A 144,179-nucleotide genomic window follows, 5' to 3' on the forward strand; every position below is an offset into this window, starting at 1 on the left:
AGAGGAAATGACATTATAATATGTGGCTACACTTACCTGCCCCCTTACGTGGGTCTTACCTGTCAGGTAAATATACAGGTTCACTGCTTAATGACCCAGCCTGAGGCAGAGGACACTCTCGATTCACTGTTACCTGTTGTGTGACCTTCACGTTCTGGAAGGTTGATATATATTTGGATATGTATTTTACACGATTTGGATATGTATTTTACGCGGTGATTGTTTACAACATATGTGTTTTGTTGATGCATTTTATAGTTACGTAATCGTGACATCTGTCTGCTATTTAATTTAATTTGAATTGTTTAAAGAACATATAGTACAGCGTATGCCCTAGATTTTAGGATAAAAGGTAAACTTATCACCAGAATTTCGAGGTGGTGGATTTCAAATGAACACCTATCACATCACCTTGCTCATCTTTCAATTTGGGAAACATTTTCCAGTCATAAAAGGGTTATAGGTAAATGGACCCATCGCTGACAATGACTGGAGAAACACACGTAATGTGATGAAGTCTCTACTAAGACCCGACAGAAGAAAAATAAATAAATAATTACTTACCTTTACAAGCCCGCCAGTTCATGAGTCACATATGTCAAGAAAAAACAAACATATATGGAACTATATCAGTCTTCGGAACCATTTAATGTCGCTGTTTCACCCGAACGCCATCGGTGTGACAAAGGAGAACACTTAATCAGTTTGTCTTGAGTTTATGGATCAAGAAATAGAAATCATTGCAGACGGCTTCAAAGTGAGTGAGTTGGATTTCTACTTTCTACTGTTGGAAAGACACCGATGTAGGGGTTGTGTGTTTGTTGTTTAACGCCGCAATCAGCAATAGTCCAGCGATATGACGGCGGTCTTTATATAAATCCAACTCACACCAGATAATCCAGTGATTGACATCATGAGCATTGATCTACGCAATTGGGATACGATGACATGCATCAACCATGTGAGCGAGCCTAACCACACGCCAGTCGCCTCTTATGGCAAGCTTGGGTTGCTGAAGACCTATTCTAACCCGCATCTTCACGGGACGGTTCCTATATTGGGAATCGAACCCGGGTTTTCGATGTAACAAGCTAATGCTTTCAACAAGCACAAAGATACTTCGCCGCCTTTTTGATTCGGAATAGACAGGTTTTGATCAAAATGAAGATTAATTTCGTATGATCGATAAATTCCTCCCTGTGAACCTTGTATAATAATGTAGGTGACTGTTTATTTTAAACAACAAACGATAAAGAATATTATTTTTGGAAATATTATTTTTTTAGATCAAGTCGTTTAAGACATGACTTTTGATGACCAAGTTTATCACAGTAAATAGAATTGGGAAAGTATTTCACTTAGACATGAACATTTCTTCATGTAAAAAGTGTCAAAAGACGACTATGACGTCATACCTCGACACAGCGGGAACTGTAGAACTATTTCTGTACTGTACATTGGCGGAATGTGACGTGAAGTGACGCGGGTTGCGTTGATGAGGAAACGTGCCAGTTTATCTGTTTCTTTTGTAACTGTTTTTAGTCGAGCGCTTGTGCACAGGGGAGCGACACTGTGTGGAATATGTTCATTGCGTTGACTGAATCTGAACAACAGCAAGTTACCTGCCTCCACACAATACCGATCACGCTTATCTCAGTTTCTATGGCAACGCCCTTTCGACCGTCAATGTCGGCTGTAGAGGAAAACACCTGACTTGTGCCCAGCGCGCTGCAGTCGACGAGGAAAATAATGAAACAACCGACATTGACTGATAACCGAAGACATATTTTATTAGTGTCATTATTAGATAATGAGGTGTAATGCCGATTGATTATATCTCGAGTTACCTCCCTGAATGGCTGTTGTTTTTGTTTGTTCGAGGCACATTTTCACATTTGATTTCGTGCAGTTGTGCAGTTTGAAGAAATAGTTGTCTTAAACACTGTGAATAAATAAAATTTCAACTGAGGTATGGCACAAACTATTGTATAGTATTGTTCCAACTGATAATAGAGTTACAGTATCGTCATGATTGCATCAATTACATTGTTAAAACTCCTTCAATGACATGAAGAACATTGTTGTAACCGCATATAATATCAGTCAAGAACACCGTTTCTTTGACCTCTCCGTATGGCACCTTAAGCCACGCCTTCAAAGAGGTCACGACCTTTCCGCCACTTCCTTAGACAAACTTATAAACAACATGGCTACCTCTTGTCAAACTCGGAGAGCTTCGTTGGCGGATTTACAGGCTGATTTGTCGACTTCTTTTATGAAACAGGTGTCATTTTCAATGAAAAGTAAACAGCAAGGGTTTAAGTTTTTTAGTGAGGGGTACTTCCATTCAGTAAGCATGACTTACGGAGAGAATGACACCATCGTCAGTAGTGCCAAGTGCTATCGCAGTATGAAGAAAAACGAGCCGCCCCATGCTGTTCATGTTGACATCAAGCCTGAAGAAATTTCCTATGCCTATTGTTCATGTCAAGCAGGGTAAGTTGACCGTTGACAACCAGGTTTGTCTCATTACTGTTGACAAGATGCAGTATCCCGTAATATTTATTGTTGATACAAACGTATCATGTTCCCTAATTTCGTGATACATTCGTTCAATATACTGAGGCTAACAGGATAATAGTTACATCCAGAGGTAATGATCATGATAATAAATTTATGTAAAGACATTTCACTCAAATCTCCTGACGAAAGAAAAGTTATTGTGTGTTAATTTACAGTACTGGACTCCATACCAAAAACACCTTATCACCTGTTAAAAAAAGATCAATATTAACATCTGATATATTTGTCAAATATGCAACTAACTTTTTAATGTTTTATTTGTATGGATTATAAAAACTTGCAATTTAATTTAGCATCAATTTTGAATTTCACTAAATTTTTCAGAGCTAGTGGATCATGTTCCCATGTCATTGGATTCATCATAGCACTGCAGCAATGGCAGTTGATGGGTTTCACTGAGGTTCCATCAAAGCTGTCCAGTACATCACTTCCAGAACAGTGGAGCAAACCTCGGTGTACCAAAGTTGAAGCAGGCGATGTACCACATTTAGTTATTGTCAACCCCAAACCAGACAGGAAAAAGAAACCAGTTACTAATACATTGACAGAATGCAGATACTTGATTTATTCTGATTTATTTCATGAATTATGCTTTCCTTATTTCACTCAAAGCAAACAAATGTATACATAAAGTTCACTGGTATCACATGTATCATAAACATTAACATAACTAAATATACATTGATATAAACTAAATGATAATCATCATGTTCAATGGAAATAGATGCCATAATTATCATGTTTATCACTCTTAAATGTATTACATTTCAACAAGACACATTTGAATTCATCAACAGGATAAACTTCAACAAGGAAGTGAGCTTTCACGTTTTCACAATAAGTTCTCTGGATTAAGAAAGTGAGATAGACAATTACATTTTACAGAAATGTACGGGTCGAGGAAGCAGATGTTGAACATCTTCAAGGCCTAAAACACCTTCCCATTGGATACCTCGTCTGCAACCCCTCTAAAACTGTGCACACTCATGTGGGACCAGTCCCTGTTGGCAGTGGCTTGTCAACGCATGTAAGTTTAGCAATGGTTTTAGTGTTTGTTAGAATTTGACCACAGCCTTTACCTGCCAAGCATGTTGTAACTCAATGGGAAATGACTGGATATATCCAACCTTAACATGTTTGTTAAGGGGTAGCCACCGTAGATATTGAGGATGCTATTATAGTGAAACTCCTAATACAGCAATTCAGAATTTTGTACAGTAATTTTACTCTATATCATTATTACTGGAGGATGTTTTTCACATGGTGTGGCCATTATCAAGGTCCCATTGTACACTGTCATGTTTTAACACTATAGTAACAGTAAGACATGGTAAATAGGGCTAAAGCTACATGTTTATAAGCTCAGGTCAAATCAGGGACAATATCCTATCTAGCAAAGAAAAGCTGGAATTAAGATTACTTCATGTGTTTGGGCGAAAGGAAGTTTGGATTAAAATCACTTCATGTAATTGAATAGGTGACAGGTCACATAAAATTATAGTTCAAGTGGTTCAGTTTTGACAAAAGTATTATCATGATTATGTTTGAATTCAATATGGTACTGTTATTATTATGTAAATGATGTAATTTTACATTGCTACCTGTGAATCTGACCTTTGGCCCAAGCTCAAACAATGCTAACAAACATGTGACAGCAGAACCTTGGTATGCAGTACAAACACAAATTTAGCCTGATAACATGATAGGTCTAAAAAGAATTTTGCAGTGTTGCAAAAACAACTACATGTACTGTGTCTCAATTTACTTCTTTCTGATACAAGGAGGCATGAAATTTGTCAGAAAAGAGCAAACATACCAAATTTGATCAATTGAAGACAACATTGATAGCTGAATGCGGCCACTGAGAATCTTGAAACTTTTGATTCTGCGTATAGCTCTTTCGACATGTACTCTGTGCCCAGCAATCTTCTGAGTGAAGGTGACATCTTTTTGGCTCATCTGTACACCAGACTTAGCAAATGGTGGTATATTCAGTCGAAGCCCTGTTTTCTCTACTTCTGCTTCAATATCAAACCCCTTATCTGCCATAATTCCATCTCCCTCCTCCAGATAACCAATCTCAATAAGATCAATCAGTGTTGACTGAAAACCTGACTGCTTAAATATTTCTTTGTCTGACATTGCCCCTGAGAACAGCATAGAAATAAAAATAACTGAGCCTCTCGGATCTACAGCCACTAATGCCTTCAATGTGTTAGTGGACTTGTAATTGCTGTACGTTTGAGTTTGGGTATTTAGTGAAGATGGTTTTTCAATTCTAATTTCTGTGCAGTCAACAATAGGAAATGTACTTGGAAAATCTTTCCTATAGTCCTCTGGCATCCTTTCATACAAGACATCTCTGTGGGGCCAGATGCTTACCTCACCAAACCTGAGAAACATGTAATTTATCCAGGAATTGAAGATAACCCCTGCAACTTGCTGAGTAATTGCAAATCTAAAAGCCAAATCCTGCAAGTGAAAATTATTCCTCAGTTTGCAAAGCGTCAAAAACAACTGATTTTCAAGGGAAAGTTTCCTAATTTTGGACAATTTTCCTTTCCCAAGATACCTAAGAGGACATGATTGAGGATCTGGAACTAAATACCTACATATGGCAATGAAGGTTTCTTTGTTAAAGCCTGTGTAGTACTTAATAAGCTTAGCATCTTCCAATATAACATCAATCGAAAAAGTAAATGTTTTTTGCTTTTTTAGATGTTCACATTCCTCTTCAGTATCTTTCAGCTTTCTCAAGACATCTATAAGCTCCAAACTGCATGTTGACAGATCTCTCTTCAGGCTCTCATTCTCTGCAATAAGTGCTATCATATCCATTGGGTCGATCCCTGAAACATTTAAAAGTAAAAGGAAATCAATTCTGCCAAATACAAATTGATGTTATAATGTAATGACAAATAAACATTGTTAATTTGATCTCATGTCAGTTTGCTTTTTATTTCAGGCAAAGTTTTTTGAGACTGAGCCAATAAAATCTGTTGGCACTAGATGTGGCAATCTAGCTTTTCCCCAGGCCGCCACAGTGACCCTTGGAGCAGAGTACCACATCGAGGATATGACACAGGAGCAATGTGAACAGTTAGAGCAACTAACAAGGGACCAGACCAACAGTCAGATATGGTTTCAAGCCAGGAAACACAGGCTGACAGCATCCACATTTGGGATCATACTCAAAAGAAAAACCATCACAGAAAAGTTCATCAACAATATCATAAATGAAAAGGCTTTCACATCTGCTGCAACCAGCTATGGCAAAAGTAATGAAAGACAAGCTATTGAAAAATACATTAAGCAGGCAGGTAATCATGTTCATGATTGTGGTCTTGTAGTGAACAGAAAGTTTCCATTTCTAGGAGCTACACCAGATGGGAAGGTGTGTGAAGATGGTATTACAGGCATCATAGAAGTAAAATGTCCATACTCAGCCCGAGACATGTCCATCAGTGATGCCTGCTGTTTATTGCCAAAGTTCTGCTTGCAAAATACAGATGGGATAATTTCAATCAAGAAAGCTCCCCATAATCATGAATATTTTTATCAAGTTCAAGGACAACTCATGATTTCAGGTGCTGCCTTTTGTGACTTTGTTGTTTTCACAAAAAAAGACCTGTTCATACAAAGAATTTTTCCTCTTCCTGTGTTTATGCAACAAATGTTGGATGAATTGAGTGCTTTTTACTTTCAGCATGTTAAACCAGTACTGTGTTTGCCAAGTTCTCAGAATGTGTGTACACTTACAGCATGAGTCAGTCTGACAATCTGTTGTCACGTTTGAACTTGTATGAACAGCAGTGGCAGAAGGTAAAGATGGGTTGTCAGATTTAGCTATCTTTTCTGTTGGCTCCAATCTGCAATAATATTTGAAACTATAAACTTTTACAAAGTTACTATTGATTGTTGTTTGAGAAGATAAAATTAAACCAATATCAAATATTTGTGTGTCTGTTATTTGAGTTCATACAGTATAATGTGCATGAGTGTCATATAACAATGTTTAATAGCAAAAGAGGATAAAGTGTGACCCATATAGGTGCTGACTGGATGCATACATTACCTTATCAAACAATTTCACATCATACTGGGTGTTAATGAGACACTCAACACATCTAATAAATTTCCTCATGTGCTATCTCAACTTGTATTACCTTCCAATCTCTCCAACTTTTTGGCTAACACTGAATTTTCACATTAGCCAATATCGTTATCAAACTTTTATTAAATGAACAAACAATTTAAAGAACAAAAGCCATACCTACCTACCCTATTTATTGTTTGTTCCATGCAGAACTCATTTATTTTTATTTCATCCAAATTAACAACATACATTTCCCCTGGGCAGTATTCATTACAAGATCAGAAAATCTTATTTACGAACTTATGTGAACAAGATGGAACAACTGAATCAACTGTAGAAATTTTACAAAGTATTTGATCATGTCAATTGATAAACAAATTGTAAAAAACCAATCAATGGCTTCTTACAGTGTACACAAACCTCTGAGTTCCATCATCAGTGGGCTTTCTTTTTGTAGGGGGCTTCCTACTCAGTCCAGCCTTGTCAAAGTGATTGGCAGGTAATGGGTCTGGATGTTGCTCACTTGGAAAATTGTTGACGAAGTGCTGAAAATCAAATTTAACATAAAAACCTCTATTATGTGGATAAACCGATGTATAATGTATATAAACACAATGAATTCAAAAGTTTTCAATAAGTTTGTGAAATCTTTATATACATAGATCTTTATACATCTGTTCGACGATTACCAACCCAGCTAATTTATATTCACTACTTGGCCAATGGTAATAGGAAAACTGATCGCTGCCAAACAAAATGACGTATCCAACTATAAAATTGATTAAATGTACGGGAAATGTACCTTTGTGCAAACATATCTATTGCAGTTGATGTTTGACGGATTGAGCTGATTATGCGGTCGCCCACAAAGTTTTATCCACCGTAGGCACTTCTCGTAGTCAGTCTTCGGTTTTGGAAACGGTATGAACTTGACACCGCCTTCAAGTCGTTCAGGATACCTGTCATCACTATTGCACAGACCGTGACTGCACCTCTTTACCATTTTTTTCTGGATATGTTGGCCGATAGAACGATTGCGTAAAGCGCGCCGGCCCAACTTAGACAAGCTTGTTTGTCTAAGGAAGTGACTGCAGTCAAAGTATGCGTGCGCAGACTGTCAGAGCGACTCGCTGATTGGTCAAGTCAGCTGTCAATAAAATTCGACGGAGAGGTCAAATACAACAGCATCCCTGTGACTGCGTCAGGTAACATTGTTATAACTCCTTCAATGTACATTGTTTGTTTGTTTGTTTGACGCCGCACCCAGCAATATTCCAGCTATTATGCGACGGAGGTCTGTAAATAATCAGGTCTGGATCAGAAAATCCAGTGATTGATGCCATGAGCATCAATCCACGCAACAGGGATACGATGACATGCATCAACCAAGTCAGTGAGCCTGACCTCCCGATCCCGTTAGTCGCCTCTTACGACAAGCATAGTCGCCTTTTGTGGCAAGCATGGGTTCTACCCCGGATCTTCACAGGGGGTAAAGTGCATTGATATAACCGTGTCAATAACATTGTTCTAACATCGTCATTAACATTGTTTCAATCGCTAGAATAGTATTGTTATGACTGCGCCAATAACATTGTAAGGCTCGCTGACTTGGTTGATGCATGTCATCGTATTCCAATTGCGTGGATCGATGCCCATGATGTCAATCACTGGAATCTGGTCCAGACTCGATTATTTACAAACCGTCGTCATATAGCTGGAATATTGCTGAGTGCGGCGTTAAACATCAGAAAAACAATAACATTGTAAAGATCATTGTTCTAACTCTGTCAATAACATTGTACAGAACAATGTCAATGTTCTAACTTTTGCCAATAGATTTGTCGACTGTCTGATAGATTTTTCAACTGTCTGATCGATAACACAATACATATATGGGGTCGGTCGGTATAGTAGGGGATAATGTACCCTAATTATGTTAAAAGGGCAGGATGTTTAATAGTTTTGCAGTAACAGATGCATGTATCTAAAGTCATATACATATATATATGCGATATGGCTGAAATACTGCCGATGTGACGTTAAATATTAACTCACCCACTCACTCACTCACTCACTCACTCACTCACTCAATCTATATCCCGGATATCTATCTATCTATCTATCTATCTATCTACAGATAGATAGATAGATAGATAGATAGATAGATTGAAAGGTTAACGATTATCTTTTGTTAATTTTCTATGTAGTGCATGGGTAATCGGGCAAATAGAAATAATCCTTAAGTCTTTTAGGTTTATTTTCTGATTGTGTATTTTGACTCCAGTCGGTTCTTATCCGTACAGCAAAAACGAAACTGGCCTTCGTTTTGTTTCACCCGGATCAGCGTTGTTGACCTTACTTCCCATCAATAGTTACGTTTGTTGTAAAAGTACTGATGCAGTGTTGTTTTTCACGTATTTTAAAATATTTGTATCACGTGTTTTGCGTAATCTGTTATTTGCATAGCACATCTGCCATGGCGGGTGTTGTGTTGCCGTGTATCACTGTGTTTCTATGCTCATGGCGATATGAACCTGACATTTGCCGAATTTTGCAAGGCGATGGAACCACTCTGTTGCTGTAAGGCTCAAGCTCCTCCCCAGCGCGTGATATGATCGTTACACCCGTTGTATGGTATTGAGAGCTCTGCGAACGGGCTATGGCTGTGAGGAGCTAGTGTTAGTCTGCGAAGAGTTGCGTCCCTTATTAGTATTGGGCTCTGCCGGTCCTTGGTTTCTTTCTAATGTAAGTTTGTTGTTTAACGCCACACTTAGCAATATTCCAGCTATGTGATGGCGGTCTGTAAATAATTGAATCTGGAACAGACAATCCAATGATTGATATCTTGTGCATCGATCCACGCAATTGGAATACGATGACATGCATCAACCATCAACCGTTAGTCGCCTCTTAGGCAGGGTTTCTTTTCATTATCCCTGATTGAGAACAGCCAGGTACAGAGATAAATGCTGAAACATACTGATTCTGGCTTATGGTGATTCCTTTTTAAATATGTACATAATTATATTCGGTCGACTAAAAGATTTAGCGAATTCATGCAGTTGTGTCAAGTTATGTTTGTTGTTAACAAACCCGGGACTGCTTCACAACATGATTTGGTTGGTTGGTTGGTTTGTTGTTTAACGCCGCACTCAGCAATATTACAGCTATATGACGGCGGTCTGTAAATAATCGAGTGTGGACCAGACAATCCAGTGATTAATATCATGAGCATCGATCCATGCAATTGGGATCGATGACTTGCATCAACCAAGTCAGCGAGCCTGACCACCCGATCCCGTTAGTCGCCTTTTACGACAAGCATAGTCACCTATTACGGCAAGCTTGGGTTGCTGAAAATCTATTCTAACCCGGATCTTCACGGGTCTCACAACATGAAGAACAGACACAACTGTTGTTCGCAATTATGGCCAAGTTTATTTCTGATAAATCAAACACTGAAACAATTGTGAAATATTTATTAGACAAATTATAAGTATATGCTGTCTGTAATATCAAGCTATATTTTAATAAATGTGACATTAAACAAAATATCTTAACTGCTTAGAGATAAACTTACATTTACTTTGCATCAACACTCAATTACATCACAAACATACTTTAACTCACATATACCTACATCTGAGTATCATATACACTACATGTGGAATAGAATAACCGTGACATGATACATTTACTATCATGTATTCATACAGTATATAAGAAATATATAGAAAAACTAGTAAATCCACCAACTATGTGGCCCTGTTTTCATCAGTCCAGACACTGACAATCCCACTAGCAATACAGCTACATCTGCTCGAAAACAAAAACGCATACAGACAGTAAGATTGCTTATTTGAGTCTCACCTCACAAACATATTTATATATATACATATAACAGTGACATATAAGTGAGCCACCCGTTAAGGGTTACGAGAGACTCAAAATATATCACAGTATATACAGCATAAATATATTTGTGTAAAAGGGGTGTATAGAATATACTACCGGTCACTAGCCATATAAAATATTTTTTCTTCGTTGGAGAATTGAAAAGTAGGTTTTGGCTGTAAAATACACATAATATTTAAAAAGTAAAATAAGTTTATCAGTATTACATAACTCTAGGAAGTTGGGATAGCTAAAACTGACCTTTCCGTATAAACTTTCACGCAAATCAACGTACACAGGGCAATCCAGCAATACATGACATTCATCCTCAATACTTTCCTTACACTGAAAACATACTCTTTCATTCACATTCATATTCGTATATCTGCCTGTTTCCAACTTTAGAGGAGCATTACCTGATCTAAATTTAGAGAAGGCAGAGTGGTGAGAACGAGGCATATACATACTTACATAACTTTCACACTCATACCCATCTTTAAATATTCTATACGTACGTAATTCAATACCACCCGTTCTTCCACCTGGCTTGCATAACAGTCCATTCCAATCAGACACGGGGCGGTCGGGTAGCCTAGTGGTTAAAGCGTTCGCTCGTCACGCCGAAGACCCGGGTTCGATTCCCGACATGGGTACACTGTGTGAAGCCCAATTCTGGTGTCCCCCGCCGTGATATTGCTGGAATATTGCTAAAAGCGGCGTAAAACCATACTCACTCACTCACTCCAATCAGACACATACTTTCCCATGCATATATCATGCACACGTACAACTACACTTTTCACGTTAACATTCTCAGAAATATTCAGACCCCATTTGTTCAGCTTTGCCCTCGCACGAAAATTCCAGTTTTTCACACGTCCACCGGCATACCGTTCAGACCTAATAAAAACATACGTCTTATTTAATCTAAGGGGCATTTTTGTAAACGACAATACTGTCTAACAATATATATTAACACCAACCTCACATCGGTTCGTTGACTATTTCCTGTTTGTGTAACATGTTCGTGGTTAACCATTGCTGATCAAACCAAACACTAGTAATGACGCGCTAATGTATTGTATTATGCAAAGTGTATATGTATCGTAAACGTAACTAAATACTCGCTAAAGCGACCATGACCTATAGCAAATTGAACCGACAATACGGAGGCTGTTGAAATGGTCCCCGCAGAGTTATCGTTCTTGAATGGTTTGAAAAACGAATTTAGTTGCATTCGCAATGTTTAATCGCGCTAAATATATTCAAGGCAGAGGTATGTTTTACGAGTCTGTCTCATGTTTCCCTTGGAACAATAGTTACACATCCTGTTTTTAAGACTGAGTAAAGTCCACGACAGAAGCGGATTACAGAATATCTATCACACTGCATAGCAGTGTCCTCGATCATACCTTTCGAATTTGAATCTACCATTAAGTGCTCGAGCGATGTCTAATGCATGTATACTGCTTGAATGGTCTGTTTGTTTTGAACATGTGGACATGAGAGAGAGAGAGAGGGTCAGAGAGAGAGAGAGAGAGAGGGTGAGAGAGAGAGAGAGAGAGAGAGAGAGGTGGGTATTTACTATCAGTCTGTAGGCACATACATGGGATATTTCTACCATGCCCCACTGCACCGTAACACTTCGTGATCTTACAGAGCAATACCGAGACGCTATATCGGCGTTGTCTGACGTGGGCTGACGTCAGTCGTATACGGGATACAACTGGTTACTGAAACAATGGTGCTCCTTATCCAGCAAAGGGGTTTACAGGTGCTGAGACAGGTATATGACTATTACTTATCATTCCATGGATGTTTCATACCTATATGTGTACATATGCACTTGAGACCTCCCTTGGTGGGGTGATCAATCAACTTGTCTTCTTAGATTTGGAGGGTACGGGTGACCATGAGCGCCGCATTTTGCTGTGCAGAGTTGCGCCCCATGGGCGTGACAAAAACCTCTGAATCTTGGGTTCGAATCCCGTATTAGCCATGATTATGATTCTTGGTTTGTCAGCACCATATCTGAGCTCGTGGGTCTCACCTGGACCTGACAAATAGACAAAGTTTAAGGATAAGGACTTCTATATTTCACTGTAATGGCGACGTTTCGTTATCATATATATTCTGTACCATATTCATTATTCAGCCTTGCTTGACAACGGTAAAAGGATCTATACTGAAACGGTGCAATTACAGTAAAATATAGAAGTAGTTATCAATAAACTGTGTCTATTTTGCCATCAGTCAACTTCAAAAAATGCTTATAAGGGCATCATCATCAGCTCCGAACGCCCTACTATATTAAGTAGAGACCAACCCGTTGTGTTAGGGCTGGTGTGGGCCCGATGGCATACGGGTATAAACAATTTCAAGAATAACGTGCTGAGCATGTTCCTTTTAGGGATATTTATTTTTGGATTTTGATCTTCACGCGATCCCGTCAAGAGTAATATTTTCCAATCGAAGCGTTCGTACAATCATACCTACCCTCCCATTTAATGTCAGTTTTGGAACTACATTAACATATATTATACCTTGTTTCGCGTAATATTTGTTTGGTTTGTTTGTTGTTTAACGCCGCACTCAGCAATAGTACTCGCAACCCATGCTTACCGCGTAAAAGGCGACTATACTTGTCGTAAGAGGCGACTAACGGGATCGGGTGGTCAGGCTGACTTGGTTGAAGCATGTCATCGTATTCCAATTGCGTGGATCGATGCTCATGGTGACAACCACTGGATTGTCTGGTCCCGACTCGATTATTTACATACTGCCGTCATATAGCTGTGATATTGCTGAGTGTTGCGTTAAACAACAAACAAACAAACAAAGCACAAGAATACATCCAAGCCAAACAGAGGATGATGATTGCATGAACTGAAAAAAGTTTCCATGCATATTTGAAAGTTGATTATCGCTTATAAAGGACTATTCATTTTCAAAGTGAACTTTTACACTAATACTTTTCTTCTTTTCCAAACCTTTGTCAACAATTTCTGTCAAGTTCTGTCTTTTCTTGAATGTGAAGAACCGGGTTAGAATTGACTAACAGGGCCGGGTGGTCTGGCTCGCTGACCTGGATGAAGCATCGTATCCCAATTGCATAGATCGATGGATTGTTTTCTCCCGACTCGATTGTGTTCAGACCGCCGCCATACAGCTGGGACATTGCAGTGTAAACAAACGTTTGTTAAACCACCGAACCCCAGTTTTGGTTGAGGTTACCTCCCTTCCACCATTCTTGGTCGAAAACCTGACATGGTACAAAACCACATTTCTTTTGTGGAATTTCCAATTAGCGGAAGTCATAATCGAGCTACTCACTCTCGTAACTTCCTTTGAAGTAGTCATTGTCAGAATCTTTCTGACTCTTATACACAATAACGAGTTAATTCGTGTATAGGAAGCTAAATGCTTTTTTTTGCAATGTATGTAGGTCTTAATTTGATAAAAGAATCACTTTGATCCATGATCTTTCCCACCAAACTCTTGGTAAGCATTCCTTTCATGTGTGGGCAATTTACCTCCAGTAATGTTAAAGCCTGAACAATTTATGAGCCAAGAGATCATCACCAAAAGCATGCTATTGCTGTATCAAGACAACCACATGCTTAAGTTCTCCAAAGACAGCAGGAGGTTACATACTATACATACGAATAGTGTATAATTTACAAAGTGTAAATGAAACCTCCTTGCATTAGTCTGTAGAATCCACCTGGTGAAGACAACGCACTTTGATAACAAGTTCACTGCGAGACCCCCCAAAAGAAAAAAAACCAACCCAAAACCAACCCAACAAATGCCCTCACTGCGAGGGATAAGCGAGACCCCCCTCCCAAAACAAACCAACCAATGCCCTGTTCACATGCACATTTACTCACATAATTTTGCACGTGTAACTACATATATGTGTATATGTAAATTTACTATGCGTTCACATGAAACTTAACTAAGGTCTGTAACTAAAGTATGTAAATGGTGTAAGGCACTCATTCATGAGTTCACACTTCCACAATGAGAGCTGTTTTCCAAGTCGAATGAGAAGAGTTACCTTACAACAATTATCGAATGAACAAACATGTTTGATATAATTTGTACACAACTCTTCGACTTCCTTGAAGTTTAAACCCAAAGAAAACACTGTCCGCCCAGCTCTGATGTCTGCAGAGTTGGTATTGTTGTGTACTGAATTGCGTCAACTTCAGAACACAAAACTGTTGTCAAGTCAACTGAAAAAATGTTCACCTCGCATTAGGCAGACATGATCTGAGTCACAAACTCGTGGGTTCAGGAAATGCAAATCCAAACTTTTTTGCTTTGATTATATGAATAATGTGTAGATAGATGTCTGTAAATAAAGTATGAGAGTACCCCACAATACGTAAGACATATCCACTAAAATGCAGATAATGCGTGAGATATTGTTTTGGTTTTATACCATTCCAAAGTTGTGGACACCAAGTATGGCATCACACATTATACTCATATGGGGGAACCAAAGCCAAGGTCTCATGACAGTATTATGCAAATCTTTGTGATCCAAACAAAACAGGATAAGTACTATTCCTTCCATGTGTTACTGTTCAGAAGCAAGTGGTTCATTGAAACAGATGGAAGCCAGAGCAGTGCTCATGAACATACGCTCAAATCATCTACAGGGCTTTTAGCAATATTCTAGCAAAATCACATCGGGGGACACCAGAAATGGGCTTCACACATTGTACCCAAGTCAGAAATCGAACCCGGGTCTTCGGTGTGCTAAGAAAAAGACTACACTTAGCAAAACTGACCATTCTGCAGTCATATTACAAACAACAAGTGCAAACTACTACATGAATTTTGTTGTTTTTTAATTTAAATTTCAACACAGAAATTTTACAATTATGAATACATGCATGATTTACAACAATGTCCTGACAATTGACAAAATAATGAAAAAGGTCAAAGTTTGTAAACATAGAAGTTAATAATAATAATAATAATAATAATAATAATAATAATAAAAATGGCTATACAAGGCAATAATTACAAGGTGCTTCAACTACAGAATTTGTACACAAAGCCTTAGTGTTCATATGGGTGCGATGTCCAGTGGGTCTGAGGCCTGAATGGCTCAGTCAACAAGACATGGAGTGGACACATGGCCCAGCAAGAATTGTCAATGCAATAGTGGAGTAGAGAACACACTTAGCCAGCAGTCCAGTCTTTCAATGTATGATCAATGAAAATAACTTCATTTTTACTCAAAATATCCATTCATTGCCTTGAATTAAAAGTTTTCAACTCAATTTCATGAAGACCAATGGAAGATGCATGAATACATGATAAATTTACTCAATTTAACCCTTTAGCACTCCTCAATAGCAGCCACAGGATTGCTAAGGGGTCAACACTGTGTAACTTAAATAATCAACAGAAATTGAACGTAAAAGAATTGTACACCCAAGAGGTAAATGACACATTGTACTCGGTGGTGCAAGAATTGGAGATTTATTGTCATGCACATAAACACCAGTCTCAAAGTTTTGACGAACATTCAAAGTTTGTAAAGGGTAATTTCAATGAAAAACTTTGATAAAAGTGCAACATCTAAACTTGAATGTTTAAAAGCACAACCACACAAATCTAATGGTAGCTGTGAGTTTCTGTATCAACATCTGTCTACAGGGAGAAGCACTGTGAAGATAAAAAAAATTGTTAAAAAGTCAACTCCTCCCTGTGTAAAATCTGAGCATCATAACTTGTGAAGGATTGGGTAGGAAGGACACATTGGTCGACAATAAAGGTGGAAAGTTAAATATTATGTTGCACCAATGTTCTCACACTGTGTCAATAATATGTGCTCTTTAGCTTCAGATTTCAACACTACACCAATAGATGATTGCACTGCATCTTAACAACTAGAACATTTGTAATAAGTAAAGTGTTGAAAATGCAATGTTCCTGTGAAAATACTAAGGGAATATACATGAAAACAAACATCAACTATTGAGTTGTGCTTCATTACTGTACTTAGCAACAACAAACTAGTTTTCAATGCATTAACAGAAAAGGCCTCAAATACTTTCAGCAAACATGTGGAATTTGTACGTAACATTTGGGAGAATGTGAGCAAAAACAAGGGGATATGTGAAAACTTGTCTTGTAATGGTAGGAAAATATTTCTTCTTAAGATGGGAATGGGAAATATATTAATAAAGTTGTACATGTACACCACTGGAAGGTTAATACCAGCCTCATTTACATAACAACAAACAGTGCCAACATTCCTGGTGAAGCAGATTCGCCCTCCACGCAATCACGAGTAGGGATATGATTAGGTATCAAACACAAACAAAACAGTTTTGTTCTTTTCAAACAGATCTATCAGTCTGGTTTTTTTGTGTTGAGGATGCTGGTAACTGTTGTAGAAACAAGGTGTTAAGAATGTCCATCTAAGTGCAATAATAATTCAATACATCATCACATAGCAAAAATCCTCCATATTTATCGTCATTGTGTTCAGTAGGAGTCTTGTAAACACATTTATGTCAGTCATCAAGGTGCCCTGGAAACGATGTTCTGATGGCTGATAGACATTGTACTCCTGTAGATCGACGAGTATCAAACCGGTATATCCAATAGATCCTTATGGCAGAAGGCGTTTACGTGGCTCAAGCTGACCTTGATCCAGCTTGAAGGAATGCAGCTGGTATCCTTCCTGCAGATCACTGTAGCACACACACCCATGTATGTAAGTACGTACATCATGTGCATGTGTTCAATATTATGTCTAGTGGCACTGACAATATCCAGGGAGCCAATCCGTTGGTCCTCGTCTACACAGGCCATCTGCCATAGGTCGGGCGGGCTGGCAGCTTCATCACACAGACTGACTCAGGATCAAGTCAAAAGAGTAGGAGGTTCAATCCTCACTTTGTGAAATCATAAGAACACATTTCCTTGTCACAAAAGTTAGTTCCTCTTGCACAATGTGGAGATTGCTGTCATCTCAGGTCTGCTTTCCTTCTCATCAGAAGCAGCAGTCATGACAGCTGGCTGGCTGGCTTCAGCCATTGTTTTCAATAATCCCAGTCACTGCTAGACAGAAAGCTGTCTAACTTAACAGAGGAGGGGTGGCTGGGCTTAGGAGGGCAAGGGTGAGGGATGGACAGGTGTCATCGTCGTCAGGTGTTTAAGTCTGGGACTTGACTAGAATTGAGGGTCAAGAAAGTAAACAATATCAACAAAACAAGGAGACAACTTTCTTGGAGAAAGACATGATTTTTTTTTTTTAAACAGTAACAAAAATAAAACAGTAATATGTGTTCATATGGACAAGAACACATATTTATCAACTCTCATACAGATAGGATCAATAACTTACAGCCATAGGTTGAGATCAAAAGTAACAGGTCTATCTACAGTTTGAAATGTGTACAGCCATAGATTTGATTTGTTAGGAAGCCAGCTTCCTGCGACGAGTGACTGGATTAACCCCCCTGATAGGAAAGGGCAATAGACCGGTGATTCAGTGGATAATCCAGCATATTATGCCTTTTCTTTGTTGTTTTGCTGGTTTACTGCATCCTTTCTAGGTGGCATCCTCTCATTTAGTTTGTCTAAGCATTTAGCCTCCTCGAAGCCGCTGATCTTGTGAGTTGGAGAGAAACCACTCAAAGCTGAAAGAGAATATAATCAGATTAAAGACAATGTTATTGAAGCTGTTCACATGATGAACTTGCATTGTCAAGTTGCAAAATAATATTGGAAATGATAAGTAAGGACATCAGGAAGAAAGTAGGCATGCCATTTAGGCATGTCAAAATGTTCAAAAGATAATTCTAGGAACCATATACATTTTCAGATGAATTGTTTTGATAGGTTAAAGTAAGTAAACATATGTCAAAGCCATCATAAGTGGAACATTGCTGCGATGTTAAACAACAAACAAACAAAACATATGTCAAAAGAATCTAAGTGAAAAATAATGGATACCCATATATCCATTATAAGACTCCGGACCTCAAATACATGCTGGCATCTAATCGACGCTGAGGGGCTGGGGCATACAATGTCCATCTAATAGAGTCCAAGGTGCTGTTGTACAAAGCGTTCTTAGCACAAAGGTGATCGGATCTCCATACCTTAACACAGACTTAAGACAGTCGTAGCGCTAAGGTTGTTTTGAACAATGGCACCCAGGTCTCTAATACTGTGATATGTTGGCGATTAACAAGAACCCTAAATTTTAGGATTCGTTAAGGCAGTGAATTACCACTGTGCCTGCATAGAACAGCAAAGACGCCAGGTCAACAGCCTGGACGAAAGTATTACATGTATGGGTGTATAATAAAGAAAGTATGGTATGTTTAACAACCAAGACAAGTTACAGTACATACCACTTTTGAGAGTATCCTTTCCTCCAGACAACGCACCAAGAGGTAACAATCCATTTGGAGTGAGACCTTTGAGTTGAAGCACGCTTTCGCTCTCTTCTCTGCAAAAAAAAAAGAAAAAGAAAAAAAAGAGCTATTTTTTGAGACATGGAGTTTTTGTCTGTGTTCAATATCATGTTTTTATGCTTGTTGTGCAACGCTGCACTCCGCAATATTTAAGCTTTGTGAAATCAATCACAAAATAATAGAGTCTGGACCAGTCAATCCAGCAATTGATATCATGCACATCAATCTACATACATGGGACAGTGACATGCATCAACCAAATCAGGGAGCTGAACCACCCGATCCTGTTGGTCACCTTGAGACAAGCATTAGTTGCTGAAGACTAATACTAGCCCAGATATTCACTGAGGCTCTATATTATTATACTGGGAAGATGTGCTATATAAAAAAAAGGAATGGTGCAGCACAATATTGTTTATGCACATGACATCACACTTGAATTATATCAAACTGCTCAATGACACAAGCAGAAATATAGGAGTATTGTTGTAATCTGACATTTTTTAAATGGCTGCCTTTGTGGCCATGTTTAATACTGTATCAAGAATTGTGGCATTGGATGCAATAAATGGGTCTCACATGCAAACTTCCAGCAGGCCTTGTGGTCTTATGACAGATGAAAGACATGTCAAGACAAAAGCTTTCATATTTGGTACATTCGAAGGACATACAATACTTTTAGCAGATATTGTCTAAGGGAAGTACATCTTACCTCAGAACTGTGAAGACTCTGGCCATTTTGCCAATTGCCCTGATTTTGTTGCGGATCACCTCCTTTCTGGCTGCCACTAAACCCGCTATAATAATAAACAGAACACCTTAGCCTGCATTCAGTAAAACACACAAAACACAACAGTTTACATCAGTCACAAATGAATTGTGAATTGTGAACCTGCATCTATTGAATTAAGAACAGCATAGAGAATTAAAATGATATTTAGCATTTAAAAACTTCTATAAAAAGATTTACATAAAAGTTATAGATCACATTTAAACAAGAGTTTAAGAAAAACTGAAAAAAATATATTATCAAATAAAGGCTTAGAGAACATGGTGAATGGTATTCCCAGTGGATAGGAACTGGTGGATTTCGTTTTCAAAATCCAATTTTCACTGTGCAATTTACTTATTTGATCTGTACCATTCATCATGTAGAATTGCCAAACACTCAGAAAATAAGTGCCAGAAAATGGTGAAAGGTGCGATGCAATTGGATGTCATAATGAACGTACCAAGTTTGAAATCAATCCAACATTAGATGTTTTTGAGTTGGCAATGTCCAGGTAGGGGGGGAAGAAAAAACATGAAAGAAAAAAGAAACAACAAATACAGTAATGATAATCTTCCTGCAGGAGGAGGTTGAAGCTGTGGAGATGATGAGAAGGTCAATTAGTAATGTGTAATCTGTGACTGGTGTATGCATATTACCTTCATTCCTGATCCAGTATATTAAAGACATACGGACATAGAGGTTATACTGTATTTAGGCATTCAGACAATTGCTGGCATTGTAAATTATACACTCATCAGCACAACTACAACTACTGCTTTCATTATTAAAGCGCAATTTACACTTAACAATTATGCATCATAAACAGAAGAACATGAGCTTTTGCTCAGAAATGGTTCTAGCTGAAATACCAGTTAGTCAATACACTTATTTGTTTGACAATTAAACCAGAATCCAAATATACGGGTATGTTTATAATTGTACTGAAGTTCCAAGCTTGTGTATTTTTAATAACATGCAAGTACAAATTGTAAGTGATGTTTATGACAAAATGAGTAAATGAGAAAGTCATTCTAGTAGATTAGCATTAAACCTAGGCAGCAAACTTGAGTCAAATGAAATGACAATAATAAAACACAATTTTAGCTTAGAACATATTAAGGTTAATTGAGAGATACAAAGCAAGATGAAACACAAGAAACCTCTACTTCTATATCAGTAAATGATACATATATATGCCTGTAGACATCATCATTAGGCAAAATATCAGGAGAAAAAAAGTTATATATGCAATGTTATCAATACTTGTCAACCTGTACATAGAATAATGCGAAGTATACCCAAGGGTATTAATCGTTGATTCAATCTAAGGATTTTCAAGAAATCAGATAATACTTGGAAACATCCTTAGATGATCGAGTCAACCATCCCTAGAGAGATGGTAGCAAAGTGATGATGTCCACAGCAAGCCGCTGACACAGGATTAATGGGGACAGGGAAAATGAAACAATTACAATCCTCCTACAAATAATCTTGCCTCATTACAGCTGAATAAGCAAGTAAATGGAATAAATCTCAAACAGCATTTGTTTAAAAACATGATTAATTTCCTGAAAAGCACCCGCAAATGAGTAAATGCAAATACAGGCTGGCCACTATAGATTGAAGTACTGCAAGTTGAGGTGTTTAATGCCATGACACACAAAAGCAGGTGGGTGGGTTGTTTGGTTTGCCTACAAGCTGAGCCTACAGCCATGGCCGACAGAACTGGTGAGCACAAGCAGCTGGCGCCAAGCCACCACAGCAAGTCTACATACAACGTTAGGATAAACTTGTGACATCAGTAGTGGAGAGAGGCTGGGACACTGGTGTCAACACACACACACACACACACATACACCCTCAGCATCTCTCCTCCACGTTTTGTCACAAGCCATCTTTTTTAACTTACCACTCCGCTGCACTTTTTAAGCATGCAGGGATAACAAAGGTGCAACACAGGTCACCAATAGCATATCGAGGGGAGAAGAGAGAAAGAGAAAGAAAAAAACAGTATGAAACACTGAGTATATATTACAAGGCTAAAGCCTAATAAGTTTTTTACAGAATACTTTAGTTTCATATGTCAACAACACCACATGCTTATTATTTACAAAAAGAGTATTCAGGAGCTAAATTCAAAGTGGATAACAATTTAGGAAATTTGTAATTTTTACAGGAGTAACAAAATTAATGACAATTACAAAAGATTACACAGAACAGTATTTCTTTGCTCTGAGAACAATAGATTTTTTGTTTGATACAAATGTTACTTCAAAAGCATCAAAATTACACAAATATGCAGAAATGCAGCAAAATTGTTGCAGCTCAAAACTTTAAAACATTGATTTACCTGTAAATGGTAAGGGAAAGAAAAGTCTTAGCGACTCTGAAAAGTAAGCTCAATCAAAGACAGAAGAAGCATGATGCTCTGACATGTATGATGAAGCAGACAGAAATGTGCATCCTACAGGCTTCTATTTCATACATCCAACACCAATATCAGACATTACTGGGTGGGGTGGGGTGTGCGCACATGCCTGTATGTATTTATCACAGTTTGTGATTTTTAGAAACAAACTGATGAAATTGCCTTTGTAGTATGACAAATCAATGTTCCTCTTGGTTGAAGAATTAGGAGAAGCTGTCCTTGCATGAAAACGAATGTATGAATTTCTGACCAATGATAAAGTCATCCTCTTTCTGCCTTGTCCAATATCATTGTCAACAGAGATTAGAAGTAGCTACATAGCTCAGCTATAAAAATATTAATAAAAAAGAAAAGAAAACAGCTACGGTCACTAGCAAAGGTATGAATGTTTACAGTGACAATCTATTTCTAACAGAAAAAGCTGATGGCAAGACGGTACAGTAGCTGCTCATGCTAGGTCTAGGATGACAACACTACTAATGTAATAGCCAGGGAAGCGGCTAGCACACACAAAGGGGAACATATGTGAAGTGAACACCTCACCTTCTAGGGAATCATCTCCTTCAGTCATAAGCTCATCATCTGAGCATATGTTGAGGATGTTGACAAGCATTTCTGTCACTGGAAAAACAAACATGCCAGTTTATGTATTTGCAGGGGACGTAGGCTGTAGGTCTTTTGGTGCTGACAGATTGTAGACGATCTGCTTGTCTTCTCACTTGCCAGCAACTCCTGACATGCTTACTTTATTCCATCTTCATTTTTCAGGGGGCCACTTACTTAATCTGGTATAATTTTCATTCCATGGACAAAAATGTTTCTTGCAATGATAAGATCTATGATGTAAACTATAATTTTGGCTGAAGCAAATCAAAAGAGAAACTGATCTTATCAGGTACAAAAAATCATTGTTTTACACAGGCTATAAAAATGACTTCAAGATTACATGGGTAACTCCAATGGTTCTGCGAAAAATAACTGAAGATGATCCAACTATTCACAGGTCTTTATTAAATATGCAACTCCTTTCTCAGAAATGTTTTTAATGTCCTTATATACACTGTACATGAGACTGTCCATGAAATGTTATGTAGTACTTGTACCTTTCTCCCCTACGAATGGAAGAGACCATGTGAACACATCCATGAAGTTTGGCAACCAGTACGGGTGCGGAGAGCAGTTGAACTGTCTGATGTTCATCACATTGTTTTCATACTTCAGTATGGCAGCTGAAACATTATTGACAGTTCATTGCAAAGTATACATACATTGCATAACTGTACAACAAAAGGAATGTTTCTATCATATCAGGGATGGAAATCAACACTAGCCTGAACCAGTTTTGTTAAAACTATATATATTATAGGCTAGTAGAACCCCAAACATTTTTTGGGTATTGCCATGTTATCAGTATTCAGGCTAGTAAATGTTCTTGGCTAATTTCCATGCCTGCATATGATATGCACAGATGATACATGTAACACACTATTTAACTTCCATTACTGATTACTTACACAAAGTTTCAGACAGTTTTCTGGGTTACCAAGCATACTGTCATCTAATAGGTACTAAATTCTTTCTTCAGATAGCAGAATGTTCTTTAAATTAAAAAGTAGATACATTCATGAAAATGTGACCATGCCAATTGTCTCCAGAAAAATCACCGTACTAGCATGAAATACATTAATATTCCACACAGTTTTGCAAGATTGCATTCTTGAGAAAAAAACACATATTGAATCTTAGTACTTGGCACATCGTATCTAGATTCTTTGCCTGTTGAAACAGGGGTTCCACAGCTTTCTAAATACATGTTCGATCTTTGATACCACACACTGGGAATTACATAACAAAATACAGTAAAATCCTATGAGTCAACAACCTGCTCGCACAAGTGCCAACAGTAGCGTCCTGCTTAGGATCTGATCATTTATTGCAATTTCCACAGGTCCAACATACGGATAAAATTAACACATTCACCTGAGGAAGGAAAGCTCAAGAGGTACAGGTCATACAAATTCTGTGTAGAGTTAGGGTGACGTGGTGACACAAAGCTATGGTGAGCTATTGAATAATAGAATGGCAATATAATTCACTGGATAACAGAGCATGTAAACACCACTGCAGTAAATTACCTTTATTGTTGTAAACATCCAAATAGTTTGGTGCTGAGAATATTGTTATTAATGATGGAAAACCTGTTGTCTGACTTTTCCTATACATTCTGTACCTGGAACAGGAAAAGAATCACCTTGTCACAAAAATGCAATATCAACTTCTGGTTCAGCTACTGTTTACAATTAAAAACTGAATGTTTGTAGTGTATTTCACACAGATGCACAAAAAAGCAAGATGGATAACTGATTTTATATGTATTTCGTAATTCAGTAGCTATAAAAACAAACATCAATGATAGTTAATAACTTGAATAACTTAGACTGTCCTCACTCATAAAAGTGACCATACAGACTTGAAAATCAAATTATTGCTTACCCAGCGTCCTGTGCCTCATGTGCTCTGATTATTGACAACAAGTTGTTTTGTTGCAAAAAATCACAACATGCTGCATAGCTAAAACAAAAAATCATATTTGTATATGCAACTTTAATATTGAACACATCAAACAATCTTTTAGTAACATTTTCAAATAATTTTCTGGCATATCAACAATTATGTGAGATGAATAGGGTTTAACATTGTGTTCAAGATTATTGCAATGATATAGTGATGTGCACACACGTGTTTGTGTCTGCTTGTTGTAGTCTGGCATTTGAGTCTGGACTAATGCCATTTTGGCAGTGCTAGCACAGGGAGATACCATGCCGGATTTCAACATGAATACCCCTCTCAGACATTGCATAGACTCCAAGCCAACCAGTACTTGTCTTATTCCCTTCATGCTGAGCACTAGTCTGGGTTACAACAAGTACCATCTCTTAACATCTTTTAGAATGACATGGCCAGGGATCAAACCACTGATATTTCTCTCTCCTGGCAGACACTATCCACTACATCTAGAAGGCAGTCGTATCATCAATGAAATGATTTAAGTGAATGAAGATTATGATAAATATATTTACCTGTAAAAATATGAGCAACCCCTAACTGTATTATGTGTGAAATGTTCTGTTGTTTTTTCATTTCCAAAATCTTCCAATGGATCTGACCACAATATATCACACATGGGACCGAATGCTGGAGGCTCCTTGAATCTGTCCAACTAGAAAACAAACAATTCAGTTTTAAACAAATGAATAGCTATTAACTAGAAAACCAAAGGTCCCTAATACATATTTAAAAAAAGACTGGATAGGTTGATATATTAGGTGCACAGTTTGAAAATATACACATAAATATTTCAATGGCAATTTTCAAGAATCAATTGCTTAATATGGAAGAAGTGTTAATGCTGAAACCAAACACTAGTTGCAAATAGACATTAATTTTGATAGTTAATGCATGAACAATATTCCACTTGCCTTTCGGATATCTTCCAAATTGTGAATTTCTGGTGAAAGCCCCCCATGGACACAGAGAAACTGCTGATTCATTAAAGCTGCTAGTGGCAGACAGTCAAAGGACTCCATGCAGGCATCATATACCCTTTCTGTGTACTTTATTTTACCTAGAATATAAGTTACCATGAAGTATGTTTAATATGCCATTACAAATGAATGTTTGGATAGTTTAAGATTTTGATAGTTACCGGAAAAATGTTATCACAATTGCACAGAGCAGATATTTCATTGAACATAGATCCGTTTAGATCCGTTTGCATGTAACCATGGTTAATATGATATTAACTTTAATTTTTAATTTTTTTTGCCATTCACAAATTAAAATTTAACAATAAAATAAGGATATTGATCTACTTACATTCTTGTTTAAATGTGAAATACTCTGTTAGATGCCTACATTCGTGGTTTCCTCGTAAGAGGAAAAATGTGTTTGGATACAATATTTTCAAAGCCCACAGGTATAATACACACTGAAACAGAAAAAAAATATCAAATTAATAACATACCAGCCAACAAAACATTTGGTAAACTTTACACTTCACAGAGCTTCTGCAAACACCAAAGTAGCTCTTTATGACTACACACGTTGCAGAACAGACACCTTGAATAGACAACTGGTCCACACCAACTAATCTACAGCTCATTTCAGATTTGCAGTTAATGAAACATAACTAGATTTTGGGAGAAAACAAATAACCCCTTATGATTTTCACTTGTCTTGCTTGGTGTAGTGGCTAGGGCTGTAAAGATGCATTAAATGATACATCAAAACATGTGGAAATGAAAAGTAGCCCTACAGGACTCCAGACCTGTTTCATATTTAAGTTAAGAGTTGTAATTTACAATTGATGTTCATACCATGTCACCCTCATATACTTTTTTTTGTAACTGTACTTGACCTACCAGTAGGCTCTTGATTACGCATGTTAGGGGCACTTTATGCGATGCACCAAATGTTTGGTTGATCATTACACCTCTACTGGTGGTCAATACCAACACACAACACCACTTTTCAGTTCACATGTCACTATTGCTGCGTTGATGTATATACTTTTGTTTGTGAGACATGCAGAAAAACTAAGTTTGTGATGAAGAAACAGATAATGACACTAAACAGACAGATCTAATCACTCAATTATCAACATAACCCGACACCATGGTCATATCCAAACATTTATCATTTATAATATGTGCAGTTATCAAAAATGGTAACAACTGTATTATTTATAAGTAATTAATTTCCTTGGTTACTGACTCGAAACACATTTTAATCACATTTAATAAACTGTTTGTGTTGCTGAAGTTTGTATTTTTCTAATGAAACGTTCTGAAATTAGATAATACCCAGCACATGATGAAATGAGAAAATGTCAACACATCAAATTACACAGCTAGTTAACAGTTATAAATAAACAACTGTACCCTGACATTTGTTTGGATGAAATACTGAATGCAGTTCTCATTCTGCTTTGGCACTAACCATCACTGCCCTAGTTGATGTCCAAATTATAGCCATTACAATGCAAACATATTAAAAATTCATATGAAACCATATCAATACTAATTCAACATCTGTGCAAACTTTATCATGAGGATCTATTAAACAGATGTTGAATTTTGTTCCAGAAATGAGCGAGTATTGTTTCACACCGCTTTTAGCAATATTCCAGCAATATCACGGCAGGGGACACCAGAAATGAGCTTCACACATTGTACCCATGTCGGGAATCGAACCCGGGTCTTTGACGTGACGAGCGAACGCCTTAACCACTAGGCTACCCGACCGCCCTGTTCCGGGAATGAACAACACATATGGACAAATAATGTCCACCCCTCCCCAAACCCCCAAATTAATATGGGCAATAAACATACAAAATGAAAATGACTTCTTTTAGTGAGAGTACTGCTTTTCGCATTGCCATATTTCTGGGGGTATAATTGTAAGATTTCAGCATTCAATCACTCAGGGAGAGATAATCTGCAACGTTAGAAATTGGCACTAGTCCTGTAAAAACTGCAAAACGGCCCAATGGTTCAGGAATCATAAGGACTAGTAGTTTTGTCTCTATGTTATGATCTGCAATTCCCTGTAGCTTGTTGGTATTTTCTATAAATAGATAATGAAAATATCTGAACAATAGATTCCAAAAAGATTATGGTATGAGATAGGATACATCAATAACCGACATTCAATTGTGACCCACAAAATCCAACAATAAAGCCAAGGACAAGACATCAGTACAGCCAAGGAAAACATGGAGAAAAGCAGCTTAAATAGTGGCAGGACTGAATCATATCTATGGAAGCACTGCCAGAGAGCTAAGTATAGATTACAACTCCCACACTTCTGGCAGCACCTACTAATCAATGCTAATATTGACCTTGACAAGGGAAAATATCCTCTGCTGCACACAGAGCCTTGCTAGTGGCCATCTCATTAAATGCTGTTTTGTGTGCATCTTTGGCTTTTCTTGAAACATGATTAGTACCAATTCTAATAAACTGTCTTCTCTGCCAAGCCTTCAGACATTATCACTTTCCTTGCATTAAGGCCAACGCATAGTTAGCTCATGAAATGAGTGGGTTGCTGCATTCTGTGGATATCACCATGGGAAACCAGGACTACATAAACTGGTAGTTAACGGACTGCAGTGTGCTCAATCATTCACCAGAACAGAGTAAATACAAGGGAACTGACTCTACATGCATAAAGTCTATTCAATGAGTTTTTCATATACTTTTGGTATGTTTTTCAGAAGCTGATAATTTCAAACTGACAAGTGCGTAGTATTTGTAGTTGGGAATCCGTATTTATATAGGCAGACATAGTCAGACTGACCCTACTGGCAATGTTCTGTTCATCCTGTTCTACTCTATGCCTGGAATGTAAAGTGTTTGCACAACATATGTACCAACAAAATGTTGCCAGTTACTGCCTGTCTAAACTTTATTGACGATATATTCCACTTTTGAGACTTATTGCTCACAAACTTTTGAAAATAAATCTAAATGCTATATACAAGGGTCTTTTGACAACAGTTGATCACTGTTGATAATAATCATCACATTCATGTTAGTGCAACACCTAAAGTGCCAAAAGCATCCCAGTACTGTTCATTTTGAGATTCTTAATGTTTTTAATCTACAACAGGATATACACAGCATACAAAGAATTCTTTTTCACATTAATACAAACATAAATGCAAAATAAGAAAATTCTAAAATAAACTGATAAATAAGACCTGCCAGAGAGGAGATTTTATGTTTCTAACACAGTAGCTACGTAATTTTCAGTTCCCCAAACGCTTCAGACAAGGGATGTCAAAAATTCAGAATTTTAGAATTGATATATCATCTCAAAATTATCATACTGATCTATAATAAAATTCTAAAATGTATATCTATGCACACTCAAATGCATGTTCAATGATTTTTTTCCCCCTTGACTGTACAAATTTTCAGATTGATGTAATTTTTTTTTCATGAAATCTATATCTAAGAGTAAGACGTTATTAGTTAGTAACAAAATTATGTCTGATGTCTCTGATATGTTCACAACATGTCAGCTTAATGTGGGAAGAAAGCCCAAAGTGATGCAGGTCTCAGATGTTACAACTTTGGTGAAACCTACGAGCATGGGTATGGCGCTGACAAAAGCTAGGAAATACTGTATTCGACATAAGCGCCCAGGGCACTCTCAAAATTAGAAATGGGGGCTCTTTATTATTATTTTGGTGAAAAAACAACAGAGTTGAAAGATCGTAAATTTCATGGTTTATGCTGACAGCTTGAAATGTTTATATACGACACATATTTTTCCAGAATTTAATTTCCCAAAATTAAGAATGCATATAACACAGTATTATACACGAATATATAAGTCTTGTGTACATTGATCAACCGGAATGGGTGCTAATAACGATTGTTCACTAGCCAATATATTAACAAATATTGCTGTGGGCGCTTATTACGTCAAATACGGTAAGGGAAACTGGGATTCAAACCCACGCTCATAGGTTTCTGCACAATGGATGCAACTCTGTACAGCAAACAGCAGTGCCTTAGATGAATGGGCCACCCTTGCCCCCTTAAAGTAGGTAAATTGGCATATATTTCTGCCTTGAATTAAAAATTTAGGGATATGTTTTGATCTTTCATTTCCGTCTTTAACCCCAAACCACTCCCATGAAACTTGGGTGTAACCGTCAATCTGTAACACTTTGTGTGTGTTTCAGTCAGTCAGCATGAAGTAAAATGATAATGCTCAGAAATGAATAACTAAAAATGGATCCCTATGGATGATATTGCAATCATTTTTGATCATTTTCTGTTCTATTGTCAGACAAAGTTGGCACTGTATACTTAGCTATAGGTATGGTCCCACATAATTGAACTGCTATATAGCATATACATAGAAAAGGGGAGCACATCTGAACATTGAGTAAATGTGTCTCAAAGATAGTCAAACTGAAAATTTTCAATGAAGAACCGATGAGAAAAGGATAAGATATGACAACAAATGACGGTTAATCACAACTTCAAATATTCCTCTGTCTCTTTCCACCATGAAACATCAAGATCATAACACGTATATTATCATTAGGTTTGTCACTCCTTTCAAAGTGAGTGAGTTTGGTTTAAGATAGCATTTTACAGTAATTCAGTTATACCACAGCACATCATCTTCATGTGGGAGGAAAACCAAACCCAAGTTTTGCAGAGATGTTTACGACATTATGGTACATGATAACTAGGTTATAGGTACAGCCACTTCTCAAAAGTACCATCCAAACCGTAGCCAGTTTGGTCACTCATCACACATTTTAGCTGCATCCTAAAAACAAGCACTTAGCAGTGGAGGTCTTTCTGGTTTCAGGTCTCTACTAAGGAAATGAAAACACGCCATATACAAAAAGCTGGAAAAAGTACCGGTATAATCACTCTCATGTATAATACAAAGTGAAACTAATACCTTTTTTTTGTATGAAATGAATTGTAAGACATAATATTTATAAGAAATATAAAAATAAATGACCAGTGATGGGACCTCGAGGGCCCATGTTCCCATATAGACGACTCGCGTTAATTCAATTTACTACCAAAATATGGCCAATTTCATGTTAGTCACTCGCTGTTTTGTCCCTAAATCTAGTTATGTCACTACTGCACAAGTCTTAAATGAGCTGTGGACTGGTATGCAACCCGTGTTCTTATGGATTCCTGGTTGAATCTATAATCGAGAACCAAGAATTCTATCCATATAGACTGATGATTTGGGAATAAAAAATTGAACTGTTAAAAACATGTGAAGTTATATCAAACACAATTCATAAATATATTGCCATATGGCAATTCATTTTAAAGCTATCTTTGGTGTGCACAGATCTTCTGATGCAACTGTGTATTGTCAATTCATGAACTTATAATAAAGATTTACATCAATTCTTATTCAAATATTGTACTGATATAACAGTCTGACTTTAGCCAATAGGTTGAAGCCTGAGCCTAGTGAGTGAGTGAGTATGGTTTTACGCCGCTTTTAGCAATATTCCAGCAACATCACGGAAGGGGACACCACAAATGCCCTGAGCCTAGTGAAAAGTCTTTTGGTCTAGTATGATCACCTTTTCTCTAGTCTACATGGTAAGACTAAATTTTACTGACAAAGCCAAAATACATATTCGGACAAGATGACTCAAACAGCGCAGACAGTATAATGTATAGCAGTATTGGCTCAAGCACTGACATGTACTGATGTTGAGAAAAATGTTGTAACAACTAACAACAAAACTTGACCTAAAAAGACATTTTAGAAGCAATACTAACCTCTATGCTAAAATATCCTCTGTCTACATAGTCTCCTAGGAAGAGGTAGCGTGTTGTTGCTGGTGGGCCACCCACTTCAAATAATTTCATAAGGTCATAAAATTGACCATGTATGTCCCCGCACACTGAAAAAAGAAAATGAAAGAAACATTACTTGACATTTACAATGTACAATACATAACAAGATTTTACTTGACACATAATATTGCATCCCATCTGCTTAAAGTATGCATGTAACTTGATTCAAACCTTATGCAAAAGAGTATGGGTGTTTGAATGACTGAAACTCATTAAAACCAATCAATGTTCAACTGTTTTCACTCAACCACTAGGTTATGATACCCACAAGGAATACCCACCTATAACAAGCATGAAATACTCTTATAAACCACAGTGTGTTCATTTGTATTGATCTTTGGTGTCTTCAAACTTGAGAACCACCCACATGAGGTTTTACTTGCGTAGAAAACCCCGAACTTACTGTGGAAGACCCGGGGACTTGATTTTCATCGTTATTTCAAAAACCTATTCTTTGGGATCGCTATTAAGTAAGAGTCCTGGGTATTTTATTAATATAACTTCCGTTCAGATTGTAACATGTAATGAAATGTAAAATCAAATGACAGATGTTTTCTTTATATTCCCGCTGATCGAACTCGCAACCTCTATATCTGTAGCCCAGTGAGTGTACCACGAGGTTACAGAGGTGTTGTTAAGCCTCACTGGTTTTTAGAATGTCCTTTTCAAGATCTGTATGCCTGCAACAGATATTTTACGCACGTTTCCTAAGGTTCATGGAAAATATGTTCGAAACGTTGATAAATGTTGATGTTAGTTTCTTTTTTTTCGGTTTATAAGTCAGATAAACACTTATCCTCGGTTTTGGTGCCTTCGGCCCTTAGGATCTTCCCTCCCAGGCGGGTTTACATTTTCAACCACAACCTCGGAACGTGTTTTATCCTTCACATAACTACCTACCCCCCCCCGCCAATATGACATGTCTGGTTGTGTGCAAGGCATCCGCCCCTTTGAACTATGTTCACTGGACCTTTTTTGTAATTGGCATAATTGGAAGCACTAAAAAGTGATTACTGGTGTTTCTTGCCATCTGCAGTTTATGATAGAACATGAAACTGTGTCTGAAATGATTTGTGTTATTACTTAAACAATACCGGTAATCAGAAACTAACATTTTTGGTCCACTTGTCCTTATAAAGATAATATACAGCAAAACCCTCACAAATGGCAAATTTCTACTAGTCCTTATGAGAAATACCTGAACTATTGGGCAGTTTGGCAAGGACTATAGGAAGGTGCCAATTTCTAACCCTGACCAATCATCTTATGATTTGAGTAGTCTGGATGCCACAGCACTTGTATGATCAGTTAACAACAAGTCTAGTGTAGCTCCAAGACAGTGAATTGGAGAGGGAATGGGTTGCCATTTTCTGCACATTAAAGATATCTTCATGTTTCAAATTTTCACTCAGATCACAGTTGAAATCCGGAGTAACTAGGACATGTTCGCATTCATGCTGCTCGGAGAGATCCTGAAGTTTCTGCATGAAATCAGTAAATGAATGTTACAAACATGTCCAAGACACTTTTGGGGGTACATATACACAAGCAATTAAGAACTTGCGAACATGAAAGGAAATATATTCAATACTGCAAGATGACATTACATCACATAGCTAGACACTGTTCTCGAAACTTGTAGAAACTTACATGACAATACCATGTGTAATGTCTCCTGTATAGACTTGATATCCTTGGAGGACTTTTTCACTGTAATCACTGATGTGTTTCTTTGAAACACAAAACATGAACCACACCAAAAAACTTCACATCTTCAAAATGAGCATTGAGTGATCGAACATTCCCGTGAGCCTCCTTGAGTCCATCACCATGACTGCTCTCTACATGGTGCATCCAGGTGAACAGTCTTTCATTCATTCTAGTCATATCATCCAATGCTTTTTGTTTACAATTTTGTGTTCGTAAGGGCTTTCCTTGATTTGACCCTACTGAGCATTGTACACACTTAACAAGGCTAGGCTTTAAATTTACTTCCTTGTGTAATTGTCATGTTCCCAATGATCTGCTTGTAGGAGCTACTTTGAGACTTGTTGACTGAGACCACATTCTGGATACTGTTTCCTTTCAACCATGACAGATTTAGCATTGTCAGACACAGCGAACGAGGCTGTTACAGCAGCAATTGGTACTGCATGTTTCAAATTGACAGGACTTCACTTTCTTGCTTCAAGACAAACCTTTGAAACATCAAACTGGACAAAGATTGTTCCCTTCAGCCGTCTGGTGATGTTGATTTCTATGTGAAGGATAGTTCCTGTAGCACCATTAAACAGTATGTCTGATATGTCAGTATATTTGGTTTGCTTATACCTGGAACCTACAGACTCAGTAAGATGATTTTCAGTAATTCACCTGTTCATTAGGGTTGGTGCTTATCACAAGTACAGAGGCTCGTCTTGTGGTCAGGCCTTCTGAGAATCAACAGCTGTAACCTGAATGATGGCATTGTCTATTTATTAAAGTTAAATATTGTTGTAATCATCAACTTGTGTATTGGTGAAGAAAAGGGATAGTCACGAGGAAGTAAACTTGGGGAACCTTCAGCAATTTGATGTCTCTTGAAGTGTGATCTCCGACTCAGTCTCTGCAATAGGCGTATTATCATAGAGGAGGAAGAGATCCTGCCATACTGAGCCATTGAGAGCTCTTTAGTTCCCATAACCTGTTGCAAAAACTGGTCAATCTTATAAGTAATGCAGGATAGGCAAACCTGTGTTGTCCATTGGAAAATGTAATCATGAACTTCTCTCTACTTTGCATTTAAGTCCCTACGTGGCTGTGTTGCAGTTACAACACTTTCTCTTCCTCAATGCCAGTTTTTATGTCAGGATTCAGTACACCACTTGCAATGGGTTCATTGTCACCCCCCCCTCTGCCATGTTAAACTTCTGGTGCTAAATGATCCCAGATTTCATGACCTACCTCATCTTGATCAAAATTGTCAACTACATCTTCAACTTTTTCAATATTTGGCTCAAATAATTTGATTTTGTCTACAATTTTCAATTCCTCTGAGGAAAGTTTATGTGCTAGGTTTGGTGAAGACATTTTCTCTCACGAGATTTTATTTCAGAGATCATTATAGGTAAGTCCAATACCAAACATGGATTTTAATCACTATTCTTTCAGTTGAGAAAGTATATGCAATTCAAAGACATTCTGACACTTGGTTCTTGAGATGATTATTGGAAAGAATATCCAATTCACTTGGATCATCATGGCATATCCAGAGAACTTTTGATTCTTGAACAAATTTGATATCAGTATTATAGGGATTATCCAGATGAACAAGTCCAGCAGTATTCAATACACACAGACATACAGTATTTTGCTGATGAGAGGAGCTATTTTATTGCATACACTTGTCATATCCATCAGTGTTTCCTCCCATTCATGTGACAGCGTTGGTTGAGCTAGAGGCTGGCACCAGCTTTCCAGATGAAGGTAGGCAGCTCCACCAGACAAGATCAATAACTAGGTCAGATGCCTTTCCCTCGTCACTGAGGCTGTCACAACAGAACTAGCCACTTTGGGTGAAATCTTTGCCTGACCATGAAACATTCTCCAGCTTACACAACATTCCACTGAAAATGTAGTTCAGCTTTTCTATCGGCAGTAGTTGTTAATAACTCTTCCTTTGTACCAACAGAAACCATCTGCTAAACTTTGAACAAGATTAATGGTTTTATCAAAAAAAGCTACCATCGTCTTGACAAAAAAGTGTCTTCTACAGACAAGGCAGTACTTCACGTATCTGCAGGTCTGTCATGAATTTTAGTTCAAAACACCAACATCATGGAAGTCAACAAGGATGTTCCACACCAATTTGAATGCCTCACCAATGCATATTTGGGCACCGATTCGCAAAGGTTAACAGTGCTAGAAATTGGCACTGGTCCCATTGTCCTTACCAAACTGCCTACTAGTAAAGGTATCATAAGGACTAGTAGAAATTGCTCCATTTTAAGCGTTTTGCTATATGTTATCATTATAAGGACTAGTGGACACAAACTGTTAGTTTCTAACCCTGGTTAAGGTATCCTTCCACAAAGGAAGACAACAGAATATTTGACAGGTCTTGTTAAAAGTTGACACATAAATAGCAGTACTAATATTAAGAGGATAGGGCTTAAAACTAGTTCCAAAACAAGCAGACAAGACAAAAAAGTGCAAATATAATAAAAAATATCCCCAATTCATGTTATTATACTCTTTGTGTCCTTTGTATTACACTGATAACTCATACAGAGGATGCTTTACTGGTTTGTTTCTTTACATTATTGCAATTAATGTAATGGTAACTACAATAGGAAATGGGAACAATAAAACAAACAAAAAACACAAATAATGAACAAAATGGACTTTTTCCTATTTGGAATCCTAAATACATCCATGACAGGGTATACATTTTCAAGTCCAGGGGACTGTTGGTAATACATTTGGGGGGGAGCCAACATGGGGTGGGTTATAAACTGGCGACTTGGCATGCTTCATTTCCAGGAATGTTAATGATGTCATATTGCAGATGCTCAGAAGCTTATAGATGGGGATGTGAGATTGAAGAAAATCAAACTTTCAGTATATCTCTTACAAATATAGAAACATCAGTTGTCTACAGGGTGTCTTTTCTACATATTATGTACTGCTGCTGAAGATCATGCAGTAAGGGTATATAAATACATATAATAACTCATCCCTGACCTACAATTAAGTTCTCTGCAAAGATGCCTCAAGACATACTACTCAGAAATTCCTAAGATAAAACAAGTCTTGGGTATTTCATAAGCAAACGTGATTAAGTAACCAGCAATAAATGATACCACTTCTGGTTAGAACCTTATGGTGAACTTTACCTTTGACAGACATGCCACATACAAAATTTTAAGTGGTAGGTCATGCCAAGATACATGCTGAGCATTGTAATCATTCTCACAAGGAAGCCTCTGACAATTGCAGGGTTCAAGAGGAACACAAGATGTGTGTTCATTCTAAAGCCTACCATGTCTATTTCAATTATTATGCAACTATCACTATCTACAAGCAACAGTTGGGCACATGGTTTTAAATGCAACTGTAATCTCATTTTGAAAACATACCACACACTTGTTATAAAGCCATTCAATTTGCTGGAAAGGAGCAGTGTGTATAAGACATCCCATTGCTGATTGCAGGTATCTCGTGCAACAGGCTTTCTGATTGGCGCATAGAAATATTGGCAAAGCTCATGTCTGATAATCAACAGCTTAATAGTAGTGGCAAGAGTTTTACAACACTTTTGAGTAAACAAATTAAGCAAAATATTGTTGAGTGCCAGTCAAATCAATGATTTCCATTCATGATTCTGAAAAACAGCAGTCTTGTTTGTTGTGCGATACCGCACTATATTCCAGTTATACCATGGCCTCCTGTACACAATCTAATCTTGACCATACAATCAACTGATTAATATCGCAAGCAATGATGATCCACACCATCAGGGTATATAATGATACCAAGTCGTCAAGCCCGACCACCCCGATCATTTAATCACCTCTCACTTCTTACAACCAGCACAGGATGCTGGGGACCTATTCTTAACCGAAAGACCAATGGGGGATCAGTACATCTATACAAACAGAAGCAGCCATTGACAGCTATGCTGACACTATGAACCTGGCTTTATCTCGGACTGGCGGTTTCAAGAATGTCATTGTCTTTTGCAACCTCTTTGTCACATTTTTAGCAACTGGAATGAATACACAAAAAATCTGTCTCTGACTAGTAAACTCCAGGAAGGACTAGTGACATTTCTTTTGCCATTAAGTATATGTCAACTCAAGCAGATCATTTTGCGGACTAGAGGAAATACAAAATATTCCTAACCTTGCAATAATTAGACATTGACAGTGACCTTTAAAATCTTGATCAAAACCATTTCAATTTCAAGCCTTGGTCCCATTCTAGATGAGACACATACATATGCTGTGCTTGAAAGGCATTAATATTTCCTTAGCAAGTGTAACCGCAAACCTTTAAGAGAACACTTCTTGATCATGTAGAATCCTTGAAAAACAATTGTTGGATGGAAGAAGACCAAGAAAGAATACCCTCTTGTGTCAATCCGTAGACTCCCCCCATGGCCCTATTAAGTTGGCTTAATATTAATGTATTTTTACAGTTATCAAGCCGTGTGCCATGTAATATGCGCACAAGAAATGATATTCTCAAAATCAGAAAACTTGTTGAAATAAAATCCACCTTATTTGAATTGCCAACAAACAAATTCTTAATTAACAGATGATAGACTTTTTGAAACTTCCTTTACCTGTGACGGGTGCTTCTATGTCTATCATGGTCTTTTCTTGCCTGAGCAAGGCAGCACCTTCGTTGATAATCCGTAAAGCTACATCTTCAGTCACTCTTCCTTCCAGGATGAAATGTTGTTTCAGGACATCTGGTTTTGGTTTGCCTTTTGCATCAAACACTTCACTCATTGTAAGCCTATGACTGGGCGGAAAGGGCACACCTGAAAAAACACATTCTCAATACAATCTAGGTATGTCTACTTCAAGTACTTGTCTGATTTTGTGTTTTATGTCACCATCCAACATATTTCAGGTCAACCTATCACTGTTTCAATGTAAAACTGCTTTAAAACAACCATCAAATGTTCAAATACATAAACCAGTAAGAGAATACAAACAAATTCAACAAAACTGCACCAATAGTGCACAATTAAATAGCGCCACAACCTTTATTTAGCATAATATTGTAACACTCAATTGTAACTTATTCTGCCATTACATGACAAAATAGCACTTTTATGATGTCATTTATTGATTAAATACATTTAGCACAGCTAGATCTGAAAATATAAAAAATGAACTCATATACTATCAATGATTTGATTGTGCAACATTGTTGACATGAAGTAGATTATGTCACTCAGTGGCATCTTTTTCTCCTTATTAGCCACTGGATAAAATAACAGAACATCATTTTCAATTAAACTTAACTGCTGACACTAGTGGACAGACAAAATCATCGAGACGTTTTTGAGAGAGAATAGCACATAGTATCACTCAATAGTTTTCATAAAGGGCTTACATTTTTGCACATGCTACATATATATGAATGGGGTATTATCCTAATTTTCTATCCTTCAGATAAGCATCATAACCAACAGCAGCAAACCACACATCTGAAGCAGGGAAGTGTATCCCCAAGTAGTATTATTAAAGGATCGTGTTGAGGTGTAATGTGGGCAAGACGTGTTGACGACTACTGGTTTAAACTATCCTTTTTTCTGCATGTGACTTTTACTCAAGATTTGGTCGCCAATCACTTCTAATGTAAGCATTTATGGCAAACAAGGGGTACTGAGAAACAATTCCATTTCATGCTTGAAGACTACATACTGACATTGAAGCAATCAAAAAAGGGGATACAAAAAGATTTTAGATTTGTTGTATAACGCCGCATTCAGCAACATTCCAGCTATATGACGGTGGTCTGTAAATAATCAAGACTGGTCCAGACAATCCAATGGTTGATATCATGAGCATCGATCTGTGCAATTGGGATATGACAGCATGCATCAACCAAGTCAAGTGAGCCTGACCACCCAATCTTGTCAGTCGCCTCTTACAACAAGCATAGTTGCTTCTTAAGGCAAGCATGGGTTCCTGAAGACCTATTCTACCCCGGATCATCGGGGGTACTTGTTTCTATTGCCCATGTGGGGCCTCATCCTGGTTATCTCGCACCAAGTCCAAAAATTACTCCATTTTGTAAATTGGATTACTTGCTGCTCAATATTCAGATCACCAAGATAAATGACACTCTTGATTGAGAAAGATCATATTACCATATATTCTGATAATTGTAATAGTGGATTTGCAACCCTGTTGCAGATCAAACAACATTTTTTCTGTGTGTCTTGGAGTGAGCGGGTGTGTCGGGTTTAACACTGCTTTGAACAGTATTCCAGTTTTCAGCTCACTGTGGGAGTGATGCATATCTTAGACGGTTATCACTATGCTAAAACCCACGAGCATGGGTATGGTGCCGACAAACCTAAAAACTACCATGGGAAAATGGGCTCTGCCTTGGAAGAACAATTTGGGGAAAATAACATAGCATATATTTAACTTTTGGTAGTCTAAAGAATACTTTCAACAATATATTGACTTATTTAACTGGTAGAATGTATATGTATAAGAAATCATCAATAGTGAACTGAAGCAGGTGTGAAAATGTTTTTTTCTAGCTTTCAACTGGTGGTTAAATGGACCACCTGTGAATACAGCAATCTAATGTACCCAAAGCATGTAAACAGCTGCAATATGATAATGCACACTGATGCAGGTGTGGATAGATTAAGTAATTCACCTTTGCATTACATTGGAAAAATATTAGTAATAATGCTTCTACGACCATAGATGTTACCTTGTTCATCTATTTCAACATTGTCTCATTAAAAAGGGAGTGCAGATTAGGAAAATCCCATGAATGCAGTACTTTCCTTTGATGAAATTTTTTTTTTTTAAAAACCCACAAAATTAATAAAGTAAAATTCGAACATCCCATACATCAACAAACATGAAACATTGGCATCAAATTTCAACGTTTAGCAAAAGTGTAATTTCTTTGGCAGTGACAGTGACTTGCTGCCCAAACCCAGGGCACCTGTCAGACCAAGGAAGCCACAGATGTTATGACATTTGAAGAAGGAAGTGCTGTATTTCCATACATAACATTTACGAACGAATGCAATTATACGAGGATATGTTGTTCAAAGTATAACATAATTAACATGAATTGTGACAATAGTGAATGTTTCAGGGTTTTTCTAGATCTCGATGGCAATGGTGTTAGTTCCAAGTCAAACCAAATCTGTCCTTTTATGGTCTGTTGTTGGAGAATGGCGATTTGCAAAATATCTCGTGCCGCAATAACGTAGATATCACATACAATATACACATAACATTCAGCAAAAGGTCTTTAGCAAAAACGTTACAATAACAGTGCACCAAACGTACCGTTACTACGGATATCATACGGACACATCTGCAAGCAAAATATATTTTACTCTGCGATGACAGAGCTGTCAAAATCAGAAAGCAAAATTCTGCAATGGCAAACAACTGTTTAGAGAAAATCTGCGTAGATAGTCAAAGCGTAACACCGGCAAGCCAGTTTCGCGTGCTGAAAATTTTGACAACACTAGCGTCCTAGCGTTTATGCTTATGATAATGGCCGACATTACTATCATGGCGGGGGAAGGGAACCGCAGAAGACTTCTCACATTATGAAACTTACTTTTCACAACCCTCTCCGTCGTCGACAGCTTACCATCGGTCGTAGCCATCTTTAGGCCCACCAATTACAAGCAATAGGTGTGAGTGCCTTCGATGGCACTCGGTTGGATTGATATCTCTACGATAACCCTACCACTCTCCCAGATACGATTCAAGATGGCGTTCACAACATACTATTTGCATTTAGAGATGTCCTAGTGCGCATTTCTCTGCGCAACCTTGCCATCGCCCTGGGAGTCGAGTTAGGCGATACTAAAGGATAAATTTTCTATGCGCTATTTTGAAATTTATTTTGCGTTGGGCGATATAACCTCCCAGAAATGTAAAATAAATGCATGTTTCAAAATAGTTGGATTAGAAAATACAACGCTTTCCATAAATACGACTGGGGATTAATTAATATTGATTTCACTGTGAACAGACCTGACACAAAAAGCTCGTCTATTGCATGTAAATAATCAATAAACATAAATAATTGAGGGACAGGTTGATACATGCTTATCATAATCTGATAGACAGATCAAATGAGGATGAATGAAACCATCACAGAGACTATTACGCAACAACGCATTTTCAAATCTGGAAAATGGAAGCCTCATTGTCATAACTATCTCTCTCATTATAGAAGTCAAGGCAAATTTAATGCACTTCAATTTCCAAATTCAATTCACCAATAGACTAACTACATCACATTATAGATCTATATGCTTGCACATATTAAACAAAGTACCCTGGCCCTGCACTGAAAGTGATTTAAAGTTTATATTTACAAAAGATCCAAAGAAATTGTGCTGAACTAGATCATATATGACCTTGTTGTAACAATATAAAATACCATATGGTAAAATAATGTCACATTTAATAGTTTTATGACCGCACTCAGGCTTATAAGCGGAGCAGCGTCATTTGTGAAAGCATTCTTTACAAGTTCACGCGGGACCTGAGCTGGGGACGAGGGTGAGTGAGATGGGTTCAACGCCGCTTTCAACAGTGTTTTAGTTTTTATCACGGCGTGCTATCTGTCTGAAGTGATGTAGGTCTTACGTAGTTCCCTGGTTGATGCATGTCTTCTTATCCCAAATGTGTGGATCCATGATCATGCTGTCAATCACTGGATTGCCTGGTCCATACTCGATTATTTACAGACCGCGGTCGCATAGCTGGAATATTGCTGAGTGGGGCGTTAAACAACAACAACTAAACAAAACTAAAAAACAACAAAACATAAAAAAAACCAAACAAACATGGTTCCCACTTTCCATGGTGAATCCCACAAGTACTGTTATGATGCAAACCTAGAAACGGAATCAACGCGAACCGGGATTCGAACCCACCAGCAGGGTTTCTGGCACGCCTAATAACTCTGCACATTGTACCCATGTTTGGAATCGAACCCGGGTCTTCAGCGTGACGAGCGAACGCTTTAACCACTAGGCTACCCGACCGCCCTAATTATATCATTAATATAGTAAAACATCTTTAACGGTTGTGCAATGCTCCAGTGATAAAAATATGGGGGTGGGGGGGTGGGGGTGGGGTGGGGTGGGGTGTGTGTGTGTGTGTGTGTGTGTGTGTGGGGGGGGGGGTTACGTTTGATGATGACATACTTTCATCAGTTGACCCAGATAACTCTTCATCGTCTCCCTTTAATAGTTATATTTTAAGTCGTAAACACGCCATGTAAACGTGTTTATTTTCAGTTTGGTTCAAAATAAGTGAGTTCATATAAATATTCATACGAAATCATGTTTAATAATGCGAAATGTTATCCATGAGTATGTTTTATTTGCAAATGTACGTTTTAGCGTTTCTCGGTGCTAATTTGCTCATTTGAAGCGATGTGATGTCACACAACTTCACTGTAGCGAACAAACCGATATGATGTAATCCATTGATACTGACGTCACAAGTACATATAGATTACTATACTAGCATATGTGTCATACCGATTTTACGAAACGAGTGGCAGAAATCTTGCATTTCCCGAGCGAGAGCGAGGGTAATACACGAATTCTTACACGATTTTTGTAAAATCAGTATGACACATATGCTAGTATAGTAATCTATATGTACTTGTGACGTCAGTATCAATGCGAGTGTAATATTTTCTTAATTACCCAATATTTCGTAATCCCTTAAAGTCCCCCTATAGAAAAATACACCTGTTACAAAATACAATAATTTATTGTCGAATGATATCAATAATCTCCATCTATGACGTCGTTTGTAGTGTGACGTCAAGCCGACCTTACATCACAATAAGATTCCAATGATGTCGTCGGGATGACGTTAACACTGGTTCGCGCGAAGTGATATTTGCACAAGTGCACATACGATGTTTATGAACTCGGTTATTTCAAAGCCTGTGGGTAATAAATAACATTACGTCACATGACACGAACTAAAGGCTGACCACTGATATTTCTCTGACAGGTTCAGAGGTGGTCGGGTAGCCTAGTGGTTAAAGCGTACGCTCTATTTCATTTTTAAATGAGAATGAGTAATGTATAGAAAAATCAACTGGGAATTGCGGATTATCTGTCACACTTGGAGGAATGCCCACCAAAGGTGCCGTAAAAGGCGACTATGCTTGTCGTAAGAGGCGACTAACGGGATCGGGTGGTCAGGCTCGCTGACTTGGTTGATGCATGTCATCGATCCCAATTGCATGGGTCGATGCTCATGATATCAATCACTGGATTGTCTGGTCCAGACTCGATTATTTACAGACTGCCGTCATTTAGCTGGAATATTGCTGAGTATGGCGTAAAACAACAAACCAACCAACCAACCAAAGGCTAGCGACTTACCATATTCATTCACTCGTTAACAGGTACTCCGTAATTTCTCATAGCTAAGTGCATTCTTGCATATTTTGATTGCCTTCTTGCAAACAAACATATCCCTCTTGTGAAAATATGATTTTATGCTAATTAACCAACGACTGTGAGCAGGGCTTCATTCCGCCATAACAATCTCAACGTGGAGCACCGACATGGGAACAATGTGTGAAGCCGATTTCTGGTGTCCCCCGCCGTGATATTGCTGGAATATTGCTAAAATCGGCGTAAAACCATACTCACTCACTCACTCACTCAACGTGGAGCAAGGTTCTTGTAGATTATAATCGGGCTGATTTGAATTTGGAACTGACCGCACAGCCAGACATACATGTACTTTGAATATTATAGTAACCGACAATTACGTCATTACAAACGGAACAACGAAATGGCGTCACTATCATATCATTTGCTATGGAGCAACGACTTGACGTCGCCATCACGTCATCACCAGGGCCCACTTGCACAAAGCGATCTTAGCGCTACAACGACTGTAAGCCTATGTTAAAGTATGGGAGTTAAGATCGTCTTAGCGCTAAGATCGCTTTGTGCAAGTGGACCCGGGTGCAACAATGACATGACGTCAGATGTCACTGTACAATCGGATGAAGTCAGTACGAACGTTTTCAGGATGAGATACTCTGACGTAAGATTTCTTTTCGTTTAAAATAATATCTACGTAATTTTATCAAATAGTATGTTTTCCCATCGTGTGTACTCAAAAGGATCACCATAACATAACTCAATTTTCAAAGTAGACGATGATGTATATATCTAGACAATAACCTAGATTATCCCTCCCGAATTCATAAATGTAGTAAGTTCCTCGCCAATACAAGGGTCAGATTATCTGTTACTGTCGCGTGTGTAGTCTGTATTTAGTAGTAGCGAAGACGTAGTTTTATCGAGTTGGCAAATATAAATCCGAATCTAGCGTTTGACCATGACTTTGTGTCAGTTGACGTCACAATTTCTAAAAGTCAGAATGTGGGCTTGGCATTAAGGGGATAAAACAAGGACTGGTAGGTTCGGAGTCAGTATACTGTGTCTGAGTAGGGTATTTGGCATGGTATCTCAGTGGGCTAGCTAACACAATTAAACCGGCATACGTATGGACCAGTACAAGCAGCCACGCACACACACGTGCATGCATGTCGCTATATAAGTGAAACAATTTTGAACTCCCAAAAAAAGTTGAAACCCCATTTCACCCACCTATTCAACGAATCGGAAAACAGTCTGGCGCAGTGATGACGTCACACCACTGCCACAAGCCAATTTGCATAGCACGTGACCAGACAATCACCCTGATGCTGAAATCATAGTGTAAGTAGTCAGTGATGGAAGTCTTTGAGTGCGACTAGTCTGTCTGACAGTCCCTGAACCATATTCATTTCCCTTCCGCCTAAGCCTTTCTGTAAGAGAAAAAACCCCTAAATGAAGTAAGTCTAGATTTTCCACAGCCTCTGAATCTCCCTTCTAACTGGGGCGGGGGCAGTCGGGTAGCCTAGTGGTTAAAGCGTTCGCTCGTCACGCTGAAGACCCGAGTTCGATTCCCGACATGGGTACAATGTGTGAAGCCCATTTCTGGTGTCCCCCGCCGTGATATTGCTGGAATATTGCTAAAAGCGGCGTAAAACCATACTCACTCACTCTCACTGGGGCGCCTTTTCCATTTCAATGGAGTGTCTTGTTTCTATCAAATTATACATTTTCAGAGATTAAGTGTTAGTCTACAGTGCGACCTTCAGATTGTTTTCCATAATAATTAAGATATCTTACTGCAACAGCGACAATGAGGAGTGTGACAATATATCTTGACACATCGAAGTGACTGGATCCCTACAACCATTGTAAGCAAAGGACAAATACTTCAAGACTTCTCACGTTTTATGATATTTCTCAGTGAAAGCTTGCTATTTCATGACGAACGTGTGGACTATTTACAAGTGAAAGACCCGTGAACATCCGGGTTAGAATAGGTCTTCAGCAACCCATGCGTGTCGTAAGAGGCGACTATGTTTGTCGTAAGAGGCGACTAACGGGGCGACAAACGGGGCGACTAACGGGGTCAGGGTATGAGAGTGGGTTCGAATTTGTAAACCGACATGGTTGTGCCATTTCTGTAAGAACAATGACACGTGGGCTCAGGTTTTAATACTACTAACTACTGAGCATAAGGTTTTAAGTATGTAATCTCCGTCCCCACAAGGTCAATAGTCTGACATTAGGCTGCAGACTAAAGGCTGCATTGATATAAAGTTCGTTTTATCCATTTCGATGAATTATTTACATCTTTCGAATTGCCGCTTACACGTGGCATAAATCGGACATTGCGGTTGGATATCATCATGTGTGTAATCATGCTATTTTTACATTTTGACTAAAAGCAAATAATGTGTTTTTACTTTAAAGATCTCGATATGAAAAAAAAACCTGCACATTCAACTTGGTAGTGGAAATGTCTTCTCTTGTGGGTAGTGGAGCTTTAAGCGGGTAGTGGTCATCAGAAGTCATGAAATGTCTTCTCTTGAGAGTAGTGGAGCTTTAAGCGGGCAGTGGTCATCAGAAGTCGTGAAATGTCTTCTCTTGAGAGTAGTGGAGCTTAAGAGGGTAGTGGTCATAAGAAGTCATGGAATGTCTTCTATTGAGAGTAGTGGAGCTTAATAAGCGTAATGGTCATAATAAGTCATGAAATGTCTTCTCTTAAGAGTAGTGGAGCTCTAAGCGGATAGTGGTCATCAGAAGTCATGAAATGTCTTCGCTTGAGAGTAGTGGAGCTTTAAGCAGGTAGTGGTCATAAGAAGTCATGGAATGTCTTCTATTGAGAGTAGTGGAGCTTTAAGCGGGCAGTGGTCATCAGAAGTCATGAAATGTCTTCTCTTGAGAGTAGTGGAGCTTTAAGCAGGTAGTGGTCATCAGAAGTCACGAAATGTCTTCTCTTGAGAGTAGTGGAGCTTTAAGCAGGTAGTGGTCATCAGTAGCCATGACATTTTATTTGTGGGTAGAAGAGATATGCGGGTAGTAGTCAACAGAGCTATTAAATAATATTTCTTCACGTGTAGTGCAGGAAAACTAATTAATATCTCCCATCTGAATCAATCGCCAATTTAGCATCATAACATTTGCTGTAAATCATCATGTGCATGTGTTTCTGGCAACCTACGTTTTACATTGCCCTGGACAAAATTGCAGCTATATCACCACACTAGTTTGTTGTTTAACGCCGCGCTCAGCAATATTCCAGCTATATGATGGCGGTCTGTAAATAATCGAGTCTCGACCAGACAATCCAGTGATTGTTACTATAAGCACCGATCCACGCAAATCTGGATACGATGACATGCATCAACCAAGCCAGCGAGTCTGACCACCCGATCGCCTTTCAAAGCAAGCATGGGTTGCATTGTATATGCAGTAGTAAAAGTAGAAGCGGTAGTACTAGTATCCAAGTAGTAGCAGAAGCCGCAGTAGTTGTAGTGGTAAACGTCGTAGCAGCAGCAGTAGTAGTAGTAGTGGTAGTAGCACCAGCAGTAGTATAAGTATTATCATAAGTAGTAGTATTAGAAGTAGTAGTATACAAGTAGTAGCAGAAGCCGCAGTAGTAGTAGTAGTAGTAGTAGTAAACGTCGTAGCAGCAGCAGCAGCAGTAGTAGTAGTGGTAGTAGCACTAGCAGTAATATAAGTATTATCATAAGTAGTAGTAGTAGTAGTAGTATACAAGTAGTAGCAGCAACCGCAGTAGTTGTAGTAGTAAACGTCGTAGCAGCAGCAGTAGTAGTAGTAGTAGTGGTAGTAGCACCAGCAGTAGTATAAGTGTTATCATAAGTAGTAGTAGTAGTAGTAGTAGTATACAAGTAGTAGCAGAAGCCGCAGTAGTTGTAGTAGTAAACGTCGTAGCAGCAGCATTAGTAGTAGTAGTGGTAGTAGTGGTAGTAGCACCAGCAGTAGTATAAGTGTTATCATAAGTAGTAGTATTAGAAGTAGTAGTATACAAGTAGTAGTAGAAGCCGCAGTAGAAGTAGTAAACGTCGTAGCAGCAGCAGCAGCAGCAGCAGTAGTAGTAGTAGTGGTAGTAGCACCAGCATCCGTTGTTGTAATAGTCGTAGCAGCATCAGCATCAGTAGAATGTCTGTTATTTACTAAATCAATTAGTGAAATCATCTTCCTCTGCATGGGCGAGACAGTTGGTCAAACTACACAAACAACTGGCGTCTCGCATTAATTATATATATTCGAAATAATCACCACCCTGTTCTCATTAACTTATAGTGACAAATATGAACACTATACTCGTGTGTACAAGCCACATTATCTCTCAATAGCAAACGACACTCCCAGCCACAAAGTCACCACAACCTCGCCACTGTCCTGTCCAACTCAGTCAGTCGGCGCAAGTACGTTTCCGAGTCGACGGCCCAGTTTAACGCCAAACAAGAGACAGTCTATTTACATGCGTATCAAGTAGCTACCTTCTCTAATATCGGGTAGTACTGACTTCTAAATGTTAATGTACTCGCTTTGTGATAAAGGTATGGTTACCTGTAGTGGTTATCTAGTTACATACACATAAGCCCCCACATCTGTCTGGACTAGGAAGAGAAGATTTGTGTTGATATTGAGTGAGAAAGTAAATATTGAGAAACTGTCTTATCTGTAGGGGAAGGATGTGCGTAGATTGTATCAACAGTCAAACACATATTGCATCTTCAGCTAAGTGCAGTCATGACTATTCTTTATAAATTTGTAATTTCATTCTTTTAAACGAATGATAACGTAGTGTTTTGACATTTTGTGGGTAGACCACGTTGTGTGGAGTTACATTAGAAAATTCTTTACTGAGTATTACAAAACAATACTACATCATTTCAACCACAAAAAAACATTAAAAAAACTCGTTAAAAGATCGATGTTCATATAATGCTTCATATAATGTTCTGAACATTAGTAGTTAGTAAGAGAAAAACGACAATCATGTTTAATTTTTTAAAGTAGAGATGGAAAATATATGTGACTGATTACGAAAAGTATTTCTTTAAACACAGAAGATGACATTCCCTCTTCGATGCTGTAATCCACACCCTTCACGACAATGAAGTATATATGAATTTGAAACGCCATTCTTTTCGTGTAAATCCGATAAGTGTGAATTTATTTGTGGTTGTGCAAATAATAAATGTATTTCTTAAACCAAACCACTGCCTGTGTTAAGATCAAGGAACGCTATATAAACTGACAGGCAAAAGAAAGTATACACTTGAAAATTGGGTTTGACCGAAACTGTACAAACGTTACCAAAACGTTACCAGACTGAAAACAATCGCCCAAATCTGCAAACTAATGTCCAAAAACACAACTATGATACCCTTTTGAAATACATCACCATCGAACAACATTTTTGTTTGTTTCATTTTAGCCACCATCAAATACGGTTGCATACTTTCTTTTGCAAGGCATGTTGTTAGAAATCCTCATGCATTGCTTTGAAAAAAACAACTTAATTAAACTTGTGAGTGAGTCTTGTTTTACGCCGGTTTTAGCAATCGTCTGGTCATTACCAACCAGCATACGTGGATCAAGGAACTTAAGGATGGCAATAATGAATTAACGGGGTAAACCTATGTTTGTAATTTCTGTTAAAATACCATTATACATATATCTAAGGTGTATTCGTATCGTTAACAAAATCAACAGAAATCCGATTTCCAAGTGGACTTTCACATTTTTGTTTCCTTTTTGAATTGTAATTCTATTTTTAGGTTTCAAAACTAAGGCTAACCCATTGAGCATCAGATATCATACGACGGCTCATTTGAATGCCAAAAAGTTTAAATTACTGTCATGCTTAGATATTTAATGACACAAATGTCCTTCACTTAAATAATATTTTAATGACCAGGAAATGTTAGCAATGAAATCGTAACAGTTTATCAAGTAGCTACAATAAATTACAACATTTCGTTCGATTTAATATTCCACGAAAAGGTCAAAGTCAGACAGCTAAATACAATTGAAAGCATATGAGCTGGGGGACATGTAATATGCATGGCAGACCCCGGTTGAGTGAAATAGTTTCAAGTTCCATGAAAATGTGCAAGAGGTCTTTGCTGATTATTTTAAAATATTATCTTTCCATTGTCACAGAGTAGATTGCTAAACCACAAGATGTAACCAATACTTTTGAAAGATTGGTTAGTTGTTTTTTTGTTTAACGCCGCACTCAGCAATATTCCAGCCATATGACGGCGGTCTGTAAATAATCGAGTCTGGACTAGACAATCCAGTGATTAATATCATGAGCATCGATCCACGCAACTGAGATCGATGACATGCATCAACCAAGTCAGCGAGCCTGACCAACCGATCCCTTTAGTCGCCTTTTACGACAAGCATAGTCACCTTTTACGGCAACCATGGGTTGCTGAAGACCTATTCTACCCCGGAATCTTCACGGGTCACTTTTGAAAGAAACTTGTGTATGAGTTGGTCCGACTATAAACGTCTCCTTGTCACCGTGTATAGCTGTTTTCTAGTACCCATTGATCCCGAGGTACGTCATTCTTACTCAGATTATGAAAACTTGATGTGTGATATAATGATAGATACCAACATATTGTCTTATTGACTCGGTTATTACATGGGGACGCGTGATTAATAAATAGGTTATTGATATATTATCATATTTGTCAGTGGCATAAACAAAGTTCATTTCAGCCTCTGCATGTTCTGTCATTTTAACGAAGCCGGTTCCAAATGAAAATTCCGGACATCAAATACTCAATAACATACCCGCAAAAATATTTTAACTTACGGCTATCGATTATTAAAGATCGTAGCAAGAATAGTTCATGAACTTGTTTTTGGTATTTATCACGATGTATTTTAACTGGAAGGATCCATTTGTACACGATATCATATTAGTAAGAGAATAGAGGATGGTACACTGTTGACGAAACGCCATCATCACGTTAAAGACAAGAAACCGCCCCATTTCAAAAACAGATCCTTCCTATCGTTTCAACACACCAATCAAGGCTGTAAAACACAAATAAACCTAATTTGCCATATCAAACGACCTCGCACGAGTGAAAGATATGCGAGGTACTGCCTTTGTTTAATCAGTTCACGTTGAACGGCACATAGTCCCGTGATGTGTACGTGAAAGCTCGTGACTAGAATACCCATCGACTGTAAGCTGCTAGTTGGACGGCCTGGCAAATAGTCCGTAACATTTTAAAGGACTACGATCGATTTAAAGCATATCGTGGCATTTGATGTTGAACAGTTCTATTTGGGGATCAAAACTAATGTCTCGTGATGGTAAACCTTGATATATCTCTCACTCCGAACGCTGTATCCGTAACCATGACAACGGCTTCACTGGGTTTCCTATGTTCGAAAGGGCAACTTTGATATAACCGACACATCGAGATAGCGGAGTTTACGGGAACAAAGAGCAGTGGGATGTAGAGTATACCTACTTGTATTATGACGTGTTCTGTGGACAAATACAACGTCTTTCTTACCACGTCTACCGCGGGGGAGGAGAGCTGGTATTGTCAGCATGTGTCAACCTAAGCGAATTCCTAATACTGACAATGACATGTATGTGTGTTATACTAAATGTACGAAACGAGAGTCGTAAATACACACACACACGCACGCGCGCGCACACACATGCACACACTATCGTGTTAAATGTTTATTATCCACACTTCATGGTTAGCAATACTGAAATCGTGTCGCGAAGTGTCAAGAGTGACGTCTGTTGTATACTTAAGAATATATACGTCAGTTTCGCGACCTCTCGTCCAGTGGAAAAGCCGTATATAGTGTAAACGTCACATAAAAACATTGACGTCAACGGCAACAGCAGAATAACCCAAACAATGCTGTTCGCCGTTGAATACGACAAATCCAAATATACTTATAATAACGATTTCTCTCTTACTACTACGAATTACTCTACTACTACTGCTTCTGCTACTACTACTACTACTACTACTATTACAGCTACACACACTACTACTACTGCACCTACTACTACTACTGCTGCCACTACTACTACTACCACTACTACTGCTGCTACTACTACTACTATTACAGCTACACACACTACTACTGCTGCCACTACTACTACTACCACTACTACTGCTGCTACTACTACTACTACTATTACAGCTACACACACTACTACTACTGCACCTACTACTACTACTGCTGCCACTACTACTACTACCACTACTACTGCTACTACTGCTGCTACTACTACTACTACTATTACAGCTACACACACTACTACTACTACTACTACTACTACTACTACTGCACCTACTACTACTACTGCACCTACTACTACTACTGCTGCTACTACTACCACTACTACTGCTCCTACTACTGCTGCTACTACTACTACTACTACTACTACTGCTACTACTACTACTACTGCTGCTGCTACTGCTACCACCACCACTACTACTACTGCTGCTACTACTACTACTACTGCTACTACTACTACTACTACTACTACTACTACTACTACTACTGCTACTACTACTACTACTTACCCGTGAAGATCCGGGGTAGAATAGATCTTCCGCAACCCATGCTTGCCGTAAAAGGCGACTATGCTTGTCGTAAGAGGCGACTAACGGGATCGGGGGGTCAGGCTCACTGACTCGGTTGATGCATGTCATCGATCCCAATTGCTTGGATCGATGCTCATGATGTCAACCACTGGATTGTCTGGTCCAGACTCGATTATTTACAGGACTGCCAGCTTACGTTCAGTGTCTGGCTGGGTATGCAGGTATGGCAGGAGACGAAACGACAACTGTGAAATATGAACTGGAACCCACTGAAATGTGGGAAACATAAGTATTTATGGGAAACACATCTGCCGAACCAACATGTGTTACTGGATATTATTTCACAAATGATTGTGTGACATGACATTTTGGATGCTGCATTATTACATTGTCATACGATGGGCGCCGGCTTGTGAAAATGATACCGAGTGAGTATTGTTTTACGCGCTTTTAGCAATATTCCAGCAATATCATGGCGGGGACACCAGAAATGGGCTTCACACATTGTGACCACGTGGGGAATTCAACCCGGGTCTTCGGCGTGACGAGCGAACACTTTAACCACTAGGCTACCACACCGTCCGAAATTGATACTGAAAAATGCACAAGCAGGTGTTTGGATGATAATGAATCACACATGACAAATGCATAAAAATAGATTATGAATCGGCAACTCCTAACTTTGGCAAAATCTGTTTACGTATTATTGAGATGTTTGTTTTTCATATTTATTTTCTGTCAGCAGGGCCACTAAGTATGCATAACGATAATCTACTCTGAAAGTTATGAATGTATATTGGTGGCCTTTACTCGGCGATATATCAGCAGATCATTAAGTGAGTGAGTGAGTGAGTTGGGTTTAACGCCGCTTTTAACAGTATTCCAGTTATATCACGGCGTGTCAGCTTAATGTGGGAGGAAAGCCCGAAGTGATGCAGGTCTCTGACGTTTACCACTTCAGTGAAACCAACGAGCACGGGTATGGTGCTGACAAACCTAGAAACCTAATCGGGGCAAACCGGGATTCGAACCCACAATCATAGGTTTCTGGCGTGTCCAGGGGACGCAACTCTGCACAGCGAATCGCGGCGCCTTAGACGACTGGGCCACCCGTGCCCCCGCAGATCATTAAGCTACCCTGGACGACATGTGATAATATTTCTAGGGTTGTTCCCATTTCGCCTACATCCCATTTCGCCTACAGTCTTAAAACAACAATGTATGGTCTGGTGACTGTTATTTCATGCATGAGTAATAATGGTGTCTCAGACGTTCACACTTTCGTGAAACCGACGAGCATGGGTATAGTGCCGACAAACCCAGAAACATAATAGGGATGAACCGGGATTCGAACCCACAAAGGTTTCTAACGTGCTTAAGGGAGGCAACTCTGCACATTGCGGCGCCTTAGACTACTGTACCATCTATGCTCCGTTAGTGTTTATTGCCCAAGCAGGACATGGATAACCTCCAACCACCTCATGTGTATATCGGAGTACATCTCGAAACTCCCTCCACCCAGCTATATTCTCCAGACTAAGAAGGAAATATCACCTTGTCAGCCTGCTTTGTATCAAGCTTCCCGTCACTAAATGTTCCAACAGCAACAACATAGATCGGTAGGGAGCAGAGACTTCAAGAGGACGATTTGTCTCAATGATTTCCCCTGTTTAGCCCCTGTTTCTCAATTTGCATATCTGCATTTCCCCAGCATATTTTCCTAGAAGTGACAAATCCAAGTAACATTGAATTGTGGACCAAGAAAAGTCGAAACCAAATGACAAACCCCGATCCATCAGGGCATGTAATCAACTTCAAACCATTTACCAAACTGAAAACACCTTACAATGTACATATGTCACACATCAAAGTTCGAATTCAAACATGTCCAAATTGAACACCCATTTTGGCCATCAGATCCTCATTTTAAGCACTTCTGTTACTGCGTGCACTGGACCTATTCAAAAAGTCATCACGGGAGGCATATAAATCAAAACATCGTATCAAAACAAAATCAGTATAATCACACCGTTTATCAAACTGACCAACATTGGAAGGCGAAGCCACACCCATATCTCGTCTCAGCGGCGCAATTCCTTTGTGAAATCATCTCGGTATTTATCTAACTTCAACTATAGAACTTAATGGACATACGTGGGTGACAAATAGCTGTTTCCCAGAGACCGACATATCTGTACAAAGTCCATTGAAAACATCAACAGAACCCTATCACGTACAACAGCGCGAACCCCAGGGGCTCGAGATGGGTTTCCGCCGACCCTTCCTGGAATGAGTGACGACCTACTAGCCTACCGGCCCACTTTAGAGAAGCGATAACTGGAAATCTCAAGCTACTAAGCATACCGCCATCATATTCTTATGGTATTCCGGCCTTATATGAACATGGAACTCCTAACACCTCGTTGATACTTTAAATACTTCAATGAAGTGTGGGCCCTAACTGTACCACTTACATATGTGAGGCAATGGTTACACCGTTCCGCAATCTATTGTATCTCTTTCATATCTTGTTTGTTTGTTGTTAAACGCCGCACTCAGCAATATTCCAGCTATATGTCGGCGGTCTGTAAGTAATCGAGTCTGGACCAGGCAAGCCAGTGATTGACATCATGAGCATCGATCCTCACAATTGGGATACGATGACATGCATAAACCAAGTCAGCGAGCATGACCACCCGATCCCGTTAGTCGCCTCTTACGACAAGCATAGTCGCCTTTCACGACAAGCATGGGTTGCTGAAGATCTATTCTACCCCGGATCTTCACGGGTAGGTAGTAGTAGTAGTAGTAGTAGTAGTAGCAGCAGTAGCAGTAGTAGTAGTAGTAGTAGTAGTAGTAGTAGTAGTAGTAGTAGTAGTAGTAGTAGTAGTAGTAGCAGTAGTAGTAGTATGGGTATGACACAACAAATGTAGGGTCTCATAAAAATGTATCACACCATTTGTAAAAAAAGTGACACTTCTATATTTTCAAATAAATACATTATAGAAAGTTGTATATCATTTAGGGACTGGTCATTTATTATAGGATGGTGGGTCATGAAAATGACGAGGCCCCAATATGAGTTCGCCTTTTCCACTACCACGCATTTACTTCGCAAAATGGTTCAAGAAGAATTGCAGGAGAAAGAAGCGTATCGTATTTCATGAGCAGAGTGAATGTTTTATATCTACGACTGGCTTCATATTCAGGGGCTCAGTCTGACATTTATATATCCCATGTCAACATGGTGCAGGTATGCAGAGACGCCGAGTGGGGCTATTGATTGGTTGACACAGAGGCCTGCACGCGGCGAAGAAATGTGGCATACGAACGTATAAGTATATGTATGAGGGTCCATGATAATTATCTGTACGGATATACATTGACGGCCAAAAGAAACTTTACCACTTTAAAAATATAATTTCAAAATTTCAAAAGATATGTTCACACTAAATCAGAGCAAAACACATCGTCCAATCACAACAATGCTCTGTGCAGAAAGTGAAAAACGCCCACGACACGTTTTCTTTTGTAGAAAACGGGAAAAAGTGAAAAAAACCACGTACCGCTTGTGCAGATGAAACTACACGTGCAATAGGGTATATGATACGGACGGCATGTCACACTCACACGGATAAAGAAAAACACCACAGAAACGCCACGACTGACACCCGAACAATGTGAGCGGGCCCTGGGTATCACACAGGCGGAAGCCACCAATGGCCCCATTGCTAGTGGTTTGGGTTGCTCCCGTGTTGCTGTAACTAACCTGATGCAACGTTACAGATAGACGGTGCAGACATCACCAAGAACAGGCAGCCTCATGGTAACTACGCCAAATGAAGACCGGTACTCGCGTACTTTGCATTTCCGGAATCGACTCCTGACAGTGACGTCATCAGCTGCGAATGCCTTAGGGCTATTCGACAAACACTGGCAAGGCGACCCAGGGCTTAAGGAATTACTAAACAGGTCTTGACCCAGCCTAGCAATAGGCGCGAGGTCCTTTCTTATTTGAACTAAAGGGTCTGGAAATCCGGATGTTATACCTTGTATTAAATACCTCGTCATATGCATGCTTTTATTTTACGGTGATTGATTTGAAGAAATGTTTCAGTTCATCCGACTTTGTCCTTATGCGGCCACAATCATTGTTGTTGTTTTACGCCGCTATATGCCAGCTATAGACGGCGGCCTCTAAATAATAGAGTCTGGCCCACACAATCTAGTGGATGATATCGTGAATAACGATTCACGCCGTCGGGGTACCTTGAAACGCCACCAACCAAGTCACCGAGCCTGACCAGCAGGCATCCATTTAGTATTCTCGTACGACCAGCATAGGTTGCTGGCAACAAATTCTAACCCGGATTCGGGGGTCAAATATAATTTGATCACATTATTTATGCACAATATGACTTTTTCACAAAGCGCCTTATTGTATCTAATCGTAAGCAATAATTAAATACCCTTCAAGGGACAAAGCCAAACATCAATACAGCAAAGTTAATATTAATGCGACTGTAAGAGAGACAGACATACTGGCGGTGTCCTACTAACCGGCCAGGATGCCATCTGAGCAACTTGTCACCTGCTGTGGCTGTTACTCATTGTCCGTCCACTATAGAACTACTTTAAGCGCAACAGGTAACCTACGATATATTGATCAACGCGACAGGTATCGACTGCCTTTCAGCTGTGCCCATGTTCGATCTAATGTTATTGGAGGTTCCGTTTATACTCCCTGTGTTAGTTAACGCAACAATTGTCCCATTCACTTGTAGCTCTGTCAAGGGGGTTTTAGTGCGCACAGCCTGTACTACTGATATGAGACGTGTGGTGTGTATTTTAATATAGACAAACAAACATCATGGTGAGTATAATGTAAGAAACTTTTGATATAAATATTCAAATGAATTCAGAAGCTGTGTAAAGAAATATATAGAAAATTGACTTAGATTTAGTCGTCAATAACATGTCCTGAACTGTGGAAATGAAGGTCGACCACGAGTGTAATACTTCCCGAACTGTGGTAATGAAGGTCGACCACGAGTATAATACTTCCCGAACTGTGGTAATGAAGGTCGACAACGAGTATAACCCCATCCCGAACTGTGGTAATGAAGGTCGACCACGAGTATAACGCTTCCCGAAATGTGGTAATGAAGGTCGATCACGAGTATAATACTTCCCGAACTGTGGTTATGAAGGTCGATCACGAGTATAATACTTCCCGAACTGTGGTAATGAAGGTCGACCACGAGTATAACCCCATCCCGAACTGTGGTAATGAAGGTCAACCACGAGTACAAGATATACTGAACTGTGGTAATGAAGGTCGACAACGAGTATAACCCCATCCCGAACTGTGGTAATGAAGGTCAACCACGAGTATAACACTTCCCGAACTGTGGTAATGAAGGTCGACAACGAGTATAACCCCATCCCGAACTGTGGTAATGAAGGTCAACCACGAGTATAACACTTCCCGAACTGTGGTAATGAAGGTCGACAACGAGTATAACCCCATCCCGAACTGTGGTAATGAAGGTCAACCACGAGTATAACACTTCCCGAACTGTGGTAATGAAGGTCGACAACGAGTATAACCCCATCCCGAACTGTGGTAATGAAGGTCAACCACGAGTATAACACTTCCCGAACTGTGGTAATGAAGGTCGACAACGAGTATAACCCCATCCCGAACTGTGGTAATGAAGGTCAACCACGAGTATAACACTTCCCAAACTGTGCTAATGAAGGTCAACCACGAGTACAAGATATACTGAACTGTAGTAATGAAGGTCGACAACGAGTATAACACTTCCCGAACTGTGGTAATGAAGGTCGACAACGAGTATAACCCCATCCCGAACTGTGGTAATGAAGGTCAACCACGAGTATAACACTTCCCGAACTGTGGTAATGAAGGTCGACAACGAGTATAACCCCATCCCGAACTGTGGTAATGAAGGTCAACCACGAGTATAACACTTCCCGAACTGTGGTAATGAAGGTCGACAACGAGTATAATACTTCCCGAACTGTGGTAATGAAGGTCAACCACGAGTATAACACTTCCCAAACTGTGCTAATGAAGGTCAACCACGAGTACAAGATATACTGAACTGTGGTAATGAAGGTCGACAACGAGTATAACACTTCCCGAACTGTGGTAATGAAGGTCGACAACGAGTATAACCCCATCCCGAACTGTGGTAATGAAGGTCAACCACGAGTATAACACTTCCCGAACTGTGGTAATGAAGGTCGACAACGAGTATAACCCCATCCCGAACTGTGGTAATGAAGGTCGACCACGAGTACAAGATATACTGAACTGTGGTAATGAAGGTCGACAACGAGTATAACCCCATCCCGAACTGTGGTAATGAAGGTCAACCACGAGTATAACACTTCCCGAACTGTGGTAATGAAGGTCGACAACGAGTATAACCCCATCCCGAACTGTGGTAATGAAGGTCAACCACGAGTATAACACTTCCCGAACTGTGGTAATGAAGGTCGACAACGAGTATAACCCCATCCCGAACTGTGGTAATGAAGGTCAACCACGAGTATAACACTTCCCGAACTGTGGTAATGAAGGTCGACAACGAGTATAATACTTCCCGAACTGTGGTAATGAAGGTCAACCACGAGTATAACACTTCCCAAACTGTGCTAATGAAGGTCAACCACGAGTACAAGATATACTGAACTGTGGTAATGAAGGTCGACAACGAGTATAACACTTCCCGAACTGTGGTAATGAAGGTCGACAACGAGTATAACCCCATCCCGAACTGTGGTAATGAAGGTCAACCACGAGTATAACACTTCCCGAACTGTGGTAATGAAGGTCGACAACGAGTATAACCCCATCCCGAACTGTGGTAATGAAGGTCGACCACGAGTACAAGATATACTGAACTGTGGTAATGAAGGTCGACAACGAGTATAACCCCATCCCGAACTGTGGTAATGAAGGTCAACCACGAGTAAAACACTTCCCGAACTGTGGTAATGAAGGTCGACAACGAGTATAACCCCATCCCGAACTGTGGTAATGAAGGTCAACCACGAGTATAACACTTCCCAAACTGTGCTAATGAAGGTCGACCATAAGTATAACATGTCCCGAACTGTGGTAATGAAGGTCAACCACGAGTATAACTCTTCCCGAACCGTCGTAATGAAGGTCGACCATAAGTATAACATGTCCCGAACTGTGGTAATGAACGTCGGAACCACAACATGTTTTTGCCAAGACATCGAGGGAACATTTATTCCTTATTTACAAAAGTCTAAAGTATGCCCCGACGCCGACATACACCACCACATACAATACCAGTGCGCTGTCCCCCATGTACAGGTAAGGTTCCAAATCAACACAATGTATCAGTAAATAAAAACTTCATTTCATGTTCATAAATAAACTCGAAACATATGGAGAAGTATGTACGTTAAGAAGAGTTGTTTCAAATGTTTACCAATTAATGACAAAACTGCCAATCAGTCAAGTGTTACCACACTTTATTCTTATCACGATATCACGTGATTTCCAAACTTTACGCGCCAATCCTGCACGAGACAAATGGTGCATCTCAAGTCATGGATCTATGACGTCACATGTGATGAGTATCGGTTCACACAACATACCAGTATGTTCGTTTGTGCATCAGCCAATCTAATATCTCTTGAATATGAGTTTGTCTCCACATATTAACCAGCATGAATGGTTTTCGCATTTCTTTTGGTGGGGAAAGGTCTCTTTACTCCGAGAGAGGAACATACATAGTTTCAGTACATTTCTTAAATTGTCCCATACAGTCCTAAGCATTTATGCCCAAACCTTTTCAATGTTGTACAAGCAAAGCCATTAAGTCAGATAATTGGGTAGTGATAGCAGGTGAGTGTCGCTTTTAAAAAGTCAGTGGATTAAATATTCCCTGGAATTAGCTGCAGTTATATGTTATGGTGAAATATAAACAGAGCATGGTAAACATTAAACACTAAACTTCAAATATTCTTTCAAAAAGGTGTAGTTTTTGCATAAATTTCGTTGAAAGATACCCACCCAAAGGTGTACGCTTATTAAAACAGCAATGTTTAGCGTGGCATGGAAAGCGCTCAAGGGGCTGATTAGAGTGCTTATTAATTCATGAAGCGTTAAATATTGAAACTTCAAACTTTGTAAAAGTATTCTTTAATGAATTATGAATGCTAAAATTTTGTATGGATTGAAGAATAATCCAATCTTGCTACCAAATATTTTCGATGTCTTTGATTTTACATCATTGAAAAGGTTTGGTCATAAACACTTGGAATTCGAAAATGCTTCACTGAAACGAAGTTTGGATCTCTCGCAGAGGAAAGTGTTCACTACTCCTGTGGAAAGATCGCCTGCCGAACACGATCACGGGGTCAGTGCTTCATTCGTCACCACTCGCATCTTTCCGTAACCTTGTCCCGGAAAGGCACGAGTTGGTCACGAATGGGATGGAGCTTATACTCGGGGTGAAACGCTCAGTCAGAGTTTACCACCAATATGCGTCTCTTGATATATGCTGATCAGCACAATCTGGTGTCAGAGAGTAGGGAATCATCGGACAAACTCGCAGGGGAAATTATCATAATGGAAGAACAACGCCATCGCCCTATCATGCTAAGTGTTGTTCCGTATCGCGAATAGAACTGTATGTTTCTAACTTCGGTTGATATTCACAAAACTCGGTCTTTGACGTCATGCATTTTGTTTCGGCACACTGAAAATAGAACTCTCTACCCAGGTACCACGACCCTACACCTTGCACCCTGCAGCTCTATCAACGTCTTCCCTGTATGCCCAACTCCCCACCCCCAGGTACCACGACCCTACACCTTGCACCCTGCAGCTCTATCGACGACTTCCCACTATGCCCAACTCCCCACCCCCAGGTACCACGACCCTACACCTTGCACCCTGCAGCTCTATCGACGACTTCCCACTATGCCCAACTCCCCACCCCCAGGTACCACGACCCTACACCTTGCACCCTGCAGCTCTATCAACGTCTTCCCACTATGCCCAACTCCCCACCCCCAGGTACCACGACCCTACACCTTGCACCCTGCAGCTCTATCGACGACTTCCCACTATGCCCAACTCCCCACCCCCAGGTACCACGACCCTACACCTTGCACCCTGCAGCTCTATCGACGTCTTCCCTGTACGCCCAACTCCCCACCCCCACCTCCAGGTACCACGACCCTACACCTTGCACCCTGCAGCTCTATCGACGTCTTCCCACTATGCCCAACTCCCCACCCCCAGGTACCACGACCCTACACCTTGCACCCTGCAGCTCTATCGACGTCTTCCTTGTACGCCCAACTCCCCACCCCCAGGTACCACGACCCTACACCTTGCACCCTGCAGCTCTATCGACGTCTTCCCACTATGCCCAACTCCCCACCCCCAGGTACGACGAGACTACACCTTGCACCCTGCAGCTCTATCGACGTCTTCCCTGTACGCCCAACTCCCCACCCCCAGGTACCACGACCCTACACCTTGCACCCTGCAGCTCTATCGACGTCTTCCCTGTACGCCCAACTCCCCACCCCAACCCCCAGGTACCACGACCCCACACCTTGCACCCTGCAGCTGTATCAACGTCTTCTCACTATGCCCAACTCCCCACCCCCAGGTACCACGACCCTACACCTTGCACCCAATAACTGTATTAACGTCTTCCCTCTATATCCAACTCCCCACCCCAGGTGCCACGACCCTACAACTTGCACCCTATATATTCTATCAACGTTATTCCTGCGTGAACACACAGTTGTGTCTTGAAAGGGATAACTCAATATAATGATTCACTGTATCAAAAACTATACGTGATTAAACGACAAACTACACCGTTAAAACATTTATTCCACAATTTATATCGATCCCAAAATAATTAGGACAGATCGATAGAGTTAGTATTGCGCCCGTGAGGTTTTGTGTCTTTCACGTGACCCCCCACGACGTACGTCACCAGAGCATGTCGGGAAGGATTAGTACGGCAGTGAGTTTAATGGACGTGGACTATTAAAGAATAGTATTCAATACAGGCATAAAAGACTCGTCCATGGCAAGGGCATGTAACTAAGATAGAAACACCCTGAACGTGGATACGTATGATTTTGCAGACAGTAGGGTTCCCCTGGGCGAGTCAAGTCGTTATCGGAGGATGATCAATTATTGGTATTTGTGTCAAATCAATTTCTTACATGTATCTGTTGTATGGCAGTGTCTGTTTCAGTTCACAGCTTATTTTAAGAAAACAATAAGTCATACAATAAATCAGCCTATATCAAACATTGACACAAACGTTCTCAAGCCAATTTACAAGTATAGTCTAGGCACGAAACATTAACGTGTTTTCCATGTGTATTGCACATCTCGGTTTAGCAGTTGGTTGTACAGATATCTGCATTTCGGAGCTAGCAATTGGTTACACAGATATATGTTGTGTTCTATACCCACAGGTGGCTGTATAAAGAGATGCAGTTGGTTACACAGATATATGTTGTGTTCTATACCCACAGGTGGCTTTATAAAGAGGTGCAGTTGGTTACACAGATATATGTTGTGTTCTATACCCACAGGTGGCTGTATAAAGAGGTGCAGTTGGTTACACAGATATATGTTGTTTTATACACACAGGTGGCTGTATAAAGAGGTGCAGTTGGTTACACAGATATATGTGGTGTTCAAAACCCACAGGTGGCTGTATAAAGAGGTGCAGCTGGATACACAGACATATGTTGTGTTCAAAACCCACAGGTGGCTGTATAAAGAGGTACAGCTGGTTACACAGATATAAGTTGTGTTCAAAACCCACAGGTGGCTGTATAAAGAGGTGCAGCTGGTTAAACAGATATATGTTGTGTTCTATACCCACAGGTGGCTGTATAAAGAGGTGCAGCTGGTTAAACAGATATATGTTCTGTTCTATACACACAGGTGTTTGTATAAAGAGGTGCAGCTGGTTACACAGATATATGTTGTGTTCTATACCCACAGGTGGCTGTATAAAGAGGTGCAGTTGGTTACGCAGATATATGTTGCGTTCTATACCCACAGGTGGCTGTATAAAGAGGTGCAGCTGGTTAAACAGATATATGTTGTGTTCTATACACACAGGTGGTTGTATAAAGAGGTGCAGCTGGTTACACAGATATATGTTGTGTTCTATACCCACAGGTGGCTGTATAAAGAGGTGCAGTTGGTTACGCAGATATATGTTGCGTTCTATACCCACAGGTGGCTGTATAAAGAGGTGCAGTTGGTTAAACAGATATATGTTGTGTTCTATACCCACAGGTGGTTGTATAAAGAGGTGCAGTTGGTTACACAGATTTATGTTGTGTTCTATACCCACAGGTGGCTGTATAAAGAGTACAACAATCCACGCCGGCGGGGTACGATGACACCACCAGTTACAATGTACAGGTCACACACTTAAAACTACCAAATCCGCATTGAACAGGCGCTACCGCTGTATCATCGCACAGCATGTATACTACCACATCATAGCACACGATGCACACCACATCGCACATCATGCATACCATCACATCATCTCACACCATGCATACAACCACATCATCGCACACCATGCATACCACATCGCACACCATGCATACCATCACATCATCTCACACCATGCATACAACCACATCATAGCACACGATGCACACCACATCACACACCATGCATACCACATCATAGCACACAATGCAAACCACATCACACACCATGCATACCACATCATAGCACACGATGCACACCACATCGCACATCATGCATACCATCACATCATCTCACACCATGCATACAACCACATCATCGCACACCATGCATACCACATCGCACACCATGCATACCACCACATCATCGCACACCACCGTATCATCGCACGTCATACATCCCACTGTATTATCAAACCATGCATACCACATCGCACAACATGCATACCACCACATCATCGCACACCACCACATCATGCACATCACCACATCATCGCACACCACCACATCATGCACACCACCACATCATCACACACCATGCATACCACATCACACACCATGCACACCACCACATCATCGCACACCATGCACAGATGATACCTTCATGTTTGCCTGAATTGTTGCACTAAAACAGTTTTTAAATGACCAGTTCAACTAATTCTCTCTTAACTCCTGTTTGATGACGTTTTTTTCAGTATTTCTGAAAATTAACGGTCATCAAACCGGAATTATTAAAACTGGTTTCCCCCAAATGCGTTCAAAAATCATAATATATTTGAAGACATAATTATATTCTTGAATGAAAATCAGAAAATGTACTTTTGCTTTTCGACCTTAAATATCCCTGACTTTTCCCGGAATATTTGAAATCTGCCAATGTATGTATACCCCTACTGGTTAAAAACCAATGCACGCCACATGCCCTAGTGGGAGTTGCGTTCCAGTATTGTTGAGTGAATGTCTTTTGACAGTTCATTTCCAACGCGTAAACAACATGAATATACGAACCTGCACTATACAATCCGTCCAGATCAGTTGTATTACGCGAGGTGGAAAGATCAATGCATTAACACACGTCTTCTATTGCTATTGAACGTAACTGAAATATCGTCACATTCATACGGTTAATGCACATAAATGTACATAATACGCCCTTTCAACAGACTTCACAATTATACAATGACAAACATATCATTATGGTTTATAGTCACGTGTAACACATTATTACTTTGTGTGTCACACACCCGTGGAGATACTAAGGACAAAAAGTAAAGCAATTCTTTTTCACGTTAATAGCAGTAAATGCGATATCACCCGAGCACATGAAGCATGATTTAGGCAGGGTTTTAACCATCTTAATTAATATTTTGAACTAAATCAAACTTCTGAACCATAATCATCATCGTATTTATGTACAAAACTCAATAAAAAGTTCGATATTTTTATCTCTACTTTGATCTGGCAACGAGTCGAAACTAGGTGCTTTTAGGCGGAAAAAAATGACATAATTAATTCATACTAGCGTACTTTTGTTTCAATTTTCGTTTTAGTAGGTTATTTTAGGATTTGTATCAATGTTTAACCTTTGTGTGATAAATAAATTCTAAGATATTAAAGAAAACAAAACTGTACGAGTTGATGGTAGTTTGCTGCGTTACCACATGTACTGTCAAGGTTGTTGAAATAGCACCGTCTGGGTAGTTAGTATTAGAATGTTACATTGGACAGATTACACAGTAGGGACATTGATGAAAAGTGTTCTTGCTGAAGACGCTTTTGGGCGTTTTGTTAGTAATTGTATTCCCTCATTATTTCAACTGTCTTGTGTTTGACCGCGAATACCTGCAAACTTCCTCTGTGGCGTTATGAAATAACGCATGAACTTTCTTGTTGAATAAAAGCAAAAAAGTAACATTTCCAAGATGATAATAATATCTTCTGAAAGGAGAGCTCATCTTACGATTCCGACTATATCATAAGCATATGTTTATGAATCAGTATCAAATAGCGATGCGGGCGGTCGGGTAGCCTAGTGGTTAAAGCGTTCGCACGCCACGCCGAAGACCCGGGTTCGATTCCCGCCATGGGTACAATGTGTGAAGCCCATTTCTGATGTCCCCCGCCATGATATTGCTGGAATATTGCTAAAAGCGGCGTAAAACCATAATCACTCACTCAAATAGCGATGACACCTGGTGCAAAGGCAACTCAAAATAAGGAATTGCATTGGACATCAATTTGTCACTGATGTGTCAAATTGTGCAATTATCCTCCACATGTCTCAACTTTGTGCAAAAGTTGTATGGCGCTCTTTCAAATCTTCGAAGAAAGAGCATACTTGTCATATTGCCATGTGGACATTTTTTTGTCACTATTCTATTTCTAAATCAGTGGCTGTTCGACTATTAATGAGGTGAAATCCAGGATAATTGTACTCATATAGCGACGTGTGTGTGTGTGTGTGTGTGTGTGTGTGTGTGTGTGTGTGTGTGTGTGTGTGTGTGTGTGTGTCTGCTTGTTTTGGACTGATGCTGATTTATAGTGCATGCTCACTGATATACTATGCCACGGTTTAACATCAATACCCCACACAGACACAGCATACTGACTCCGAGCCGACCAGTCCTTGTTTAGCCCCTAATGCCGAGCGCCAGACAGGGTAATAACAAGTACCATCTTTTAACGTCTTTTGGTATGACGCGGCTGGGGATCACTAGACCACGGAGGCGGTGCACAGAAGATAAGGTTATACATAGTTCCAAATACTAAAATAGCCCAATAAGGTTAAAATTGAAACAGAGTACGCTAGTAAGAATTTATAATGCCGTGTTCCCGCTGCTAAGGACCTAGTTTTCGACAAAGTAAAGATAACAATATCGAACTTGTTATTGAGTGTCGTATATAAATACCACAATGATTATGGCCCGAAAGCCCCTCAGCGCATTGTATATGCTAGTTTAAATTCCAATTATTTTTTAAAGGCTAAAATCTTGCCTAAATAATGCTTCATGTGTTCGGGTGAAAATTACATTGTTTGCTGTCCTGCGAGAAAAAGGTAGTCGTTTCCTACCAACTTCCGCTTTGGCACAAACAGCGCTTACCCGCACGGGGCACCGTGCTTACAAAACCACGTCAAACTCATAGCATGCCACACGTATTTTAAAAACTTGGTTTACGATTCCACCGACTCCAAAGAACTGAGATGTAAAAAAAAAAGAAAAGAAGGAAAAGCAGTTGTCTTTTTATTCCGCAGACCAGAAATAAGAAAAATGTTTAAAAACCTTCAGTTGGTACCGAGATTTTTCAGCTAGAGGCTATAAAACCAGATGTTTAAAACTTAGAGCCTGAATTATTTTAATGAGAAACACTTCACAACACTGTTATTTTTGCTGCAGCAATTTCTTTTTTATCAAGAGTAAGAAGCATTATTACTTTTTTCGAGAATGTTCGGGGACAATATGTTTTTTTCGATAAAATCCCAGCAGCATCATCCACCAACCCCCATAGGTACAATGTGTGAAGCCCATTTCTGGTGTCCCCCAGCGTGATATTGCTGGAATATTGCTGAAAGCGGCGTAAAACCATACTCACTCACTCACTCACTGAATATAAAGTGGTCGGTTCCTAACGTGGCGGCCAGGAAAAAACGATTCTGAACCAGGCGAACCAGTAACTAAGACCTTTAGCAACGATCATCAGGGCACGATGACGCGCGATTGCTAGTCCTACTAAGAGAACACCTATGTGCTATTCATATATAATCAAGCCCCTCTTTTAACGGAGGAAAACATTACAGGTGGACTAACATAATGTGCCCTTTTCTTGCAGACAAAAAAAATGTAATGAGTACCTGTAGATATAAAAAAACATAACTTAGCTCCCGAACATGAGGAAAAATGCCCTTCTCAAACCAAACCACCACATTTAGCTCGACTGAATTGAATATCCGAATTGCAGAGGAAGAATTATATTAAGCTCATTAACGCGTACATAAAATTGTGGGTTTTAAGTTTATTTTGTCAGTGAAAAAGTGAGTTAATGTAGTTTTAGTCACATGTCATTTATCAACGGCATGGTACGTCATTTTTGTATCATAATAAATGGTAAAACAATCTGTTGTTGACGACAGCCGTTAGGTGCTTTATCTATACGGCTACATGGTGCCTTCACCATAAAATGTCAGATGCATGATCTATCATCACTTTGTGACATGGACGTACAGAAGAACATGGATATAACGACTTACAAGGGACCGGTGGAATCAGTTCGTTATATACGTTGTTCGTTATAAACGCTTTCGCTCGGAAACACCCGCCATCTTGGATAAAACAGCAGACACTTTGATTGGTGTCATGAAAGGTCGTTCTGACATGACCCGTGATGAGATTGCACAATTCACATAAGTGCAGCATTCACTTGTATTAGCAGTGGTCACTTCATAGCATTCGATTGATAACATTTCATAACATTCATATAATAACATTAAATTCATAACATTTTTAGAACATTGTTTATCAACATATTTAGCATTTCACGATTTACATACGGAGAGATGTGTACTCGGTGATTTTGCTCTGGTCTCGTTTTGCTGACTGCGTTCGTGAAACCGCGTCGTTGGGATAAGCGAAACTGTCAAATCATGTCATCTCTGTTGAATTTTTGTTTGTTTTAAACCTTCAGTGTCACACTACCCGTGTTAAGCTATTTTCACCAAATGCAAAACAGGTCAAGCTACAGGGCTGCTCATAGTCCTCCCTGACTCACTGAGGTCAGTGTGGTAGGTCGTCATCGTGACGATTGATGAACCACACACACCAGGTAAACACCTCACAGATTTGTTGGTAACATAACGCTAGGCGGGTTGTGTGAGTTGTTGTCATTGTTAAGTCGCTGATGATATATCCTGTTAAGCATTACATCATGCCATGCCATTCACTTTGTGTTGGGGGCCATTTACGAAGATGCCAAGAGATGCGAAGACGCGAAGGGGGCACGGGTCTATGGGAGTTGCGTCCCTTTGGCATGTCAGGATCCTGTGGTCGTCGGTTCATATCTCAGATTTGCTCTTTTTATGTTTCCATGTTTGTCAGCACCATACCCCTGCTCGTTGGTTTCACCAAAGTGGTAAACGTCTAATACTAGTATCTGCATCACTATACTTCGGGCTTTCCTCCCACATCAAGCTGACACGTCGTGATATAACTGGATCATGTTCAAAGTCGCGTAAAACCAACTTCACTTATATTCGAATTGGATGGGAACTCCAGAGTAATTCATATAAATCATAGCATCATGAGTGAGTATGGTTTTACGCCGCTTTTAGCAATATTCCAGCAAAAAAAACACCGCGGGGGACAACAGAAATTGGCTTCATACATTGTACCCATGTGGGGAATAGAACCCGGGTCTTTGGTGTGACGACGAACGCTTTAACCAGTAGGCAAGTAGCCAGTAGCCAGTAGACTACCATACCGCCCCAACTGCATCATGACCGGGTTGACATCCGGAAACACATGACGCCATTCTTCGTCTTTTTCAGTCATCAGCCAGCCCTCATCATTGTAAATTTTATGTCACAAAACCCACTCCAGAACATGTTTGGAGATTTCGTGTTTTCTTAGATTTGATGTAGTGATTTTGCCATATTTTTTAATATTATTCCAACACCATCACGGTGGAGGACACCAAGGACAAACTGGACCAATTTACGGATACAAACCCGTGCCTTTTTCCGTTTTAACTACATGGCCAACCGCCGCCATGTGGATTCATAATTTAAATGCAAACCACAAAGCTCACTGTAGTTACTGACACCAGTGCACTCGACATGAAACAGGGGAGGCGACTCCAAATAATATATGTTGCTATGGACAACCACAGCATTCCTTTAAGTTAATGTACACCTCAGTTAGGTTCTACTGTTCCTAATGAAAAAAGACACACAATAAAGATTCCCAGATTGTTATCGCGACGTCGATATTGAGCGTGAATAATTATTTTCTTAATACACTCTGTAGCCTTGACTGTCGTGGTATGTACACATCTCCCAACACAACAAAACACATACATCGGTTCCCATGTGTCTGTTTGTCAAGGGTCCAACGTTCCACACGTGCACTTGTATCAAATATCACAGGCGCGGTATAACGGGGTTACCTACGATATAACGCGGCGAGGCGCAGATGCGTGTACTGACAATGACAGTTTCTGTGTAATGGTAGCTGGTACAACTATACTATAAAACATCACACACAGCTAATGGCTTTGACTGAGTAATCCGCCTAAACCATAGTACAGTTGATTAAAAAATATACTTGTGGCGGTTGTCGCAATGTTAGTGGATCATTAGCCTCCACAACACTCATTTAACTGTGATAAACAAAAGACATACACTAACCAAAAAATCACATAAAACCGGGTTACTTATCTCTAAAAGTGTCGTTAATGTTTACTTCAATGTCGTTAAAACAAAAATGTCGTCTGCTGAATGTATCAGCGGCCATCTTGAATACGACGCCATCTTGCAAAACGAAACTAACATTCCATCAAACTTTATCAAATCTCTCTCCCTCCTTATGCAAGTCACCTGTACATCGTTTAAAGCTGAAAAGCAGATAAACAACACAAAAAGCGTACACAAGCAACAAAAAGAAACAGCTACGCTTCCCGAAACACCATATATAGCGATGAAAGTCCTTGTCAACAGGTGCTATGCGCATCTGTCCCATAGTTCGCCAACGCTATTGACAGAAGCAAGTTTTGAAACATTTCAACCTACCTTCAGTTTCGTCCTTTTCATCTTTTTCAGTTGGCGTATCTTCCTTGCCCGTTGCCATGGTGGAATGTCCGATAGTAAGTAAAGCTGTGACCGCAACTACTCCGTGTTGGGTACTGTCTGTCTGCTGCTACATGTGGGGGTCGTCTCACGCACTCTCCCGCCTGCAGTACATCTGCTATTAGTCACATTGTGGTATGATATAATTTCTTGCAGCCCCCTCCAAGTAATTGACAAGTGGGTCACGTGACTACTTGGCAGTTTGTCCCGAATCCTGTTAGTTCCACAACAATACTGCCATCATTCAGTTGACATTTCCAAACGCCAAGGTTAAGTGGCAACACTGAGATTAACTTTTAAAATATGTATCGACGGGGCTTCGAAAAATGTCATAAAAATGCTTTGACATTGTTGGTATGTAAGGGATGTGTACATGGTTTGAATGTTTTTGGCTCATCGGAAATTGTTCTGATAAATAAATCGTATGCATTTCTACTTTTTATAATGGTAGATGCATTCACTTATCTGATCGTGAATTCCTATCTCAGATTGGCCTCTAGTATGATTAGAGACGACTAATGGGATCGGGTGGTCAGGCTCACTGACTTGGTTGATGCATGTCATGGTATCCCAATTGTGTGGATCGATGCTCATGATATCAATCAAGGGATTTGTCTGGTCCGGAATCGATTATATACAGACCGCCGTCACCCATGCTTGTGGTTGACATCTAGTTTCTGCATCATTGGATTCCCCCCAAAACTAAGCTGACACCACGTGATATAACTGAAAAAATGCAACGTCCATGTACCCGTACGGAATATATTTGACTGAAATGGGATTTGTGTGACCCGCCTTGCTCCAATCAGCTTCTGATCAGTAAATAAAGTTAAATATACACCGATACTGAAAGAAACAAGAAATGGTTATTCGATGTTGTATTTCATACGGGTATCCTGGTTGTGTTTTGGACCTTAAGTTTGCAATGTTTCGGCGACTGTTTACAAGCCTGGTAAACCACAACGATAGTGCTTTTGATCCGAATCCAATGTTCAAGTGTATACATTCTTTTGCCCGGCACTTTAAAAAATGCTTTGTGTGATCCGACCTGCTCCAATGAGATTCCGAGCTGAACACATCACCTAATAGTCATCGTTATATGACTATTAAAGTAGGTATGAGAAGTATAACAGAGAGAAGAAAGAAGTATCAAAACTATCTGTAGAGTATATAAATACTCTACACATAATAGTCATTAATAGTCATATATCGATGACTAAGTAATATAAAACAGGTGTCCAGTTAACATGTGTAACTTCAGAAACCAATGTGTAAATATTGATACGGTCCTATCGATAGTCCGTGTGACGAACACTGCAAGGTATTTAAATACGATAAAACTGCTACATAACAGTACTGATGTGTCTAGGACAACCGACTTGACACAACATGTACATGCACGGGGATGATACTGTCACAAGCAGTACTGATGTGTCTAGGACAACCAACTTGACACAACATGTACATGCACGGGGATGATACTGTCACCAGCAGTACTGATGTGTCTAGGTCAACCATCTTGACACAACATGTACATGCACGGGGATGATACTGTCACCAGCAGTACTGATGTGTCTAGGACAACCAACTTGACACAACATGTACATGCACGGGGATGATACTGTCACCAGCAGTACTGATGTGTCTAGGACAACCAACTTGACACAACATGTACATGCACGGGGATGATACTGTCACAAGCAGTACTGATGTGTCTAGGACAACCAACTTGACACAACATATACATGCACGGGGATGATACTGTCACAAGCAGTACTGATGTGTCTAGGACAACCAACTTGACACAACATATACATGCACGGGGATGATACTGTCACAAGCAGTACTGATGTGTCTAGGACAACCAACTTGACACAACATATACATGCACGGGGATGATACTGTCACAAGCAGTACTGATGTGTCTAGGATAACCAACTTGGGACAATATATACATGCACGGGGATGATACTGTCACCAGCAGTACTGATGTGTCTAGGACAACCAACTTGACACAACATATACATGCACGGGGATGATACTGTCACCAGCAGTACTGATGTGTCTAGGACAACCAACTTGACACAACATATACATGCAAGGGGATGATACTGTCACCAGCAGTACTGATGTGTCTAGGACAACCAACTTGACACAACATGTACATGCACGGGGATGATACTGTCACCAGCAGTACTGATGTGTCTAGGACAACCAACTTGACACAACATATACATGCACGGGGATGATACTGTCACAAGCAGTACTTGGTGTGTCTAGGTCAACCAACTTGACACAACATATACATGCACGGGACTGATACTGTCACTCGTAGATCTACATGTGCCTGTGTCAATCGACTTGAGGGAAATATACATGCACGGGGATGAAACTGTCACAAGTAGATCTACATGTGCCTGTGTCAACTGACTTGAGGGAAATATGCATGCATGCAATAGTTCATGGCTCAGTCACTCCTTTTGTTCAGGGACACATGCTTTGTTCTCATGCTTACGTTTGTTTGGTTTACATTTAATAAGAAAAAGGAATGTTTTTTGTTTGACATTTCTGCCAAGGACAAATGGGTTTCTATAACTGCCCTGTTTCGCCCTGAAAGAGGTAACTATTTGAGAACAGACGACATTTTCGATTGCATTTACTTCAAATGTTAATTTTGTATGCGTTTGCATTTGTCGCTATCAGATAGCAAATATAAGTAACTTTCACCTTGACAAAGACATGATGATGCGGGTTTTAAATATATATATATATATATATAATGACATTCAAGGTTATATTTTCCGATAACCTTTACCGTTTCACATAATATAAGCCTTCAGCTATAAATATAAAAAGATACAATGCATTTGTTGCATGTGACTGACCATTAACGGAAAGATCAGTTAGTCTTGGTGTTTTTAAATGTAATAAATCATCAGCAATGGTATATGTTACGTAAATATTTCTATTCATTTGACTGAACATAATACCAACAAACAACAGGGCACATTTAGCAATAAAAAGACAGAGATCAACGACAACCTGTAATGAGAAACGTTTTGAACTCACGGGTTGGTAGTAAGAAAACATTTATTTCTTCAGAATAAGGAGGCTTTTATCAGATCTGAACGAAAGAGACAAGATTAGGGGTAACATGTATTAAAATAACCCTCAATAATTATTTTCCCCATATGTTAAAATTCATATGTGGTGCCACTTGGGTAGAATGTGTGAAGCCTATTCCTGGATTAGACCACCGTGATATTGCTTGAATATTGCTAAAAGTGGTGTAGAATTATATTCACTCACTCACTTGTACTGTGGGAGAGCAGGCGGCCCTGTGATCTAAAGCACGACAGTCCGCTGCGCCTCTTCCTCCTGTCAGGGTTCGACTACCGTGGTTCCAATCTCCGAGTCGCCCTGATTACAACGCTTGGTTTTACTGCACCGTAGCCGTGTTCGTTGTTCCACCAAAGTGGTAAGACCCGTGAATATCCGGGTTAGAATTGGTCTTCAGCAATCGTCAGAGGCGACTAACGGGATCGGGTGGTCAGGTTCGCTTACTTGGTTGATGCATGTCATCATATCCCAATTACGTGGATCGATGTTGATGATATCAATCATTAGATTGACTGGTCCAGACTCGATTATTTACAGACCGCCGTCATATAGCTGGAATATTGCTGAATGCGGTGTTAAAAACAACAACAAAGTGGTAAACATCTACAATCTACGTTACTTCCCTCCCATGGGGCGGTGGGGTAGCCTTATGGTTAAAGCGTTCGCTCGTCACGCCGAAGATCCTGGTTCGATTCCTGACATGGGTACAATGTGTGAAGCCAATTTCTGGTGTCCCCCGCCGTGATATTGCTGGAATATTGCTAAAAGCGGCGTAAAACCATACTCACTCACTCCTACATTCAGATGACACGCCTTGACTGACAAAACTCACATGCGCGTTCTTTTTGTAAACGTCGCGGTGTTGAGTAATGTATACACACAATTACGAGAAATAGACTAACAGCAAATTGCAGTGTCTACAATAACAGCATGTGGACAACCCAGTTACAACGATTATGCAGTAGAGAAGTACCTACCTCGCTCACGATGTTGCATGGATCAGCTTTGATGTAGGCACCCGGTGTCGCTCCTGCTGATTCCCTTGTGACTCGCTCGATAATGTCATCCATATCGCATAGACTGAAAAGAAACGAAACGATATTAATTATATATACATGAGAGCTGAGCTATCGTTAAAATAAACTAACAGCTGCAATATTGAATAACCACTTAAGGTATTACAATTGCTGGTGGTGAATCAGTTCTGTGAGCGAAAACACGTTCATAGTCCAGTCCATTTCACCAATACGGGGAGGTCAGGCTAGATGCACGTGTACCACGTGAGCTGTGCAAAAAAACAACGATTTGATGATTTGACCCATAAGCATGGGTATGGTGCTGACAAACCTAAATCAATATCTGCGAATTTGTGATTCGAACCCACGATCATAAGTTTCTGGGACGCCGTGGGACGCAACCCTGCAAAGAGAATTGCGGCGTGTAGGCGACTGCATGGGCTAACCGTGGCCCCATCACTTTCCAGAATGTTCTTCAAACCGATGAGGGCGGTCGGGTAGCCTAGTGGTTAAAGCGTTCGTTCGTCACTACGAAGACACGGGTTCGATTCCCGACATGGGTACAATGTGTGAAGCTCATTTCTGGTGTCCCCCGCCGTGATATTGCTGGAATATTGCTCAAAGCGGCGTAAAACCATACTCATTCACTCACTCACTCAAACCGATGGATTAACTCCAATTTGATAACCAAACATTTTGTGATCGCCATTCAAGCACTGTTTGTTTGTTGTTTACCGCCGCAATATTCCACCTTATAAACGGCGATCTGTATGTATTTGTTCGCCTCTTAAGACAAGCACAGGTTGCCTATATTCCTATCCGGAATCCCCACGTGATCAAGCATTGAATAATGTTTGATGGATGCCTTCCCATATGCAATGATGCGTATCCAATCTTCCCAAACAATATTCCATAGAAGTGAATATAAAGGTTATATAATAGCATTCATGTGGCGTATTGCTTAGATAGTACAGAGTTGTATTATCTGATATTATTGGTAGTCAAAGTTTGAGTTAAAGTGAGTGGGTGAGTGTGGTTTTACGCCGCTTTTAGCAATATTCCAGCAATATCACGCCGGGGGATACCAGAAATGGGCTTCACACATTGTCCCCATGTCGGGAATCGAACCCGGGTCTTCGGCGTGAGGAGCGAACACTTTAACCACTAGGCTACCCGACCACCCCTGAGTTAAAGTGAAATGTTTTACATGCTACAACTGTTAAAGACGTTTATCCCATAACAATAATATTGACAATTAGTATTAGTCAGTTATACGGTGAGACGGAACCTAGTTATGGCATCTCCACTGTTGCTGCACGCGATCAAACTTGTGTTGCTAAAAATAGGTTTGCAAATAGTAAAGTGCCGGGCAAAAGAAACTATACACTTGAAAATTTGATTTGATGAAAAATTTACAAATGTTATGAAAACGTTTCTAGGCTGAAAACAGTCGCAAAAACACTGCAAACGTAAGATCCAAAACATGAACTGTGTTGCCAGTATCAAATACATCACCACCGAAACACCTTTCTTCCTTGTTTCATGTTTAGAGGGGGCACTGGTGGCCCAGTCGTCTAAGGCGCCGCTAATCGCTGTGCAGAGTTGCGTCCCTTGGGCACGCCAGAAACCTATGATTTTGGGTTCGAATCCCGTTTCGCCCCGATTATGTTTCTAGGTTTGTCAGCAACATACCCGTGCTCGTGGGTTTCACCGAAGTGGTAAACGTCTGAGACCTGCATCACTTCGGGCTTTCCTCCCACATTAAGCTGACAAGCCGCGATATAACTGGAATACTGTTAAAAGCGTTAAACCCAACTCACTCACTCATTTTTAGACACCATCAAGCATGGGTGTATACTTTCTTTTTCCCTGCAGTTTACATATCAAGCAATTTGTACTAGAAAGGTAATGCAGTTTATCATCCAAAACTGGCTCCCACAGGAGATATCGCTTGGATGAGATCAAGCGATATCTACACTGTAGATATCGCTGCAATGAAATTACATCACAATGCTTTGCAGACCATTGTGACATCACTGGTTACCATGACGTCACAATCAAATGACATCACTAATGGCTCTGCTACTGAAGCTGTTTGCAGTACTTTTTACACTGAAGACACTGCTAATTACTGTCTACAAATTGAAAAAGTTGAAAGAATGATGTTGGATGATAAATAAAATCTCACCCTCGTGTCTTTTGATATCAAATATATCAACACTCGTTGATAAAAGTGGCAAAAATCCTCGGCAAGCCTCGGAATTTTTCCACTTTTATCAAATCGTGTTGATATATTTGATATCAAAAGACACTCGGGTGAGATTCTCTATCTATAATCAATTTCCGATTGTATTATAGTATATTCGAACACACCACGTAACATGGACAGAATTGTTGTAAATTTGTACTAGAAAGGTAATGCAATTTATAATCAATTTCCGATTGTATTATAGTATATTCGAACACACCACGTGACATGGACAGAATTGTTGTAATAATTGTACGCGCATTTGTTGGAAGAACATCCTCAGATCCCCCGATCATTTAAACACTCCATACCAGGTGGACCAATGATGTCTTGTCAAAGATCCTCAAGTGTAAGAAGAACCACCCCAGGCATACATTAGAAATTACAAGACATTGTTGATACTTGTTTCTGTGCGGTACTGTACCGCATCATTTCACCGCCAACATGACTCTACTGATGACAAGTGCTTTTGCGGGGTACTGTATCACAACATTTCGGTGCCAATTACGCCGCAGACACCACCTCGCTACATACGTCGACGTATTGGTTGGCATCGCCAGCGTTTTTGTCATTGCATCGTGTGCGAATCCCTACCGCACGTGCAGAAAGGTGAAGGTCGGTTCGGGTCATTGTTGAACTTCCGAGTGCATCTGGTGCTTATGTTTGGCTGCGATCGTTATGTCTGCACCAGGAACGCAAGCGAAAAACAACGGAGCTGGAACGGCATCGCCAAATGTGTAGCTGCACAGCTCGTCAGATAGGTCGGCCATACGCGTCTTTCTGCTACATCAACGTGCCGCAGGCATCGGTAATTTCTGAGCATAAACAAGGTCTGTTTGTTAAACCATGTTCGACATGACATGGTGTTGCTTATAAAATATGTTCTCACTCATTACCACTGTGTATAGAACAGAACATTGATATACACTGATGTACTATTTGTTCAATAAATGAAGGATGTGAAGCAAATGTTGGGTGCATGACGCTGCTACGTTGTTTTTTAGCAGTAAATTCATACTTTGGTACTGTATATGTTATGTAATAATTCCCAGAGATACAGTCAGTTGGTAATCTCGGCTCAGTGTCGGCCATATGTATCCTTTGAGTGAGGAAGGCAAAAGACAAGATAACATGTTTCTCATCGTCATTCTGGTCATTTCAAACCAAGCAGGTCAAAAAATAATTTTTCCGGGTTCGGAATTCAGCCATTCCTAATTTTCCTCTTTTTAGACTTTTTATGGAGTTTTCAGTCTTCAAGGCTGCACGTCATGCAACACTATGTACTCGGCTATTAAAGTTCAGTGCCGTAGCCAGCCAGGTGGGGGGACAGTTTTATTTGAATCAAGTTGGGTACAAGTGATACTTGAACAAATATTGCCCCCCCCCCCCCCCCCCCCCCCCCCCCCGTCAAAAAAAAAGTTAACTAAGGCCTTGCACCTCTTTGGTTGTTTGGTTCATGGTGTGTACTTCTGACATCTTCCTTGCTGGATTAAATAATCACTCTTATTTTAGTGGTTGTCTCCATTCGCTGTCTGAAAACGACCATGTGCATAAAAATGTTGATAGTCTGGTGACCTTGCCCTTTATAAAACTTGGAATTGATGAGAGATATTTTGTGTGACCTAATGTGGGCATAGTTGCTGACGGTTTCCGTGTCAACGCACCTAGACAGCGTGGTTGGTTGTTTATGGAGTCAGTTGCGTGTTTGTCTGATCCGAGTTAGTATGCGGGCTACTGCTGCTGAGAGCTGTTCTGGGTCTGATGGCGGCTTAACGGTTCACTGGTATACTACTGGTGTTTATTACCTACGAGGGCAAACATATCGGGGTTCATAAAAATCATATGTGTCCTAGGGTCGTATCACGTCACGAGACAATAGTGTATTGTTTCCGTCATCCGGTACGGATTTGTTGATGTCATTCGAATCTTACCGCTCGGGAAATATCGGAATTTAGACACTCGTGTCGTGAACACAGTATGGCATGAACACTCATACAAGATCCCCTATATACATGATAAAACTAGACAATGCTCGTTTCGTGTAATTTGGGATATGCAATAAGAGTATGGAGTCTTAAAGGGGATATTGTTGCGTCGTCGCATTGTCGCCCTTTGGTAAAACACAAATCTGTTATTTATAGCGCGACACTTGCTCAAAATGTCGTGTTGTCGCGCTTTTGGTTATTATTGTAAATTTTTGCTTGATTTTATAAGGGCGAACTGCGACAATGCCTCTGCTGGGACTCCATAGACAGTCTCTATTGACTGCGTATCCCTGACAATAGAAACAGGGACAAAATGCATCATCTACTAGGGTGACTCTCAGCGCCAAATGGAATGACCTCAGTCTGGCACACCTATCGTTTTCGGAATACCGTATTTCCTAATGTTCGGTCTATCATTATATACCTGTTCTTAAAAGTGACATAATACTTTTGGGAATGTACAATAACTGTTACGTAAAGATACCGTTCACCTGGGATTATGTCTACAAACTGATGGTCAAGATTGGATGATTAGACAGTTTTATAAGATTCTTCAGATTAATTTTCGAAAATACAAAACGTATGTAATTAATATATGTGTGAGTGAGAGGGTGATTTGGGTTTAACGCTGCTTTGAACAGTATTTCAGTTATATCACGGGGTGTCAGCTTTTAAATTGCGGGTTGAGCGTCCGGGTCTTTGGTGTTTACCACTCCGGTGAAACCCACGGGCAGAGGTAAGGTGCTGATAAACCCAGAAAAACAATCAGGGTAAACTGAGATTCGAACGTCTAATATGAAATAGCAGCAGACGAAAGAGGAAACTCAGACCAGCGATAGATAGCATGAGCATTCATTGACGCCATCGAATTAAGATGACGCACCATATAATTAGTTCAGCAGTGCCGTGCAGTAACAACAGATTATTACGCGAGTGATAATTTATTAGGAATAGCAAATGTGATTATGCGAGCCTGTGCGAAATGTACATACACAAGGCTAAACATCCAATAAAATAATAAGCGAAGTTTTCGACAATGTCCACTCTAAAAAGAAACTTTATAAATCGCGTCCAAATACAGTGCTGACTTCGTAAACCTTCTCATTTAGTATACAGTGACAAATGATTTGCAGCCACGTTTGTTTACGGAGTCATCGAAACATCACGAAATACTATTTAGATTTTTTTGGGATGTTAGGCACTAGTCTTTTCAGCAAGTATCCATCGTATCGATGCATGGAGCTTCTTGAAAGTTGTTCCTGCTTGGTGTCTTCATTTGCATACTGGACCGCCTCCGTGGTCTAGTGGTAGAGCGTCCGCCCGGAGAGCGGAAGGTCCGGGGTTCGATCCCAAGCCGCGTCATACCAAAAGACGTTAAAATATGGTACTTGTTGTTACCCTGTCTGTCGCTCGGGATTGAGGGGCTAAAACAAGGACTGGTTCGCTCGGAGTCACTATACTGTGTCTGAGTGGTGTATTCATGTATTCACTGCGGCATAGTATCTCAGTGGGCCAGCCCTATAAATCGGCATCAGTCCGGACTAGTACAAGCGGCCACACACACACGTGCATGCACGTCGTTATATAAGTGCAATAATCTTGGACACTACATTAAAACCCTTTTCATCTCACCTCACAATTTGCTAACCGTACAGATCATAACACCAAAGTAATATCAGATCGGTTATCGCATCAATAACACTATCCATTATATGATGAAGCATCGTTCCCGTTTCAAAATAACCGTATGAGTACCTACCGCGCCCCGAAACTCCAAAAACTGAGAGTGGTCCCTGTACAGAACCTCCAAACTCGGAAGATTTTGGCAAATGTCACGAATACGAAACATTTATAACCGTCGACCTGGACAATTAATTTTGGATTTTTTAATAGTTTTCGGAAAGTAAAGTACGTTTGCACTTTTTCACGTACATTATGTGTCTTTCCGAAACACCACAAGGTTTCCGAGCGTATATATTGCCACACGAAAACACCGATTACAATGGCGCAGCTGTCAAACTCCGCACACCACGATATCTCAGTAATCCCCACAGTGCCATCAACAACTGCGGATTACTTGCGAGCGCTCTGGCCACGGCTGAAGATCGTAAGTCAGGAAGTCGCCGCTGATCAACCGAGATTAACGCCAAAGCTTGAGTCTGAGACGGAATCAACTGATTGTTGGAAGGTGGTGACTCGCGTGGCCAGGGGTTGCCCATTACGGGTCAAGCCATGATGGGAAAGGTTAAACACATCTCTTCTCTACTGCCCCCCATCTCGAACCCTCTCTACTTGAGGGCTTTTGACGAAAAGACTCTATGCAGATTATTACAACGCCACGCTAGGCGACGGGTTTAAGTTGTGAATTCATATTTTCAAAAGTGGCGTTATTGATCCGATTTGGAAAATTTATCGAACCCGCTACGATTTATCTGCTTCGTGATAATCAGGGGCCACTTCACCGGACACCGCTGTCTGAGGTCAAGTGCCAGTGCACCTCTTGGATGGTCGTTGACAGCATCCTGGTCTTACGCTTATCAGAGGAATATTATCAAGATTATCAGTCAAGGACTGCACTCTTATGATGTCTTTTACTCCTGAAAAAGAAATCATTATTTTCGTTTGTGGCACCTGTAATAATGCTCTTAATTTGTGACCTTCGATCCATACTTTGATTGTTTTTAAAATTTTAAAAACTGGCACCATCAATATAAACATCCAACTTCCGGTCTCGTTGCCATATATATTTCTATTATGTTTTTCTATTGCTATTTTTATACATTGACAGATACACCTATCCTTTCCACCAAGCAGGTGCAAGGTCGGGTCTGCAAGAGGTGATTGATATAATTATTTGAGCTCAATTTTAATCTAAATCAAAGTCAAAACACAACAATGCTCCGTGCAGAAAATGTTCCAAGTCCACGGCACGTGTTTTTGTAGAAAATTGAAAAACACGTGCCACTTGGGCAGCCGAAACTACACGTGCAATAGATGTATATACATGATACGGACGGCATGTCCGACACTCACACTGATAAAAAACCCCACATCGTCTGACACCTGAACAACGCGTGCGGTCCCTAAGTATGATACAGATAGGAACTACCCATTCCCACATTGCTCGAACGTTTGGTTTCTCCCGTGTTGCTGTATCTAACCTGAAGCAACGTTACAGACAGACCGTGCAGACATCAGACAGGCCAAGAACAGGCAGACCCAAGGTAACTACGCCCAATGATGACCGGTACTTGCGTACTTTGCATCTCCTGAATCGATTCCTGACAGTGACGACATCAGCAATGAATGCCTTAGGGCATATGGTTAGTCGCCAGACAGTGGCCAGGCGACACAGAGCTCAAGGAACTAGGGTTCACAGACCTTACAGAGGACAGTTATTGACAGCGCAACATCGTTGTCAGCGATTGAGGTGGGCCCGGACTGTCGGTGACTAGCAGAGGGTCATCTTCACTGATGAAAGCCGGTTCTGTCTGTTCAGAAGTGATGGAAGAGAGCGTGTTTACCTCCGATGTCTTGAACCAGGGGTTGGTCATACACGCTATTAATGTGTCGCGTCATTGAATTTGAGAGAGTTTAGATGTATGTGCCTTTTGTCCATTACGTTGTTTTTGCTACCCCATCTCCTTTCGGGCATCTCTCATCCCAAAATCGGATGCTGTATGTCTGTCATTTTCTGTGTTTATTTCGTTGATTTTTTAAATCTGTTCAACACCTTTTTCTTTCATGCATCTACCTTTTGTGGTTAAAGTGGTATAATTTCTTTTGGACGTCAGTTTATTTCAATTTAAAAAAAATTGATAACGGTTGGTGAAAAGGGATAACCCACGTGAGTGAGTGAGAGAGTGAGTGAGATGTCACATACCACACCTGGCACCCCAATCAACATGGATTGGTCAAGTAGGCGATTGCGAAGAAACGTGGGTTGAGTGAGTGGGTGAGCTAAATGACGGCGTGTATGCTGATGTTGAGGTGGGTGGGGTGGTGGGGTGTTTTTGTGTGTACCCCATGTGTCATGACACCCCTGTAAGAAAATAGAGAAGAGATGGCTTGTCGAAACATGAGATTTACCTGTTGTCGTAATGGACCAGTCCTAATAGATTTAATAGACTTAAATCTATATATTTAAGATCAAAGAAACTAAGACGTTTGTAGTAAATGGGTAAAATAAATTTTTTGCATGATACAACAGGATATTGTTTATTTTCTACCCGTTTAGATTTAAGCAATGAAGCATTTGAACATGACAACAACTTATATGACCAGTTTCCCACCCCAGATTCCTACGAGAATATTGAGTTTTCTCAATTTACACGTTTTTACTAAATTGTGCATATGTTGTCATATATATCTGAATTTGTCACAAACATGGCAGGTTTCCAGGAAGTTGACTTTATTACAACGCAGAGAAGCACGCTGCACTTTCAACATACACCCCAACAGCAAGAACAAGCGTGGGTGATTCTCACAAATGTGGCAATATTGACACATGCTTTCATCATAATTTGAGTTAATAAATTCATGGTCATGAATATTTTTTTGTAACCTACGTTAATTAACCTATATAAAAATATTCTGCTACGAAGTGTCACGATATTGATTTATAAACAATGTAAAGAGAATGAGAAATAAACATCAAATGTCATTACCACAAACATCTCAGTTAATCAATCACAGAATTAGTTCTGCTGTAAGTTGCAGTCTAGTTATTTCAAGTTTGCTAATAAAGACCTTGATTTTATATTCTCAGTACCAAAGGGCACACCAAAGTGAAAACCGTACACATGTTATAATGCAGATTAACAGAAGTGTTTTGTTATATACAACATAAATTTTAAGTGTTTAAGGCAAAATAATCGTTGAACTTATAACATCCAAAAGGAAAAGCAGAACCAACATGAAAGAAATGTGGCTTCAATGCTTTGATATATCCTTTTCATAGTGTTGAAACATTTGGAAACAGTGTTGGAAATATTTTGTTCAAAAAGAAAATAAAGCATGCTTTAGTCAGCGACAATTATTATAAGTCAAATTCTCATGAGGTGTCTGACAACTGGGGCATGATCGGGAGTGATCCATTTTACCACGTGGGTAACATGTATTGGATAGTGGAAGAACTCAACATTTGGCATTTGTAATTTCATGGTATCTGAAAAATGGGGTGAGACCGCCCCACCACCTCGACAGAACACATGCACTCGTTCTCATTGACCACGACAGGACACATGCACTTGTTCTCATTGACCACGACAGGACACATGCACTTGTTCTCATTGACCACGACAGGACACATGCACTTGTTCTCACTGACCACTACAGGACACATGCACGTGTTCTCACTGACCACGACAAGACACATGCACGTGTTCTCATTGACCACGACAGGACACATGCACTCGTTCTCATTGACCACGACAGGACACATGCACGTGTTCTCATTGACCACTACAGGACACATGCACTCGTTCTCACTGACCACGACAGGACACATGCACGTGTTCTCATTGACCACGACAGGACACATGCAGTCGTTCTCATTGACCACGACAGGACACATGCACGTGTTCTCATTGACCACGACAGGACACATGCAGTCGTTCTCATTGACCACGACAGGACACATGCACGTGTTCTCATTGACCACGATAGGACACATGCACTCGTTCTCATTGACCACGACAGGACACATGCACGTGTTCTCACTGACCACGACAGGACACATGCACGTGTTCTCATTGACCACGACAGGACACATGCACAGTTCTCACTGACCACGACAGGACACATGCACGTGTTCTCACTGACCACGACAGGACACATGCACTTGTTCTCACTGACCACGATAGGACACATGCACTTGTTCTCACTGACCACGACAGGACACATGCACGTGTTCTCACTGACCACGACAGGACACATGCACTCGTTCTCACTGACCACGATAGGACACATGCACGATGCACAGTTCTCACTGACCACGACAGGACACATGCACTTGTTCTCATTGACCACGACAGGACACATGCACTTGTTCTCACTGACCACGACAGGACACATGCACTTGTTCTCATTGACCACGATAGGACACATGCACTTGTTCTCACTGACCACGACAGGACACATGCACGTGTTCTCACTGACCACGACAGGACACATGCACTTGTTCTCACTGACCACGACAGGACACATGCACGTGTTCTCACTGACCACGACAGGACACATGCACTTGTTCTCACTGACCACGACAGGACACATGCACTTGTTCTCACTGACCACGACAGGACACATGCACGTGTTCTCATTGACCACGACAGGACACATGCACAGTTCTCACTGACCACGACAAGACACATGCACGTGTTCTCATTGACCACGACAGGACACATGCACTTGTTCTCACTGACCACGACAGGACACATGCACTTGTTCTCATTGACCACGATAGGACACATGCACTTGTTCTCACTGACCACGACAGGACACATGCACGTGTTCTCACTGACCACGACAGGACACATGCACTTGTTCTCACTGACCACGACAGGACACATGCACGTGTTCTCACTGACCACGACAGGACACATGCACTTGTTCTCACTGACCACGACAGGACACATGCACTTGTTCTCACTGACCACAACAGGACACATGCACGTGTTCTCATTGACCACGACAGGACACATGCACAGTTCTCACTGACCACGACAAGACACATGCACGTGTTCTCATTGACCACGACAGGACACATGCACTTGTTCTCACTGACCACGACAGGACACATGCACTTGTTCTCACTGACCACGACAGGACACATGCACTCGTTCTCACTGACCACGACAGGACACATGCACTTGTTCTCACTGACCATGACAGGACACATGCACGTGTTCTCACTGACCACGATAGGACACATGCGCTTGTTCTCTCTGACCACGACAAGACACATGCACTTGTTCTCACTGACCACGACAGGACACATGCACGTGTTCTCACTGACCACGACAAGACACATGCACGTGTTCTCTCTGACCACGACAGGACACATGCACTCTTTCTCACTGACCACGACAAGACACATGCACTTGTTCTCATTGACCACGACAGGACACATGCACGTGTTCTCACTGACCACGACAAGACACATGCACTTGTTCTCATTGACCACGATAGGACACATGCACTTGTTCTCACTGACCACGACAGGACACATGCACGTGTTCTCACTGACCACGACAAGACACATGCACTTGTTCTCATTGACCACGACAAGACACATGCACTTGTTCTCATTGACCACGACAGGACACATGCACGTGTTCTCACTGACCACGACAAGACACATGCACTTGTTCTCATTGACCACGACAGGACACATGCACGTGTTCTCACTGACCACGACAAGACACATGCACTTGTTCTCATTGACCACGACAGGACACATGCACTTGTTCTCATTGACCACGACAGGACACATGCACGTGTTCTCACTGACCACGACAGGACACATGCACGTGTTCTCACTGACCACGACAGGACACATGCACTTGTTCTCATTGACCACGACAGGACACATGCACTTGTTCTCATTGACCACGATAGGACACATGCACTCGTTCTCATTGATCATGACAGGACACATGCACGTGTTCTCATTGACCACGACAGGACACATGCACAGTTCTCACTGACCACGACAAGACACATGCACGTGTTCTCATTGACCACGATAGGACACATGCACTCGTTCTCATTGATCATGATAAACAAATGTGCACATTATACTGAAGGTAGTGACCATCAATAACACCATTATATTATCATTATCACAAAAGCCTGACCTTTGCACACGCTTGGCAAATACTAAAAGCAAAAGAGATTTAGTTTTATCATAGTGCAGCCGGTGCTATAACCATTCTATTAAGACAGTTAATTGGGCATTCGGTATTGGGCAGCTGACAACGCAATGAAGATGTCTTCAACGAAGGGAGCGAAAACTGATTTTAAATTTTTCAATCAGCGCTCGAAACGTTGTTATTTTGGTGGCGGGTGTTTTGTTATATTAATACATAGCTGTGTTAAGGGTTTAAGGGTTCACTGAAGACATTTCGATTATTCGTGGTTGCTGTCAGCCTTTTCTAACAGCAATACTTGATGGAAGTCACCGCCGTCTCGGTGCCTCCCCACAACAAGTATGGATATCGTTATCAGTATTAATATCAGTCGTGCGTGAAAGCAGTGCATGAATCAACTTGTCTTTAACATATCAGATAAAAAAGCTATATTTCCAAATGTCACCCACCCTCGCTGAGCGCCAATTTAGATCACGTGTCCCACGAATCACCCGGATGTGCCTGAGAGCACGGCATATCCTGTCCAATCTAGGTCATTGTTCTGCAGCGCGTGCGACGAGATCGATACGAGAGGCTACGAGATGTCCTAGTGGCAGTCTCACAGAAGCCAAGAACGGTGCCCCCGCCTGGGCATGCTACTCAGTCTACGACATCGCCGAAGGGCCATGAGAGCCGAGGGTCTTCACCAGCGTGCAAACCACAACACGTTTCTCGTTGACCGAAGGGATGGTAATTCTATGGACCTATGCCATTCTCAAGGCACTAGAACCAGAGACCCCAGTGCACTAGATATCATCTCCTGTTTTCAATGAATGGCTGTGATGCAATTAAAGTATTAGGGTTTAGGAATTTCTTTTGCTTGCATTTGCTGTGGGGGATGAAAAGACCGTCATTCGTTTCTACAACAACGTGGTGTTTTACAAAGCCTGTGCAGAAGATTCAAAGGGGGTGGGGTCAGGGGTGCTCACCCTCATCCTATGTGAGGGAGTGAATGAGTTTAACGCCACTTTCAACAGTATTTCTGTTTTATCACGGTGTGTCCACTTGATGTGGAAAAAAAGACCCCAAGTGGTGCATGTCTCAGACGTATGTCAATTTGTAATCAGAAAAAGAGCCCCTCGTTCCCAAATAGCTGTATTCGCGATTGTGTGTTTGCTGGACATATTTCCTTGGTTGTGTTTCTACCTTTATTTTATAGGTGTAACTACGCGCCTAAAACGGATACATGAATGTTTGTTTGTTTGTAGTTTAACGTCGCACTCAGTTATATGGCAGCTATATGACATCAGCGTGTAAATAATCGAGTCACGACCACACAACTGGATGATTGGCGTCATGAGCATCGATCTATCATTTTAAAGTGATTAAGTCATGTCTTTCTATGTTAGGCTCAGAACATATAGGTCACCCTCGTAAATTACTATAGAGACAAATGTAACGACGTAGCGGCCTACTGCTCAAAACAGGAACGACAAACATGGCAAAAACATTTAATTAATTATGATCGTTTATCATAAATATTACTAAGCCAGCATAACCATTTATATTGAATCTATATGGTCTTGTCTTTGTCATCGGGATATAATGACATTTAGATGTCGCTTAGCGAAGACGAGAGAGGACCCAGGCTATAGAATAACGAACGAAGGAACCCATGTCCCCCGGAGAGTAGTTAAGAGTTGTTCATCCATTACCTCCACAGACTTCATGACAAGAGGGATGACTTCAACTTTCTAATGCCACTGTCCCGTTATGCTGGTTGGTTGGTTGGTTGTTTTACGCCGCACTCAGCAATATTACAGCTATGTGACAGCGGTCTGTAAATAATCGAGTCTGGACCAGACAATCCAGTGATTCATATCATGAGCATCTATCCACGCAATTGGGATCGATGACATGCATCAACCAAGTCAGCGAGCCTGTCCACCCGATCCCGTTAGTCGCCTTTTACGACAAGCATAGTCGCCTTCTACGGCAAGCATGGGTTGCTGAAGACCTATTCTACCCCGGACCTTCACGGGTCCCCGTTATGCCCAGCAACATTCCAGCAGCTCCAGCCTTTGGTGTCTACATTTCTACTTTTGAGGTTCAGTTGAGCATGCTCTTTCTACCAAGATTTCAAAGAGCGTCATACGACTCTTGCTCAGAAGTTGTTTAAGGTAATAATTCAAAAAGTTTTATGGTAGACATGTGGAGGACATTTCCAAATGTGACGCGTCAGTGACATAACGGACGTCCGATGTGCAATTCCCAATTTTGACTTGTACCATATACCTTTGCATTTTGACTTGCCTTTGCATGTGTTTGTGATGGGTGCCACCGATGGGAGAAGACACGCCGACCTTTTCGCGAACAGCTAGTATCATCACAATTTGAAGATGACTCATAAACACATGCTGATGATATAGTCGGAGTCATACAGTCGACTCTGCTTATGGCAGAGTTTTCTCATGGATATGGGAAGGGGTAGGTGGCTTTTATTTATTGCCTCAAGGTAGTATCACATACCATAAACAAACAAATCTGGTGCCGAGCGTGTGTAAGGGAAACAGTGTCATTACAAACAGTTTGTAGTTATTAATTAGGTTGTTGTCTGTAAACAAGTCAGAGCTATGTGGTAGAAGTGCTCAGACAGGGGTATTAGTTTACTTCATGTTCACATACGGGCACGGTTGGCCCAGTCGTCTAAGGCGCCGCTAATCGCTGTGCAGAGTTGCGTCCCTTGGGCACGCCAGAAACCTATGATTTTGGGTTCGAATCCCGGTTCGCCCCGATTATGTTTCTAGGTTTGTCAGCACCATAACCCTGCTCGTGGGTTTCACCGAAGTGGTAAAAGTCCCACATTAAGCTGACACGCCGTGATATAACTGGAATAATGTTAAAAGCGGCGTTAAACCCAACTCACTCATGTTCACATACATTCTGCAACATTACTAGGCAAAACATCCATACAAGAATTTCCGGAGGGGGTGACGTGTTAGAATGAGTCCCAAAAAATGTTTATCGAAACATGCGACTAATTTGGAGGGGGTGCTGGGGCTTGGTGACTACTCTTGATAGCGTGTCACTGTAACCAAGGGCGTGGACCTTACTCATACAACCAACCAGTGATTACTTTGTCCCAGACACTATTCTAACATGCCGATGTGATATACACTGTTGGGCAAAAGAAAGTATACATCCATGTTTCAAGGTGACTTAACATGTAACAGAATAAATTGGTTGTTTGATGGTGATGTATTTGATGTGGGTATCATAGATGTGTTTTGGACCTTAAGTTTGCAGTATTTCGACGACTGTTTTCAGCCTAGTAGCGTGTTGGTAACGTTTGCAATTGTTTTGTTACATCCAATTTAAAAAACAATGCTTTCTTTTGCCCGGCAGGTTAGCTGGAGTATTGCTGAGTACAGACAACGTACAAACAAACAACATATCCGGAAACAATATCTTGTTTACGTAGGTTTTAGTGAAGTGTAATTCAGTGTACAGAATAATATAATTTTAATTTTGAAGATTCACGTTACGCCAGCATGAACACATCTACGTTTACTTAGTCAGGGCAACTCGGCCGTCGTCCGCGCCGTCCAGAGCCAGACCTGGTCACCGGATAGCTGTAGCCAGGAAGGAAAACAACTCGCCTGATGATCTAAACCAGCCAGAACAGGAACTTCGACAGTCCCTTCCCCGTTCGTACATATCACGCTTATTTTCCCGCACTTTGTTCCGGCTGATGGGGAAAAACTGACGCCTTTGTCAATTCAACAACTTCCGTGATTTTTAAGACGAAATCCCCAGGCACCTTTTCATCCGGGTTCTCCACCTTCCTTATTCACAAGATGGTGATTGCAATGATATGTGATATCAAATGTGATTTCATTTATGTCGATTTCTTACTGAAGTAAAATATTAGTACTACGATTAGTACGTACGTACGTGATTGAGGCGCGCGTACGTGATGTCCATGACGACGAAGATATATAGAATCAATTGTTTGATAAGCATTTCTTAGACGTTGACGAATGTCAAAAGTCAAAAGTTTATGAATAACAGCTTCTTTATCATTGCTATAATATTGACGTTTAAGTGACGATTTTTGTTTTTTTGTAGATGTCATCACTATCACCATCATCAAAACCGATTGGGAAAAGAACCTGGTTTGACAATTAAAAAAAATAACTGATTTATTTCTATATGAAGGTTAAAATGGATACAGTGGTTGAGACAAAAATACGATCTGAGTTAACTCGAGCAGCCCCAGCCATACATGGAGACCAATGCCTCGACAGAAACACATATTCGCCACGATATGAATCACTGGTATGATTGGTTCAGACTCGATTATTTACAGACCGCCGTCATATAGCTGAAATATTGCCGAATCCGGCGTTAAACAACAAGCAAACAAACGTACGTCACCAAAACATGGCATACGAAAGTGTGCTGAGTTCGGCATACTCACGCGTAAGTGACGATAAGTTCCATCGGCAGTGAGTTGAAAGAGCGACTATGCGCCATATCTTGTGCCTATTTTCGATGTATGTTTAGGCGTTGTGACAAACCGAGACCTTATATGTGTGTCATTAGGATAATCCTCAACTGCTAGTTACTTTCATGTTACTACAGTTTATCTATAATGGAACACCAGATTTGTTCTGATTACTGTCATGATTGGTTAACTAGAGTAATGTGAAAGAATTGGTTGGTCCTTAACTTCTTTAGAGCAACTTTACAGAGAATGTGTGTTTTGAATGACTTGAATCAAATTTTCTAGCACTAACGAAATCCCATCGCATAGTCTCCCGTTAACGCATGATGAAATCCAAAAATGATCGACCTAAACATCGTTGTGAAACCCACGGCCATTTTGCAAATTATACACATCAGTGACAAACATCTTGTCTCATCAAGTTCCCAATTTTAACTTGTACCATATGCTTCCGTGTTTTTTCGGGTGAACAATTGACTTGCCTTTGCATGTGTTTGTGACCAGTGCCGCAGCATACGCTCACCTTTTCGAGAACAACTGGCATCAGCACTATTTGATAGTGATTCATAAACACGTGCTCATGATATAGTCGACATCACACAATGAACTCGGATTAAAGCAGAGATTTCTTATGGATTTTGAAAGGGTCGTGTTGCTTTTAGTATTGACGGTGGTATGGTTGCACATGTGCCGTTTATATTTCGCAAAATTCTTAATATTTGTTGTACGTATTCGTGAAACATTATGCTAAATTTCTCATCCAATAATTATGGGAAAGATTTTGTTCTATTTAAGAATGGTACAGACAAACCAGTAGGGGCGAATTGTATCGGACTCGATCCTACCACCAATAAATGCCCTTAGCCGTCTGCGACCGGATGTGTACACATTGGACGTTGAGCATTGCCGTCTGTCCCAGTGTGGAAAAGCGGTGTTTCGTCTGTTTTTGAAACTGGATATTTGTTATTATAAAGCGTTTGTTACAGACCTAGAGGATCGATAGCGTAATACATGGACGCTTAATACTGGACACTGAAACAGTGAAAGCACTTACACTGCATCGGCTGTCTCCAGATAGGTTAGCGGGTTCAAGTAACCGTGACTGTGATCTCCGTGGAGGCCCTGCGATTCAACTAGACCGCTATGGTTTCCAAGCGTCCCCATGTGTCTCCAGGTATACTGGGTATCTCCTGATAGCACTGGATTAATGGGTTGTCAGGTAAGATCTCGTTGAGAGTAGATCTCTTACAGTGTTCATCCCAGGATGGTGCATGTCTAAACCGGAAGTGGTTGTACCCATCCCCTGATCGAGAGTCAATCTTCTCCTGCAGTTTCAATCCCCTGACCGAGAGTCAATCTTCTCCTGCAGTTTCCATCCCCTGATCGTGTGTCAACCCTCCCCTGCAGTACCTAACCCCAAACTGAGAATCAATATTCTCTTGCAGTTTCCATCCCCTGATCGTGTCAATCTTCTCCTGCAGTACCTATCCCCAAACTGAGAATCAATCTTCTTTTGCAGTTTCCATCCCCTGATCGTGTGTCAATCTTCTCCTGCAGTACCTATCCCCAAACTGAGAATCAATCTTCTTTTGCAGTTTCCATCCCCTGATCGTGTTTCAATCTTCTCCCGCAGTACCTATCCCCAAACTGAGAATCAATCTTCTCCTGCAATTTCCATCCCCTGATCGTGTGTCAATCCTCCCCTGAAGTACCTATCCCCAAACTGAGAGTCAATCTTCTCCTGCAGTACCTATCCCCAAACTGAGAATCAATCTTCTCCTGCAGTACCTATCCCCGGACTGAGAATCAATCTTCTTTTGCAGTTTCCATCCCCGGACTGAGAGTCAATCTTCTCCTGCAGTACCTATCCCCAAACTGAGAATCAATCTTCTCCTGCAGTTTCCATCCCCGGACTGAGAGTCAATCTTCTCCTGCAGTACCTATCCCCAAACTGAGAATCAATCTTCTCCTGCAGTTTCCATCCCCGGACTGAGAGTCAATCTTCCCCTGCAGTACCTATCCCCGGACTGAGAATCAATCTTCTTTTGCAGTTTCCATCCCCGGACTGAGAGTCAATCTTCTCCTGCAGTACCTATCCCCAAACTGAGAGTCAATCTTCTCCTGCAGTACCTATCCCCGGACTGAGAGTCAATCTTCTCCTGCAGTACCTATCCCCAAACTGAGAGTCAATCTTCTCCTGCAGTACCTATCCCCGGACTGAGAGTCAATCTTCTCCTGCAGTACCTATCCCCAAACTGAGAGTCAATCTTCTCCTGCAGTACCTATCCCCGGACTGAGAGTCAATCTTCTCCTGCAGTACCTATCCCCGGACTGTGAGTCAATCTTCTCCTGCAGTACCTATCCCCGGACTGTGAGTCAATCTTCTCCTGCAGTACCTATCCCCGGACTGTGAGTAATTCTTCTCCTGCAGTACCCATACCCTGACAGAGGACGATCCTCCATTAGTGCTACTACTTACACTGTAAGTCCAAGCAATACGAATAGACATCAAAATGTGCACACGAAAACTGGATCGAATAGCGAATACCAAGTGCAGGTCTGACCTTGATAATAATGATTATAAGTACATACAATATAAAACCCATTCATGATTAAATACAAAGGTGTGAACAAAATGGTAACATACCCACATTGCCAAAGCCACGAGCACATCTAGCGTCTGGGATGATACAGGCATGCACGAGTACCGAATCTACCCGGGCAGAAATCCGACACCCTGTTGCAATACATTAGTAATACGTGCACATTTTATTGCAATAGTTTAAAATGTCAAGCGGCAAAATTCGAAATGAATCAATACAATGTGCAGAGCAAAGATAGCTCCGGGGAGTATTGCAGGCAATCGAAAACATATGTGCTTAAAAAATCATAAAACCTCTTGAACATGCAACTCTTTCAAGCTGTCCCCCAATGATGCTGTGGCTGAATGGTTTATGATGGATAGGATGATTTGGAGACTGATGGTCTACAAGAGTTGCTGTGGTCATGAATAATGTATTGTATATGACTTTAGAGTGGGGACTGTTGGTATATGGCATTGTGTTAGTGGATAGCGGGGCTAGGGTCGATAAGCTTTGTGTGTCTACAAATTATTGTCCACGTTTAAATTTCAACTGGGATTCTCATCAGTATTAACTAACTGGTAAATTAACCAGTGAGGGTCCCTTATGGGGGACCTCGTTAAGCTGCACAATGAAACTCCCTGTGTGGCAAACTAGAGAACCGGCATGTGAAGATCCGTGTGAGAATTGGTCTTCAGGTCTCCTCGTACGAAGCGATTAACAATGTCGGGTGTTCGGGATCGCTGACTTGGCTGGTGCATGTCATCAATCCCAATTGCGTGGATCGATGCTCATGATATTAATCACTGGATTGTCTGGTCCAGACTCGATTATTTACAGACCGCCGTCATAAAGCTGGAATATTGCTGAGTGCGGCGTTAAACAACAAACAAACAAACCATACTCGATAATTTTCGGACCGCCGTCATATACCTGGAATATTACTGAGTGCGGCGTTAAACAACAAACAAACAGAACATTCAATAAGTTGCTGGGATTCCAGCAAGGACTTCATTTCCACACCATTACTTGACAATGGGAGAATCGTGGTATATATGACGGCATTGGTTTTGTTTGATCAGCGTTACAGTGTAATTGAACAGGAGCTTTTACTCTAGATGTATTTATTACTTTAGTGGTCAGAGAGGTCGCTGGTCATGCCGAATGCCGGCTTCAATTCCCAAAAGGGATAAAATATTTAGCCCGGTCTTGGTGCTTCAGCCACATGGCTGGAATATTGCCTAAAAGCGGCGTAACTCCCCACCCATATTAAAGCAAGTAGCAAACCTATCGATTGGCTTCTTATCACATGACCATTACGGCCCATGGTTTCATCTTTATTCGGAATAAAACAGTACCATGCTTCACATTGGGAATAAAACAATATATAGCCAAATATAAGGCCAGGTTTACACAGTGCCGATTATGGCTCCCGGTTTAGATCAGACAGCGCTACGACACGAAAAGTGAAAAAGTCGGATTACTATAGTCAGTGATCTGGAATGTCCTATCATTGGCTGAACGCAGTCGTATACGTTCGTAACGGAGTCCTACGGATCGTAAAGGTCCAGAGAGGTCGGCCCGACAGTATGGTGCGTCCCGTAACATTCGGGAAACTGCTTTATCGGATCAAAGTCATAACAATGTCCTGTGTTGTCTGGACGGTGTCCTGTGGATCGAGACGCTGTCGTGATGAACGGGCATGAATTGTTCATTGCCGTTTCTTGTCGATTGAGTCCAGATTGCTTCCAGATCCTGTCGAATGCGAACCGTCTTTGTCGGTTCACTGTCCGGTCAGTGTCTGATCTCTGTCGGATCACATTCGGGAGAATCGTGTTGCTGTCGGGACAGATTCGGTCGTTTTTTAACATGCAGAAGATACAAATCGGATAAGATTCGGATTGAGAATTGGAGAACTCGTCACGAATTCGGCTGGAAACGGCTGAATCGGTGCGCTTCCAGAACAATATCAATATCTGTCAGGGCGACAATGTCCCTTCTAGGATCCCATAATATGCCATTCTTCGTCTGATGGAAGAGAACTTCTATTGGACCACGTTCCACAGCAGAAGTAATAACATTTTACTAAAGTTTCTGTCTTAATATCAACACTTCTTTTTTAATTTTGTTTATTGTTCCCAGAGTTGACGAGTAGGAGTATTCCGTCAAGACATATTTCGGCTTGCATAAAATGACACAATACACTCTTTAAAATTAAAAGTTTCTGTCTTAATATCAACACTTCTTTTTTAATTTTGTTTATTGTTCCCAGAGTTGACGAGTAGGAGTATTCTGTCAAGACATATTTCGGCTTGCATAAAATGACACAATACACTCTTTAAAATTAAAAGGTTTGGATAAAAAAAATTCTCATTTCAAACTGAAAAGGTTGCGACACACAATCAGACTCAAACACAGCATGTACCAACAAAGAACAGAGAATTAAATGCTGAGAATAAAAGTGACCATTTTTTGGGTAATTTTGTCGTTAATATCGACACTTTCTACAAGTGGTTGTCTTATATCCAGACTTTTCTGCAAGTGCTGCATTAATATCAACACTTGCTACAAGTGTTTGTCTTAATATCAACGCTTACTACAAGTGGTTGTATTCATATCAATACTAACTTGATGTGTCTGTGACCCGTGAAGATCCGGGGTAGAATAGGTCTTCAATAGGTTGTGTTTGTCGTAAGAGGCGACTAATGGGATCGGGTAGTCAAGCTCGCTGACTTGGTTGATGCATGTCATCGATCCCAATTGCGTGGATCGATGTCATGATGTCAATCACTGGATTGTTTTGTCCAGACTCGATATATAGCTGTAATATTGCCTAATCCCCTGCGTTAAACAACAAACAATCAATCAATCATGTGTTTGGCTTAATATCAACACCAACTACAAGTGATTTTTTTTCATATCGACACTAACTACAAGTGGCTGCATTAAAATCAACACTTACATCAAGTGGATGTCTTAGTACCAACACTTAGAATAATTACTGCAAGCGATTGTGTTCATGTCAGCACTTCGCTGTCACATAAAACACAAATATTCCCTTCTTAGCATTACAATTCACGGAATATGATTAGACATGATGCATGATCGCGTTTGCTCAATAATTTCAGAACGTTTAAGTTTAGCTTACTAGTCTACGCCGCTATCGATGCCTGTGTCTGCCTCTTTCAATCATTCATTGGGGCGATCATAGCATTCTCATCCATCAAGTTATTCCCGGACAGCGTGGAAACAGTTCATTCCGACGTCTGTCATCATCATGCATACATCATCAATTGTCCAAAATACTCTTTGACCTTGACCTAAGTAACCCGACCTGACGGATCAGAAATCTGGATTTCTGCACAATCATCATCTCCCTCTGACCTGACCGTGTCCCGTGTTGATCCAATCGAATACGGCCCTGTAGATGTATCCAGTGGAGCGGCTGCTGACATCTATGTTTGGTTACGTGACACTATGAGGAGCTTACAATGCGATCAATTGTTTGGGCAATTGAACGGTTCGTTACCACAAGGTTCGGACACAGGGCTACACCATTTGATAGCGCAATTCTCAATACCGTAGTAAGTACAAAATAATTTAATGGAAATGGTACATGCTCTTCTTCGTATACCGATGTTATCAATTAAAATAACAGTAATTGCTGAAAATGGAATTGGAATTGATCACATCGTAAGTTGATTTGGTTTTGACGAGCCATTGTCTTTTACTATTCACAGAACGGGCAATTCTCTTTCTGATAGGGACCTCCTTCCTGGTCTGGGAAATAGAGCAAGTGCGAGGAGAGTGGATCGACCGCGTCATACCAAGATGCGTTAAAAGATGGAACTTGTTGTTACCCTGCCTCGCACCCGGCATTAAAGGGATCGAACAAGAACTGGTCGGCAGGGAGTTAGTATACTGTGTCTGAGTTGGGTATCCATGTTAAACTGCGGCATGGTAATTCGATGACCTACCACTATAAAACATTAGTCCGGACTAGTACAAGCAGCCACAACCACACTATATAAGTGCTCCGACTCACCTTTCTTAGACACAGTTTTGCTTAAAAACATTCTTGTGTCGTGGGCAGAAAAAGAACTAATTTGTGAGGTGGTTTGGACACGTGTTAATGAGGAAATAAACACGCCAGAGAATAATGGTTTGTTTGTTTGTTTGTCTCTCTGTCTGTCTGTCTGTCTTACGCAGAACTCCGTCTCTTTTCTAGCGGTCTGTGAATACTCCAGTCCTGTCCAGACAAGCCAGTGATTGACATCACGAGCGATCTACGCAACTGGGATACGATGACATGATTAAACCAAGTCTGCGTGCGTGCGCGCGTGCGTGCGTGCGTGCGTGTGTGTGACTGCTTGTACTAGTATAATACAATACTAGCTCACTTATATACAGCGCCACGGTTTTAACATGAATACCCCACTCAGACACAGTATACTGGCTCTGCGCCGATCAGGGTACACGTCGGTCCCATACTTTAATATAGGCTTACGATCTACGTAGCGCTAAGATCGCTTTGGAGAACGGGGCACAGTCCTTGTTTTATTCCCATAATGCTGAACGCCAGGCAGGGTAACAACAAGTACCGGAATTGGAACCCCGGCCTTGCGCTTTCAAGGCAGAGGGGGCACGGGTGGCCCAGTCGTCTAAGGCGCTGCGATTCGCTGTGCAGAGTTGCGTCCCTTGGGCACGCCAGAAACCTATGATTGTGGGTTCGAATCCCGGTTCGCCCCGATTATATTTCTAGGTTTGTCAGCACCATACCCGTGCTCGTGGGTTTCACCGAAGTGGTTAACGTCAGAGACCTGCATCACTTCGGGCTTTCCTCCCACATTAAGCTGACACGCCGTGATATAATTCTAATACTGTTAAAATCGGCGTTAAACCCAACTCACTCACTCACTTTTAAAGCAGATGCTCTCGCCCTTACACCATGACGTAACTTTGGTAATTTCCATAGTACAAACATGTCAGTAACAGATGACCTACTGCCACTTTGACTTCACCTCTTTATTTAACCTTTAACGTTCGAAGACACCGTATCTGTAATCGATTAACAACAACAAACACATAACCAGAGAACAACGACTCCGTAAATGGTAAAACCTATTAAATAAACGTTATGCCCCTCCCGAGGCACTAATACATCAATTAAGTAGGTTAATAGCAGTCAAATACACGCATAATGGCAACTGTAAGCCTCTCTAGATGTATCTCACATCTATAACTTGACGAGGCTGTCAATCATGATAATTATATTGTGGTATGGCTATTGTAAGTGTCACATGTTGGTGCTGCGGCAGTCCACAGAGCTCGCCCCAGGGGGCGCTGCTGGCATCACGGATGTCACATGACTTGAGAGTAGATACCACGGCGGATGACGGTGCGTTGTCCCAAGAGGTACAATCTTCTGGATCTCTCGAGCCTTCGAACACAATTCTCTTTAACATATAGTTTAAGAATATTTAACTTAATGGTAACTGCAAAATTCCTATCATAAAAACATGGTCTTATATACGCTCTGTGTTTATCTGAAGCTACTCGACATAAACTTTCGGGCAAAAGAAAGTGTACACTCAAAATTGGGTTAGACCCAAAAATTGCAAACGTTATCAATCACATAACGTTACTAGGATGAAAACAGTCGCCGAAACACTGCAAACTTACGGTCCAAAACACAACTATGACACTCGTATCAAATAAATCATTATTGAATAACAGTTTCTTGTTTGTTTCATTTTTAGCCGCCATCAAACATGGGTGTATGTTTTCTTTTGGTCGGCAGTATATTTTCGATGGAGCTTTCTGTGCAGCCGCTAAACATACCGCTATCCCGTTACTAATACATTTCTTAGCGGACAAGGAATCATTCCTCGTTTCCTTCCTGCTTGTGTTGCAATATGTTTACGTGTGAAATAACATATTTCTGTATCTGAATTTAAATTTTAAATTTTAAATTAAGTTCACAATTACTAGTCGTAGGCTGGAACTGAATAGAATGCATGTAACTCTAGGCTGAATATACTGAAATTCATATCTGTAAACTGTATTGCAAACCATTTTTTGATGAAATAAAAGCGACAAAAAAATTCTAGAATCATGTACGATTCCGACAATAGCATAGCTTGTGTTCATGATTCCCTACCAAACAAAGATGATATTAGGTGCCATACAATTCATAAACTCCGTTGGAGATGGATATTCCCTAAACAGAAGTAAACGTGAGGGCTCCTATTACTGACCATTGCCTTCCTCTTCTGGATTGTGGTATTTCCCGGGGGAGAGCTCCTGGTCCCGTCTGACCTGTTACATAGATGGGTCAGTTCACAGTCCATGTGCCGACAGTGGGCTGTATGACAGTCTCATCCCGCCATCTTTATTTTTGTCCCCTGCCTTGATATGGTTAACATAGGAAACTAATTAAATATATAAATAAAATAACAAAGGGTACATATACTACTCAAAAGAAGTTAAGGACTACCCGATTCTTTCACATTTTTGCAATTAATATGTCATGACACCTGTCGTTTCTGAGCGCCATTGCATCTACATCCAAAACGGAGTATCATCGGGGGTACATAGGCGTTTTGCGGCTATTTTCCTTTAAACTTTTCGAATCAAGGTGGTAAGAAGAGCTAACATATAATTGGCTCAAAAACCCACACATCGTTCATTTAGATTGGGCAGTCAGAGTCCGCCCAGGGTCCACCTGACACGACATTGTATGGAGGTGGCCGCTGACCTTCAAGCAGAGAGGTATTTTATCGAACTAAAAGGTCTGAACTAAAAGCGAGCGATGTAGTTAGTAAGTGGGTGAATGTGAGTTTTCCTTTACGCCTGTATAATCCAGACATATCACGGCGGGGGACACCAAGAATGGGCTCCACAAGTTGTACCCGTAGCATGGAGGGAATCTGGCCTTGGGGGTGAGGACCAACTAGGCCACCCTCCCACTCCAGACAACAACATTCTAGATTGCTATGGCACGGAGGTCTATAAATATTTGGGCCCAAACGCAAACAGAGCGTGTCCCCTTTGGTATTCCATACTCGTTAAAAAAAGTGGAAGTCGCTTCAAGTCTGCAGATGATTATGTCTGTCTCGCACGTCAAAACGTTCTATGTGAACATGTGGACAATGTAACTTTGTTTGTTTGATTGATGTTTAACGCCGCACTCAGCAATAGTCCAACTATATGACGGCGGTCTGTAAATAATCGAGTCTGGACCAGACAATCCAGTGATTGACATTATGAGGATCGATCCACGCAACTGGGATCAAATGGCATGCACAGACCAAGTCAGCAAGCCTGACCACCCGATTCCGTTAGTCGCCTCTTACGACAAGCATAGTCACCTTTTACGGCAAGCAGGGGTTGCCGAAGACCTATCCTACCCCGGATCTTCACGGATAGACAATGAAACTGAATTCGTATCGATGTCTACATATTTGTGTGTTAATGATTATATATCTACGCTGTGAGGTTATTTTGGTGGCTAATGTATTTATAAGAATTGACTTCAATATAGTTTTGCGTTTTGGGATGTATAAATGTTAAAAAACGGTGTGCGCACTTTGCGTAAACCCGCTCAGTAAACAGAAGGTGGAAACATGCATGGTAGATAAACAGGTACACAGGTGGACACAGGTGGATGGGTAAATACCAGTGATACATAGATATATGCTAAACACACGAATAGATAAAAGTAGAAGTATCGATAGATACTAGTATGTACATTCATGAGTGAAATTGATATACAATAATGAAGACACCTGGACCCACTTGCATTAAGCGATCTTAGCGCTAAGGTGATCGTAACTCCCATACTTTAACATAGGCTTACGATAGTCTTAGCGCTAAGATCGCTTTGTGCAAGTGGGCCCTGGTATATTAATCAACTGTTTGACGGGAGGGTTTGAAAGAAACATGGCTCCGTTCCACAAAGCGGGTGGGAAGATTTTTTGGAATGAACAGATTGTTCAAAAATACGCTTGAAATGAATAGATTGTTGGACGTGGTGAAAAAAGGAATAGTTAGCTTTGTGGAAAATACCCAAACGTTAAAATGTGTTTTCAAAGTGATTGTTTGATGGCGCTAAGTAAGTTTGTCGGATACAGCTAGAAAAAATAGATTGGTTAAAAAAAATAAATAAATAGAATTACCACCCACCGTGACCCCATACAAATCATATGGATGTTCCCCATGTATATATTAAAGTATAGGAGTTACAATCAACTCAGCTCTACGATCGCTTCGTGGAAGGGACCTTTGGTCTCATGTGACCGTGACCTTCCATTTATGACGTGAGACACCGTAACAACACCTTAACAACACCGTAACATACTAGTTAGGCATTCACACAGTACAGTTCGTCCGTTCGTGTGTTGGTAATAAACACTGCCATATGCGCTCAAATCACTGTCACATGCGACGTTTTGTTAACATTCTTTGAAAGCATGACGTACGTTTGTTTGTTTGTTGTTTAACGCCACACTCACCAATATTCCAGCTATATGAGTGAGTGAGTGAGTGAGTTCGGTTTAACGCCGCTTTTAACAGTATTCCAGTTATATCGCGGCGTGTCAGCTTAATGTGGGAGGAGAGCCCGAAGTGATGCAGGTCTCAGACGTTTATCATTTCGGTGAAACCCACGAGCACGGGTATGGTGCTGACAAACCTAGAAACATAATCGGGGCGAACCGGGATTCGAACCCACAATCATAGATTTCTGGCGTGCCCAAGGGACGCAACTCTGCACAGCGAATCGCGGCGCCTTAGACGACTGGGCCACCCGTGCCCCCTCCAGCTATATGACGGCTGTCTGTAAATAATCGAGTCTGGACCAGACTATACAGTGATTGACATGAGCGTCGTTCAAAGCAGTTGGGATACGTGCATCAACCAAGTCAGCAAGCCTGACCACCCGATCCCGTTAGTTGCCTGTTACAAGCGTGGGTTGCTGCTGAAGGCCAATCCGGATCTTCGCGGGTCCACACCGCAGGGCGCAGATCCCCTCGCCACCATTCTGACCTATTCTAATTTCATAACGTACATCTAATATATTCTATTGCTCTCCTTTTCTTAAAAGAAATTGGCAAATATTAATTTGCTAAGACTTCTCAGCCGAAAACAGACTAAAATCTCACGAGACGCAAATAAAGAGGAATCAGACGAGAATTGTTAGAAGTCAGCTTGGCCCACTGCCTTGGGAAATCATCGCAGTAAGGAGTTTACACCTAACTCAAAATCCTCGTCATGTTGGCGTTCACCTACAGCAGCCACGATTATCAAGTATTATTCAAGTAGACATCATGTGCTTGTAGTGTGCATGTCACTGTGGTGTGTTTCATGCCGAGCGTGCAGGTCTTGCAGAAGACTGGGTCCCCACGCTACAAGTTGACATTGACCAGCGCACTACTTTCGACTCAGAAAATGTACATGATAGTAATGAATACATTTCATCCCAGCAACGCTGGTTCGTAAGTGATAGCCAATTAGTAAAATAAACTCCCAAGTGTATGTGTTGTTTTCGATATAGGGAATACTAATCGATAATGTAAGACAATTTATCCATCAGTCTAGATATTGCGTGCTAAAATGTATTAACGCCGTTGATGACATAAGGATTATTTTGTCATTAACTAGGCTCTTTACGTGGGGTGTGTGGGGGAGCACATGTTAGTTCCTCGTCACGAACTTAACATAAAACATGTCTGAATCCGCCAGTGGGAAGCACGTGCATATAAATGCCACAATTTAGACCCAATAAATTCAAGTTTTCTTTTACTTTTGAGTGGATAGTTATTGTATCACTCCTCGGGGGAGGGGACAGTAGTGACTCCCACCAGAATGAATACATACGAGATGTCCCTTTGGGTTATCGGGTTATCTGACCCCTTACCTAACCTCAAACCTTTTATTCTGTGTGAGGAAGTGTGGCTTTACACGTGTATTGACACAGCTGGGGAAATAACAGCACGGGACGCAAAGAATGCCTCCACAAATTGTCGCCATTTTGAGAAACGAACACGAATCCATTAACCACTGACTGGGAAAATGAAAATGAAGGCTTGCGACACAAGACAATGACTACAGGCATACCGGCCTGGGGACACACTTACCTGCTTCTTGGAACAGAAACAGGACCAGACCTGAGATTAACTATTCGAAGTGAGTGAATACATAGAGATTAGTTCACGAGCATATGTGTCATACTGAATTCACTATTCTTGTATTCTTGTATTTCCCTAGCGAGAGCGTGTGTAATACATGGATTATTACACGAGTTTTGTAAAATCAGTATGACACACATGCGAGTGTTATGATTTTTTAACCCCCTATCCCTTCGAGCTCCCCTTAGAAAAATGCACTGATCATGGCCATAATTGTAGAATGACGTCAACAATCTTCAGCTATGACGTCATTTCTAGAAATACTGTCCGGATGACAATACGCTGGCGCGTGTGACGTGATATTTGCACTTGTGCATATAAGATTAGCCCTATGGGTAACAAAGTGAGGATATTCCATATTATGTTTCTCTCATATCGTGACGGGAGGAACGTAGATATATTCACTATTGGCTACGCCACTCGCAAAAATATCTCCTTTCCCCCGTCACTCAATGAGAGAAACATGGTATTTCACGAAACGCAGGGACGTTTCACAATACCTTGTATAATTGCGACTTAAAAAGTAGTTCCGAGGAACCAGGAATCTCTACGGGGAGACCGGCATGGGGAAATGTTGATCTGGAATGTCTATAAGGAGACAAGCGTGGGGTACTGGGGATCTGGAATGTCTATAAGGAGACAAGCATGGGGTACTGTGGATCTGGAATGTCTTTAAGGAGACAAGCGTGGGGTACTGTGGATCTGGAATGTCTTTAAGGAGACAAGCATGGGGTACTGTGGATCTGGAATGTCTTTAAGGAGACAAGCATGGGGTACTCTGGATCTGGAATGTCTATAAGGAGACAAGCGTGGGGTACTGTGGATCTGGAATGTCTTTAAGGAGACAAGCGTGGGGTACCGTGAATCTGGAATCTCTATGGGGAGACAAGCGTGGGGTACTGTGGACCTGGAATGTCTTTAAGGAGACAAGCGTGGGGTACTGGGGATCTGGAATGTCTATATGGAGACAAGCGTGGGGTACTGGGGATCTGGAATGTCTATATGGAGACGAGCGTGGGGTACTGGGGATCTGGAATGTCTATAAGGAGACGAGCGTGGGGTACTGTGGATCTGGAATGTCTGTAAGGAGACAAGCGTGGGGTACTATGGATCTGGAATGTCTTTAAGGGGACAAGCGTGGGGTACTATGGATCTGGAATGTCTTTAAGGAGACAAGCATGGGGTACTGTGGATCTGGAATGTCTATATGGAGACAAGCGTGGGGTACTGTGGATCTGGAATGTCTTTAAGGAGACAAGCATGGGGTACTGTGGATCTGGAAACTCTATGGGGAGACAAGCATGGGGTACTGTGGATCTGGAATGTCTTTGAGGAGACAAGCATGGGGTACTGTGGACCAGGAATCTCTATGGGGAGACAAGCATGGGGTACTGTGGACCAGGAATCTCCAAGGGGAGACAAGCATGGGGTACTGTGGATCTGGAATCTCTAAGGGGAGACAAGCATGGGGTACTGTGGACCATGAATCTCTAAGGGGAGACAAGCATGGGGTACTGTGGATCTGGAATCTCTGTGGGGAGACAAGCATGGGGTACTGTGGATCTGGAATCTCTATGTGGAGACAAGCATGGGGCACTGTGGACCAGGAATCTCTATGGGGAGACAAGCATGGGGTACTGTGGACCAGGAATCTCTATGGGGAGACAAGCATGGGGTACTGTGGACCAGGAATCTCGATTGGGAGACAAGCATGGGGTACTGTGGATCTGGAATGTCTTTAAGGAGACAAGCATGGGGTACTGTGGATCTGGAATCTCTATGGGGAGACAAGCATGGGGTACTGTGGATCTGGAATGTCTATAAGGAGACAAGCGTGGGGTACTATGGATCTGGAATGTCTTTAAGGGGACAAGCGTGGGGTACTGTGGATCTGGAATGTCTTTAAGGAGACAAGCATGGGGTACTGTGGATCTGGAATCTCTATGGGGAGACAAGCATGGGGTACTGTGTATCTGGAATGTCTTTTAGGAGACAAGCATGGGGTACTATGGACCAGGAATCTCTATGGGGAGACAAGCATGGGGTACTGTGGATCTGGAATCTCTAAGGGGAGACAAGCATTGGGTACTGTGGACCAGGAATCTCTATGGGGAGACAAGCATGGGGTACTGGGGATCTGGAATGTCTATAAGGAGACAAGCATGGAGTACTGTGAATCTAGAATCTCTATGGGGTGACAAGCATGGGGTACTGTGGATCTGGAATGTCTATAAGGAGACAAGCATGGGGCACTGTGGATCTGGAATGTCTTTAAGGAGACAAGCATGGGGTACTGTGGATCTGGAATCTCTGTGGGGAGACAAGTATGGGGTACTGTGGACCAGGAATCTCTAAGGGGAGACAAGCATGGGGTACTGTGGACCAGGAATCTCTATGGGGAGACAAGCATGGGGTACTGTGGATCTGGAATCTCTATGGTGAGACAAGCATGGGGTACTGTGGATCTGGAATCTCTATGTGGAGACAAGCATGGAGTACTGTGGGCCAGGAATCCCTATGGGGAGACACGCATGGTGTACTGTGGGCCAGGAATCTCTATGGGGAGACAAGCATGGGGTACTGTGGACCAGGAATCTCTATGGGGAGACAAGCATGGGGTACTGTGGATCTGGAATCTCTATGGGGAGACAAGCATGGCGTAATGTGGACCAGGAATCTCTATGGGGAGACAAGGATGGAGTACTGTGGACCAGGAATCTCTATGGGGAGACAAGCATGGAGTAATGTGGACCAGGAATCTCTATGGGGAGACAAGCATGGGGTACTATGCACCAGAGTTCAACAGAATAATCTTATCTTTACGCCTGTCGTATCTCATTCAGCAGATTTACGAGCGTCGTGGCACTAGAATTGCACTGAAGAATGGGATCTGGTATAGCTTGCTAGTTGTTCTTCCGTTTCAGAATCACGATCGATGCAGCATTTTCGCTATAAGGTTTTAATCTTTGATATATTATATTTATCAAGCACAGCCTCCTTCAATAAACAGTCTTCTTCAGTTGGGTATAAATCACGAACATAAGACGAAGGCTCAGTTCACTCTGTACATCAATCCCTTCCCAGTGAAAGTGTCAAGGGATCGCTTTACAAAATACCGGTAAATGAAATAAAGCCCAATTTAGGACGCGCTTCAGACCTGAGCTCATCTCTGTTTCCATGGCAATGTGGCACCCTTTCATTCGTTCATTCATACATTCAGTATTAAATGAAAACAGAGGCCCGTATACCAAAATTAATGTAACATTTAAGGTAAATTATACAGCGACGCTTGTTAAACACATGGGCATGGCGAGGTATGTATGTGTTTGTTGTTTTACGCTACACTCATGTTTCAGTTTATCGCAACGGCTTGTCTGGGTCAGATAAACCAGTGATTGACACTATTGACACTTCTCTTAAGCAAGTCAGAGAGCATGACTACCTGATTTAGTTCTGTTGCATCTTACGACAAGCAATAAAGTGTTAGGTACCTATTTTAACCTGGTTCCCGACGGTGTTGACTATATGCTTAAGAGCTACTCTACATCTTATCTAGAATACTATGAATACAGATAGGTGCAATGTATTTAGTGATTGTATTGTTGTTAAATGACATCAACATCACTCATGAAAACAGGTGCAGGGATTGTCGCAGTTCGCTGTGGAGAGTAACGCCCCTTAGAGGCGCCAGTATCCTATGATCGTGGGTACCTCCAGAATTAATCTGATACGCTATGATATAACTGAAATTCTTTTCAAAGCAGTGTTTATCCAAACTCACTCACTCACGCACCCACTCACACACTGTTTCTTACAATACTTTACACCAACATATAGTCTGGTTTAGATGATTAATTAGGGACCCTTAATACCAAAATGGCGCTCGTCTTCAATAGCGCCACTTGGATGCAAACTCCCAGAGATCGTTCTCTGCCCACCTATATTTGAAGCTAAATACACATCCTCCCACTTCAACTCTGGATACGGTAATATCTACTGCTTGAATGGAGTTTTGTGTGAAATTATTGTGACACTTTGGCTTAAAAAACATCGAAAGAGGTCATTGCTCTGGAGCATTGTTTTTGTCCTATGGATAAATGTTATTGTCTTTGTTCTAATTGGAGAAGTTGTATTTCCCAAAGGCTTATTATGGTTCAAACGCACATAGAACTCTATTTCAATCTATACACATCTTCGCGAGGCAAGGGCGTTAACTGACTAGAAAAGTCCAGTTTCCACCCTTACCGAACTAGGCTGAATTTCGATCGTAGCGCAACGAGTGGCTATTACAAGTTTTTTCCCACTACGTCCCTTCTATTAACCAATCAGATTCCAGCTTGCATGTGCTTCAAACAAAATGGCTGCATCCAGTCAAGACCATCTGGTCGATTATCACGATCTTTATTGTAATAAATCGGGTTTTACCCCGCGAAGTGCATCAAATCACTTGAGCATGAGTCCAACATGAAAATATTTGCCAAATATCTGCCGACGCCCAGTTGACGGTACACATGCTTTGCAACAAATCCTGTAGTCGCCGGACATCTGCACGTTGAAGGCCATGTTGTTTACGAACCGAATGTCTACATCGTTACGCGATTTTGTTTGGACTGTGCATAGACTCGTTAGTTCGAGCAAAATATAACTCCGGATTCCCAACCTTGGTTCGGCAAGATTGGAAACTGGACTTTTATAGTCAGATAACGCCCTTGCCTCGGGAAGATGGTCATCACACTACATCCTCTAACAAACCCGGGTTCGAATCCAAGTTGGGTGCAGTGTGTGGCTACCTTCTGTATTACCCGCCATGACATTAACACTACCGGGCAAACAAAAGTATACATTGAAGTTTGTGTTTGGTTAAAACTGAATCAAACAAGAAATGATTGCTGAAGTCTTTGATACAAGGGGTGGTCGGTTAGCCTTGTGGTTAAAGCGTTCGCTCGTCACGCCGAAGACCCGGGTTCGATTCCCGACATGGGTACAATGTGTGAAGCCAATTTCTGGTGTCCTCCGCCCTGATATTGCTGGAATATTGCTAAAGGCTGCGTAAAACCATACTCACTCAATCACTCAATCACACACTCACTTTGATACAGGTAGCATATCAATGGTTACCTCACGACAGGTGACGTGCAAGTGACGTCAGAAGGAACAATGAGGTCGCAATGTCACGGTACACGGTAATGAGGCGTGTGACGTGTGAAATGTCAAGTGAATTCTAATATATTCATGCGTATTCTATACCAGTAAAATTCTTTTGCGTCAGTATATATCGCTTTTAATGACGTAAAACTCTGGAGTATGGAACCGGAATATGCAAGGCAGCTTGCTTAAAACCATGTGCGTTAATATGCTAAACATCTCCAATCCTGTTTCATACTCCCACCCATGCGGACCGATACGACGGCGACTGCCTCGTGGACAACGTGATCTCTTCGCCACAGACGTAACAAACATCCACTGTTGCTCTGCTGAGGGCGAGCGTTCCCCCGAGAGCTGTAGTGCACACCGACAAGGGGAGTAATTTATTGGGTTAATGTTTTCAAATGTCAGGCACGATTCCAGTCCTCAACTGCTGGCATTCGCAAGACTTCCCAGTGATCTGGCCTCTTGTCCAACTTAACAATGGGTCACGTGACTAGGTCACTGACCCGAGTCCAACACAAGGACGATTGATTCTATAGATATCGATCCATCGATGGGCCGACAGCTACAGGAAATGTGACCTTTCTAAATCATTTGTGACTCTGCTAGGTTTTACACGTGTGCGTGTTGCCGGCTGCACGTTGCGTGTATTTGTTGAAATAATATGTCACTTAAGTAAATAATTTACAATGACATTTTGTATGTAACCAAAGCTGTTTTTGTCAAGGCATATGGAAGGAAAAAGTTCATTGGTATCAATTAGGCTTCTTCAGTCGACTTATCATGGATGCTTATTCAGTAAACGTACCACGAAGGCTTATTCAGTAGACTTACCACGAAGGCTTATTCAGTAGACTAACAACCATGAAGGCTTATTTAGTAGTAGACGTACCACGAAGGCGTATTCAGTAGACTTACCATAAAGGCTTACTCAGTAGACGTACCACGAAGGCTTATTCAGTAGACTTACCACAAAGGCTTATTCAGTAGACCTACCATTAAGGCTTACTCAGTAGAGAGAGAGTTACCAAGATGGCTTATTCAGTAGATTTATCACGGAGCCTTCTTGAGGGAATTTTTACGGAGCCTTATTCACTAGACTTTTTAGACTTTTCACGGAGCCTTATTCACTAGACTTTTCACGGAGGCTAGACTTACCATGAGGTCTTCTGCGAAGGTTTATTCAGCAGACTACATCCGTGGCTTATTCCGCTGTGTGACGGGCCTTTTCCGTAGATTTACCACCGAGGATTATCCCGAAAAAATATTACGTAGACTTACCATGAAGGCTTATCACGTAGGCTTATGTAGTAGACTCACAACGAAAGCTTATTCCGTAGGCTTATAACGAAAACCTTTTCAGTAGACGAAGCTTTAGTCCGGTGACTTACCGATGTGTGACTGAGGCTTACCACGGAGACGAAACCTATTCAGTAGAATGACCTTGGAGTGAGTGAGTGAGTGAGTGAGTGAGTGAGTGAGTGAGTGAGTGAGTGAGTGAGTCAGAAAATACATTAACCGCGTGGCTAATCAATTGCGTTTAGGCTTGTCAGGGAATCTCATCTTCAGACTACAGGTCAAGGAGGTTATGCTACATATATAATGATTTATTAATCGTTCATTGCTGAGATTTAACATTAAAGAAAACAATAAGGCTGTTATTCCGAGCAGCAAATGATATTAGTTTTATATTGATATTTCGTTATCGATTCAATGTTACATTCAATGAATCACACACCGGTGAACAATGGGACTAGTAATACAGATCTGAACTGATTTTTACATGATACTTTGAGTGACGTGACTGCTGAGCTGATCAGTGACATGTACCGTGGCTTCCAAAACGTCATAGAAAAATAAACAAGACCTTTCATGGCAGTTAGGTCACATAATGACTTGGATAAAGCCACACATGCTTGATAGGTCTACAGTTGGCTGGATACATAAATGTAAGGACCCGTGAAGATTCCGGGGAAGAATAGGAGGAGTGAATGTATCCGTCTGTCTCTTTCAGCTTTAATAAGGTCTCATATGGAGAGGCCCGTGAAGATCCGGGGTAGAATAGGTCTTCAGCAACCCATGCTTGCCGTAAAAGGCGACTATGCTTGTCGTAAGAGGCGACTAACGGGATGGGGTGGTCAGGCTCACTGACTTGATTGATGCAAGTCATCGTATCCTTATTGCGTGGATCGATGCTCTTGATGTCAATCAGTGGATTGTCTGGTCCAGACTCGATTATTTACAGACCACCGTCACAAGATGGAAACTTGCTGAGTACGGCGTCAAACAACAAACAAACCAACAAACAAAGTTACATTGTCCACATGTTCACACAGAACTTTTTTACGTACTATATTTACGAGACAGACATAATCATCTGCATACTTGAAGCGACAAAGGGAACACGCTCTGTTTGCTTTGCATGGGCCCAAATATTTATAGACCTCCGTGACATAGCTATCTAGAATGTTTTTGTCTGGAGTAGGAGGGTGGTCTTGTTGGTTCCTCAACCCCAAGGCGTTAAACAACAAACAAAACATAAATATAAATACCAACGCCAGAGAATAACCAGTCTTGATTACCTGGATTGTTTGATAGGCATTACTTAGAAGCTGACGGATGACAAAGTAGACACAGTTTATGATATGTCAACAATTGAAATTAGTAGAAAGTTTAATCAACTGCTCCATTGACTTTAAATATATATTCCTCAAATTAAATCCTCTCGTTCTCCCTGCAATCCCACACGGGTTTAAATCCCCACGGGTCGATGACGAGTCAAGGCCAACGTTTTATCAGATGTTTACGATTCTTATACAACAGCAAAGTACATTCACGTCGTGATTGTGACAAAGACCTAGTACTAGATGCTTAATCAATGTCATGCCCGCTGTTTTTTTATACACAAATAAACTTGTTATGACTTTCTGCTACCGTGATTAATGGGACATTTATTCTGTCGTAGGGATCATTTCATAACGATAGTAATTATATCGAATTGTGAAACTATTACACAGAAGTAGTTCGTGTTTAGTGCTAAAGCATCCCATGAAACATAATTACCACAAATTTAACCTTTATCTGGAACAGACCCTGCTGGCATGCCATTATGTCAGTGATATACTGCTTGTGTATGTAAATGTCAACTTGTTGGTGAAGAGAATGTTATGCAACATCGGCGTGGAAGTCGCGATATGTACTCTTATACTGTATCAGCTGATATCGTTAATGCATCATCTGATATGCTTCAGCTGATATTGTTAATGCATCATTTGATATCATTAATGGATCAGCAGCTATTATCAATGCATCAGCTGCTCTTATCAATGCATAAGCTGCTATTATCAATGCATCAGCTGCTCTTATCAATGCATCAGCTGCTCTTATCGATGCATCAGCTGATCTTATCAATGCATCAGCTGCTATTATCAATGCATTAGCTGCTATTATCAATGCATCAGCTGTTATTATTAATGCATCAACTGCTATTATCAATGCATCGGCTGCTATTATCAATGCATTAGCTGCTATTATCAATGCATCAGCTGTTATTATTAATGCATCAACTGCTATTATCAATGCATCGGCTGCTATCATCAATGCATTAGCTGCTATTATCAATGCATCAGCTGTTATTATTAATGCATCAACTGCTATTATCAATGCATCAGCTGATATCATCAATGCACCGGCTGCTATTATCAATGCATCAGCTGCTATTATCAATGCATAAGCTGGTATTATCAATGCATCAGCTGCTATTATCAATGCATAAGCTGGTATTATCAATGCACCAGCTGCTCTTATCAATTCATCGGCTGCTATTATCAATGCATTAACTGCTATTATCAATGCATCGGCTGCTATCATCAATGCATTAGCTGCTATTATCAATGCATCAGCTGTTATTATTAATGCATCAACTGCTATTATCAATGCATCAGCTGATATCATCAATGCATCAGCTGTTATTATCAATGCATCAGCTGCTATTATCAATGCATAAGCTGGTATTATCAATGCATCAGCTGCTATTATCAATGCATAAGCTGGTATTATCAATGCACCAGCTGCTCTTATCAATTCATCGGCTGCTATTATCAATGCATTAACTGCTATTATCAATGCATCAGCTGCTATTATCAATGCATCAACTGCTATTATCAATGCATCAGCTGCTATAATCAATGCATCAGCTGCTATTATCAATGCACCGGCTGCTATCATCAATGCATTAGCTGCTATTATCAATGCATTAGCTGCTATTATCAATGCATCAGCTGCTATTATCAATGCATCAGCTGCTATTATCAATGCATCGGCTGCTATTATCAATGCATCAACTGTTATCATCAATACATCAGCTGCTATTATCAATGCATCAGCTGGTTTTATCAATGCATCAACTGCTATTATCAATGCATCAGCTGATATCATCAATGCATCAACTGCTATTATCAATGCATCAGCTGGTATTATCAATGCATCAGCTGGTATTATAAATGCATAAGCTGCTATTATCAATGCATCAGCTGGTCGTATATATGACCATAAGTATGGCAACAAGATACAGAAGGATGATAAGGCCTCTTTTGGTTCACCAAGATACGCATCCTTTCATAAATGGGGAAAACGTTTAGAAGATGTTATTAAATCCGATGTGATCTTATAAATGAGAATTAAATTGTGTGTTTTTTCAATATTTGCATGTTATGGACATATTACAACCCATAAATAGCGTTTAGGCTAAAATGTTTCAAAAAGGTAATAAAGCATTCGATGCACCCGCAATTCGAAATCCCATGCCGCACTTTAGCACGTATACCCCACTAACAGTATACTGACTCCCAGGCCTTGTTTTATCCCCTTATAGCCAAGCTCCAGGCAGGGAAACAACACGTACCACCTGTTAACGTCTTTTAACGTTTTTTAACGTTGGTATGACGTGGACTTGGATCGAACCACCGACCTTCTGCTCTCCGGGCAAACGCTGTATCAACCACACCACGGAGACACTCTGAACTGTCCACAAACAACCGCGGAATCAGTCAGTCAGGAGAAAAGTAAACCCTGTTGAAGATGCATTTGTAATCAGAGGATTTTGTTTCACTATTGTTTTCCACAGAAGTTCAACCACACGGGCAGAAGCATTCTCCGACTAGTCTGCCACACAGACCCTTATACAAATATATCCAATACAGCCCATGCAAGTCTATAGTGCTTTGCAAGTCTAGATTACTGGAGTATCCGTAATGGAAGAGAGTCTCTGGGATCCTTTTTATTTATTTATTTTTTAAGATAATTTAACAACTGGTTTTATGTTCATTTCAGAGACTAGATGTACTCTCCGACAAATGCTTGTCCTTCCGTTCTTGTCTCCTCGTAGGGCTATCGGTGAAGAACGGTCCCCAGTATATCATGCTTATTTCCCCATGGGGATTCACGGAGTGCAGGGGCGGTCTGGTAGCCTAGTGGTTAAAGCGTTCGCTCGTCACGCCGAAGACCCGGGTTCGATTCCCGACATAAGTACAATGTGTGAAGCCAATTTCTGGGGTCCTCCGCCGTGATATTGCTGGAATATTGCTAAAGGCTGCGTAAAACCATACTCACTCAATCACTCAATCACACACTCACTTTGATACAGGTAGCATATAAATGATTACCTCACGACAGGTGACGTGCAAGTGACGTCAGAAGGAACAATGAGGTCGCAGTTTCACTGTACACAGTAATGAGGCGTGTGACGTGTGAAATGTCAAGTGAATTCTAATATATTCATGCGTATTCTATACCAGTAAAATTCTTTTGCGTCAGTATATATCGCTTTTAATGACGTAAAACTCTGGAGTATGGAACCGGAATATGCAAGGCAGCTTGCTTAAAACCATGTGCGTTAATATGCTAAACATCTCCAATCCTGTTTGATACTCCCACCCATGCGGACCGATACGACGGCGACTGCCTCGTGGACAACGTGATCTCTTCGCCACAGACGTAACAAACATCCACTGTTGCTCTGCTGAGGGCGAGCGTTCCCCCGAGAGCTGTAGTGCACACCGACTATGCTGCACCTGGTATAATCACTGCCAGATAAGCATGGGGTACTAGTGACCTATTCTGCACCTGGTATAATCACTGCCAGATAAGCATGGGGTACTAGTGACCTATTTTGCACCTGGTATAATCACTGCCAGATAGGCATGGGAAACTAGTGACCTATTCTGCACCTGGTATAATCACTGCCAGATAAGAATGGGGTACTGGGGACCTATTCTGCACCTGGTATAATCACTGCCAGATAGGCATGGGGTACTAGTGACCTATTCTGCACCTGGTATAATCACTGCCAGATAGGCATGGGAAACTAGTGACCTATTCTGCACCTGGTATAATCACTGCCAGAAAAGCATGGGGTACCGGGGACCTATTCTGCACCTGGTTTAATCACTGCAAGGTAGACACGGGGTACTTGAGGCCTATTCTTCACCTGGTTTAATCACTGCTATATAAGCATGGGGTACTGGGGGACCTATTCTGCACCTGGTATAATCACTGCAATATAAGCATGGGGTACTGGGGACCTATTCTGCACCTGGTTTAATCACTGCAATATAAGCATGGGGTACTGGGGACCTATTCTGCACCTGGTATAATCACTGCCAGATAAGCATGGGGTACTGGGGACCTATTCTACACCTGGTTTAATCACTGCAATATAAGCATGGGGTACTGGGGACCTATTCTGCACCTGGTATAATCACTGCTATATAAGCATGGGGTACTGGGGACCTATTCTGCACCTGGTATAATCACTGCCAGATAAGCATGGGGTACTGGGGACCTATTCTGCACCTGGTATAATCACTGCAAGGTATGCATGGGGTACTTGAGGCCTATTCTTCACCTGGTATAATCACTGCAATATAAGCATGGGGTACTGGGGACCTATTCTGCACCTGGTATAATCACTGCAAGGTATGCATGGGGTACTTGAGGCCTATTCTTCACCGACTTGTTAAAAAACACTAATACCAAACCAGACACACGGAAGTGAAATCTGTGTTACGCTTTGTGAACAAAGCTGACAATAAGAAATGCCCCGGAAACTCGGGTAACAGAGTAAGATATTGATTTGAGCAAATTGGAAACAGTCCTGGCCACGTATAACCAGCACTACAGTATAATTATTTCAGCTAAGGTTGTAGCTATGTACAACCAGCACTACAGTATAATTATTGCAGCTAAGGTTGTAGCTATGTACAACCAGCACTACAGTATAATTATTGCAGCTAAGGTTGTAGCTATGTACAACCAGCACTACAATATAATTATTGCAGCTAAGGTTGTAGCTATGTACAACCAGCACTACAGTATAATTATTGCAGCTAAGGTTGTAGCTATGTACAACCAGCACTACAGTATAATTATTGCAGCTAAGTTTGTAGCTATGTACAACCAGCACTAGAGTATAATGATTGCAGCTAAGGTTGTAGCTATGTACAACCAGCACTACAATATAATTATTGCAGCTAAGGTTGTAGCTATGTACAACCAGCACTACAATATAATTATTGCAGCTAAGGTTGTAGCTATGTACAACCAGCACTACAGTATAATTATTGCAGCTAAGGTTGTAGCTATGTACAACCAGCACTACAGTATAATTATTGCAGCTAAGTTTGTAGCTATGTACAACCAGCACTAGAGTATAATGATTGCAGCTAAGGTTGTAGCTATGTATAACCAGCACTACAGTATAATGATTGCAGCTAAGTTTGTAGCTATGTACAACCAGCACTACAGTATAATGATTGCAGCTAAGGTTGTAGCTATGTATAACCAGCACTACAGTATAATTATTGCAGCTAAGGTTGTAGCTATGTATAACCAGCACTACAGTATAGTGCTTGCGGCTAAGGTTGTAGCTATGTATAACCAGCACTACAGTATAATTATTGCAGCTAAGGTTGTAGCTATGTACAACCAGCACTACAGTATAATTATTGCACCTTAGGTTGTAGCTTTGTATAACCAGCACTACAGTATAATGCTTGCAGCTAAGGTTGTAGCTATGTACAACCAGCACTACAGTATAATGCTTGCAGCTAAGGTTGTAGCTATGTACAACCAGCACTACAGTATAATTATTGCAGCTAAGGTTGTAGCTATGTATAACCAGCACTACAGTATAGTGCTTGCGGCTAAGGTTGTAGCTATGCATAACCAGCACTACAGTATAATTATTGCAGCTAAGGTTGTAGCTATGTACAACCAGCACTACAGTATAATGCTTGCAGCTAAGGTTGTAGCTACGTATATCCAGCACTACAGAATAATTATTGCAGCTAAGGTTGTAGCTATGTATAACCAGCACTACAGTATAATGCTTGCAGCTAAGGTTGTAGCTATGTACAACCAGCACTACAGTATAATTATTGCAGCTAAGGTTGTAGCTATGTATAACCAGCACTACAATATAATTATTGCAGCTAAGGTTGTAGCTATGTACAACCAGCACTACAGTATAATTATTGCAGCTGAGGTTGTAGCTATGTATAACCAGCACTACAGTATAATTATTTCAGCTGAGGTTGTAGCTATGTATAACCAGCACTACAGTATAATTATTTCAGCTGAGGTTGTAGCTATGTATAACCAGCACTACAGTATAATTATTTCAGCTGAGGTTGTAGCTATGTATAACCAGCACTACAGTATAATTATTTCAGCTAAGTTTGTAGTTATGTATAACCAGCACTACAGTATAATTATTGCAGCTAAGGTTGTAGCTATGTATAACCAGCACTACAGTATAATTATTGCAGCTAAGTTTGTAGCTATGTACAACCAGCACTACAGTATAATGCTTGCAGCTGAGGTTGTAGCTATGTACAACCAGCACTAAAGTATAATTATTGCACCTAAGGTTGTAGCTATGTATAACCAGCACTAGAGTATAATGCTTGCAGCTAAGGTTGTAGCTATGTACAACCAGCACTACAGTATAATGCTTGCAGCTGAGGTTGTAGCTATGTATAACCAGCACTACAGTATAATGCTTGCAGCTAAGGTTGTAGGTATATATAACCAGCACTACAGTATAATGATTGCAGCTAAGGTTGTAGGTATATATAACCAGCATTACAGTATAATTATTGCAGCTAAGGTTGTAGCTATGTATAACCAGCACTACAGTATAATGCTCGCAGCTAAGGTTGTAGCTATGTATAACCAGCACTACAGTATAATGATTGCAGCTAAAGCTGTAGGTATATATAACCAGCACTACAGTATAATGATTGCAGCTAAGGTTGTAGCTATGTACAACCAGCACTACAGTATAATTATTGCAGCTAAGGTTGTAGCTATGTATAACCAGCACTACAGTATAATTATTGCAGCTAAGGTTGTAGCTATGTACAACCAGCACTACAGTATAATGCTTGCAGCTGAGGTTGTAGCTATGAACAAACCATCTTCCCGAGGCAAGCGTGTCCACTACTCTGTATCAGAGCCTAGTTCAGACTTACTAAATAGGCTAGTGGACGCTTTTGCCTCGTGGATATGTGGACAAGTAGGATGATACAATACATCTCCCCTAAGTAAGGGAGCTAACTGACTTTAAAAGTCAAGTTTCCAACCTTGCCGAAATCGGCTGGAATTTCGTGGCTCGATCGTAGCGTCACCAGCTATTACGAGTTATGTTCCTTCTATGTCCCTTCTATTAACCAATCAGATTCCACCTATCACATCAAATGCATGTGCTTCAAACAAATAGATGCCCCAGTCAAGACGATCTCACCGACCATCAAGAATGATCTATATTGTGAAAAAACGGGCCTCTCCTCGCGAAGTGCATCAAATTAATTGAGCACCGTAATTCAAAAATGAAAAGAATTGGTAAACATCTGTAGATGTCCAGTTGATGGTACACGTGCTTTGCAAATCCTACACGACAGTTTACGAACAGGAAATCGATCTTGACCGATCGTTCGCGACCTTAATTGGAATATGCATACACTCGTTCATCCAGTCAAAACAAAAAACGAAATTCCAGCCAAGTTCGGCGAGGTGGAAACAGGACTTTGAGAGTCAATTTACTTCCTTGCCTCGGGAAGATGATACCATAATGGTGTACAGCGAGTCAATATCGCTTACCGTATGTTCACAGCACGTGAGTAGTTATTATTCATTTAGATACTCTACTGCAACACCTGTTAACACCTTTCATTACGACACGTCGTGTCGCGTGGCTACCGCATTGTAACAGTGTGGTATCAGTATATGCAATTCAAAATTTTAGTGGCTTCACTTGTGTCCCGTGGCTTTGTGAATGTGTTTAGTGGCTTTGTGAATGTGTTTAGTGGCTTTGTGAATGTGTTTAGTGGTTTTGTGAATGTGTTGTGTGGCTTTGTGAATGTGCTGTGCGGCTTTGTGAATGTATTGTGTGGCTTTGTGAATGTGTTAAGTGGCTTTGTGAATGTGTTGTGTGGCGTTGTAAATGTGTTGTGTTGTTTTGTGAATGTGTTGTGTTGTGCGTCTATATGAATGGGTTTTCCGGCCATGTGAATGTGTTATTTTGTGCGGCTTCGTAAACGTGAATGCGTTGTGCGGCTGTGTGAATACATTGTGACGTGAGGTTGTGTGAATATGTTGTGCGACTTTATTCCGTATGTTCACAGCACGTGAGTAGTTATTATTCATTTAGATACTCTACTGCAACACCTGTTAACACCTTTCATTACGACACGTCGTGTCGCGTGGCTACCGCATTGTAACAGTGTGGTATCAGTATATACAATTCAAAATTTTAGTGGCTTCACTTGTGTCCCGTGGCTTTGTGAATGTGTTTAGTGGCTTTGTGAATGTGTTTAGTGGCTTTGTGAATGTGTTTAGTGGTTTTGTGAATGTGTTGTGTGGCTTTGTGAATGTGCTGTGTGGCTTTGTGAATTTGTTATGTGGTTTTGTGAATGTGTTGTGTGGCTTTGTGAATGTGTTAAGTGGCTTTGTGAATGTGTTGTGTGGCGTTGTAAATGTGTTGTGTTGTGTTGTTTTGTGAATGTGTTGTGTTGTGCGTCTATATGAATGGGTTTTCCGGCCATGTGAATGTGTTATTTTGTGCGGCTTCGTAAACGTGAATGCGTTGTGCGGCTGTGTGAATGCATTGTGACGTGAGGTTATGTGAATATGTTGTGCGACTTAATGCCGTTTGTCTCAATATGGCTCAAACAACGCCTATGCGACGTTTACCCAACAGTCTCTATCTGAATGTGTAGTGTCATACACGGCTAAATGACAGGGAAACTGGCACGTCTCCTGGATCCAGCACCTGCACATAATATAATTGCTGCTTCTAAGGTTTCAAGTAACACATTAAATATTTAACACTTGAAAACGAAAGTGCTACGTTATACACCATGACCGACATTATATACACTGTCGAGAAACAGTATCGCTCTTTCAAATGTATATCACCGTGTAAGACACATCTTACGCATGAACACCAGTAGCACGTGTATACTGATTGCGGTTAGAGCAGCGCAAATGCATTAGTAATAACGACTGATTGATTGCTGGCGAAGAGCCAACTAAAATGTATGAATGTTATGGATAACAACTTTTTGTTGTAGATACACAGTTTCACAAGGTTATCAATGGACGTCATGGGGCGGTCGGGTAGCCTAGTGGTTAAAGCGTTCGCTCGTCACGCCGAAGACCCTGGTTCGATTCCCGACATGGGTACAGTGTGTGAAGCCCATTTCTGGTGTCCCCCGCCGTGATATTGCTGGAATATTGCTAAAAGAGGCGTAAAACTATACTCACTCACTCATGAAAGTCGTAATTATATCCAACTTCTAAATGCCTGTAAAGAACCTCGATTAAAATCACTCACTCACTCACTCTCAGCTACTCTCTCATCCACTCACTTTACCACTCACTCAACCACTCAACCACCCCCTCAACCACACAACCACTTACTCACCCAGCACACCCACTCACTCACCCACTCACCCACTCACTCACTCACCCACTCACTCACACCCAGGGGGGTTGCTTCTGGTAATGTTAACTTCCCAAACAGTTCGTCTCAGGATTGTATGGATGGAACCATATCTTGGTGTTATTCAACTGGGACGTTCGTTCCCAATCCGACGTTTTACGTATACGAGTTTGAATACTAACGTGTAATTCTATTCAGTAGATGTTTATCATGGCTTTTACCTTGAAGCACATGTGTTCATGTGCCACTGTGAAGGTAAGCGAGAAAACACATATCTTTATTATTAATGTATGTTTCCTCAACGTGGTAACCATATGGAAAGTACACCACCACTTCTATCTGCTGTGGCCCCCAGGATGTCAGGCTCAACTCCAACCAATTGCCCGTGTAGGGAACTATTTTCTTTAAACGACGGCTGGAGGATAACCCTGTGATCCTCAAAATCCTTGAGAGAGAACCTTTTTAAAGGTTTTTCAACCAAACTTGGTACTGGGTTTTCTGGGTTCACTAGTTCACGTGACCATTTACTAGTTTCACGAGTTCACGTGACCATTTACTAGTTACACCAGTTCACGTGACCATTTACTAGTTTCACTAGTTCACGTGACCATTTACTAGTTTCACTTATTCACGTGACCATCATATACATAGATTTATATTAATGTTGTTTATATTAAATTGTACACCTAACTTCTATCCTATTTAGGTCGGTGTTTCTATTAACCATGGACTTCCTTTTCTCAAAATCATGTTGCACGAAGTACATGATGGTTACAATGCCATTACCAGAACTTGCTGGTCGGGAATTTATGTAGGGAGGCGAATATTCAGGGTGAACCCAAATGTCAATATAAAAAAATCAACGCCAGGGAATAACCAGTCCCGATTATGCGCCTAAACAATTCCATTGGGCATAAAGGTGAAATTGCGGTGAAAATTATATGAATGGATCAGATGTTCGCCTATAAAAAGACATAAAAAACATATAGGATTAAATGTATCCACGAAGCACATCAGCATCACCTTGGATGTATTCTTATCTCAGAGGCGACTGTCCAGTTCGTCAACTAGAAGACCCCAACCTGTGAAGGTCCCTGTTAGAATATGTCCTCAGCTACCCACGCTGGTCGTAAGAGGCGACTAAAGTGATCGGGTGGTCAGGCTCGCTGACATCAATCATTGGATTGTCTGGTTCACACAACAAACAAACACGCAAACAACCAGAAGACCAGGGTTGGATTCCTGCCCATGTTACCCTTGTGATGTCCATCTCACTTAGCATCTCTACGTCAGCCCGGGCAGCAGAAGGTCGTTGGTTCGATCCTTGGCCCCGTCCTACCAAAATACGATACATACGGCATTAAGGGTCTAAAACAAGGACAGGTTGAATCGGAGTCAGTATACTGAGTCTGAGTGGGGTATTCGTGTTAAACTGCGGGAATGGTATCTCAGTGAGCTAGCATACTCAGCCATAAGTCCGGACTAGAACAAGGACACACACGCACGCACGCACGCACGCACGCACGCACGAGCGCGCATGTCGCTTAGACTAACACATACTCTCTGAAATAAAACAGTTCTTAAATAATCTTAATAAGATATAATAAAAAGGAGCCCAGATACATTCTTCATTTTCAGACTGTAGCTGCAGTAATCTAGACTTGCTAACTTGTATAGCTTGCATGGGCTGTATTGGATATATTTGTTTCAGAATCTGTATGACAGACTATCACGCTATATACGTGCAATAATCGTGAACGCATCACACCCCACCGCACCAAACCTGTGCAACATCTGCATCTAGAGACTGACCCTAGTCTGGGTAGCTTTAACGCAGAGAATACAAGTCAAAGATCCAGTTGATTCAAATCACGACTGTTCACGAGCAGTCGACTCCATCAAGAGATCCGGGACATATTACTATGCTGGGCTGGTTCGCGTCGTTAGAGCAAAATGTGTGCTATTGTATTCACTGGCAACGCATTAAGGTCATGCTGACATCTTTTCAGCACAAGGAACAGTTTTAACTATACGCTTTGGTAGCTTCCTATGCAGCAATATCGTGAAAGCGTTCCTCTTCAATAGTCTGTCCTCTCACGTTTCTATGTAATAAAATATCTGTCAAAGAAGCCAGAATCAATTCATTTTCCCACTATATGTCTTGTATGTGTTTCCTCGCGTCTGCATGGTATACGCTGTTAATTTCAAGCGGAGAATTATATACCAACTGCGTATACGCAGGGGTTCGTCCAAGCTCGCTCAAAGGTTAACGAGCTTCACTTACTCATAACATGTTACGGAATGCCAGTATCTAGATTTCAATTTACATATCGCCATTTGAATTGGGGCCTTAATTTATAGCGATGTATTTTTATGAATCAGCAATGAGATGTGAAGGAGAAGAATCATGTTACACAAGTGTAACTTTTTATGAAGATGTTTCTGAATATTGAATTTTCGAACAGTAAAATGTCCCTTTATGTCGAGTGATATTCCAGTCTTTGGTGTCTGCATTATGCTTTTGAGGTACAATCGAACATGCTCTTTCTACCGAGATTTCAAAGATCGTCACGCCATATACATATATCTTTTGTAATTTCCTATTTTGACCATGCTGTTATTTATTGACCATAAGATATTGTTTGGTTAGACACAGGTAGCAAATGGTGAATGATGTACTGAAATAATAGACCCGCGAAGATTCCGGGATAGAATAGGTCTTCAGCAACCCATGCTTGCCATAAAAGGTGACTATGCTCGTCGTAAAAGGCGACTAACGGGATCGGGTGGTCAGGCTCGCTGACTTGGTTGATACATGTCATCGATCCCAATTGCGTGGATCGATGCTCATGATATTAATCACTGGATTGTCTGATCCAGACTCGATTATTTACAGACCGCCGTCATATAGCTGTAATCTTGCCGAGTGCGGCGTTAAACAACAAACCAAACCAAACCAAAACTGAAATAATAAGTGGTGGTTGTTGTGAGGATGTCCTTGTTTTGAAAAAAAACAAACCTGTGTCATTCCGAAAAGCTGTTTGTTAGGTCATCGTGACACGCACCGTCAGCAAAACGACGACAGTACATTGAGTTGAGCGAGATAGCCAAGGTGTCTCATCTCAGACTGCAGTGTCACCAGCTGCTAGCAAGACTACACTCGTCCATCTCAATCTACACTTCTTTCAATAATTATATTTATTGACATCTAGTTTCACTTCTTTTTTTCTTTCTTTTTTCTTAAATTCAGTTCTTTCCTCGGCATCATTGAAACATTAATCAATCAGTACATGGCATCACTATTTGCTTTTTACGCCTAATGGAATCTGTTCGTAAGAAAACCGAGACTGATTGCTCTCTTGTCTTGGCGTTTTATATTTGTTGTTTCGGTTTTTTGTGACAACCTTAACTCCATCAATTCAACTAGGTTTTTTACTGTCTTATCATTAAAGACGACGGGGTAGCTTAGTGGTTAAAGCATTCGCTAATGACCAGTGGCTACAATTTGTGAGATTCATAATTGCGTCCCCCGCCGTGATCGTAATGGGATGTTCCTAAAAGAACCGTTAACCATACTCACTCACTAACCCACTCACCATAGCAGAATCTTCCTATTCAACAAGAAAACCACACAAATAAAGGGACTGCATCAAGACGAACGAACGCACCATAAAACATTAAAAAAAATATTTAAAAAAATAACGAATTCATAACATCACAAATAAACAAAAAACAAACACGTTTGAGTAGTCCTGCGATATGACTGTGGAATTGATATATTTTATTAATGTTTTAAATAAAAGCCTAGGCAAGTCTAGATCAAACTAACCAAGTCTAGTTTGCTTGATTCCACAGTCATGTCAACTTTGCAAGGAGAATCACAGAAATAGCTGTCGGTATTTTAATGAAAACACCAGAAGAGGGAAGGTTCTTTCGAAGAAGAAAAAATATAATTGTTTTAAAGAAATGTTTTCATTCACTAAGTGTTAGTCTAACGTTTGAGTAGCCACATCGAAACCATGTAACGTGTAAATTGTAAGGAACTACATTCTTGTGACGTGTTTGGTGCTCCCGTGTATTCTCAGTATATTAACAGTGTGAGTGAGTGAGTATGGTTTTAAGCCGCTTATGGCAATATTCCAGCAATATCACGGCGGAGGACACCAGAAATGGGCTTCACACATTGAACCCATGTCTGGAACCGAACCCGGATCTTCGACGTGAAGACCCAACGCTTTAACCACAAGGCTACCCGACCGCGCCAGAACATTAACAAGCACAAGCCCTGATTGTGACGCGGGGGTTATAAATGTGTTAAACTGACACCACGCTGATGAAGAACAGGAGAGTATCGGAAGACAGTTCATTTGAAACCTAAGAAAGGACAATATTGAAATTTCAGCGAAACATAATGAATAATATGTGTGGAATATACACTCCCTCTTGCAAATTACTGATGAGGCGTCAGACTGATGTGGGTGTAATATGAAGATACGCGCAGGGAAGATGCTCCGCAGCAACTGCAGCAACCGCAGCAACATAGATAGGATGTTAAGGGTATGACAACACCACGATGTGGAGCGATAGCATTGTTCCATGTGGTAGTCGAGCGTTCCCTCCATCGCGCTTCCTTGCACCATTGTGGCTGGCTTAACTAAACCTATCAGTCACATGGTGCGCATTTTGTTGCATTGTGTTCAGTTTGTTGTGATATTTTAAACGCCAACGCCATGTTTAATTCGCTCTCACGAGTACAAAGGCATACCGCATAAGTATTGTTCTGTACTGATGGAGATATGTATGCTGTAAGGTAAACAAACAAAACAAACAATGCCATTACAGGTAAATACGCTATCATAGTTTAGAAGAAAAGAGATATTTTCAACAGAATCCATATGCGCTGTACGAGTTTACCCTCTGCTCATTAACAGGTCTTTTCATACGGAAAACATTCTAAACAGCGCCTGAGTTCTTGTACCTTTTTTTTATCGTCGACTCTTATTCCGACGGCGTGACATTCCAGTCGAGTCGTTCCAGGCGTCGTCGCATGGTGATTGGCGCTGGTCGTCAATGCTTACCATATTTCACCCTCAGTTTTTCATACATATTTATCCAAATGCACAACGTGTCAGCTTGTTACTTAAAAAAAACAGCAAGCGAGGAATGCCGCTGTTATACCGCTGTGACCTACTTACCACAACGTACCAGCGAGATATAATCACACGGCAACAACAGTCATCAACAGGCAGTTCACGCCATGGACATGACTACATAATGACAGGGAAGGGAGGCGATAGACAGAGACATTCTCATAGATACAGACCATCACTTTCTGTGTTTACAGATCTTGAACACCCTCTCTGAGATGGGGTTATAGATCCAGGACACCCGCCGTGAGATATGTTATAGTTCCAGAAGGGCCGCCGTGACATGGTGTTATAGATCCAGGACACCCGTCGTGACATGGTGTTATAGATCCAGGACACCCGCCGTGAGATGGTGTTATAGATCCAGGACACCCGCCGCGAGATGGTGTTATAGACCCAGGACACCCGTCGTGACATGGTGTTATAGATCCAGGACACCCGTCGTGACATGGTGTTATAGATCCAGGACACCCGCTGTGATATGGTGTTATAGATCCAGGACACCCGTCGTGAGATGGTGTTATAGATCCAGGACACCCGTCGTGACATGGTGTTTTAGATCCAGGACACCCGCCGTGACATGGTGTTATAGATCCAGGACACCCGTCGTGACATGGTGTTATAGATCCAGGACACCCGACGTGAGATGGTGTTATAGATCCAGGACACCCGCCGTGAGATGGTGTTATAGATCCAGGACACCCGCCGTGACATAGTGTTATAGATCCAGGACACCCGACGTGAGATGGTGTTATAGATCAAGGACACCCGCCGTGACATGGTGTTATAGATCCAGGACACCCACCGTGATATGGTGTTATAGATCCAGGACACCCGCCGTGATATGGTGCTATAGATCCAGGACACCCGTCGTGAGATGGTGTTATAGATCCAGGACACCCGTCGTGACATGGTGTTTTAGATCCAGGACACCCGCCGTGACATGGTGTTATAGATCCAGGACACCCGTCGTGACATGGTGTTATAGATCCAGGACACCCGACGTGAGATGGTGTTATAGATCCAGGACACCCGACGTGAGATGGTGTTATAGATCCAGGACACCCGCCGTGAGATGGTGTTATAGATCCAGGACACCCGCCGTGATATGGTGTTATAGATACAGAACAGCCGCCGTACGATGGGGTTATAGATCCAGGACACCCGTCGTTTCCTGTTAAAATCTCCTAAGGGATATACTGCCAAATCCTTTATTCACTTTTAAGACCCTGGGTTAATAACAAAAAGCGCTTTATCGGAAAAAAAAATGGCAAATAATTAAATTCCCCGACCGCAGAAAATTAAGGCACAGCCATGACGGTATCTCTGTCAGTTCCACTTGATGACCCAGCTCCGATATCACAAAGTCGTCATGTTAAACAGGGGGACTTCCATGCTAGTGTCACTTTTATATAGAAACATTTGCTATTTACAGATGGATTAAAAACGGGGCGCCTTCTACGGTCTTCTTGTGGCCTTCATCTTTGACATTACCCGACCCATGAGGCTGTGCGGCAACTACTTGACACTGTCTCCTTATGTTTTACTTATGGATTCTTCCTTCATGTATAACAATGCAAGTGTAGAATTTGAAAATCAATGTCTGTGGCCAATGGCAGCAGTACATGTTTTCTTGTTATTGTGGTTTTCTTCAGGTCAAAGCTATTTCCTTCTCCTGTCCTTGTGGCTTTGTTATTGATATGGGTATTACTCGTCTTACATACGTTCCTAACCCACGGCCGTTATGACACTGAAGTAGATATGTGTATTACTCTTCTTACATACTTTCCTAGCCCAAGGCCGCTATGACACTGCAGTAGATATGAGTATTACCCTTCTTAATTATGGTCCTAACCCAAGGCCGCTATGACACTGCAGTAGATATGTATATTACCCTTCTTAAATACGGTCCTAACCCAAGGCCGCTATGACACTGCAGTAGATATGTATATTACTCTTCTTACATACGGTCCTAACCCAAGGCCGCTATGACACTGCAGTAGATATGTATGTTACCCTTCATACATACGTTCCTAACCCAAGGCCGCTATGACACTGCAGTAGACATGTATATTATCCTTCTTACATACGTCCCTAACCCAAGGCTGCTATGACACTGCAGTAGATATGTATATTACTCTTCTTACATACGGTCCTAACCCAAGGCCGCTATGACACTGCAGTAGATATGTATGTTACCCTTCATACATACGTTCCTAACCCAAGGCCGCTATGACACTGCAGTAGACATGTATATTATCCTTCTTACATACGTCCCTAACCCAAGGCTGCTATGACACTGCAGTAGATATGTATATTATCCTTCTTACATACGTCCCTAACCCAAGGCCGCTATGACACTGCAGTAGACATGTATATTACCCTTCATACATACGTTCCTAACCCAAGGCCGCTATGACACTGCAGTAGATATGTATATTATCCTTCTTACATACGTCCCTAACCCAAGGCCGCTATGACACTGCAGTAGATATGTATATTATCCGGGCCTGTATTGATTAATATTTTTGCTATCTGGTTACGCGTCCAATAAATACACCCCACAGGAGATCCAGGGCAGTCCGTAGACGATGTACTATGTAGGACGCCCGTGACTTCCCAGCCTCTGTACCTCCAGGCGTGACTCATCACCAGACAACTTTATCATTGCGTCCTCCAGTGTGCTATAATATATTTATGACAGGAAAATATTATGTGGATCCTATGCATTGACGCTGATTCAGTCGTTTTAAAAAATAGTTTAATATCATGGCCGTGATGTATTCCGATTGCTTAATAAAATATGTCTGTAACTAATAAAAATAATTAAATGCAATGCTTTTATTCGACATCAATATATATACTTAGACATATATAAGTGTCCCTAACATAGACATATATGGGAGAGAGAGAGAGAGAGAGAGAGAGAAGGGGGGGGGGGGGGGGGGGGGGGGCTATGGTTGGACGACAGTCCAGCAGTTTGTAGGTAATATTCCATTTCAACGGAATTTGGAAATATTCTGTACCGAGAACAGTGAAGTCGGAATACACCTGAATTACGAATCCCCAGAAAGCTAAACATCAGTTCGCTGTTTTCGATATTCTCTATTTACATGAATAACGACATTGATTAACACTGATGTGTCTATTGCGCAATTCCCGAATGCGAGACCATTGTGCGATTCCGACTATATCACGAACCACTGTCGAATGGTGATGATACCAGGTCTTTGCGAAAGGGTGAGAGTATCCTTCCCCGCCGTTGGCACCCGTCACAAACACATGCAAAGGCAAATCAAGTGTTCACATGAAAGACACGGGAACATACGGTACAAAACAGGGAATGTCATCTGGCATATGATACACATATTCGGTATGTAGATGTCTAACCAACAGGTGTGTGGCAGGATATCCCTTTTCGATACCAGTGGCTTAGTAGCAGAATGATAAGTCGATCGAAATTAGGAACTTTATCCAATTTGACCATTCGACTCCTGATTTTGTTAACCTCTCATAAGTAAATAAAATGGTTACTGTCAACAGTTTGTTCTCAGTTATATTGAAATATTAATGAATATGGCTGTCAGATTCTGACATGACAACAAACAATTCATCTCGTAGAGACTGAAAATCTGTTCACTTTCAATAATTGATGCTGTCAAATCCCCCCGCGAGCAGCGTCTCTCAGAGCAGGCCAACTGTGCTGATGCATCAGTGTGCTGTACACATTCAACGTGTTAAACGCACACGTGTTTTCTTCATACTTCATTGCCTCCGCTTCCGAAAGAAACTATTTTCCCGACTCCTGTTTATTGATTTTGTACATACATCGTTTGCAGTGCTATGATTTGCGCTTCTTGGCAAGACTTCATTGTTATGAAACAACACTAGCTTTTTATGCTCTTACAGTAGATGAATGTTTTCGTCACCATAGAGTACTATTCATTTCTGAGACTATAGGAATTTTTCATGGCTGAAAACTAGTGTCTGTGAAAACAGTTTATATGTAGCTGGATTTATTTAAAAAACGCATTTTGTAACATTAGAGGGACTTCAATACGACTGAGGCATGTTGACATGTTAAAAGGCCTCGGGGGGCGGTCGGGTAGCCTAGTGGTTAAAGCGTTCGCTAGTAACGCCGAAGACTGGGTTCGATTCCCGACTTGGGTACATTGTGTGAAGCCAATTTGTGGTGTCCCCCGCCGTGATATTGCTGGAATATTGCTAAAAGTAGCGTAAAACCAAACTCACTCACTTACTCATTAAAGGCCTAGGCTGACGCACTGAACTATCAGGATAGTGCTTGACGCGAGAGTTTGGCTCCTTCGTACTTTACAACAACGAAAGAAAATAGTTCGATTTTTTATTCCATAAATGTATCATGAACATACACCTAAATCACAATTGTTAATATCACTCATTTATATCTAACTATGACCCCAATACAATTCAACACGGTTCAATATGCAGCAATAAGATAATGTGTTCTGTCACAGTTCGACATGTTTCTTCTCTGTAAATAGAAATATTTTCTTGTTGGAGGTATTTGTTTTATTAACGATACATTTATTACATCAGCAGATGGTTACATCAACAAACGGTTTCTCCTATCAATATACGTTGACAGTTTACTTTGCATCTAGATCATATAGAGTCAGATCAGTAAATGTAGCAAAAAATAATAAATTTAACGACCTTGGATTAAGCCTGAAAAGGAGGAAGCGAGAAAGCGATTGAGCGCGATGTCCCATCTCGGCCACCATATTAACTGGCTTTCACTCCATTGTGACGGGTGAACGCCACTTTCTAAAAAAAACATCCGGGGATTGACTATTGGTAACGCCACAGTCAGCAGTATTCCAGTTATACCACTGCGGTCTGTAAATAATCGAGCATGTCCCAGACAAACCAGTGGTTGATAGCGTGAACACAAGCCACGAGTGTAGGGGCACGATGACACACAGCCCAGCTACATGTTGCTACCGATACTCTTATATTCATCCCTGACAAGCATGTGGTGTCAACGACCTATTCTGGGTACAATACCCACTAGAAATCTACGAGAGAGTAAGAATCGCTATTGAATACATTAAATTGTATCACGTTTATTACAATTAATTCAGGATACAGCAGCTGTTGGACGAAGCAGTAATAAGGCAGATAAAGAGAGCCATACAACAGGCATTGTATTGTATTCAGGTGGTGGATTACGATAAACGAGCTAAGAGCATTAACGCCCACCCTCTCAGAGTGTTTCCTTGTCGCACACCTTGCGTGAGATGATCGTGATGGATACAGTCGCCACGATGACGGGGGCGACGTTACGGGATAAGACAACACGTGGGCAGGGTGTCACGGGAACGTCATTATAGCCTACAAACATTACTGTATGCTGTAAATGTATTTTTTCGCGTAGCCGATGACTCATTGTAGCCTTTTGTCGTACTAGTTGGTAGCAAGGGGTGAAGGTAATAGGACGTGTAACCTATTGAGTCCAGAAAAACTCAAACTGGATCTATTTTCACCCCGATTATATTCCCCTGCATCTTGTGAGCACAGCTACGATTCTAGAGTCAGCGTTTGATATATGTTTCTATCAAATAAAATGCGACAAAAAACATTTCTGTGATCACGAAAGCAGAGTCCATTGTACGATTTTGAGTAAGCCAAAGTCACTTTTTTTAAAACAATGATATCAGTGAATGAGTGAGCAAGTGAGTTTTGTCTTTCTATTTAGTGGGGATCCCGAAGCATGTTATCAACCGATAACTTGACTGGACTAGACGCTGAGGACACTCACTCACTCAAGTGCACAACACATCCTATAGCGCCGTTCGTCCCTGCAGAGATATCTCGTACATCAAACTATCTTAACCTTATAAAGTCTACCTGATTATATGGCTCATAAAAACTCGATTAAGGAGATCACAGCACATGTGCTTAGCATCCATGTCACGTCAAACATGATATATCAGATTTATTACACACTATCAAGCTCTAAACATTCGGGGAATATAAATGGGTTAACGCGATCTCCGAAATCGCTATCCGATGTGGTATGAATCTTAATGGGATTGTGAGGATAATAGATCCAGACGGAATCCTCCCATAAGGTTTATCCTCAGTTGTGCTACTCCTAAAAGCAACAATTGTTTGACATACCATACCATGGACTGGTCCAGTCATACCATACAAGATTATTTTATTATGTAGTGACGTGCATGCATGTGCGTGGCTGCTTTTACGAGTCCGGGCGTATGCCTGTTTTCGGCCGAAAAGTTAGGCTGTTCAATCCCTTGCATTGACAATATATAGTTCTTATTTTTTTGTAGCTTGCTTACAATCATTATCAAACCATGGTTTAACGCCTAATTGAATCTGTTCTTGTCTTCAATTGACAATTTATATTATAGTGTTAGCCGCAGTTTAACATGGGCCGCCGCTTAGACACAGTACACTGACTCCGAAACGACCAGTCCTTCTTTTATCCTCTTAATGTCCAGCACCAGGCAGGGTAACAACAAGTACAATCCTTCAACGTATTTTGGTATGACGCGGCCGGGGATCGAACCACCGACCATCCGCACTCCGGGCAGACGTTCTATTCACCAACCACTGACCCTCCTCTATCCGAGCAGAAGCTCTGTCCACTAGTCCACGGAGGCGGTTGTCCAGTGAATTATGACTGACGAGATTGCGAGGAAACCTTGGTATGTTTGTTTGAGCCAGTCAGTATGGGTTTACCCGCTTTGAACAGTATTATAGTTATATCAAGGCGTGTAATCTATGAGGGCGTTAAGTCCGAATTAAGTGACACAGGCCTATATCTACTACGGAGGTGAAACTCGTAAGCACGATTATGGATTCGAACTCAAGATCAAAGCATCCTGGTACCCTTAAGGGACTTAACTCCGCCCAGCGAATTGCGCGATTTAGACGACAGGCTTGATTATGCGCGACCTTCACCCAGACAGTCTTCACACATTTCATAGAATTAACTGAAAGAAAATGAACACAATTTTGATAGTAATTTAAAATTCTAATTTTGTCTCCTACGCATCTCCCTCTAACAGTGGACTCTGTTTTCAAGTAATTGATGCATTCTATTTAATCAACCTACGCATCGCCGCTTAATGTTATCAGAAATACAATTCTTGCTCCAGCACATCACCTGTTCTAATTAATCAAATCTCTCCTACGCATCCAGCTACGTTTATTCAAAACTTGAAACAATGTTGCTTGATGAACAATGCCTCCATGAAACAGCCAAGAGAGGGGTAATAATAGTATTCTAATAACAAATGATAGGTACCACTTTGAATGTCGTTGGTAACGACTAGCGCGGGGATGACACATGGGTCTTATAACTAATGATTGGTACCACTAGGAATGTCGTAGGTAACGACTAGCGTGGGGATGACACGCAGGTCTTATAACTAATGATAGGTACCACTATGAATGTCGTAGGTAACGACTAGCGTGGGGATGACACGTGGGTTTTATAACTTGTGGCATGTAATTGAGTAATGGTGGTGGTGGTGGTGGTGGTGGTGGTGTGTGTGTGTGTGTGTGTGTGTGTGGGGGGGGGGGGGGGGGGGGGGGGGAGAGATACGGTGCTTTCTCGTATTTAGACCCTGAACCCAAAACCCTAACCCTAAATTCAATTTATTTACCAATTATGCACAATCCTAATCGCCATGCAAAAGTCACAATCATGGGACGCTTGCATGGCGTTTAAGATTGTGTTTAGGATTAAAATTCAAATGACAAACGCCTTTCCATATTCGTATGAAGATGATTGTAAAAATAATCTTTATGACAGTTTTTTAAAGAAAATAAACACCGTCAAAACCCTTATCATATTCATAAGAAATCCGTGCTGAAAGCAGTGTCAAGTGTACGATTCCGACTATGCCACGAACATGTGTTTATTAATCACTATCAAATAGTTTGTTTGTTGTTTCACGCCGCACTCAGCAATATTCCAGCTTTATGACGGCGGTCTGTAAATAATCGGGTCTGGACCACAGAATCCAGTGATTGATATCAGGAGCATCGACCCACGCAATTGACATACGATGACATGCATCAGCTAAGTCAGCAAGCCTGACCACCCGATTCCGTTAGTCAACTCTTACAACCTATTCCAATCCGGATCTTCACGGGGTCAAATAGTGATGATATGAGTTGTGGTTCGTGAAAAGGTGAGCGTATCCTGCCCCAGCGTAGCCACACGTCACAAACACATGCAAATCAATTGTTCACCTGAAAAAAACACGGAAACATATTGTACTAGTGAAAATAGGGACTTGCACCAGACATCATATTTGTCACTGATTCGTCAAATTTTGAAAGCTTTACTGGGGCCTTGAATGTTTTAACATTGGTCAAACAACTTCTGAGCAAGAATCTTATGACGCTCCTTGAAATATTCGAAGAAAGAGGTGAGGTGAAATTGGGTTTAACGTAGCGTCCAAGATTATTGCACTTATATAGCGACGTGCACGTGTGTGTGTGGCTGCTTGTACTAGTCTGGACTGATGCCGATTTATAGTGCTAGCACACTGAGATACCGTAGTTTTAACATGAATACCCCACTCAGACACAGTATACTGACTCCAAACCGACCAGTCCTTGTTTTAGCCCCTTAATGCCGAGCGCCAGACAGAGTAACAACAAGTACCATCTTTAAACGTTTTTTGGTATGACGCGGCTGGGGATCGAACCCCGGACCTTCCTCTCTCCGGCCGGACGCTCTACCACTAGACCGCGGAGAGCATGCTCGATTGTACCTTAAAAGTTATTATGTAGACACCAAAGGCTGCAGCTGTTGGAATATTGTTCGACATAATGGGAAAGTGGACTATTGGAAAGTTGAAGTCATCCCTCTTGTCATGCAGCCTTAGTGAGAGAGTTTGAACCTTTATGCATGGATATACATATGTAACAGATGAGACGGTCTCACTTGTCTCCTTTATTTGTAGTGCAGGTATGTAAATCAGTGGAAGGGAATTGGCTATGTGATGGATATTAAACGATATCAGAACGTTTAAACGTCTTGGCCAAATTATCTTGTTTTGACTTTGCCAGTCCGAGCAGAAATTCAGATTCATATGCACAAAGAAACAGATCCGAAACACGAAGTGTGGACGTTGTTCGTGCTTTGAGTAACTGGTGTGTCTGGTCCCTGATTGTTCACAGGCCGTCATGACATAGCTGGAATATTCCTGACATCGGGATAAAAAAAAACACATTCACGCAATCATTTTCAGATTGCGAGGTTTTACTCCACTAAACCCGCCCCATAGCACAATATGTGTGTACATGTTTATGTTGTGCTGAGTACCCGTTGTTTAGGGTTTCGTATATCATAACCCGTTTATCTGTATAAGGTACACACCGATGTTTCATGGTGGCTGAAAATGAACCAAATAAGGAAGGTGTTTTCGACGGCGACGATTTTGATACGGGTGCCATAGTTGTGTTTTGGACCTTACGTTTGCTGAGTTCGGCGGCTGATTTTAGCCTAGTAATGTTTTGATAACGTTTGTAATTATCCAATTTTTTAATAACGTTAGGTATGCTATCTTTTTCTCTGGAGTAGCAACTATAGAGAGTTATATGAAAAGAACATTAATTTCCTATATTTATTCGTGTAGCAAGGATTTTAAAGAGGAGTGAATGTATGCGTCTGTCTCTTTCAGCTTTAATAAGGTTTCATATGGAGAGGCCCGTAAAGATCCAGGGTAGAATAGGTCTTCAGCAACCCATGCTTGCCGTAAAAGGCGAATATGCTTGTCGCAAGAGGCGACTAATGGGATCGGGTGGTCAGGGTCGCTGACTTGGTTGATGCATGTCATCGATATCAATTGCGTGGTTCGATGCTCATGATGTTAATCACTGGATTGTCTGGTCCAAGCTCGATTATTTACAGACCGCCGTCAAATACCTGGAATATTACTGAGAGCTGTGTTAAACAACAAACCAACCAACCAACCAATCTCTAATAGAGATATGACTAATCCCGAGGAACCCAGTACCCTCAGTTGTATATTTCAATCTGTTTTGTTCGGGGACATACTTATTGGCGTGCTTAATCATAGCTTGAGGAGCTTATTATTCGTTTAATACAAGCATATCTGAAGTGCCACGGATAACTCGGTATAAATCTCTTAACAGATAAGGACTTATGCGATATCCCTGCAGTACTCCTGTTAGTGTTTAAATATTTTGGTGTCTCGATCTCCCACCTGATAACACCACCAGTGGTGTACCCGTAATGCAACAACATGAAAGGAATTTAAGGGTATAAAATGGATAGATTTATAACACCTAGTTACCCAACATGGGCCAGGACTCCAGGTGAGATGACAGTTTATTCAAGGTGGAGCGCAACTTAATCCCCCTGCAATTGTAGGAGCTTGATGTCACTGATATACCACGATGTATGGGCGGGGCATTGGACAACTCACAGGTTGGCCCCCTGGTCAGTCAGATAGGACAGGGTGGGGGATATTAAAGGGTGGGGATATAACGAACTCGTGAAGCCCCCTGGGTTCAGTTGTGTCGTGTAGGGGGGGGGGGGGGGGGGGGGGGGGGGGGGGCTGTAACTTAAAGTCCAGGGTAGGGGACTGAGATGCTCACGATGCACGTTGCAAGTGCTTGACCCTAGTGTCAGTCGGTAGGGAAGAGCGCTGACGGCGTGTGATGAGGGTGATTTGTGTCGGGATTGGTGGGGAGGAGCTTGTATGTGTGATCTAACCTATCTGGGTGTGGCTGTCATAAACTCACGACATCAACGTACATGTGTATAATGTAAGATGACTCTCCATGGGTGTGGTGACGACTTGTCCCCATTAACAATTCAATGTGGACTGATGAATGACCTGATTTGTTTGTATTCAACTGAGAGCTGTGTCCTTGGTTTATAAACATGAAGAAATAGTGTGCACTCTTGTGAGCTGTGTATTGGGTTTATAAAAAAGTAGTTTGCACTCTTGGGTGTTGTGACTTGGGTTTATAAAAAAATTGTTTGCACTCTTGGGTGTTGTGACTTGGGTTTATAAAAAAATTGTTTGCACTCTTGGATGCTGTGTCCTTGATTTTTTAACATAAAAGATAGTTTTCACTCTTGGGTCCTGTCCTGGGTTTATAAAAAATACTTTGCACTCTTAAGAGATGTGTCCTGTTCGTTTTAACATAAAATAGTTTGCCCTCTTGCTATGGTAACTCAAGTACACCCAGGAATTTATCACATCCCTGTGCATATCCTTTTCATGACACATCCTGCAGCAACGCTTCTGACTGACAGGGAAACATACGTGTCATCTATCATACATGGGCACGTAAAGACGCTGTGTTCCTAAAGCAAATAAGGAAGCCATTTTATAATGAATACATTACTCGCTCTTCGCAATAGCACGTGGCTTCAACACTTAGTTCTGAACTTATTCTCAAACACTGTTTTGTGACCCTTAAACAATGTATTTGGGTCGATGTGTGTAACTGAGACATTGAATCTGGTAATCCTCAACTGATACACATAAAACTTGAGTCGTGAGACAAAATACACTGCCGGGCAAAAGAAAGTATACACTTGAAAATTACTAACGTTATCAGAACGTTACTAGGGTGAATACAGTCCCGATACACTGCAAACATAAGGTCAAAACACAACTTTGATACCCGTATCAAATACAACACCAATGATACACATTTCTTGTTTGTTTTATTTTCAGCCACCATTAAACATGCATGAATACTTTTTTTGCCCGACAGTTTACTTCAACAAACAATATGAAACTAATGACCTGACTGGTACTGTATTGCGGGTGATGAAATATGAACTCCTTCTCAGCAGGTCACAAACATACATATTGTGCAATGAGGCGGGTTTAGTGGAGCAAGACGTCGCTGTATCACAGTGTGTTTTCGTTATGTGGGTAGAAAGTCCCTACTGATGCAGGTCTTGCTGCAAACTATATTTGAATTATATACAGCTCTGCTGCAATTCATTCCGCATGCATAACTATGGATATATGTATACATGTATACATTGACTATATATTGATATCATTAGAGAGATCAACTATGTTGGCGGCCATCTTGGATTTTCTGCCACCAGGGGGCTCTGCTGAGATGGATCCATATCCAAAATTGTTCGGAATGGTTCAATGGATAAGTGTGCCAAGTTTGGTGCTTTTAACCCAAAGTGCACAATTTTAGCCTTAACCACCCCACTATCTTTGACGTTGAGCACTTTGCTGAAAGGCAAGCGTTTTAATGGAAGCAAATACTCTCCCTTGTGTTGTCTACTATCCATGATAAGACGCCGTCAGCAATTCCGTCTGGAGATCTCCAGACTGATAATAAATTTAGAACTAGCTGACTTAGAGAGTAGTGACTGGGTGACTTTAGTGAGAGTGGGACTGAAAACAGGCCTGAGCCAAATACCCCTTTAACTAGGTTCTCTATATATCCTGTAGACGTGACATGTTTATATATAGTGAAACCCGATTAATCCGGACACTAGCTTTATCAGTTAAATCGCCCCCTGATTAACGGACTATGGTACGTTGTAACGATTGTGTGTATATGAAAGACTTGGTGTTCCTAGAAGTGATCGCCTAGTTGGAGGGGTGTCCGGATTAACTGCATCCAGATTAATTAGGTTTCAGTCTACTGTATACTGCAAACTGTATACACAATCATGTTTCTTGGCACATGCTGGTTCGTGTTTCTGGAGGGCAATTTCCACATGACAATACCATCAAGTTATTTACCGACACGATCTCTCTGTACAGAAGTGATGAATGTCCGTGTTCAAGGCTGAATGGCTGCATGAGAGTCGATCGACCCTTCACTGTTACGGCTGACTGAGTTTAATTCTACGTCCAGACCGCTTCACATACAGCAATCTGGCAGGGCCTTCCGAGATGCTTTATTGCCGTCTGTCTGAGCGGAGCGGCTCTCCCGTGTGCCATGTGCCCATTTGTGGAGTTGCCTGTTCGTTTGCGTTTGCGATTGTTGACGTTGCTTCTTCTACTTAGCACAAAAAGCAAGTGCTTACACTTTGAAATCGTTTCCAAAATAAAAAAACTTTTTTTAAAATGTACGACAGTGTATTCTTCTTTCAGTCGTTTCTTATTGCTAAAATATAATGAGCTTTGGTTTATTACAGGTTAGCCAGGTACAAGTTTGAACATTGTCGTTGATGAGATGGTTCCATATTGTTGTTTGCTTGTTGAATTATATCCAGAACGTGGTAGGGATATATTTGTGGTAGACATCTCTCTGTATTAGATATAGTACACACCCGTGAAGATCCGAGTTAGACTAGGTCTTCAGCAACCCACGCTTGCCATAAAAGGCGACTATCCTTGTCGTAAGATCGGGTGGTCAGGCTCGCTTACTTGGTTGATGCATATCTTCGTATCCCAGTTACGTAGGTCGATGCTCATGATATCAATCACAGGATTGTCTGGTCCAGACTCGATTAGTGTATGAGAAAAGATGTACTGCAACATAGTTCCTCCCATTTCCGAAAGCTGCGCTCCGAATTCTTTTAATTTACGTGTGAGTTCATTGAAAAATGCGAATGTACGCCCCAAATATGTCGCCCCGTACTGGTGGTCAATATTTATCTAATCATAGATCATAATCATATTTGTTCAAACTAGGCCATTTGAACGGTTTTAAAAGAACACATCAGTACAAGGTATCAGGTACGAAATCCCCATATAGCTGGTGCAGTTGAAATGGGGAGATACAGTAAGACCTCCTCAAGTTACAGTCCTCATAAATAAAAACATTCAATTTATCTGTTATTCGAGACAAGCGGAGTATCATATTTTGACCATAGTGCTGATATATAGGTATTTTGATAGCGCATTCAATTAGGATGTCTTCCCTGATGGGGGTTTTGATGTACATTATTTATAAACATAAAGATAGGAGCAGATACATACTATGTACTTGAAGATTGGGTAGATATAATTGTATATATACATGAAGATAATGGGTAGATATGCATGATGTATATACATGAAGATAAGGGGTAGATATGCATGATGTATATACATGAAGATGTGAGGTTGATATGCATGATGTATATACATGAAGATATGAGGTTGATATGCATGATGTATATACATGAAGATATGAGGTTGATATGCATGATGTATATACATGAAGATAAGGGGTAGATAGGCATGATGAATATGCATGAAGATATGAGGTTAATATGCATGATGTATATACATGAAGATATGAGGTTGCTATGCATGATGTATATGCATGAAGATATGAGGTTGATATGCATGATGTATATACATGAAGATAAGGCTTGATATGCATTATGTATATACATGAAGACAGGGGTAGATATGCATGATGTATATACATGAAAATGAGGGGTAGATAGGCGTGATGTATACACATGAAGATGTGAGGTTGATATGCATGATGTATATACATGAAAATGAGGGGTAGATAGGCGTGATGTATACACATGAAGATATGAGGTTGATATGCATGATGTATATACATGAAAATGAGGGGTAGATAGGCGTGATGTATACACATGAAGATGTGAGGTTGATATGCATGATGTATATACATGAAGATATGAGGTAGATATGCATGATGTATATACATGAAGATAAGGGGTAGATAAGCATGATGTATACACATGAAGATGTGAGGTTGATATGCATGATGTATACACATGAAGATATGAGGTTGATATGCATGATGTATATACATGAAGATAAGAGGTTGATATGCATGATGTATATACATGAAGATATGAGGTTGATATGCATGATGTATATACATGAAGATATGAGGTAGATATGCATGATGTATATACATGAAGATAAGAGGTTGATATGCATGATGTATATACATGAAGATATGAGGTTGATATGCATGATGTATATACATGAAGATAAGAGGTTGATATGCATGATGTATATACATGAAGATAAGAGGTTGATATGCATGATGTATATACATGAAGATATGAGGTAGATATGCATGATGTATATACATGAAGATAAGGGGTAGATAGGCATGATGTATACACATGAAGATGTGAGGTTGATATGCATGATGTATACACATGAAGATATGAGGTTGATATGCATGATGTATATACATGAAGATAAGAGGTTGATATGCATGATGTATATACATGAAGATAAGAGGTTGATATGCATGATGTATATACATGAAGATATGAGGTTGATATGCATGATGTATATACATGAAGATAAGAGGTTGATATGCATGATGTATATACATGAAGATATGAGGTTGATATGCATGATGTATATACATGAAGATATGAGGTAGATATGCATGATGTATATACATGAAGATAAGAGGTTGATATGCATGATGTATATACATGAAGATATGAGGTTGATATGCATGATGTATATACATTAAGATATGAGGTTGATATGCATGATGTATATACATGAAGATAAGAGGTTGATATGCATGATGTATATACATGAAGATAAGAGGTTGATATGCATGATGTATATACATGAAGATATGAGGTTGATATGCATGATGTATATACATGAAAATGAAGGGTAGATAGGCGTGATGTATATACATGAAGATAAGGGGTAGATAGGCATGATGTATACACATGAAGATGTGAGGTTGATATGCATGATGTATATACATGAAGATATGAGGTTGATATGCATGATGTATATACATGAAGACATGAGGTTGATATGTATGATGTATATACATGAAGATATGAGGTTGATATGTATGATGTATATACATGAAGACATGAGGTTGATATGTATGATGTATATACATGAAGATATGAGGTTGATATGTATGATGTATATACATGAAGACATGAGGTTGATATGCATGATGTATATACATGAAGATATGAGGTTGATATGCATGATGTATATACATGAAGATATGAGGTAGATAGGCATGATGAATATGCATAAAGACATGAGGTTGATATGCATGATGTATATACATGAAGATGTGAGGTTGATGTGAATGATGTATATACATGAAGATATGAGGTTGATATGCATGATGTATATACATGAACATAAGGAGGTAGATAGGCATGATGTATACACATGAAGATATGAGGTTGATATGCATTATGTATATAAATGAAGATAAGAGGTTGGTATACATAATGTATATACATGAAGATATGAGGTTGATATGCATTATGTATATACATGAAGATAAGAGGTTGGTATACATAATGTATATACATGAAGATATGAGGTTGATATGCATTATGTATATACATGAAGATAAGAGGTTGGTATACATAACGTATATACATGAAAATGGGGTAGATATGCATTATGTATAGAAATGAAGATAGGGGGTGGTATGCAATATGTATAGACATGAAGATATAGGGTTGACATACATTATGTATAGACATGAAGATTGGGGGTTGATATACATTATGTATAGACATGAAGATAGGGGGTTGATATACATTATGTATAGACATGAAGATAGGGGGTTCATATACATTATGTATAGACATGAAGATAGGGGTTTGATATACATTATGTATAGACATGAAGATAAGGGGTAGATATACATAATGTATATTCATGGAGATATCGGGTTGAGATATATTACATATGTGCATGAAGATAGGGGTTGATATACATTATGTATATACATGGAGATATCGGGTTGATATATATCATATATGTGCATGAAGATGGGGTTGATATACATTATGTGTTTGTGATGCGTGCCACCAGTGGAGCAGGATACGCTTACCTTTTCGCGAACACTGGTTTCCGCACTATTTCATAGAGATTAAAAAACACAGGCTCATGATATAGTCGTAATCGTACAATTGAATCTTCTTTCAGCACATATTTATTTTGAATATGGAAAGGGTTTTGTGGCTTTTATATAAAAAATACAAAAAAGCGCCATAATGATTTTTTTAGTGTATAATTACGATTAGCATTTAAGTTTAACAACGTGTCTGTTCGGTCGATCTTTAAAAGACCCTCTCACACTGAACGTCTCACTTTAACATGGTACGGTGAGAATACTCTGGCTTCCCTGCTCCCCCTACCGACCAATCTCTAATTACCGCCCTATATATTTTCAATCAGCAAGACTGCCCTTCACATAATGGCTTATGGTACGCCATCTCCGTTGCCACCAGGCCCAGCCGATCAGCGATCAGTTGTAAATTCATCATCCGACGGAATGCACTTTTTCAGATCGATATTAAGCCGACGGAGGGACAAACATCCCTCTCGTATTCTCAGCTAAGTTGCGTGTCAATTTGCAGATGAATTACAGGCCTGGCCATGCTCTAGTACCTCGGTGGATGTCCGACCTTCTGAAACGCAATGACCCTACCAGACTGTCACCAACGAACCCACACGTGACTGTCTCTATTGGACCCAAGCGTGCAGTGAATATTGTATGTGTGGTATAGGGTGTTCCGTGTAACCTTAGCGCTTTGTAGGCGTACAGGTGGTTGAGTCACTTGAGTTGGGACAATGGGGGCTTTCAGGCGGCGGATAGAACCGCCTTTAACATAGAGAG

At 40.9% G+C, this 144,179-nt stretch overlaps 3 protein-coding genes and 1 pseudogene across 6 annotated transcripts; 1 reads left to right on the forward strand and 3 right to left on the reverse strand.

Annotated features, from left to right (window-relative positions):
* The first annotated feature begins 2,206 nt into the window (after positions 1-2,206).
* Positions 2,207-7,843, forward strand: LOC139469869 (uncharacterized). Its single transcript, XM_071252183.1, has 4 exons — positions 2,207-2,496; positions 2,908-3,135; positions 3,466-3,610; positions 5,549-7,843. The coding sequence occupies exons 1-4, from the start codon at positions 2,207-2,209 to the stop codon at positions 6,347-6,349; spliced, it is 1,464 nt and encodes a 487-aa protein (XP_071108284.1). The 3' UTR covers positions 6,350-7,843.
* Positions 5,267-7,824, reverse strand: LOC139469868 (uncharacterized; annotated as a pseudogene).
* A 7,572-nt stretch (positions 7,844-15,415) lies between the features above and the next one.
* Positions 15,416-70,917, reverse strand: LOC139469871 (protein phosphatase 3 catalytic subunit alpha-like). 4 transcript variants are annotated; one of them, XM_071252185.1, is made up of 13 exons: positions 70,740-70,917; positions 37,974-38,174; positions 31,571-31,695; positions 26,103-26,214; positions 25,706-25,851; positions 25,307-25,446; positions 24,720-24,797; positions 24,362-24,456; positions 23,330-23,455; positions 22,770-22,847; positions 19,739-19,823; positions 18,964-19,061; positions 15,416-18,243 (listed from the first exon to the last, which is right to left on the reverse strand). In XM_071252185.1, the coding sequence occupies exons 1-13, from the start codon at positions 70,795-70,797 to the stop codon at positions 18,113-18,115; spliced, it is 1,473 nt and encodes a 490-aa protein (XP_071108286.1). In that variant the 5' UTR covers positions 70,798-70,917; the 3' UTR covers positions 15,416-18,112. The 4 variants fall into 4 exon arrangements, with proteins under 4 accessions (XP_071108286.1, XP_071108288.1, XP_071108287.1 ...); XM_071252187.1 differs by having other exon boundaries at positions 19,739-19,814; positions 70,740-70,916; XM_071252186.1 differs by lacking the exon at positions 70,740-70,917 and adding an exon at positions 40,970-41,163.
* A 13,406-nt stretch (positions 70,918-84,323) lies between these two features.
* LOC139467472 (balbiani ring protein 3-like) lies at positions 84,324-86,855 on the reverse strand. The gene is made up of 2 exons (XM_071249018.1): positions 85,819-86,855; positions 84,324-84,885 (listed from the first exon to the last, which is right to left on the reverse strand). The coding sequence occupies exons 1-2, from the start codon at positions 86,853-86,855 to the stop codon at positions 84,324-84,326; spliced, it is 1,599 nt and encodes a 532-aa protein (XP_071105119.1).
* Between the last annotated feature and the right edge of the window lie 57,324 nt (positions 86,856-144,179).

Source organism: Haliotis cracherodii, unplaced genomic scaffold (genome assembly GCF_022045235.1).
Source record: "Haliotis cracherodii isolate W230 unplaced genomic scaffold, xgHalCrac1.p SCAF_2, whole genome shotgun sequence".
NCBI classification, from domain to species: domain Eukaryota; kingdom Metazoa; phylum Mollusca; class Gastropoda; order Lepetellida; family Haliotidae; genus Haliotis; species Haliotis cracherodii.

What these genes read in the sequence shown, in the direction of transcription:
- LOC139467472 (XM_071249018.1), bottom strand. Translation starts at nt 86,855, where the DNA reads ATGTGTCCTGTCGTGGTCAATGAGAACACGTGCATGTGTCCTGTCATG. An exon ending in CGTGCATGTGTCCTGTTGTG is followed by an intron (nt 84,886 to 85,818) that starts GTCAGTGAGAAC and finishes TGTCGTGGTCAG; the next exon opens with TGAGAACACGTGCATGTGTC.
- LOC139469871 (XM_071252185.1), bottom strand. Translation starts at nt 70,797, where the DNA reads ATGGCAACGGGCAAGGAAGATACGCCAACTGAAAAAGATGAAAAGGAC. An exon ending in TGAAAAGGACGAAACTGAAG is followed by an intron (nt 38,175 to 70,739) that starts GTAGGTTGAAAT and finishes GTGTTTTTTCAG; the next exon opens with GTGTGCCCTTTCCGCCCAGT. An exon ending in CATGAGGCACAGGACGCTGG is followed by an intron (nt 24,457 to 24,719) that starts GTAAGCAATAAT and finishes TTCCTGTTCCAG; the next exon opens with GTACAGAATGTATAGGAAAA.
- LOC139469869 (XM_071252183.1), top strand. Translation starts at nt 2,207, where the DNA reads ATGGCTACCTCTTGTCAAACTCGGAGAGCTTCGTTGGCGGATTTACAG. An exon ending in TATTGTTCATGTCAAGCAGG is followed by an intron (nt 2,497 to 2,907) that starts GTAAGTTGACCG and finishes TAAATTTTTCAG; the next exon opens with AGCTAGTGGATCATGTTCCC. An exon ending in GCAGTGGCTTGTCAACGCAT is followed by an intron (nt 3,611 to 5,548) that starts GTAAGTTTAGCA and finishes TTTTTATTTCAG; the next exon opens with GCAAAGTTTTTTGAGACTGA.